The following is a 130,476-nucleotide window of genomic DNA, read 5'->3' on the forward strand; positions in this document are numbered from 1 at the left end:
TGTCTCAACTGAAAACCAACAAACAGACACAACGAAAGAGTAACATCTGAAGTAAGTATTATTTTTTAAACAAGGTTCATAGGTGTTGTACTAAGATCACTGCAGTACACTTGTTTATGTTTTGCTGGCTAGCCTCAGTTTTCTAAACTATTCAAATTTGTATGACCTAACCACATGTGGATTTTTTTTTGTCAGTGTCGTGGAAATTTGTTTAATTAAGTAAAATCCACATCTAAAATAAACAATAAACAGTAACAAATAAACAAACCCCTTTAATCAGCAATCTAATCATTTCAACCTGTTGATATAAATTTAGTAAAAACTATCCTGATTTTTAACAAATCTAAAATCTTTCAAAAGTTAGCGCTGTCTCATCAGCGTAAAAATCAAAACAAACTTTTTTCCACTCATATCCACAAAGTTTTCATTCCCCAAAGGTCAATACTGTTCAGCACGTACATTAATGATCTTCCTTCTGTCTGTACAGGGTCTGAAGTTCCAATGTATGCAGATGATACAGTGATAAATTCATGCAAATAACAAACAAACTACACAAGAACTCACTACTATAATGGTTCAGATGACAAAATTGCTCAGAGACTCATGTTTACATCTCAATAAAATAAAATACAATCAGCATGTTTCTTAAAAAAAAACAACTGATGCCCCTGAGACAGATGTCTATGTATCAGGGGAAAAGCACAAATAACCAAATTCAACCTAGCTAGTTTCCCAAAACATATGCAATTGTTTTGACTATAGAGTTAACAAAACTATCATTAAAATCTATGATACTCCCCCACTTAACATACTACCTTACTAGTTTGGCCCAAGCTTGCTTTTCAACATTAATACCCATTCAGTCTTCTGCCAACAGGCTCTCAAACTACTCAACCTGCAATCAACTTTAATGACCTGACATTGTTCCACATAATGGAAACAGATTATAATGTTAGACTACATTAACTTTCCTGCTCAAATTCAATGGTGTTACCTAAACAATCAAACCAAGAATCAATAACCACCAGAATACATTATCACAATGTTTCCTTACTCACACCTGAATCCCTTTCAGCTCAACATATCCTATTTCTTTTTTCCCAGTGGGCAAAAGCTTTAAAACCAAACTTTACAACTTTCTCTTCTCTTTCATCTTCACACTTATGAAATGTCCAAGACTTTAAAAATAACACACACAGCGCCAAAATTATAACATGTGTCAGTCAATCTATAAGAATGAAAAACATTTCGGTGGGCACCTCTCTATCGCCATTATCTCTCCGCTATTATTTAGAATTTCTTTAATTTAGGTAACTGTCTCCTCTATTGATACAGTTATTTAAATACGACTCAATTCTCAATACATTATTCCAGCAGATCATTTAGGCAACAGACACTGTCTTGAGTCGCTTCGCTCTTATTTTAAGTTGAATGAATTAGTCTTTCAATTTGAACCAAACAAGCTATTTAAAACGTTCCCTTTATATTTTATACAAACACAAGCGACCATCATTTTCCAGGCAAACCATACAAGTAGTTTAATTACAATCAAAAACTCAGATTTTAGTTAACGCCTTGGTTGGGAACCAAACACGGGGCTCCAGCTTGGAAGGAAGCTATGCTCACCACTATACCACCAGCACTATGTAAATGACTAAGATTCTCCGCAAATAAACCCACTTTACAATTGTCTGTATTCGTAAAATCTGGACATGTCTCTATCGGCAATTCCGATAGTTTTAATGGTCCAAGCGTTACTCCGGCTATGATTCTCATATGCCAAATGAATAGATTAGCAATCAAAGAATAAAATCAACATTTATTACACAAGGAAACAGATCCTGCGCCTTTTAATAAAAGTAGATTATGTTTACTCATGCAACGTATTTCAATTACTTTACTACATCACGCAATGATAATTAGTTTGATGGAAACTTTAGGCTTTGTACGACATTATAAATTACGTCGATATTCCCTCGAATTCTCTCTAACTTTATGGAAAACAGTTTATTCAATAAATCCAGCAATTTATCTCATGCTGGGAAGAAAAAATCAAACATTATCAGACGTTAAGGGCAGTTTTATTTCAAATGTTGTACCCAGAAGGAGATAATCCAATAAGCGTTTTATAGTTACATCGTTAGGGTAAAATAACCAAAAGTGGACACACTCTAATCAGTTTCCAGAGCTCAATTTCCAAGATTTTGTAGACTAGTTTAATAGTGCTTACACCCTCATCTTTATCAAATTATCCATTAAAGATACCAACTCAAAACCTACGTACGTCTACGAACGGGTGGTTTAAATTGTATCTAATTCTATTCTCAGCATTACTTTATCAAATCTGTAGTAATTGATTATACACACATACAATTAATCATAATTTCAAATATTCACAGAATCCATATAAAACATAAAAAATCTTAGGTACTCACACAGAACTTTTTAAGGATCACCCACACAGGATTGGTCAGATGTTCACACAGAACTGGTCAGACGTTCACACAGAACATCAGAACATACTTGAAAGGTTACTCACACAGAGTCAACCTACCCCACTCACACAGAACGCTCTGACAAATATTACCTAGTGATCCCATAACAAAATACTCACACAGAGTAACCCAGGGCATACCTGGCTAGCACATTTAAAAATAATTGGAATTCACCACGTCTGAGGGTCACTTAGACAATCTCACAGACACACAGAATGAGGTCCTTCTTCCAATAGGGCTTCACCAAGTACCATGTTTCACACAGAACACACAGTCACCCTGGCCCCTCACCCCCACAGACCGCACCAATCCCCACTGTGATCAATTCAGTGTCAGGACAGCTCTTGGTCACTCGCAACCGGACAGTGGCAGAGTATCTTTGAGTCCACAAACTCTCAGATTACTCTACTCTGACTCGGCCCTGCTTACGCCTCCAAGGTGCCCTCCTTACAGAGGAATTCACTCTCAGAGTATACGTAACAGAGGCATATTTAAAAAAAACTTGACTTCAAGTGTGTGTGGTTCGCTCACCTCTTTCTTTAAAAAAAACTCAGTTCGAGATGTGGTATCCACTCTGCTCGCTTCCTCTCAGATCAAAGGTTGGTCCATCTGCTTCGTTCCCAAAGTGTGGTTTCCCTAAGATCCCAATTTTGAGGGATCCCTCGTGCACAATTTATTTACCTAGATTGTCAGGAATGGTCACCGAGTGAAGATTCACATCCCTTCCTCGTCGCCAAATGTCTTGGAAATTTCCTGTATTACCAAATCATGAGAGAGTAAACCACACACAAGTCAGAGTTATCATAAAGTCCATCTTTAATTATATGAGCTTCACCATAGCCCTGTGACTCTCAGATCAATTCAGTGTCTATAAATTAATTCTCTGAGAGTGCTTACAAAACAGTTCTTAGTGTCATTTATAGCCAAGACACACCCATCAAAACTCACATGACGAATAACAGATCTTAGGAACATTACACAAAGAACCTTTTACCAAAAAAAAGAGTATCCTATAGCCAGACAGCATTAGCTATAAATTATCATTCAGTTTGCCCTCTTAGACGAGGTTCTACTTCTCGTTCTTGGTACCACTTAGGACCAAAGCATTACCTCATTCAATGGCATATATCAATTCTAGATACTCCCATAACAAATACAACCCCTCCTGGACGAGCTTACGGAGAGGAGTGACTGGCACACATACATTGTGGAGCCAACTAGCTGGTTCCCCATTAATCATAACTTCCCTTCACATGGTTTAGGAATAGTTACAGACACATTCACAGATAAGACAAACCTGACCTCTCCCCTCTCTGGGCCCCAAGTAACTTTTCCCAAATAAGCATACTTATGAACATTGATAAAACATTTTATTTATCAATGTTACCTAAATCATTCTGATTCTGCCACAACATCAGTCAAAGGTGCATGTTGTGTTAGACTATCTACTCCCCAATTGATGATGACGCTTCCCACAAACTCCACCGATGACACCCTCCATCAGTGCGTTCTCTATGACCAAATCAAATGTTATTTGTCACATGCGCCGAATACAACTGGAGTAGACCTTACTGTGAAATGCTTACTTACAAGCCCTTAGGATCAGACCCTTTTTTTCCACTGTTTGCCTAAAATGACATACCCAAATCTAACTGCCTGTAGCTCAGGACCTGAAGCAAGCATATGCATTTTCTTGATATCATTTCAAAAGGAAACACTTTGAAGTTTGTGGAAATGTGAAATGAATATAGGAGAATATAACACATTAGATCTGGTAAAAGCGAATACAAATACAAAAACATTTGTACCATCATTTTAGAAATGCAAGAGAAAGGCCATCATGTATTTGTCACGCCCTGGTCTAAGTATTTTGTGTTTTTCTTCATGTATTGGGTCAGGCCAGGGTGTGGCATGGGGTTTTTGTATTGTGGTGTGTTTTGTCTTGGGGTTTTGGTGTGTATGTATTGGGATTGTAGCTAGTGGGGTTATCTAGCAAAGTCTATGGCTGTCTGGAGTGGTTCTCAATCAGAGGCAGGTGTTTATCGTTGTCTCTGATTGGGAACCATATTTAGGCAGCCATATTCTTTGAGTTTGTCGTGGGTGATTGTCCTTAGTGTTGTTGTTCCTATTCGCTTTATTTATTTACACAAGTATAGGCTGTTTCGGTTTTCGTTACGTTCTTTGTTTTGTGGTGTTTTGTGTTTATTCGTGTTTCACGTTGTTCATTAAACATGGATCGCAATCTACACGCTGCATTTTGGTCCGACTATCCTTCACACCTAGAAAACCGTAACAGTATTATTCCAGCCCAGGCGAGATGGCTGCAGTGTAAGTGCAACGTTTTAGACTTATCCAATGAACCATTGCATTTCTATGGACAAAAAACACACAAAAAACAATAACAAGGCAATATATATATATATATATATATATATATATATATATATATATAGGGACTACCGACACTGTTTCAATGAGCGGGGGAACAAGTTAGTTGACTTTTGGAGGGTGGCCTGGTGTCAACAAGGGCAGCAAAGAAGCCACTTCTCTCCAGGAAAAACATCAGGGACAGACTGATATTCTGCAAAAGGTACAGGGATTGGACGGCTGAGGACTGGGGTAAAGTCATTTTCTCTGACAAATCCCCTTTCCGATTGTTTGGGGCATCCGGAAAAAGCTTGTCCGGAGAAGACAAGGAAGAAGACTACCATCAGTCCTGTGTCATGCCAACAGTAAAGCATCTTGAGACCATTCATGTGTGGGGTTGCTTCTAAGGCAAGGGAGTGGGCTCACTCACAATTTTGCCTAAGAAAATAGCCATGAATAAAGAATGGTACCAACACATCCTCCGAGAGCAACTTCTCCCAACCATCCAGGAACAGTTTGGTGATGAACAATGCATTTTCCAGCATGATGGAGCAACTAAGTGGCTTGGGGAACAAAACATCGATATTTTGGGTCCATGGCCAGGAAACTCCCCAGACCTTAATCCCATTGAGATCTTGTGGTCAATCCTCAAGAGGCGGGTGGACAAAAAAAAACCCCACAAATTCTGACAAACTCCAAGCATTGATTTTGCAAGAATGGGCTGCCATCAGTCAGGATGTAGCCCAGAAGTTAATTGACAGCATGCCAGGGCGGAGTGCAGAGGTCTTGAAAAAGAAGGGTCAACACTGCAAATATTGACTCTTTGCATCAACTTCATGTAATTGTCAATAAAAGCCTTTGACACTTATGAAATGCTTGTAATTATACTTCAGTATTCCATAGTAACATCTGACAAAAATATCTAAAGACACTGAAGCAGCAGACTGTGAAAATTAATATTTGTGTCATTCTCAAAACTTTTGGCCACGACTGTACATGTAGGTAGGGTTTAATAAACAGCAAGTAGCAGCAGTGCAAAAACAAAGTGTGTGTGTGGGGGGGGTGTATCTATGCAAATAGTCCAGGTGGCCATTTGATTAATTGTTCAGCAGTCTTGTGGCTTGGGAGTAGAAGCTGTTAAGGAGCCTTTTGGTCCTTGACTTGGCGCTCCGATACCGCTTGCTGTGTGGTAGCAGAGAGAACAGTCTATGACTTGAGTGACTGAAGTCTTTGACATTTTCTTGGGCCTTCCTCTGACATGCCTAGTATATACACTACCATTCCAAAGTTTAGGGTCACTTAGAAATGTCTTTGTTTTTGAAAGAAGAGCACATTTTTTTGTCCATTAAAAGAACATAAAATTATCAGAAATACAGTGTAGACATTGTTAATGTTGTAAATTGCTGGAAACGGCAGATTCTTTATGGAATATCTACATAGGCGTACAGAGGCCCATTATCAGCAACAATCACTTCTTGTGTTCCAAAGCCACATTGTGTTAGCTAATCCAAGTTTATAATTTTAAAAGCTCTAATTGATGCCTTACAAGTCCTCAACTGGCAGCTTCATTAAATAGTACCCGCAAAACACCAGTCTCAACGTCAACAGTGAAGAGGCGACTCCGTGATGCTGGTCTTCTAGAGAGAGTTCCTCTGACCCGTGTCTGTATTCTTTTGCCAGCATCCCAGAGTCGCCTCTTCACTTTTGACGTTGAGACTGGTGTTTAGCAGGTACACTTTAATGAAGCTGCCAGTTGAGGACTTGTGAGGCGTCTGTTTCTAAAACTAGACACTAATGTACTTGTCCTCTTGCTCAGTTGTGCAACAGGTGGCCCTGGTGGCCCTTTGGGTGTTCCTACACAGCTACAATGACAAGAAGAGCATCAATGTCTACCTGGTCAATCTCCTGACCGTTGACCTCCTGCTCACCCTGGCCCTGGCCTTCAAGGTGGCCAAAGACCTGGGTGTGGCGCCCTGGGGCCTCATGGTCTTCAACTGCTAGGTGAGAGCCGTGGTAATCTACATCAGCATGTATGTGTCCATCTTCTTCCTCACCTTCGTCAGTGTTGACTGCTACATGCAGATCAGGTATTATTATGGTTTCAAAACTGTCTTTTGAACTTATTTTAATGTTGTACTATTGTTAATTATTGTGTAAGGAGTATTAGCATTTTTTTTGTTAAATGTTTTGCTAGAATTAGAGGCACTTTAAACAGTGACTGATTGATTGATTGACCAGCCAGTGCTCCAGACTGTTCCGTATACAGGAGGTGGGCTTCGCCAGGCTGATGTCAGTGATGGTGTGGCTACTTGTGCTCCTCATCATGGTGCCCAACATGGCCCTGCCCATCCAGGACGTCCCAGAGAGGAAGTTCCTGAGCTGCTCCAAGCTGAAGCAGGTGGGACTCCACTGGCACGGCCTCGCCGTCTTCTGGATGGTCTTCTGTACCATCCTGTTCCTCAACGCGTCCATGGCTGTCCTCGATTCCAACGGTCTGGTGCTAAAGAGGTTGCTGGCGAGCAGGAATGACCCTGAACAGTGGCGCCATGCTCGCCGTGCCACCGTCAATGTTATGGCGGTGACAGCAGCGTACGTGGTGTGCTTCGTGCCATACCACGTGGTACGGACGCCCTATATGCTAGCCCAGACCGAGGTCATCACTCCAGACTGTCAGACCAAAAGGCACCTCTTCCTGGCCAAGGAGTCCACATTACTGCTGGTGGTGCTGCATCTCTGCCTGGACCCCGTGCTCTACTACTACTTCTCCATGTCCTGTAAGACATTGTGTGCTAGCTTAGCCAACTAGTCCGGTACACAGCAGGCAGGAGGCAAGGGCGACACTGTGTGCTAGCTAGTTAGCTAGCTAACTGCTAGCTAGTTAGTTAGCTAACACACAATGCTGCTCCAGTCTCTCGCCTGCTGTGCTAGCGGGAGGCGCGGGCTACTGGCAGACAGTCATTCATGCCTGTTGGGCATGGTTCTCTGGGTGACACCGTGTGCTAGCTAACTAACAAGCTAGCACAAAGTGTCGCTAAGAAGATAGCTAGCACATGGTAGACAGTGTCCTTCGCAAACTGTTTTCCTGCAGTTCTGTCAGACGGTGGGGGCAGGTGTTCGTCAGGCGAATGACACTGTCTACTGGTTAATACATTTATTTCCCTTTTGACCGTGTAACAAGCATGAAGACGTTGTGCTTGGGGGGGTGTTCATGCAGGAACGAGTTCAGGCAGGAACCAATGGGATGCTTGAGGGGGCGTTCCTGCAGATGTAGGAATGCCCACACTATTGGTTCAGTAACCTGGCTCTGCTTTTGTGCAGTGTGTCATGTGGTCAACTTAACTTCCATCAATCACAAAATTTATGGCAATGAATTGGACATATAGGACTCTGCTTGAAGAACACTCACCTGTCTGGAGAAAGATTTGCGGGGGAGATAGCAGAGAGATACTGCAATTCGATTGAAAGTGAATAAGCAAACAATCAAACTTTACTCGGTGTGCTGTGACTGGGTCAAATATAGTTGGAGATAGTGATTGACAAGAAGGCGAACCAAGTACGTTCATATCAGTACAAATAAAGGAGAGAAAGAAAGCAGGGTTTGAAGGGGAGCAAGAGGTCTATGGAGCCGGAGATGAAGACAAAAATATGTTTGAGGAGAGCAACAGTTTCCAGCGGCAGTTCAGAGGTCGAGAGTGCCAAGGGCGAAGGGCAAGATAAGTTGCGAGGGGATCATGGACGTGAGGAGGAGCATAAAGTGATTCTGAAGTTTAGGGAGGAAGGGGGAGTTGGGGCAATGAGGTTGATTGACGGCTGTGATAAAAGTTGATTTGGGAAGATGTCAATGCAAAAGTGTTACGTGGGTAGGCACATCTAGACCGGGGATTACGGGGCAGGTGGACGGAGATATGACATGGGAAGAGGTTTGAGATTACCTCAATGTATTACTGGATGTTAGTTATGGTGGTAATACTACAATGGAATGGAATGCTCGAAGCTTGTTGGCTAATGGGCAGTAGTTCCAGCAGTTCGTTGTGGATATGCCAGCTAAGCCAGCTAAACCGACTTCGGAGTTTATCATACAGGGTATGTAGTGGTTCGTAATGGACAGAGATGTAGGGGGAGGGGATTTTAATGCCCACAACACACTCTGGGGAGGGAAACGAATAGATGGAAATAGCCAAGTGATGTAAAATCTGATTTAAATGAAAGACCAGGATTGATGTAGCCACAAGGAAAGACTCTACGTTGGACCTCACTCTGGTATCTAATGCAACGGCAGGAATCTGTCTGTGGGAGGTATGGGAGGATTCGACAGTAGGGAGTGATCCTTATCCTTACTGTATGCACAGTAGGCTGAGAGAGGAGGAGGTGTCAGTGGACTGAGTAGGCAGGTTGGTGTTTGGAAGGGCAAAGTGGAACCAGTTTCAGGAGCTGATGAGTGAGCAGGTGATGGATCGGTGGATATAAGAGGGTATGTGGATCCTATGAATAACTGGGTACAGGTTTAGTGGGGCAGCTACTGAGGCTATAAGAGTTCAGGCAGGAGGAGGAGGAAAGCAGTCTGATGGTGGATGGAGGAGTGTGGGGCAATGGTGACTAGGAACAGGGTATTTAGAGTGCTGAAAAGGGCACACAACTTCCAACATCTGATTCAGTATAAGCAGGCCCAGGCCCTGGTGAGGAGAACAAAGAGGTCATGTTGGTGTCGGTTCTGTGGCACCATTGGAAGGGCGACACATGTGGGAGAAGTGTGGGGGATGATTAAGAAGATGAGTGGGGCCAGAAGGGCGTGGGATAATCCAGTATTGATGAGTGGGGTCAGAAGGGAGTGGGATAATCCAGTATTGATGAGTGGGGCCAGAAGGGAGTGGGATAATCCAGTATTGATGAGTGGGGCCAGAAGGGAGTGGGATAATCCAGTATTGATGAGTGGGGCCAGAAGGGAGTGGGATAATCCAATAATGATGAGTGGGGCCAGGAGGGAGTGGGATAATCCAGTATTGATGAGTGGGGCCAGGAGGGAGTGGGATAATCCAGTATTGATGAGTGGGGTCAGAAGGGAGTGGGATAATCCAGTATTGATGAGTAGGGCCAGAAGGGAGTGGGATAATCCAGTATTGATGAGTGGGGGCAGAAGGGAGTGGGATAATCCAGTATTGATGAGTGGGGTCAGAAGGGCGTGGGATAATCCAGTATTGATGAGTGGGGTCAGAAGGGAGTGGGATAATCCAGTATTGATGAGTGGGGCCAGAAGGGAGTGGGATAATCCAGTATTGATGAGTGGGGCCAGAAGGGCGTGGGATAATACAGTATTGATGAGTGGGGCCAGAAGGGAGTGTGATAATCCAGTATTGACAAGTGGGGAGGATGTGCCAGTAACAGATGAGGAGAAGGCAGAGATGATGGCCAAAGCGTTTGTCCAAATGCATAGCTCAGCAAATCTGTCAGAGGGACTGAGAGAGAACGAGGGGGGAGAACCCTGGAGTGCTGGATAGGAGGGAGGATGTTTATTCCGTGTTGAATGCACCATTTACCATGGGAGAGAGTATGTAAGGCTGGGTTAACTTCATCTGAGAAAGATGAGGTGTGCTATGTTGGCCCATCTTAGTAATGAGGCACTGGATAAGGTATTGGTGTTGTACAACAGAGTGTGGGAGGAAGGGAAACTACCAGGCAACTGGAAGAAGGCAGTAGTGATACCAATCTGGAAGCCAGAGAACGAACCAAAGAGGCCAACAAGCTATTGGCCAATAGCTTTAACATCACATGCATGTAAGATTATGGAACATATTACTACAGAACAACATACTTATTTCCTGGAGAGCAGGGGGTTAGTATCGCCACATTAGGGGCTCAGGGGCTCCCGAGTGGTTCAGCAGTCTAAGGCACTGCATCTCAGTGCTAGAGGCGTCATGACAGACCCTGGTTCAATTCCAGGCTGTATCACAACTGGCCGTGATTGGGAGACCCATAGGGCGGTGCACAATTGGTCCAGCGTCATCTGGGTTTGGCCGGGGTAGGCCGTCATTGTAAATAAGAATTTGTTCTTAACTGACTTGCCTAGTTAAATAAAGGTTAAATAATAAATGAAGAAATTATAAATAAAATCAGAGTGGGTTCAGGAAGGGAGGGGAACTATGGACCCAGGAGCAATGTACAACTGGATAAAGGACTTCCTGTTTGGAAGGTCTATCCAGGTGAGGGTGGTGAAGTCTCTGTCAGGCAGCTACCTAGTGGATAACGGTACACCTCAGGGGAGCGTGATTGGTCCTCGGTTGTTCTCAATCATGACCAATGAGGTTTACTCTCAGGTACGGACGGATATTGGGAGGTCGTTATTTGCAGATGATGGGGTAATGGAAGAGGGGAAGAAATGTGCCATACATACATACATACCGCTTTGAGGACAATACAGTGCCACTGATACGGCCCGCAACTAAAACATGCGGACTCTCCTTCACTGCAGCCGACGTGAGGAAAACATTTAAACGTGTCAACCCTCGCAAGGCTGCAGGCCCAGACGGCATCCCCAGCCGCGCCCTCAGAGCATGCGCAGACCAGCTGGCTGGTGTGTTTACGGACATATTCAATCAATCCCTATCCCAGTCTGTTGTTCCCACATGCTTCAAGAGGGCCACCATTGTTCCTGTTCCCAAGAAAGCTAAGGTAACTGAGCTAAACGACTACCGCCCCGTAGCACTCACTTCCGTCATCATGAAGTGCTTTGCGAGACTAGTCAAGGACCATATCACCTCCACCCTACCTGACACCCTAGACCCACTCCAGTTTGCTTACCGCCCAAATAGGTCCACAGACGATGCAATCTCAACCACACTGCACACTGCCCTAACCCATCTGGACAAGAGGAATACCTATGTGAGAATGCTGTTCATCGACTACAGCTCGGCATTTAACACCATAGTGCCCTCCAAGCTCGTCATCAAGCTCGAGACCCTGGGTCTCGACCCCGCCCTGTACAACTGGGTACTGGACTTCCTGACGGGCCGCCCCCAGGTGGTGAGGGTAGGCAACAACATTTCCACCCCGCTGATCCTCATCACTGGGGCCCCACAAGGTTGCGTACTGAGCCCTCTCCTGTACTCCCTGTTCACCCACGACTGCGTGGCCACGCACGCCTCCAACTCAATCATCAAGTTTGCGGACGACACAACAGTGGTAGGCTTGATTACCAACAACGACGAGACGGCCTACAGGGAGGAGGTGAGGGCCCTCGGAGTGTGGTGTCAGGAAAATAACCTTACACTCAACGTCAACAAAACTAAGGAGATGATTGTGGACTTCAGGAAACAGCAGAGGGAACACCCACCTATACACATCGATGGAACAGTAGTGGAGAGGGTAGTAAGTTTTAAGTTCCTCTGCGTACACATCATAGACAAACTGAATTGGTTCAGCCACACAGACAGCATCGTGAAGAAGGCGCAGCAGCGCCTCTTCAACCTCAGGAGGCTGAAGAAATTCGGCTTGTCACCAAAAGCACAATCGAGAGCATCCTGTCAGGCTGTATCACCGCCTGGTACGGCAACTGCTCCGCCCACAACCGTAAGGCTCTCCAAAGGGTAGTGAGGTCTGCACAACGCATCACCGGGGGCAAACTACCTGCCCTCCAGGACACCTACACCACCCGATGTCACAGGAAGGCCATAAAGATCATCAAGGACAACAACCACCCGAGCCACTGCCTGTTCACCCCGCTATCATCCAGAAGGCGAGGTCAGTACAGGTGCATCAAAGCTGGGACCGAGAGACTGAAAAACAGCTTCTATCTCAAGGCCATCAGACTGTTAAACAGCCACCACTAACATTGAGTGGCTGCTGCCAACACACTGACTCAACTCCAGCCACTTTAATAATGGGAATTGATGGGAAATGATGTAAAATTTATCACTAGCCACTTTAAACAATGCTACCTAATATAATGTTTACATACCCTACATTATTAATCTCATATGTATATGTATATACTGTACTCTATATCATCTACTGCATCTTTATGTAATACATGTGTCACTAGCCACTTTAACTATGCCACTTTGTTTACATACTCATCTTATATGTATATACTGCACTCAATACCATCTACTGTATCTTGCCTATGCCGCTCTGTACCATCACTCATTCATATATCTTTATGTACATATTCTTTATCCCCTTACACTTGTGTCTATAAGGTAGTAGTTTTGGAATTGTTAGCTAGATTACTTGTTGGTTATTACTGCATTGTTGGAACTAGAAGCACAAGCATTTCGCTACACTCGCATTAACATCTGCTAACCATGTGTATGTGACAAATAAAATTTGATTTGATTTGGAAGCAATTGATGTGGTAGAGCGGTAGGCGTTGTAGGGATTCAGGTTCTCTGTAGAGAAAACTCTGACAGTGTTCTTTACCAGGAGGAAGGTGGGAGATGAGGTATGATTGAAGTTATATGGGATAAACTTGTAGAGGGTGGGGGCCCTCAGGTTCCTCGTGGTGTGCTTTGACATTAGGCTGACCTGGGCAAAACACATTGAGAGAGTGGTGGGAAAGTGTAAGGTGCTAAATAGGATAGACTGTCTGATAAAGGAGTGTGCAGCTGGGCGTTCCTCGTCGAGGGCCATGTACGTTGCATTGATCTGATCTGTAATAGACTATGGCAGTTTAGAGTATGGTCCGGCAGCCCTATGGTAGAAAAATTACAAGATTATGTTGTAATACTCTTCATGCTTCGAATAGCTTTGATGAGTACTCTATCATCTGTGTGAGTGTGACTGCATTCCATAGAATGAGTTGGTGTTTGTAACCTGAGATAGCCTGGAGGAGTAGAACTGGCAATGAATTATTGGGTTAACCTACAGTAACATGGGGTGTCTCATCCTGTGAAAGGGATTTTACAGTCATGCTGGGAACATGAGCCAGGACAGAACACAAGCTTTGGGTGGGTGAGTAATACCCAGACGAGGGAGATGGGACTGTATGGAAGGGAGTTTAGTCCAACGGTAGCTATTCCTGTGAATCCACCATGGCTGCTCCCGCCTCCAGTGGCAGTGTTGGGGAGATTATGGAAAGATAAGGAGGGTGTTGATCCATCTGATTTGTTTAATAGACATCTGGATACTGTGTATATCAGGATTCTGTTGCCATTTTCACAGATGGTTCAAAAGATCCAAGGACAGGACATACTGGGTCAGCATTTGCCGTGCAGGAATGTGGGGTGGCAGTCAAGAAATATATTACGGATCATCTGGCTGTATAAACGTTGGAGCGGATGGCCATGCTGTTGGCCTTGCTGTGGGTGGAGGAAGTCAAGCCAGACATAGTAGTTATTTGCTCTAATTCAAGTGCAGTGTTGAGTCTGCAGTCCCATTTCAGGGTTAGACAGATGGGTATACAGACAAGCTTTATCTGGGTTCCAGCCCATTTAGGTGTGGAGGGGAATGAGGCAGTTCATGTACTAGCTAAACAAGGACTTAATAGTGGGGTTGTTGATGTTGTAGTGTCAATGAGCAAATCAGATAGACAAAGCCTGATATGGACAGTAATGGTGTAGAGATGGCAGGAGCAGTGGAATAGAGATACTAAGGGCAGGCAGAGCCCCACCGGTTTTGAGACCCACATTTTTAGCAACTAAATAAATTATATATATATATATATATATATATATATTTATATATTTATATATTTGTTTATTTGTTTTTAATTGGGGGGCTTGCATGTTATTTTGGCATTAATACGTGTCACATATCAGTTTGCAAACAATGTAAAACATATATATATACAACTGAGTTAATAAAGCCGCATACAACCATGGTCTCTTTTTTGTTTTCTTGAGTAAGGCAGCTCCAAAATGCAAGTGTTTCAGCCTAGCTCAGGGCTTTCTGTGGTGGTGGGGCGGGCCACCAGAAAATAGGAGCATTGCACCATGATTGGCTCAGTATTGTGTCACTCATGGGGACATTGCGCAATCGCCTAGCTTCAGTCCTTAAGTAAGGGTAGACATCCCTTACTTAGCACGAAATGAGGGGAAGGTTGCTTACTTCGTCAGAGGACAAGGTTTCATCAACGGTTCAGAAATCCATATTCCTCCCTAAAATCTCACCAGAAGGAACAGGTTGATGGTTTCAGCCATGGTATTCTCATTTTCCTTATGTTGTTTACCTAACAAGCATCAGGTGACTATTTTTCAGGAATACTCAGGTATTTCAATTTATTAGTTTGTTCTTGTATGACCAGAAGACCTATTTTGTGTTCAAACTTACGAAGAAGATTGAAAGCTGTATTTATTTTTATGTATACAGTAACTAAGATACTGTTTTAAAGGGCATACAGGTCTGTTCTGACTTTACACGGTTATTGTTCTATTTGGTTATTAATACTTATTTCCAAAAAAGGTCTTAGGGACATTTATATGTAAAACATTTTGTTATTCAATTATTTTATGATCAGTTTTCATATGTACTTAAAATAGTAGGTACCCTTTTATTTAAATTATTATTTGTTGTTTTATTTCTCAGAATAGTTCCTGATTACATTAAAGAGGGTTTTTCCGCTCTCTTACTACAAGAACCCTTGGTTTGGTCTTGAACATAATTTCCAGTTGAGTTCAATTTCAAAGCCAGATAACGTCTAGCTCAAAGGTTATGGAATAAGCTATTTTCACTTTAAATTGACTTAAATGGTGCAGATCTCGGTTCCTTATCGTTTACGTTCACTGCTCCTACGTCTTTGACTCATCCTACTACAGTTTATACTTTTATATAATCTTTGTTGTTTTGTCTTTGTCTATATTATCTCTTAATGCTAGGGGGTTACGAAACAATGTGAAGCGCAAGGCCTTATTTTTATTTGCTAAACAATTTCGAACAGATTTTTGCTTTTTTCAAGAGTCTCACTCAATTTTGGCTGATGCCAACTTCTGGAGGTCACAGTGGGGCAACGATATTTGGCTCTCCCATGGATCTGAACGCTCCGCCGGTGTCACTACAATGAAAAATACCTTTGGTGGTAATATTCTACACTCGGAATGTGACCCCTTTGGTCACTTTATTTGTCTTGTGATCAGTTACAATAACATTACGCTCATTACTGTAAACTTCTACGGGTACAACTCCAAACATGAGAATGATGAGTTGCTTGAATCTATAGAGAAACATATACTTCATTGGTTATCTAAATTTCCCAATTCGTTATTATTGATAGGAGGGGACTTTAACATTACAATAGATAATTCAACTGATAGATGGCCACCAGGTAGGCCAACCAATCAGAATTTGGGTTTAATACTTTTTATGGAAAAGTTTGATCTTACTGATATATGGAGAGAGGTTTTAAATTTGAGGTTAAAGATCTGCTTTCACACTTTTGGGGAAGGGCTTGTGAAGAAAAATCATATTGCAAGAACTGGGAGCTCTTTAAATTTGAGGTGTCCAAATACCTTAGAAAATATGGTAGTGATCTTGCTAAGACCAGAAGAGCTGAGGAGGAAAAGGTGATCATTAAGATAACTTCCCTTTCTCAGAGGTCCCCAGCCGACCTCTTGGGGGAGGAGAAGATGGAACTAATTGAGTTACAAAATAAACTGGATAATATATATAAATTAAAAGCAGAAAGAGCCTTTATTAGATCTAGGAAAAAATGGATTGAGGAGGGAAAACAGAATTAATCCTATTTCTTTAGGCTTGAGACATTTCACTCTAAAAATAACACTATCCATAAGTTAAACATTGATGGTGTTATTACAGATGATCAAAAATGAATTGCTAAATACTATAGCAATTTTTACAGAAAATTGTATGGCTCCAAGTACTGTCAGGAATCCACAGATATGTTTTTTAACTCACTGAATAATGTTCACTCTATCAGTGATATAGAATCTAAACAGTGTGATGAACTCATCAAAGTTGAAGAGATTATAGTCTATCAAAAACATCTAAAGAACAATAAATCACCAGGTGTTGATGGAATTATATCAGAATTTTACAAATTATTTTCTGAACAAGTAGCTCCCTTCCTATTTGAAGTCTTTTTAGAGAGTATTAAAAACAATGTTCTCCCTCCTACAATGAGTCAGGGGTTAATAACACTGATACCTACGCCTAAAAAAGAAGTGCTGCTCATCGATAACTGGCGTCCAATTTGTCTTCTTAATAATGACTATAAGATATTAGCCTTACTACTTGCAAAAAGAATTCAAGAAGTCCTGGATGCAATCATTTATGCAACACAGTCTGGCTTCATGAGGAACAGACATATTTCAAACAATGTCAGACTAGTATTAGACGTACTTGACTACTCAGACCTAATAACTGAGGATAGCTTCATATAATTTATAGATTTTTATAAAGCTTTTGACACAGTAGAGCATCAGTTTCTCTTCCACTCCCTTGAGAGACTTGGCTTTGGGGATTTTTTCTGTAAGGCTATTAAGACTCTCTATGCAAATGGTAACAGCTCTATCAAATTGAAATATGGCACCTCACCTAGATTTGAGTTAAAGAGAGGAATTAGGCAAGGTTGTCCTATCTCTCCGTACCTGTTTTTATTAATCACCCAACTTCTTGCAAATTCTTTAAATAATAGTCCTGTACAAGGTATTTCCATAGCTGGTAAAGAAATTATTATAAGCCAGCTGGCTGACGATACTACACTTTTTCTGAAAGACGCTAACCAAATTCCCATATCGATCAATGTGATACAATCCTTTTCCAAAGTGTCTGATCTATATCGTAACATTAATAAATGTGAACTCATAGCTGTCAAAGATTGTGTGACACCTTCATATTATGGTATTCCAGTAAAATAAGAACTTACATATTTAGGCATAACCATTACAAAGGATCAGAAGTCTAGAGGCTTACTAAATTTTAACCCTCTTATTAAAAAACCCCAGAAGAAACTAAATCAATGGCTACAGAGGGACTTATCTTTAAAAGGTAGAGTCCTAATAACCAAGGCTGAAGGCATCTCTAGACTAACATATGGCGCTCTATCTTTAGATCTTGACAGTAAAATAAGCAAGGAGATAGAGCAGATGCTTTTCAACTTTCTTTGGAGAAACCGTACCCATTACATTAGGAAAACTGCTGTAATGAACACTTATGAGAATAGTGGACTGAATTTTCTGGACTTTACTATTTTAAATAATACTTTTAAGATCAATTGGATAAAACTATTCCTAAGAAGACCCGCTTCTATCTGGAATTTTATTCCTCATCATGTCTTCTCTACTTTTGGTGGCCTTAACTTCATGATGTTTTATAATATTGACAAAGTTCCAGTGAAACTTTCTGCTTTTCATCGGCAGGTTTTCTTGTCATGGTCCTTAATTTATAAACACAATTTTTCTCCACACAGATATTATACATGGAATAATCGGGATATATTGTATAAAAATACCTCTCTGTTTTTAGAATATTGGTTCCGAAATAATATCCTATTGGTGAGCCAACTGGTAAATGCAGAGGGTCTTTTACTCAGTTATAAAGAATTCTTATCACTTTACAAGGTCCCTGTAACACCTAAAGATTTTGCAATTGTTTTAGATGCCATTCCCTCAGGTGTTGCTGTTATTCAGGAACGTGTCAAGACCTGACCCTCAGAGCCTACCTTCTATTGACCCTGTTGACTCATCAGTTGGAAAGATTTGTTTCTCTTTTGGTCCATTCAACAACAGAGCAATAGGATCCTTGTTTCAGCAGGATGTTGTATCTATACCTTATGTCATTCCTTATTGGAATGGATTTATTGATAATATCTGTTGGAAAAAAGTTTGTATGTTGCCACACACATACCTACTTGTTAACAAAATTAAGGAAGTTTCCTTTAAAATTATTTATAAATATTATCCTGCCAACCACTATAGGAAGAAGTGTAAGGAAAACATCAACTCAAATTGCTCCTTTTGTAATGACCACCCAAAAACAGTGTTGCATCTTTTTTGGCATTGTATGCATGTAAGAAAACTGTGGCAAGACATCAGTAGGTTTATAATTGAACACATTTATGAAGATTTTACACTATTGTGGAGAGATGTACTGTTTGGATTCTTTACATACAATAGAAATAAGCTGAAACATTTTTATGTAATTAATTTCATTATTCTTTTGGCCAAATTTCATATACACAAATGTAAAAATTTACAAACAGAAAACCACATTTTCGTACCCTACAAAAAGAAATTGAACTGTATTTTAAGACGGTTAAATGCTCTACTAACAAAAAAGCTGTTAGAATTGTAAATATAGGCATGTCCAGGTTAAGGTCCTTGTAATTGTAATGTGATATTGTACCCCCTAGCTCGATTGTCCATTGTTTGTAATCTATGTATGCTTGTGTTCCCTCGTGTGCATTATGTATTAATTTGTTGTTAATAAAAAAAAATATAATAATAAAAAAGGGTAGACATCCAAAATGTCTGCCATTTGGGTCCTACCAGAGTTATATTACAAGTACCCTTCCAAGAAGGCTCAAGGTCATTGGTCACAGAAAAGATGTCAAATCACGTTATTTGTACAGTAGCTTTGATTGGACTGATCATGTCAACATCTTACTTTCACAATCTTAGCTAGCAGTCATCATCGTGAATCAAGTCTACTGACTAATCCAAGATGGCGTAGCAGTCAGACGTGTGTTTGTCTTGTCCCATGTAAATAGTCGTTTTTTTCGTATATATTTTCTCTCACTTTCCACCTACGATCTAACTATACTTTCCTGCTATTTTTATACGTTATAACTGGAACCTCCATCAGCAACTAGCCAGCTAACTAGCCACTGTTAGCCACGGCTAGCGGTCTTCACCTTTAGCTCGGACACCAGCCAGCTTCAGCTCGATCAATAACTACCAGTCTACACAGAGCGATATCAACCCAGAGCATATCGGACTGCTTTTCTCCACCACATCACTGGATTTCTGGCGCAAACTCTGGGCCATTACACCAGATCGCAGCTAGCTAGCTGCAACCCAGTTGCTACTCCTGGCTAACGCCTCTGTCCTGAAGCAAAGCACCAGCTAGCCTCTAGCTAGGCCCATCTCCCGGCTTGTCGAAGAGGTATACCTGCTAACTAATTCGTGGGCTACAATACTTATTTTGCCAATTGGCCTGGACCCTTTATTGCCGACACGGAGCCCAGCCGATCTATCACGACTGGTCTGCCGACGTAATCATCCGATGTGGTTTCAGACTTTTCCGACTTTTAGTATTCTGAACGCCGTGCTTCCCGCTCACCTAGCATAGTAGCGAATACCGAACGGCTCCCTGACTCCCCTATTGCTTCTCATTGGACTCTATGATCCCTCGGCGACACATGCCTCTCTCTAATGTCAATATGCCTTGTCTTCTGCTGTTTCGGTTAGTTATTATTGTTTTATTTCACTGTAGATTTTATTTCACCACGAGCAATACCTGTCAAACTGAGACATTTCTCACAAAACACAGGGATGTTGATTTGCACAGGACTAGTATTATCAGAGGACTTTGGATTTGCCAACAGTAAGTTATTTTAGGCAAGGGTGCAACTTTCATTGGGGACGGGGGGACATGTCTCCCCCCCCACATTCTGAAATTGCATTTTGGCCCCCTCAGTTTTATCATTCGAATGTGATACAAAAATAGTCAAGGGTGTGCTTTAGGACCATGCGGAGGCCTCCGAGCGGTCGGGTATGCTGTTTGAAGTGTTTATCTGACTGGATAAAATATTTACAGTAGCAATCAAAAGTCTGGACACACATACTCGTTCCAGTGTTTTTCTTTATTTTTTTTACTATATTGTAGAATAGAGAAGACAACAAACTATGAATCATGTAGTAACCCAAAAAGTGATAAATCAAAATATATTTTATATTTGAGATTCTTCAAAGTAGCCACCCTTTGCCTTGATGACAGCTTTGCACACTCTTGGCAGTGTGTAATTGAATTTACCACAGGTGGACTTCAATCAAGTAGTAGAAACATCTCAAGGATGATCAATGGAAACAGGAGCTCAATTGAGTTTCAAAGCAAAGGGGCTGAATATGTAAATAAGGTATTTTTTGTATATATTTATAAAAATGTCTATACCTGTCATCACTTTGTCATTATGGGGTATTGTGTGTAGACTGATGAGGATTTTTATTTAATACATTTTAGAATAAAGCTGTCACGTTAAAAAAATGTGGAAAAATAATATATATAGACTTAATAAATATCGACTGAGTATATGTATTCATTATGTCTCCTCAACTTCTAAAACCAAAGTTGCGCCTCTGGGTTGAATTGTTGTAAACATGTAACAATTACTGACAAGGCAGAATCGGACGGGATTAAAATTACAGATGTGTTTTGTGCTCGTGGACATATTTACATTACCCGACCTCCCCCAGTAAAACGAATCTTGTACAAACAGGGATATACATCTACAGATTAAGTCGATATAAATCCTTCATTCCCTCTGAAGTTATGGAAAAATGTGGAAACTCATTTTGCTGCGAAAAAGAAATGTGTGGGCAAATTCAGGCCTTGTGGGCGGGTTTTGAGAAGTCATTGTGCTAAAAACTTCTCGACGATAGCGAGAAGCACTCTACCAAATGTAAAACCTTGGTTACTTGGAGATAATGAGCAAGGGGGAAAGACGATCAATGTAATTGAATATGCAACGGCCATTTTAGAACAGCATCACTACGGTATACACATTTAGCTATTTCAATGACACTTGTCATAATATCCTAACACAGATCATTAGCAACTTGGTTTTGGATTATTTGGGAGTTGGCTACCAACTGGAGATGAATTGAACACCATGGACTGGTCAGACTAATGATTTTTTCACACTCACCATGCCAAATTGTCAAAAGAAAATTATATTCTCTGTTGCCGGAGTGTTGAGTTTCGGTTGCGTCCTCATTATTGCCGCCGCGATGGGGACGCAGTTTTGGGTCCAGGGGACTGTGTTGTGTACAACCGGGGCGCAACTTGTAAATGCCACAGGACAAGAGCTGGATAAATTTGTCGGTAGGGTTAACTATGGTCTTTTTCACGGACAGAGAGTGAAGCAATGTGGACTTGGTGGAAGACCCTTCAGATTTTCATGTGAGTAGAAGACCCTGTGAATTGTATGAAAAGTTTGTGAAAACCGGTGTATTTAAAGATTACTGCGGTGTATTTAAAGATTACTGCTATTATGAAAAGTAAACAATGAGACGAGTAGTCACTCACTACATTAATAATTCAAATTACTATAGCCTACACCCTGTTTTAAGTCCTATCCCTGTGACGTAAGGATCCACTTTACTAAATTAAATGGAATGTTCAGCATAAATTATCTTGGTAGCATTGGCACAAAATATAGCCTAATTATTGGGTGTTGGAAAAAAACTCACATTTTATAATAAAGTATTTGCAGGCTAACAATACAATACAATACACATAATGTAATTACCCATTGGGCATACGACGTGATAATTGAAACCCGGTCTGGACATTATATGACCAGATTAATACGTTTTCTATACGATGTCTTTTTGACATCATGCAAAATACGTCTTATTTTGGTTGATAACTGGTGTGGAGTTCAACCAAAAAACATATCTAAATGCTACTCAATTAATAGAAACCAATCTATATAAACATGTGCATAGTCTTTGTGGGCCATGCACCCATTGTATATAAGACGCTAGAACCATTACAATTATATCAATTTGAGTAATGTTCTTTTTTTCAGCAGGGTTTTCATGATTCAGTTTAGCACATTTGGCAAACAATAGCTGGCAGAACTCACCAAAGGGGTTAGGGTCACGTGGCATACTGTAACCAGTCAACCACAGGAGGTTAGTGGCACCTTAATTGGGGGAAATGGGTTCGTGTTAATGATTGGAGCAGAATTAGTGGAATGGTATCAAGTACATGGTTTCCAGGTGTTTGATGCCATTCCATTTGCTCTGTTCTGGCCATTATAATGAGCCCTTCTACTCTCAATAGCCTCCTGTGCAGTCAACACACTTGACTCAGACCCATTCCATTTGAGTACTATGGGACTGGGGCTCAGGGGGCTTCATGCGGACCGAGCTCTTCCCGAGGTACTCGGCTGAGCCTACTTCAGTTTATCCGGTCCGATTGACTTTTTCAGGAATAGGGCCATTTGAGGTTTTAATCATGTGATGAAATACCTTCTTTTTTTTAAACAGAGAAATGTGATATATTTCACCTCCAAGTCATCAAATTTGCTAGGTCATTAAAAGCTCCAATTTATGAATCCTAATTTAGAGAATCTCCGATGTTATAAATGCTTTTGCTTTTACTACAGGCTATGTTTTTCGTAGTTGCAGTCCACCCAATTGAAAAGTGCACATTCACTTCCATAACATTTGTTCTAGGCTACCAGCATGTAAGATAAAACCTGAGATATCTGTGGCATTGCGTTATGTCGGATGCGTGCACACCAAAACACCCTTTCGGTGACATGAATAAGGATATTTCATATTTTGAAGTTTAACACTATAAATGTGTTTGCTTTCACATGCAGTGTTTTTTATAGTTTCAGTCCACTGAATTGAAAAGTGCACATTCACTTCCATAACAATTGTTCTACGCTACCAGCATGTAAGATTAACATGCACAATAATACAGGATATCCTTACAAAAATGCACTGTTGTTAAAATGCAGTGAAACTGCAGTACAATTACATTATGTCTTTTAAATGAAGATTATCCGGTGGCTTGCTGTGTGGCTTCTAATGGTAATTGTTTGTTTGTGTTAACTAATTGCACTGTTTTATTGTGCTGCACATTTTCTTCTGTTCCACTGAATGCTGTTTTGACGTTCTATTATGACTAACTAAATTTGATTTCAGAATTTAACAAATAACATGTAGGCCACCTATGTCTTATGGTGGTTAATTTCTTTATCAATTGAGGGGAGACAAACCTATCACACAAGTCAGAGTTATACTTAAACTAAATCTTGAATCACTTATTAATAAGGGAGCAAGTCAATACAACACACACATAAAGTGAATCGATTGAGTGCTCTACTATAATGATGGCTGGTCGATGATTCACGCTCAGATGATTCGTTGAGAGCCCAAGACAAAAGTACAAAGGTCTTTTTTATAGCCCAGATACACCCCTTTCAACCTACATGACCAACAACAGATATATAGAATAGGTCACAAGGTTAAGATTTGTATGAAAGATACTTATAATTCACAGCAGACAGTATCTGCTGTGTCAACAGTTATCTTTCATTGTACAGACCAGGGTCTGGCCCTGGGGTCATCTCTACCTGGTACCATATAGAACAGAAACATTAACTCATGCTCTGGAATGCGGTCTCTTTAGGTTTTATCACCCAAAAGACACCATGAATCTCCTGTCAGTGTTATCTCCCAGAGGCCCATTCCTAGTAGAACACACACAGATGACTGTTCTAACAAGCCCTTATTATGTTGCATACAAGAACCATTGGATGCAATAACAGCATTATAACATCATCTTGCAATTTTCCACCATAGTCTTTTATTTCAAATCAAATTGTATTTGTCACATGTGGCGAATACAACAGGTGTAGACCTTACAGACCTTACTTACAAGCCCTTAACAATGCAGTTTTAAGAAAAATACCTGCTAAGTAAAAAAATAAAAGTAACAATGTGCGCGGGCACCAGTTGAGGTAATTGAGGTAGTATGTACATGTAGGTAGAGTTATTAAAGTGACAATGCATGGTTAATAAACAGAGAGTAGCAGCAGCTTAAAAGAGAAAGGGGGGTAAAATGCAAATAGTCCTGGTAGCCATTTGATTAGCGGTTCAGGAGTCTTATGGCTTGGGGGTAAAAGCTGTTAAGAAGCCTTTTGGACCTAGCTTTGGCACTCTGGTACTGCTTGCCGTGTGGTAGCAGAGATAACAGTCTATAACTAGGGTGGCTGGAGGCTATGACAATTTTTAGGGCCTTCCTCTGACACCACCTGGTATAGAGGTCCTGGATGGCAGGAAGCTTGGCCCCAGTGATTTATTGGGCCGTACGCACTACCCTCTGTAGTGCCTTGCGGTCAGAGTCCGAGCAGTTGACATACCAGGCAGTGATGCATCCACCGCTATCCTACTAAACTCAGCAAAAAAGTCCTCTCACTGTCAACTGCATTAATTTACAGCAAACTTAACATGTGTAAATATTTGTATGATCATAACAAGATTCAACAACTGAGACATAAACTGAACAAGTTCCACAGACATGTGACAAACAGAAATGGAATAATGTGTCCCTGAACAAAGAGGGGGTCAAAATCAAAAGTAACAGTCAGTATCTGTTGTGGCCACCAGCTGCATTAAGTACTGCAGTGCATCTCCTCCTCATGGACTGCACCAGATTTGCCAGTTCTTGCTGTGAGATGTTACCCCACTCTTCCACCAAGGCACCTGCAGGTTCCCGGACATTTCTGAGGGGAATGGCCCTAGCCCTCACCCTCCGATCCAACAGGTCCTAGACGTGCTCAATGGGATTGAGATCCGGGCTCTTCGCTGGCCATGGCAGAACACTGACATTCCTGTCTTGCAGGAAATCACACACAGAACGAGCAGTATGGCTGGTGACATTGTCATGCTGGAGGGTCATGTCAGGGTAAGCCTGCAGGAAGGGTACCACATGAGGGAGGAGGATATCTTCCCTGTAACGCACAGCATTGAGATTGCCTGCAATGACAACAAGCTCAGTCCGATGATGCTGTGACACACCGCCCCAGACCATGACGGACCCTCCACCTCCAAATCGATCCCGCTCCAGAGTACAGGCCTCGGTGCTCATTCCTTCGACGATAAACTCACCATCCCTGGTGAGACCAAACAGCGACTCGCCAGCGAAGACCACTTTTTGCCAGTCCTGTCTGGTCCAGCAACGGTGGGTTTGTGCCCATAGGTGATGTTGTTGCCGGTGATGTCTGGTGAGGATCTGCCTTACAACAGGCCTACGTGCCCTCAGTCCAGTCCCTCTCAGCCTATTGCAGACAGTCTGAGCACTGATGGAGGGATTGTGCGTTCCTGGTGTAACTCGGGCAGTTGTAACCATCCTGTACCTGTACCGCAGGTGTGATGTTCGGATGTACCGATCCTGTGCAGGTGTGTCTACACGTGGTCTGCCACTGCGAGGACGATCAGCTGTCTGTCCTGTCTCCCTGTAGCGCTGTCTGAGGCTTCTCGCAGTACAGACATTGCAATTTATTTCCCTGGCCACATCTGCAGTCCTCATGCCTCCTTGCAGAATGCCTAAGGCACGTTCACGCAGATGAGCAGGGACCCTGGGCATCTTTCTTTTGCTTTTTTTTCAGAGTCAGTGGAAAGGCCTCTTTAGTGTCCTAAGTGTTTGTAACTGTGACCTTAATTTCCTGCCGTCTGTTAGTGTTTTAACGACCGTTCCACAGGTGCATGTTCATTAATTGTTTATGGTTCATTGAACAAGCATGGGAAACAGTGTTTAAACCCTTTGCAATGAAGATCTGTGAAGTTATTTGGATTTTTATGAATTATCTTTGAAAGACAGGGTCCTGAAAAAGGGCCATTTCTTTTTTTGCTGAGTTTACAATCCATCAGGATTTACAAACCCTATTTTTATTGCATTTATTTCCATCAATAATTAGTTGAATTATTGCACCTGAATTGCACCCTGAAAATGACTGTTATATTTTTCCTTAAAGCTTTCAAGCAATTAACATAATGTGTCTGGTAATTGTATTTAATTTCATTGGCTACATTTTTTTATAATTGAACCTTTTATTTAACTAGGCAAGTCAGTTAATTAAGAACAAATTCCTATTTACAATGACGGCCTCCTGCAGGGACGGGGGCTGGGATTAAATTTAGGAGGTAGGCATATCCTTTCCAGCTAAAACTTAGATTGGAATCTGTGCTTCATGAGCAGCAATCAATCTGCATGCAGGCAGCCTGCTCCAGCTCATTGGTCAAAATTCCATATGGCAGTTGGAACAGACATAGCTGGAAAACATAGACAGTTTCTGTAAATTTACACCATTTTTTACATTTGACTGCTAAATGGTAGTCCCTGTTCTCCTGCATTCTTGTTTTACTTTTGTAAGTAAAGCGGCAGTTTTTTGGGGAGAAGAATTTCAAGGAAACATTTTCTAGCTATTTAACATTAGCTCTCTGGCTAATCCTCCATGGACATGGTAAGTTAAAATGTTTACCTTTTGTAGGTGTTGGTTCTAGCTAGTCAACATTTTGATATCGGTTTAGTTAATGATAGCAAATGTGTGTATGCGTGTGTTCTGTGTGTGAGATGATGATCACAATAACTTGAAAACATTGTCATGTCAACATTGTCCTGCTAGCTATGTGTGTGTATTCGGTGTTCTGTGTGAGATTTGACAATGATTATAATCACAATCATTTACAGAAAAGATTGGTACATATAGGAAACATTGTGTGCATGCATGTGTGTGAGACAGTAAACTATCCTAATTCTTGAAGCGTGTACCCCCAATATGAATGTGAAGATTTTCTTGATTCATCAGATTTCCTTGTATTTTCTATTGGACAATACAATACATTTTGCCTATCCCTGCTCTTCCTCAACACTCATTCTAAAATTATACCTCTCAACTGCCTTTTTCAATTTTTGATTCTCATTTTTTGCAGGAATCTTCTAGCTTGGATGGAGGAAGGAACAAAGGGAATGAGTATAGAAATGTAATGCTGAGTAAGTGTAATGCTGAGTAAGAAATGTAAATAGACAGCAAAACACAGTCTCTCTCTGCCTAACTGCCAGATTGCTGAGGGGCAACATAGTCAATGTACTTGCTAGTCTAAGTCTAACTTTGTGTTAACCATGATTCATCTGTATTTACAGTTCCTGAAACATGTCAATGACCTGATGCATGGCCTCTACAGGGGTGCTTGGCCACACACTCAGTTACCAGTGACCTATTCTGCCACATCGCCAGGGAAGGAAGAGAGCAGAACCACTCTTCCATAAATCCATGACAGTAAGTTGTGTGCAAAAGTATTTTTATTTTATTTTTCGGTTTGATACTCTAACATTCCGTGTGTATTGATTCCTACTAACCAGCTTTGTAAGAGCTAGATTTGTACTAGCTATGCTGATGGTCATTATCTTTTTTTCATTGAGACTGGATTCCCCAAGAGACATGCTATTCAGCTGCCCATTATTGCCTGATCTTACCTAGAACCTAAAAAGGTTAATCGTCTGTCCCCATATGAAAACCCTTTCTGGTTTCAGATAGAACCCTTTGGTTCCAGGTAAAAGTATTTTGGGTTCCATGTAGAACCCTTTCCACAGAGGCTTTTACATGGGGACAGCCGAAGAACCCTTTTGGAGAAAAAATGACTAAGAGTGTAGTGTAATTAGATCCAATTGAAATAGCACGGCTTCTAATATAAGTTGGTAAAGCAACAAAAAAAATCCTATTTTTAACTGGCCTTTTTTATTTCAGGTGCGAAACCCTTGATCCTGATTCATGTAAAGTTGGTGAGTCATGTACAGTTTCTCCCCTTTCTCTCTTGCTCATTCTCCCTGTCACTCACTCAAACTCACACACGTGTGCAGTTGCCGAGAAGAGGAAGCGATTTGCGGATTACACCCATTTCTAACAATGTTTGTTGCAGGAGTGATAAGACAGACACAACTTTTGAACAAGATAATATTGCCTCTTTTACTTAATTTGTTGCATTTAGTTTCTCTTTTTTACTGCCACAAAATGATTCAACTAGTACCATGTAAATAATTTTAGCTAGCTGAGTCCACAAATATTCTTCAATTAATGTCCTTTTTTAGTTTGCTTTTAAAATCTCAAGTTGGTAATACGCTGATTCTCTTCACTGCAGATCTGACCCATCAAACGACTCTTCAAGAGGGTCACCACACTCCAGATCTCTTTCTGTGCTCAGAGGTACTTGATGAGGATCTACCCCATCACACCACTAATGAATTATTAATCAAATAAAACAATGGGCCTTTGTATAGTCTGTCCCAGTCTTTTTTTTTGCATGTAATGTCTGTGGTTGAATTATGAAACGATTTCTGTATGCAGATGTATGTCGTTTAGTTTTTTACATTGCATGATCTATTTTAAATGTAAGAATATGTTACAGATTAACTTTAATTGGTGACTATGGAAACAATCAGAAATGTAACGAGAAATGTTTTCAATATCCAACTTTATCCTCTGCAATACGTTTTACCACACTTTTTTTTTTTTCTAAGGGCGCTATCTGGAACTTAAAAGGGTTATTCGGGCAGTTTCCATAGGAGAACCCTTTGAAGAACCCTTTTTGGTTTCAAGTAGAACTGTTTTTGTTTCAGGTAGAACTCTTTTGGGTTCTATGTAGGACCTGTTCCACAGAAGATTCTACATGGAAACCAAAATGGTTATACGTTGAACCAAAAAGGCCTTTCCTATGGGGACAGCCGAAGACTCCTTTTGGGACCCTTTATTCTAAGAGTGTAGGTAATAAACTGTAGTCAGGTAGTCCATTATTTTTTTTAAATTTAATTAGACAAGTCAGTTAAGATCAAATTCTTATTTACAATCACAGCCTACAAAATTCTTTAACTAGTACCATGTTATGATGAGGTCTTAACAATGACCAGTAGGCTACATAATATAGTGGTCAGAATCATGACCAGCTGGTCAGATAGAAGTCACAGTTATGACCAACTGGTGTAATGGTGGTCAGAAAAATGTCATATTCTGGTCAGGAAAAATATGTTTAAAAAAATCTTCCCTTTTAAACCAGTTAGCGACCAGAATAAGATGTCATAAATACATTTTCAGCCAGAGTTTGCACACTGGGTAGTAACCGAAGCATAGGACAAGATTCAGTAGCCACTGCAGCCTAAAGTAAATGGAAATAAATTTGTCAAAATGTTATAATTACTCCTGTCTATACAGAAATGAGTAAAGTAATATAAGACAAGCAAGACCGAGGACCATTTAGTTTCTTTCAAAGCTGTGGATTGTTTCAAATCCCAAGCAAGGCCTATATGACTAGTTGGGAAGCCCGCAATTTGCGGCTGTTAGTGAAAAAGCAATGCATTTAAAATACGTGTGAAGATAATATGTCTTGAGTACAATTTGAAATGTTGCAAGAAGAAGGGGAGGGGTGTATGTTGAAGATATTGGTGTCTCTCCAGAATGTGCTCAGTCCTCCAGAATGCACTGAGCTGCCTCCCGCCAAATTCTTGCACATTCATAGTTTTATTGTGTTAATAGTTTATAGATTTTTTATTTTTGTACCAATTCCCCATTACATACAGTATGTCACCAGTAGTAAATTTGGTTGCATTAATTTAGGTTAATGTATGCATGTCTTAATTAGGTCTATTTTTACCGTTCTCATTCTCGGAGTGGTAACATTGTAGAGTTCACAATAACTTTTGTTTTATTAAATATCATTTGACTTCGGCCAGAACCCCTCTCCCCCGCAGAGAGGGGAGTTGGTGGGGAGTTGACTGTTGTAAATCATGGATTGGAACTTTCAGCTATTTCCCTCTCAAAATTCACACAGGAATGTGCCTTTGTTCACAGGTTTTCCCGCTGAAACTCTAACATGTTCTAAAGTGAATACTGGAACAATATTTCTAACAGAATGTGGGGAATGTTCAGACGATCTAAAGAAATGTATGTCCTTTCGGTTGTTATTTTGTGATATATTAAAAATGTTAAAGGAAATACTGTCACTTGAAAAGTGTATATACACTACAGGTACGAAGTCTCCATTCTCTATGTTGTGTATGAAAAATGATTCGTGTTTTTCTTAAGAGAAGGATGTGATCTTAGAAACTATAAGAGGAAATTGTTTCGATAACAAGTGAGTAGTCACCGCCCCCTTGAGTGAAGTCAGAGCCTCACAAACCGACCCTATTGAATAACTGTATAGAATCAGGGGTTAAAAATGTACATATCAGACCAGAGAGACATTTTAGCTGTGGCTCACATCCAAAGTGGTTTGAACTCTGAAATCTCAGCACGAGGTAGAGAATAAAATCACCTCCCGGACAATCACTGGTACGGCTGATTAGCTGTCCTAAGAAAAGTATCTAGAAAAGCGAATTTAAGTGGGACCATTCTACTATTCTTCAAAACAACATATACTACTACTCTCATCACCACTGAGAACCATCGAGACGGCTGGCTAACCTATCTTCAAATAAGTATCTTCCAGAGCGAGTGGAAGCAGAGTGAGAGCTGTAGTTCTATTCAGGACAGGAGACAGGACAGACAGCTGATCGAACCTTGATGTCTTGGTAATGGCTAATGAAATTACCTTGACTTCTTTCATCCCATCATGTATCACTAGCAGTAGGAAGTGAGCAAAACAGGAGAGTCACCGTCTGGATCTCCGGAGGTTGATGTTCACCTCATCCCATGATACATCCTCCCATAGGTGTTCATCGTCCAGGTTCCCGTCTTTACTGTGCTCCTCCTGCTGTGGCAGCTTTACTTTGAATGCACATTTCATATTTCATGTGTTATCTGTGATAATAGGATACTTTGTTTGTGATGCGATTCATCTGTGATTTCATCAAAGCTATAGCTAGCTATTTTCTCTGCTATGCCGCCCAGTGTACCGCCTGCAGTCTAGGAGGAAGGACTCCAGCTCATTTCTATTTGGGTTTTTACTGTGAGTGGTAACTCTGAAGAAAGAGCACAAGAATTGGGATGATGAATTTTCTGTGCAAATGCTGCCACACTTGGCTGTGCAGTATCTGGTGTCTGCTGTCCTGCCTTGTACTTCCTGAATCTGAAAATAAATTGAAAAAATATTCTATAAAATTTCTGGTAATATTAACATCAAATCTATGAACCTTAGCTAAAGTCGCAGCACCAATTTTAATCACACGTATTGCAACCGCATTGCATAAGTTGCAATAAACTGTTAAGTCACAATGATGAACACATTACGCGAGAAGCAATGTTAATATATGTCTTAATTTAAAAATGCAACTCTGGGCCCGAGGCAGAGATGGCGGAACAGAGTTTTGACTGGGGGTTCAGGATTGTTTTAAAGCCTAGTTTAGATATGTTTCTGTTTATTTCTGACATTTTGGTAGGTTATTTGTTTGTCAACTTGTCTATAATTAGATACTCTTCTGTCATTACTTGTTGCCCCAGAAGACTCATTATAAACTGTGTGGTACGAGCCATGAATGCTGATTGGCTGACAGCCGTTGTATATCAGACTGTGTACCACGGGTAAGACAAAACATGTATTTGTATTGCTCTAATTACCTTGGTAACCAGTTTATACACTGACCTAAAATATAAACGCAACATGTAAAGTGTTGGTCCCATCAGTCATGAGCTGAAATAAAAGATCCCAGAAATTTTGAGGGAGGGCATGCAATTGGCATGCTGACTGCAGGAATGTCCAGCAGAACTGTTGACAGAGAATTGAATGTTCATTTCTCTACCGTAAGCCACCTCCAATGTCATTTCAAAGAGTTTGACAGTACGTCCTACCGGCCTCACAACCACAGACTGTGTATGACGTCATGTGGGTGAGCGGTTTGCTGATGTCAAAATGTTATGAACAGAGTGCCCCGTGGTGTTGGGATTATGGTATGGGAAGGCATAAACTACAGACAATGAAAACATTTACAATTAATCAATGGCAGTTTGAATGCACAGAGATACCGTGACGAGATCCTGAGGCCCATTGTCGTGCCATTCATCCGCCGCCATCACAGTTTCAGCATGATAATGCACAGCCCCATGTCTCAAGGATCTGTACACAATTCCTGGAAGCTGAAAATGTCTGTTATTCTATGACCTGCATGCTCATCAGACAAGTCACCCATTGATCCTGTTTGGGATGCTCTGGATCGACGTGTACGACAGCATGTTCCCGCCAATATCCAGCAACTTTGCACAGCCATTGAAGAAGAATGGGACAACATTCCACCGGGCACAATCAACAGCCTGATCAACTCTATGTGAAGGAGGTGTGTCGCGCTGCATGAGGTAAATGGTGGTCACACCAGATACTAACTGTTTTTCTGATCCACGGCCCAAACCTTTTTTTAAGGTATTTGTGACCAATAGATGCATCTGTATTCCCAATCGTAAAATCCGTAGATTAGGGCCTAATTCATTTTTTGCAATTGACGGATTTCCTTATGTGAACTGTAACTCAATAAAAGTTTTGAAATTGATGCATGTTGTGTTAATTTTTGTTCAGTATCTTAGCAATAAGGCACCTCGGGGGGTAGTACCACGGCCGTGTTAAACTTGATTGCTGACAAGCAAAGAAAATTGGGACTATGTCAACAATGGACTAATGAAACAAATATTAAAAGATTGTTTTTAGGTGCAGTTTTTCTTTAACAGTTTAACAATCCTTTAAATGGAACGCAGTTGTCAATGGTTTTAGCGGAACTGGGGGGTCTCTTTTCCCCCCAGCAGCAGGCTAATCGAACGCTCTGCACTTTACTGTGACATTTTCTATATCATGACCTATTGGCATGTAGCTTTGCAGGCTAGCTACATCTCCTTTGCTAGCTAACCAACTAAAGCTAGCACACAATGCACAATCACATCAAGCAACTGAAGTGACAGAAAACTATGGGCACTTTCGTTTGTTTTACCTTTGTTTCTATTGACATTTCTTGAGATATATCCGTTTATAATGATCCTGATAAATGAATTCACCTGGCTCAGAGAAGCTGTCAGTCTCTTCACATTTATATGCGTGGCACAGTGTAAATCGCAAAAAAACTGAAACATTGTTCCACAGGTCGGAGAGGCAGATGGCAAGGTTCAGACAAACCCCAACTATTGCAAACCAAACATTTATAAAAGTACAGACATCAAAATGCTATATCATACACTACAGTTGGGTGAAACATGGGAAAGTTATGCTTCTTTAACATCTGAGAAGCTTGTTAACCCACTAGAGACAAGTAGGAGAAAAATACTAGATCTTGAATCTGGTCACAAATGTTAGCCTAGTCGACTATCTAATGGAACTGTTAACAGGCATTACCCGGAGAATACGCGATTGTGGTGCTATAACTCCTTGCTGTCAACAAATCAGAATCCTGGATTCAAACAACCTGTTTTATGATAATGGTTTTACAGGCTGCGGAGATGCATAATGCTGCTGTAAAAATGCATTGAACATTCACATCTGATACTAGACTAGGCTACACATACAGTAAGCCTGTACACAAATGTGGGTCACGGAGACATGGCCACGTGTAAATGTGCACATAGCCTACCCTCGCAGGGGGTAGAAATACCTCAAAGGAATATTTTTAAAACTTCACATTCATCTACAGCACTACTCCAACACCAATGCATTTGAAAATGGCGCATTATCAGTAAACATTTTTGACATAACTTTACTAACCTATGCCAACTCAGAGTTGGTTAAAATCCCAATAAAGGTTACAACAGATGATGTAAAAGTGATGTCTAAACTACTGGTAAGCTTAAGTTATGACATACAGAAATCTGGTCTTCATAGAAATCCGCCGTTTTCACATATGATGAATATGAAGTTGACACGTTTTGGAATGTCAGAAGAACATTGTTATTTAGTGTTAACAACAAACTCAAATCAAACAAAGAAAGAGAAATGTAAATGGAGTGAAGAGAAACCTGTTATCAAAATGATGAAGGCTAGCCTTACAGGGGAAACCCAACTGCCTTCAACTAGGTTAATTGGTCATTCATAAGAGGGGATCTCTTATAACTCAGCAAGTAGCACTAAATAGCAGTAAATGCAGTAACACATCTTACACAAGCACAATGGAGTGAATCATCAGCAATTTTTCACTAATGAGATTTGGCACACACACATTATCTTTTCGCTTGACCGGCAGGCTTGCTAATCATGGTGAGGCCATTTTAGATGAACAAAAAACGATTTGTTCTCTGACTGTTTGTTCCATCTGCCTTGCACGTTAAACTAATAGAATACAGAGACGCATGCATGTGTTTCATCACGTGAAAGTTGTGGGGGGGAAAAAATACTATTTAATAATTGTAGAACATTCCCACACCTCTCTATATTGTCCCTCTCCTTGTAGTTTTTCCGAACTTGGTGGACGTCATCCCAGCCAGTCTTCACGTCACTGTGATCTTCTTCTGCGTAGTGCTCATCTTCTTCTCCTCTGTGGCCACAGGCTTCTTTATGTACAATGCCTTTGGTAGTCCCTACGAGACCCTGCACGGACCCCTGGGACTCTACCTCTGGAACTTTGTCTGCTGTAAGCACAAAAAAGTCATAATTTCATAACTCACATCACAGGTAGATCTAGGCAAACAGCTCTTTTACACACGTGCATTCCATCTTCAGATATAAATAGCTCGCAGTACGCTACACAGGAACCACGTTTATTGGTTCTAACATGTCTCCTTATGTTCCGATCTTGTCCACATTCTGATTGTGCCCACATTTTCAGACAGGTGTAGACAATTAAAAGATGCATTGTGATCTTATTGTGATCAGATCTTCCTGACCACATCCGGATGTAGTCAGGCACGGATATGTGTAGCCGGATCTGGACATTGAAATAATTTAAATAATCATTCTCCCGCCCTCAAATCATTGACAGGTGGCACCATTGCGTCTTAAAACAAATGAATAAATATTTTTTTCCAAGAAAAGCTGTCAAATAATTTGCATACAGGAAGGGATCAGGAATTCTGGTCACGATGTGGATACAGTGTGTAGACTCATTTCTGAAAATGTGGGCCCAATCAGAATGTGGGCAAGATCAGGATGCATGTTAGCCCCAGGTATGAACGGGGCAATAGAGCAGTGGTTCTAGTACATTTTGACATTTCCGTACCCCTTGGGGGTACTTGGCCTATCCACAGAGGGTACTTGAGAAGACTCATGAGACCATACGCTTACTGGTAAAATGCACATGAAAGGGGTACTCTGGACAGAACAAAATGTACTTTGTTGTAAAGTAACCAAAACAAATTGAGAACCACTGCTATAGAGAACATGATTGGGGTCCAACAAAGGTGCCCTTCAACACTTCAACATTAGTTAGAAATGCATATCAGAGACGTTCAAACACAACAGCCAAGCCATGAGTGGTTGGCTGTACGTCACTTTAATTTTGCCTTTTTCAGCTTTAAAACCAGTATCCGGTAACCTACCATTTATTTAATCAGGACAGTGGGCTACTTGACCTCCCATTTAAAGGAGTTATTTCTCAGTTATCTATAACTGAGACCCTACCTTAGCGGGCCTATTAAATTAAAACCGCTTACCAGGTTTCAGGGGCAAAACTGAACAAACATTTTTAAACACTAGAATGCAAGTTTGGATTCATCTGATCAGTGAACCTATATTTACGATGATGTAAAACATGTCACATGATAATTAATCTCTCGCTGCAGTGAATGACCAAAGCTGAATTGTTTTGGTAACCTGTTTGGGATTGCAACTACTGTAGCGTTCACATATTTCCTTTTAATGTGGCGTGGGCAGGAAGTAGTATTCTGCCTTATAGGAACGTGTTTACAGTAACTGATCATTAGGCTGCCTTTGACTTCTTATTTGATCTCCCAGTGTTGTCAACTGTAATAGTGTAATATTGCCTGTCTGTCTGTCCGTCTGTGGGTCTGCCCATCTGTCTGAACAGGCCTCTGCAGCTGCCTGGTGATGATTCTGTTTGCCTCCGAGGTGAAGCTCCACCGGCTGTCCGACCACATCGCCAACTTCAACGAGAGCACGTTTGTGTACAAGACGCTCACAGAGCAATTTGACCACTCCTTCTGGCTCATCTTCCTCACCTTCCTCGTCCATGGCCTTAACATCCTGCTGATCCGTGTGGCCGGGATCCAGTTCCCCTTCCAGGAGGCCAAAGAGTCGGACGTGAACACCGGGGCATCAGATCTCATGTACTGACCAGGGCTTTTGTTTGTTTGTGTGGCCGCTTGCCGGGCCCCCCCCACTATAGTGACACTGAGCCTCAGCTATTAGCATGTCTCAATGGGAGACTTGGGGCCATAGCTTTTATGTGCCCATGTGCTGTTGAAAGGTCCAAGCAAATGTGACCCTCCTGAACCGCTTCTTTTCCGAAATCCAGACAAGCTGTCAGTCCTTCAGACGACAACTGGAGACGTGTCCCTGGCCATCTCTGTTAGGGAAGCTGTTTTGAAACTTTGAGTGAGTTGGGTCTTGTTTTTCTTTCCGTTGTTAATTGGTTGTATTTCGTTAGGTGGTGGGCCAATTAAAGGCCAGGATTTCACTCAGCTGTTGAAAAGCAGAGACTTGGTTGGTTCCACTCCATCGTGTTTTTACGTGCATTGGCAGTCCTTCCCTTGGCAGTCCAAAGCTTTATCAATGAAGGTGGACCGTTCAACAGTGTGTCACGATTGATTGACCAGAATAGGTACCATGTGTATTATGGATTGACGATATCGTAGCCTTTCAATTTTGCCCCCGAAATGTATTGAAAGACCACAGCTGTATAAAGTAAACCAAGCAGTTTCTTTAGCCCTGAATATTGGTTTTTACTTACTCAGATTTAGATGTTGCTTCATTGTTTGATCAGATGATGTATTCAGAATCATGTGATGTGCCAATTTTTATGATTTTAATGATGATCATTCCTAATACAACATTTATTTTATGAAATGTGTAGAGCTACTTAGATTTGTTGTAGATTTATATGCTGTTATTGGTGTAAGTCCGAGGTATATGTATTCTCTGTCGTAGGAAGAACAATTGTATAAATCTCCACCTACAGTATCTGTGTAAATGTTCCTTGAAGTATAGCTATTTTTGATTGATTGATCAAGTCATTGTATTTCACTATTTAGCATCTTTCTAAGGCACTGAATATTCAAAAACGAATCAAATTTGTAAGTACATTTTATCAGAACTATGAGGTTCCAGATTATTCTAAATCAGTTGAGTTTCAGAAAATGGCAAATGTCTTATTTCTTTCCCTTAATTCCACAATGTGGCAATATCTACATACACTATAAAGTACATCAGTAGACAGACCAAATCTTAAGTTAAAACTGAAAAGGGAATTTAACAAATAGGAGAGTAAATTTGTACGACAACATCTACAGGGAAAGCAAAGGGATGTTTTCTGTGTGTAATACAATACAGCACAAACATGTTGCATTGATGCACATTAAACATCATTGACATACATGAGCACATTCAAAGAGCCACTCCCATCAGTGCCAAACAGTGCAATAGTGTCCAAACAAGATTCAAACACCATTCAAAGTTGTCTTCTATGGGGGCTGTGGTTACGTGGTCATGAATATGCAACAGGTGCCCATAAAAACTGCCAGGTTACATTGGCCTTCTGACAGAAAACCTTCAAAGGCTTCATTCAACTTGACTCTTCCCCAGCAACAAGCTTCTACAAATGCAGCACAAATAGACTGTCATAGAGCCTTCCTCACCTAGCTGTTTTAAGTCTACATAGTAGCACTGAGACTCAAGGTAAGTTTTTCTTATTCTGTATTCAATTGAGTACAAGTGTTTCCCATGTTTAATTCATGAATGCTAAATTGCATCTTAATAGAGCCTAATCATCGCATTGACTTCATTGCACTTTAAAATTGAGCTGAATGAAGTGAATGTTATTTTTCGGACTTAGTATCTAATGAAAAATGGGTGTCAGATTTTTATTTGAGATATTCTGCATTAAACAACAGATTCAATAATTCAAGTAGTCTAATGTCAAGATGAATCCACGTACCAGCTATATGCCCATTTCCCCTCAACCCGAAATGAATGGAAAGATGAGCATAAAAAAGTATGTGGTGCTTATCTAATCCATTCATTTTGGATTGTGGGATGTGATGACTGGAGCTACTAAACAACCTGGGACGTCGACTTATCTCAACAGAAGACCACCTTTGAGGTCTGAAAACATCAGACAAACTTAGATTTTGGAGTGTAGCCTAGTGGCATTTTAATTATGGTAATTCAACTAGGTAAGACAAATAAAAGTGGTTGCAACTCCTCAAGAAAATTGTTGGAACTAAAACTCAAAACACTTCAACATTTCAAGTGGAAATATAACACTGTACAGGCCCTGGTCAGCTATCAAAGATTTCACACTATCTGACTTGATGGTTTTCAAAACAAATTTTTAGTTATATAATTTAGCGCAATAGCGTTTACTTGTTTTATTGGGTTACAAAATATTCCACATGTGGTAAGGGACGAGGCACATCTTGTTATTTTTCTTGTTGCATTCACAAGTGCTTTGAATGCAATGACACTTCATCATACAGGGGTACTCCCACAGATCATGTTTAACAATAATATTTCATTAAGTTCTGCAGGTGCAAAACTCCAGTGACTGGTTCGTTCATTCAGTAAGAGGGGGTAGTGACAGAGAAGTCATTTCTGTTTCCTTTTTTAGCCTCACAAGACATTCTGTATTTACTTTCTAATTGGACAGGCTGGTAAGGTGTCTTACCTGAGGGTGGTGGAGGCTTTAGCCAAGCAAACTGCTTTTAAGTCACAATCATGGTCTTCACTGTCCTCTGCAGTGGGGAGAAGATTTGCAGGGTTAAGAATTGTGCATCGTTTCAGAGTAACATGGGACATTGTCAACAGAATGTTCTGATAGTCTAGCAGTCTCGCAGGTGTCAAATGAGCCGTTCTTGCCTGTGTAATAATTGCGTGCACAGCATGAGGCATATGGATGGTTAGGGGAGACATAGCCACAATATCAGAACAGCAGTCGCTACAGATCTCAAACAGGAAACCCTTCCCTTGAATCGTCTAGAATAATAACCAAAAGGTCTATATCCCACACCATCATGTGTCAAAACTGCTGACATAAACCCACCCGTCTCAGAAACAAACAGATGAAAAGGTTTTGTATGGTCTGGCAGGCCCAGGCAAGGGGCGGACATCAGAGTGTGTTTCAATTTTACCAATGCCGTCTCAGTCTCATCCGTCCAGACCACAATTTCACTCGCCTCCATCTTTCTCCCATAGTTCAAACATAACAGGATTGTATTCATCTCTGCATTGTCTTTCAACCAAGGACGGCAGTAACTAGCCACACCCAACAAAGACATCATGTGCTGCTTAGTAACAGGTTTAGGCAAAACTTGAATTGTCTCTAATCGATCTTTGGAGATGGTGCGACCTTCAGAAGTAATGTCATGACCTAAATAAGGCCCAGCATAACTGCATTTTACTTGGGGAAACTTTACGACCATTTTCTGCTAAGAAAATCAACAATGCTCAAGTGTCCTCGTGACATCTCTCCTCTGACTGTGAGCAAACCAACAAATCCTCAACATATTGAACCAAAATGTTTACAACAGGGGCAACAAAACCCTCTTAGCTTCTGAGCCATTTCTTGGGCAAAGATAAATGGTGATTCAACATAATCCTGGGGCACTACCGTCCAAGACAACGCAAAAAACGCAAACTAGAATCACTCCTGTGACTCTTCAGCCACAGGGATACTGAAAAAATGATTTGCCAAATCAATCAGTGAAAAACAACAACTACCTGGAGTCACCTGGTGTCACACCCTGACCATAGTTTGCTTTGTATGTTTCTATGTTTTGGTTGGTCAGGGTGTGATCTGGGCATTCTATGTTGGTTGTCTTGTTTGTCTATTTCTATGTCTGGCCTGATATGGTTCTCAATCAGAGGCAGGTGTTAGTCATTGTCTCTGATTAGGAACCATATTTAGGTAGCCTGGGTTTCACTGTGTGTTGTTGGGTGATTGTTCCTGTCTTTGTGTTTGCACCAGATAGGGCTGTTTTGAGTTCTCACATTTCATTGTTTTGTAGTTTATTCATGTATAGTTTTCCTTTATTAAACAAACATGAATCATCATCATGCCGCATTTTGGTCCGCCTCTCCTTCAACTAAAGAGAACTGTTACACCTGGGATAAAATGGTAACAGTGTTAGGCACCAGGGGTGCTCTAGCATGTACAGCATGGTTTACTATTCTAAGGTTTTGCACAACACGATAATCACCAGCTGGTTTCCCAACAGGTAAAATTGGTGTGTTACAGGGTGAATTCAGACAGGGAATCAAAGCGACCTCTTTCAACTAACTCACTGTGAATTGGAGTAATACCCTTTTCAGGTTCTTTGCTAAGAGGGTACTGAGCTTTGTAAGGTCTGTGGGTGCTTTTTTGGAACGACCACAACTGGTGCAGTTTCGTTAACACCCACATCTTTCCATTGATTTCCAGGAGCTTTTGATAAGCTACTGGGGAACAGAGCCAGGGACTTCATACAGACTTCTCTTAGTATCTGTCAACAACACTCCAGCTACTACAAAGTCTTCTCCTCTGTATATCAAATTCATGGTTATCTCAACTTTCTCTTTTTGGTTTAACCATCTCTGTTGGTATTCAGGGTCTCTTCAAAATAAGGCAACAGCAGCAGTACAATGTTCAGAAACTTCCCAATTAGCATGCAGTGGTGAAGAGAGGGATTGCTCTCTCAGCTGTCCCTCAACATGTTGGTCATTTAAATGCCAAGCATAGTAACAGTTCATTAGGCGGAGGGAGATTCCATTTTCTCTCGATCCCAATGACAATCTTTCTTCAGTACATGCAACAGATAAATTGATTTTACACATTGAATCTCTTACTTATACATTCAGGCAGATGAATATAGGAATTGGTGTTTCCATTTCCACTCCCCCACTCCCCCTAAGGGAAAGGTCAAACATTCTTCAGAGGGAATTCCAGACGCTCCAACTGTGCGCATTGTTTTCTTTGAGGGGAAAACGGATAGCCCCAGAAACCGTGGCCCCAGTGTCCACCAAACATTCAATTTTATGGTTATTACCTAAAATGTCAATCAGGAGGTTTTGGGTTGACATGGTGGTCAATTTTAACACTTGACAGGTTTCTTTTGCTGCTTCTTCATTGTTTTCTTCATTAGTGTCTTCTGTTTCCACCTCATCCTATGTTTGGTAGCCCCCTTGACCTACTCTTCCAAATTGTATTTATTTCACCCTTATTTAACCAGGTAGGCAAGTTGAGAACAAGTTCTCATTTACAATTGCAACCTGGTCAAGATAAAGCAAAGCAGTTCGACACGAACAACAACACAGAGTTACACATGGAGTAAAACAAACATACAGTCAATGATAGAGTAGAAAAATTAGTATATATACAATGTGAGCAAATTAGGTGAGATAAGGGAGGTAAAGGCAAAAAAAAGGCCATGGTGGTGAAGTAAATACAATATAGCAAGTAAACACATAAACATTGGAATGGTAGATTTGCAGTGGAAGAATGTGCAAAGTAGAGATAGAAATAATGGGGGTGCAAAGGAGCTAAATAAATAAATACAGTAGGGGGAGAGGTAGTTGTTTGGGCTACATTAATAGATGGGCTATGTACAAATGGGTTGTCAATCTGTACACCAACAGATGGGGAAGGCCAATCGTTTTGTTTTTCTCCTCCTTCAGGACAATCTCTTGAGAAATGCTTCCCACAGCTCCAGTCTGTCGTTCCGTCAGCCCCAGCAGGGGCCCCTCGGCCTCTTCCTCTGCCTCTTCAGTGTCCACAGTTACCACAATTTCATTCTCTTCCTCTTCCAGTAGTACATCAGCTGTGCCTTCTTCAGTGTCTTTCCGTCCTTTAGTTTCATGTTCATTCAACTGTCTTTCTGAATGCATGATGTATGGCTTTACATCAGGCAGTGGTTTTGCTTCCCATTCGTTACAGATGTCTTCAAATCTTGTCTCCGTACTGTCACCACAACCTGGCACAATAGGCTGCTGTATTAGTCTTGGTCAGGCGTCAGGCATGAGTGTTGGAGGAAGACTGTACCTACTATTTCCATGTAGTCACTCAATTTTTCATCAGTTACCTGTTTGGTTGAATGGATTTTCTGCCACTCTGTGTGTTTAGGGAAAGCAGCCTTTATAGCTGTAAACACTGCATCCAGCTGGTCAGCATGATCAGCCACTAATACATCGCAATCCCACATATGTTTATAGTCCTTCCATTTACATTTTTAACAGCGGCAGAGTATTTCTTCAATTTCTATGGTGGTGGGTTTGTACATGGAGATGATTGTTTTTACCTCTTCTTCGAACTTTACAGCATCAGCTGGGTCAGTGACATCACCCACTAGCTCTTTAATTTCATCAACATCCCAGTCTCTTCAGTTCCAACATGCCACCACCATCATCATTTGGGTAGCATATTATCGGATATATTCCCAGGGGATGCTTTTTCTTCTTTCTCGTAACTTTCCAGTTTTTTTCCTCATTGCTGTCCTCACTGCTGCTTGTTTCGTCTTTTTCGCATTGGCTACTTTCTTCTTGACTGACATTCTTCCTGCTGCTTGCGCTTCTTAATTTGCGTTTTGTATTTCTACATTCTCTCTTCTCTTTTTGTCTCTTACATTTCTACAGTTCTCTTCTGAGGTACTCTAGTGCTTACTTCTTCACTCTCTCTCTCTTCCATTCCTGTTGTTTTTGCTGGTAGCCTTCTATCTTACGTTCCAGCACCCTCTCCAGCTCTTCCGACAGCTCCTCAACCTCCCGCTCCTCCACCGGGCACCTGACCACCCACAAATGTGTTCTGAAGGTGTGGGAGACCACAAACTCAGTCCGCTTGTGGAGGATTCGGCAGTGGTGGATACCAGGGGGCCCCCACAAAAGGGTTCCCTTAGGAGAAGGGCTTCTTCTTCTTCTCTTCATCCTCCTCTTTCCTCTCTGGTAGTTCCACTTGTTTTACCATCAGTCCTCTTACAGCTTTATCCTCTGCATTTTCTGCTTCCCTCCCATTTTCTGAAATCGTCCCACTTCACTTTCACTTTATTGTTATGTCTCTCTTTTCTCTCAAGTTGGCTTCTCACAGTTTAGCAGTGCTCAGTGTCACGTCAGCTAGGAAATATCCAAATGTCCATTTCGTCCAATCTTCTGTTTGGTTAAGTACCCCCCCTACTAAATGTATTGGACATTATTTTACGGAGCCCCCTTGGTTCCCAGTTTGGATTGTCCCTCCTGCTCTTACTATTTCCATGACCCATATTTAAAGCATTTGGAGAAAAAATAAATCAAAACACAGCTTTCACACTGGAGCTAATCTACTGTTCAGTAAATTAGTCAAGCACACAATACTCCTACATTGCTTTAAAACGTCTTATGGTGTAGGAGACGCTTGCGTCCCACTTGGGGAAAATGCAGCGGGGCAAAATTAAATAATGATATAAAATCGAACATTCATTAAATCACACATGTAAGATACTCAATTAAAGCTACACTCGAATCCAGCCAACATGTCAGATTTTAAAAACCTTTCCGGCGAAAGCATAAGAAGCTATTATCTGATGATAGCACAATGTCAACAAAGAGGGTAGCATATTTCAACCCTGCAGGTAATACACAAAACGCTGAAATAAAATATAAAACATGCATTACCTTTGACAAGCTTATTTTGTTGGCACTCCAATATGTCCCATAAACATCACAATTGGTCCTTTTGTTCGATTAATTCCGTCCATATATATCCAAATGTCCATTTATTTGACGCGTTTGATCCAGAAAAAAACAGATGCCAAAAACCGCAACGTCACTACAAAACATTTCAAAAGTTGCCTGTAAACTTTGCCAAAATATTTCAAACTACTTTTGTAATACAACTTTAGGTATTTTTAAATGTTAACAATCGATCAAATTGTAGACGGAGCTATCTGTGTTCAATACAGCAAGTAAACAAACCATGTTCCTTTTTACATCTTGCGCAACTCTCAATAGTGTAACGTTGTTCCAGGATGTGCTTCTTCTTCGTTGCACAAATGAATAACCTCAACCAAATTCCAAAGACTGGTGACATCCAGTGGAAGTGGTAGGAACTGAAAACAGATTTCTATGAAATATCCTTTGGCAAAGACATGTCAGGGAACAGTCAGAGGCAAAAAATAATAATAATTCTGAACAGTTAGTCCTCTGGGTTTTGCCTGCTACATAAGTTCTGTTATACTCACAGACATGATTCAAACAGTTTTAGAAACTTCAGAGTGTTTTCTATCCACATCTACTAATAATATGCATATCTTATATTCCTGGCATGAGTAGCAGGAAGTTGAAATTGGGCACGATATTTATCCAAAAGTGAAAATGATGCCCCCTATACCTTAAGAGGTTTTAACAAAGTTATCTCATACACTAGTGTTCTATTCATACAGGTATTTAGATATCTAGACTAGTTGGTCTATTTAACAGCATATTTGGAATAGTACTCACTTCTTTCATAACTCTACATACATAATAACGTTATACATCAAACTCCACCGATGAGACATGTTATCCTCATGTAATCACAAAGAATGAGTCATGTTACCCTCAGAGATATGTTATCCTCATCACTAACGAGACATGTAATTCGAGACATCCTCTGAGACATGTTATCTCAAATGAGATTTTTGAGACATGTTATCCTCTACCTGTAGATAAGGTAGATAACGTTGTAGATCAGCTCACATAGAACCTCAAAAATCAGCTCACACAGAACTTGAAAACTCAGTTCATATCCTCTTCATATTCACACAACTTTCACATCCACATTCATTTAGTACTATTCCCAAACAATCTCTGTAATCTGCTTATTACCCTATGTGCATCATCAACAATTCTCTTGTCGCTACTTGCTACACATATACATAACACCCGTATGAAAAAATACTGCAGACCACATAGACATTTCTTCTAAATGCCTAAAGACAGCTGTCAGTACATGTATGCCCTCGCTCTAGTCTTCTCTTAAAACTAGTGAATAGTGTTCTCTCTATAAGACTATGGGTACCTTTTTATGTGTTACACGCTTTCATTTTTTTGTCGTTTAAATTGACTTACTGAAATTTAGAAGATATGTCCCTCAGAAGTTCACATATCAGGTATCTTCCCCCAGGCAGCTCTCAGTTAAAGTCTGTTCTGGGCGGTTCCACGTAGTCTTTGGTCAGATGGGAATTTCCCTTACAATTTCCCACTAAGGAATGCTGCACCGGTGTCTCCCATGTAGACCTTCACTGGGATGCTCCACAGGTGGAATCCCTGATCCTGTTTGTTGACGCCAAATTGTTGTGGAAATTATTATACGGGGACGCTCTAAGTCAATCTTAAATGAATCATCCTTTATTATCAGCTCACTGGAGAGGTTCCAACCAACACTATGCACCATAGTATACATGTCAATCAGAAGCTCTACTGGGGCAGTCCCAGCAGTTGTCTTATATAAGGCAATACACAGACAATGTTTTTGCATAATTTAGTATAAATCATTCATCATTACCATTGTGTTTCATTCATGTAACCGACCAATACTGGTTCATAACATGTGACAGACCAATACCTCACAAGGCTTCTTCTCTGTAAACTGAGATGTCTTTCGTACTCAAAACAAGGTCTGGGTGTACTGCCAAGGATTAGTTCAATCAGACCCTTGCATAAACACAGAAATTGGTTATTAGAACAGCACATGAATAGAACACAGAAATTAGTTATAAGAAAAGCACATGTATAACATTTCCATCCCAATATGATATACATGGAGTACACAGTGCAATGAAACACTTACTTGCAGGTTAACCTCTCGACAATGCAAGAACAATAGAAAACTAAGTCGCTATGTGAATAAAAAAAGAGTGATAAAATAAAATCTCAATGAAATAATTTCACCAATTCAATAGTGGGTCGTTTTTTTAAACGAATAGTTACATAACCTATATGGAAATAACTGTAACGATTGTCGTCGGGAGAAGGAGAAGAGGACCAAAGTGCAGCGTGGTAGGTATTCATAATACTTTTAATAAAGATGAATACTGAACAAAAACAATAACACGACAAACGAACAGTTCTGTAAGGTGCAACAAAAACACTATACAGAAAATAACTACCCACAACCCATAGTGGGAGAACAGGATGCCTAAGTATGGTTCTCAATCAGAGACAACGATTGCCAGCTGCCTCTGATTGGGAACCATACCAGGCCAAACACATAGAAATAGAAAACATAGAACACAAAACATAGAATGCCCACCCCAACTCATGCCCTGACCAAACTAAAATAGAGACATAAAAGGGAACTAAGGTCAGGATGTGACAATAACAGACATTAGCCACGCATGTTTACCTTTAGAATGGATTAGGTTATAAGACCTCCATGATTAATTTTGTTTTGTCAGTTCTACATTGCTCATTTTAAAAAAGGGTAGGAAGCATGAGTTTTTACTCAACAAAAAAACAACACAATGTGTTGGCAAAGATTTAGAAATATCACGATCTGGTTACCTATAACAACAAACATAGTTACTGTTTGTTTTGTTTTTTTAACATATTTATTAACTTATATCTGGATGTCTTCGGAACTACCCCTAATGCACTATTTTTCAAGGTCATATGCCGGACCTGCTCTTTGCTATCGAGTTCGTATGCTAGCTCGGTAGCTAGCTCAAACTGCCTAAAGTTAGCCACACGTCATGCTCTTCATGGACTTCATGGCTGTGTTATCTAATGGGAACCCATTAGCACTGCAGGCTCTGTTGCCTTCTTGCCATGGGGTCAAAACAAAATAAAAAATCACACCTGCTTAAAACAAACAAAGAAAATCACACCTGCTTGCTCTAATTGTGTAATTCTGGTACCTCGTCTATTTTCCTTTTTGTTTTGTCAATTTCTCGGCATGTTCTCTGTGATGTAGGCTACGGGAGTTTTGTTACTTTTACACCTTAGCTTAATGCTAGCACGCTAGCTGACTGACATCTATTATGGATTTTTCTCACTATAGCTATTCTATTTTCCCTGACACTTACCCTGATGGTAACCGAGCCATTAATCTGTAAATTTCTGCTCTTTGGATCTGTGGTTATCTTTTAGTTATGTTGTGTTCAAACTGGTCTCCAGTATTAGGGCTCTTGCATGCCAACCATAGCCGTGCTGATTGGCAAGGTTGGCTAGGCTAAGAGCTCCTAACGTTAGTTGGCTAAATAGCTAACATTAGCTGGCTGGCTAATATAGCTGCATATTAAAGGTCTTCTCGGGTCCGTGCACCAAGTCTGTTTCATCCTTGGGAGCAATTTCCAAACGCCTGAGGTATCACGTTCATCTGTACAAACAATAGTAGGAAGCTCAGGAAGGAGACGCGGTCCGTCTCCTGGAGATTAATGTTCTTTGGTGCAAAAAGTGCAAATTTTTATTTTTTATTTATTTCACCTTTATTTAACCAGGTAGGCCAGTTGAGAACAAGTTCTCATTTGCAACTGCGACCTGGCCAAGATAAAGCATAGCAGTGTGAGCAGACAACACAGAGTTACACATGGAATAAACAATTAACAAGTCAATAACACAGTAGAAAACAAAGGGGGGAGTCTATATACAATGTGTGCAAAAGGCATGAGGAGGTAGGCGAATAATTACAATTTTGCAGATTAACACTGGAGTGATAAATGATCAGATGGTCATGTACAGGTAGAGATATTGGTGTGCAAAAGAGCAAGTAAATAAATAAAAACAGTATGGGGATGAGGTAGGTGAAAATGGGTGGGCTATTTACCAATAGACTATGTACAGCAGCAGCGATCGGTTAGCTGCTCAGATAGCTGATGTTTGAAGTTGGTGAGGGAGATAAAAGTCTCCAACTTCAGCGATTTTTGCAATTCGTTCCAGTCACAGGCAGCAGAGTACTGGAACGAAAGGCGGCCAAATGAGGTGTTGGCTTTAGGGATGATCAGTGAGATACACCTGCTGGAGCGCGTGCTACGGATGGGTGTTGCCATCGTGACCAGTGAACTGAGATAAGGCGGAGCTTTACCTAGCATGGACTTGTAGATGACCTGGAGCCAGTGGGTCTGGCGACGAATATGTAACGAGGGCCAGCCGACCAGAGCATACAGGTCGCAGTGGTGGGTGGTATAAGGTGCTTTAGTGACAAAACGGATGGCACTGTGATAGACTGCATCCAGTTTGCTGAGTAGAGTGTTGGAAGCCATTTTGTAGATGACATCGCCGAAGTCGAGGATCGGAAGGATAGTCAGTTTTACTAGGGTAAGCTTAGCGGCGTGAGTGAAGGAGGCTTTGTTGCGGAATAGAAAGCCGACTCTTGATTTGATTTTCGATTGGAGATGTTTGATATGAGTCTGGAAGGAGAGTTTGCAGTCTAGCCAGACACCTAGGTACTTATAGATGTCCACATATTCAAGGTCGGAACCATCCAGGGTGGTGATGCTAGTCGGGCATGCGGGTGCAGGCAGCGATCGGTTGAAAAGCATGCAAATCAATCCAGGAACAACAGCAAAGGACCTGGTGAAGATGCTGGAGGAAACAGATACAAAAATATCAATATCCACAGTAAAACGTGTCCTATATCGACATAACCTGAGAGGCCGCCCGGCAAGGAAGAAGCCACTGCTCCAAAACCGCCATAAAAAAGCCAGACTACGATTTGCAACTGCACATTAGGACAAAGATGGTACTTTTTGGAGAAATGTCCTCTGGTCTGATGAAACAAAAATATAACTGTTTGGCCATAATGACCACCATTATGTTTGGAGGAGAAATGGTGAGGCTTGCAAGCCGAAGAACACCCTCCCAACCGTGAAGCATGGGGGTGGCAGCATCATGTTGTGGGGGTGCTTTGCTGCAGGAGGGACTGGTGCACTTCACAAAATAGATGGCATCATGAGGGTCGAAAATTATGTGGATATATTGAAGCAACATCTCAAGACATCAGTCAGGAAGTTAAAGGTTGGTCGCAAATGGACAATGCTTGGTCTTTCAAATGGACAATGACCACAAGCATACTTCCAAAGTTGTGGCAAAATGGCTTAAGGACAACAAAGTCAAGGTATTGGAGTGGCCATCACAAAGCCCTGACCTAAATCCTATAGAAAATTTGTTGGCAGAACTGAAAAAGCTTGTGCGAGCAAGGAGGCCTACAAACCTGACTCAGTTACACCAGCGCTGTCAGGAGGAATGGGCCAAATTTCACCCAACTTATTGTGGGAAGCTTGTGGAAGGCTTCCCGAAACGTTTGACCCAAGTTAAACAATTTAAAGGCAATGCTACCAAATACTAATTGAGTGTATGTAAACTTATGACCCACTGGGAATGTGATGAAATAAATAAAAGCTGTAATAAATCATTCTCTACTATTATTCCGACATTCTTAAAATAAAGTGGTGTTCATAACTGACCTAAGACAGGGAATTTGTACTGGGATTAAATTAAATGTATTTGGCTAACGTGTATGTAAATTTACGACTTCAACTGTGTGTTGATAGCAACTGGATGACTTATTCAGTGTTAATGTAATGTTAGCAGGCTGGTAAGGCTAACGTTAGTAGTCTAGTAGGGCCAACGTTAGCAGGCTAGTTGGCTAGCAACCTTGCAAGTTGATTTGTAAAAAAATCCTAAAGTATTTTGCTTGTAAATTTGCTGAAAATGTAATTGAAACCAGTTGTCCTGAGTGCAAATTATTTGTTTTAATTTGAAATGTTGCTTTTTAAGTTATGTTGGAGTTTATGTTATAGGCAATAAGGAAAAACATTTTCCGACGTGACTTCGGCATTCTTCAGAATTCTAATCCGTTTGATGTAATAACTAAAAAAATTGAAAAGTGAGGTGTAACTTTGCATTGGGACTTTTGAAGCGTATGCTAATGCAAATCCATATGTTACATGTGGTTACGTTTATGCTACCTACCCTTTAAATATTATGTTGTAGTTCAGCTTCAGTCAACAGGAAAAAAGTTATCATCTCTTCAGTCTCAGCTAGCTAGCTAGCCAGTAGCTACCGATGTGGCTAGCCAGTCAAGCTAGCTACAGAAATTAAACCAATCAAATACACTTGTTGGAAATAAACATTTTCCTAATATCATGACTTATATCAACAACCTTAGCTTGCCCATTCACTGAATATACTGTTAAATAACTCCGAGTGACACGCAAAAGCTTAAGGATGCTGAGCGCTAATGCTAGCTTATTAGCATTAGCCAACCTTTATGTTGAGGTCGACTAACTAGTTAGCTACCACCAACCCTGCACAAGCCTGTGTCTAACTCTGCTGCTTCTGCTGCACTTTGACTTTCTGACGGTTATGTCCTCTCCACCTCATTCACTGCTGCCTCAACTTGCTCAACCTGCTCGCTTTTTTGCGACTGCTTTCGTAAGATGTTCCGAATATCCATATTTGCTCTGTGCTATATGCTCATCCAATCACAGCAGGCATCACGTCACTCCAGGGACTTCTTGCAGTGTCTGCTACTGCCTAGCGCAGTATGTTGTATTATTTATTTTTGTCATTAACGTGTAATACTGCATAGCGCAAGTGATGGAAACTCATCAGACGGAAATAAAAATGATAATTTTTTGGGGTACGAGGAAAGGCTGAAGCCCTAGAAGCCCAGGCCTAATGACGTCACTGCTACTGACAGGATAACAGAAGCCATAGGGGGTCAAGATGGAACACGGTCAATTGGCCTTTGCACACCTTTCTCGCTGCTGGTATTCTGGTCCCGTCAGTATAGAGGAACTCACACTGGACCAGAGCCAGCATTCTCCTAAATATTTCCCTCCAACATGTCAGGGTTCACAACTGGTTGCTTTATTATGTCCCTCACTGCAGATGGAAATGGATCCCGAAATTGTGAACCGCAACACCGAGCTGGATGACATCCTCAGACAAATATTAGAGCTGGACAAATGGAGAAACATCTTCAACTCCCGTGGGTAAGTTGGAGAAGTCAATTTCACCTTTCAAATTATTGTTTTCTTTGGGTCATTCCATAGGCCTGTGCAGTAATTATGAGAAGTCTATGCTGTTTTATAGCCCTAACACATCTAGTGCATAAAGATATATTCAAGCAAAACCATGCACATTACTTTAAACTTATCAGATCATATTTATTTACAGGTTGGAATTACAAGATTGTATCATTAAAGTAAGTTGTCTGTTTTCTTTTACATTAAATAACTTGAAAATGCCAAAATGAACTTTGGCTCATTCTTGAATCTGGATTTCATTCCCATAAAATGCCTTGGCATGGATTCATTGCTCACCAATGCAATGAATAGAAATGTGATTTTGTTGAATACATTGAAATACATGAAACAGTTTAAAAATGTTTTAGATATACACTGAATGTACAAAACATTAAGAACACCTGCTCTTTTCATGACAGACTGACCAGGTGACTACAGGTTAAAGCTAAGACCCCTTATTGATGTCAGTGTTGATAAAGGGGAAGAGACAGGTTAAATAGGGATTGTTAAGCCTTGAGACAGTTGAGACATGGATTGTGTATGTGTGCCGTTCAGAGGTTGTATGGGCTAGACAACATATTTAAGTGCCTTTGAACAGGGTATGGAAGTAGGTGCCAGGCACATTGGTTTGCATCAAGAACTTTAACACTGCTGTGTTTTTCACACTCAAGGCAGTTTCTCGTGTGTATCAAGAATGGTCCACCACCCGAATGACATACAGCCAACTTGACACAACTGTGGGAAGCACTGGAGTCAATGTTGGCCAGCATCCCTGTGGAACGCTTTCGACACCTTGTAGAGTTCATGACCCAACAAATTGAGGCTGATCTGAGGGCAAAATGGGTGGAGTGTGCAACTCAATAAAAGGAAGGTGTTCTTAATGTTTTGTACACTCAGTAGCCTACTTATAAATATAAATCAATTTAAAAGAGATTCTTAGTTGTATGACATTCTCTTTGTGAATCCATAACCACATATTGTGACCATAAGCACTTGCACACCTGCATCTCCCATCTCACCTGCACTTCTTGCATAAGTCAGTTAGGCTAAAGCTTACATTTTCAGTGTGATAGCTGATCCTATGCAGATGCTCTTCTCAGATAACCACATGTCACTCCTATCCAATCAGACAACGTGGTGCAGTGTGTGTGGAGGGGTGGGGTGGGGGGAGGGCTTTTCGTCACTGAACCTGATCTGCCTCGGAAAGACCAGGAGCGGAGAGAGGAGAGAGAGAAGAGAAAGAGAGAGAACTGGGTGGGGCATATACGTTTACTGCTCACCCAGCAAGGCTTACTCTATCTCTCCCTCTGTCGTCTATCTCTCTCTGTATCCTTCGCTCTCTGCCTCTCCCTATTTTAATTTCCCCTATATATCTCCCTGTCTACCACACCTCTTGGCGACTTCATGTGGAGAGTGTGTATAGTATAGGTATCGTTGTGCTGTAGTTAGGGTTAAGGGTGTCGAGGCCCCGTGGCGTGATGACAGACTACCAGGAGCTCCTACAGACCATCCGGGATCTGCAGCCCTCCAGACTTGGCTACATCGAGATCCTTCAAGAGGAGGTAAAGAGGAACCAGGATGTGAGTGATGACAAATACCTCCGGCAGTGTTGGGGCCAATTAGTTTCAGTTCAGAACGCAAATTGGCAATAAAGTCCATTCAGGATGTGAATTGACGGAATTTAAATTAAATTGACTCCAAACCTGACCTCCACTATCCCTGCGCTGGTCCCCTCCGGAGCCAGCATAACTTTTCCACAACATATTTGTCTCTATGTGTGTCCTTCTCTTTCTCTGCTTCCATTCCTTTCTCAGCATACCTTTTGGCAACTACATGTAGAGAGTGTGTATAGACTCCTAGAGAGTATGTGTATGGCCCCATCCAGTCACATGACAAAACAACGATATGCTATAGAACTGGGTCATTCAGTGCCTTCAGAAAGTATTCACACCCCTTAACTTATTCCATATGTTGTGTTACAGCCTGAATTCAAAATTGATTAAATATTTATTTTCTCACCCATCAACACACAATAAACCATAACAACAAAGTGAAAACATGTTTAGACATTGTTGCGGTAATTTCCTGTATTACTAAATGAGGAGAGTTTACAAACCACACACAAGTCAGAGTTATATTTTAAAGTCCATCTTTAATAACATGAGCTTCACCATAGCCCTTTGACTCTCAGATGTGTATTCAGTGTCTATAAATGAATTCTCTGAGAGTGCTTACAAAATAATACTTAGTATCTTTTATAGCCAAGATACACCCCTCTCAACTCACATGACGAACCACAGATCTTAGGAACTTCACAAAGGGCCTTTTACTTGAGAGAGGAGTATCCCATAGCCAGATAGCATTAGCTATAAATTATCATTCAGTTTGGGCTCTTAGACGAGGTTCTACTTCTCGTTCTTGGTACTTCATAGTACCAAAACATTACCTCATCCAATAGCATATATCAATTGTCAATTCTAGATACTACCATCTCAAATACACCCCCTCCTGGACAAGCTCACGGAGGGGAGTGGGCCTCTAGGTCATATACTAGGTCAAGATTCATGCAACATCAGAGGGGTAATACAATGGTTCCAGACACTGCCATACTCCTCCCCCCAATGGGAAAAGGAGGGAGTGACTGGAGTACAGACATGGTGGAGCCCTTCACATGGTTTAGGAATAGTTACAGACACATTAAAATATGAAGACAATGTTCAAACCTGACTTCTCCCTTTCTGATATTCTGCATATTACCAGACATGTAAAAGACAAGCCTGACCTCTCCCCTCTCTGGGCCCCAAGTGACTTTTCCCCGGAGAAGAAAGAAAAATGCAACTGCCAACAGTATAGTCCAAAAGAAGACATTCTAATGACAAGTATAAAGTAAATAAAACATCTTATTTATCTATGTTACCTAACTAATTCTGATTCAGCTACGACAACATGGACTCCAGGTGAGTGTCATGAGGCGCAGGTGTGCAATCATTGTTGATCATTGCGAGACAACCATTTGTCACGACTTCCGCCAAAGTTGGTCCCTCTCCTTGTTTGGGGGGCTTTCGGTGGTCGAAGTCACCAACCTTCTAGCCATCGCTGATCCTCTTTTCATTTTCCTTTGGCTTTGTCTTGTCTTGTATCACACCTGGTTCCAACCCCATTCATTACATGTTGTGTATTTAACCCTCTGTTCCCCCTCACTGTCCATGTCAGTGATTGTTTGTTTGTAAGCATTGTGCAAGATATGTTCTGGTGTGCAACAGGTTTTTCTACCCATGTGTATTTGTATTATTTGTATATTTTGGTTTTGAGTTTTTTAGCACTGCTCCGTTTTATACCAAGTTCGATCTCCTGCGCCTGACTTCCCTGCCACCAGCATGCACCCTTACACATGTACAGGTTTTGCCATAGATTTTCAAGTAGATTTAAGTTAAAAAACTTTAACTCGGCCACTCAGGAACATTCACTGTCTTCTTGGTAAGCAACTCCATTTTAGATTTGGCCTTGTGTTTTAGGTTATTGTCCTGCTGAAAGGTGAATTCATGTTCCAGTGTCTGGTGGAAAGCAGACTGAGCCAGGTTTTCTTCTAGGATTTTTCCTGTGCTGAGCGCCACTCCATTTATTTTTTATCCTGAAAAAATTCCCAGTCCTTAACGATTACAAGCATACCCATAACATATGGAGAGTGGTACTCAGTAATGGTTTGTATTGCATTTGCCCCAAATATAACACGTTGTATTCAGGATGAAAAGGTGATTGCCTTGCCAATTTTTTTGCAGTATTACTTTAGTGCCTTGTAGCAAAAATAATGCATGTTTTGGAATGCTGTACAGGGTTTCCTTCTGTTCACTCTGTCAATTAGGTTAGTGTTATGGAGTAAAACTACAATGTTGTTGATCCAGCCTCAGTTTTCCATCACAGCCATCAAACTCTAACTGTTTAAAAGACACCTTTGGCTTCATTGTGAAATCCCTGAGCGGTTTCCTTCCTCTCCGGCAACTAAGGTAGGAAAGACGCCTGTATCTTTGTAGTGACTGGGTGTATTGATACACCATCCAAAGTGTAATTCATAACTTCACCATGCTCAAAGAGATATTCAATGTCTGCTTTTTTTAAAATTTTACCCATCTACCAATAGGTGCCCTTCTTTGCGTGGCATTGGAAAACCTCCCTGGTCTTTGTGGTTGAATCTGTGTTTGAAATTCACTGCTCGACAGAGGAACCTTATAGATAATTGTATGTGAGGGGTAGATGAGGTAGTCATTCAAAAATCATGTTAAACACTAATTTTGCACATAGAATGAGTCCATGCAAATTATTATGTGACTTGTTAAGCACATTTTTATTCTTCAATTTATTTAGGCTTGCCATAACAAAGGGGTTGATGAATACCTATTGACTAAAGGCACTTCAGCTTTTCAATATATATATATATATTTTTTTTTACATTTCAAAAAACATAATTCCACTTTCACATTATGGAGTATTGTATGTAGGCCAGTGAACAAATCTAAATTTCATCTCTTTTAAATTCAGGCTGTAACACAACACAATGTGGAAAAAGTAAAGGGTTGTGAATACTTTCTGAAGGCACTGTATATGTGCCACAGTGTCCAAACTGAATGGCAAACAAAACAGCCATATGAGGTCAACTGTGTTGACAGCTGAGAGATGGAGACAGAGAGACACATAGCGGCAGAGAGTTTAACCATATGTTTACCATCATCTCATTCATGTAACCTTATCATATTGCAGGTTCTTGTTGGTTGGATTAATGTCAAGATTCAATTCAAGGAGTGTTATAGAGCAGCAAACTAGACTGCTGATAATGTACCCTTTGAAAGGTATTTACCCAGAGATCGCACTCACGGTAAAGGCTGTGCATGTCAGCTCAATTGTTATTTACCTTTAAAAGTCTGTTATAGGGTGCTGCGGATTGACACCTAGCCTGAACCTCTTTTAAAGAATGTGGGGCTTTCTCAAAGAAGAGGAATTGTGTGTTGTTGGAAAATGTGGGACATTGTGAACGATAAGGTGGGATCTTTCTGAAGGTCTCTGTCATGTCTCTCTGCAGAGGCCTCTGGAGAGGACTAAGCTTGAGGAGGAAAGCGAGGATGGCACAGGCAGGCCACCGTCCACAGCACAGCCGCCTTGTGGAAACACCAACCAATCGACAGTGCCCTACTCTATCCCCCGGGCCCTGACTGTCTCTCCTAGCCTAGGAGGGCTCCCTATCACACCCGAGTTAGCAGGGGTGAGTCTGCACTAGCAACATGAGCTGGTCACTTGACACCTGCTGCTTCCAATTGCTGTGTTTGTGTGTTTCACTGTGTGTGAGTGTGTATGTGTGTGTGCCAGAGACAAAAGAGCAGCAATACAGAGACCTTATTTATTCATGGTCTTCTTAAGCAATGGATTGAGTTAGCAAGTGTGGTCATCTGAAAACAAGTTAACAAGGTCTTTTACTACAGCCAAATTATCTGGTAACTGTTTTTGAGTAGTTGTTTTCTGTACAGTCTCTGTTGACATCTGTCAAAACTAGGTCTGTGGAGGTCATTACATTTTGTCAGCTGGTGATTGTCAAGCAAATAACTTCCGGTCTCACGGTAATTAACCATTCATTAACATAAACGCATTTAGCATCTCCTGGTTTCCACGTATAGCCTACAAGCCACTGATGCAGACCTTTGAAACATCAACATTTCAAAAAGTAGTAATAAATCCATGTAATAGACTACACCATCACAATAAACCCATTATTTATTTTAGACAGGGCTAAAGAAACATTATGATATGAAGAAAATGTTGTGTATTTCAGAAGAACAGAATAGCATACTCTGAGTTGTCCTTATGTTAGGGCCTAATATGGCTTTGCCATGTGGCGGTGGGCTACACTAGTTCAATTTGCAAAAAATTTTGTGGCATTATTTTATAGTATGAATAATACAATTAAACATAGCTGAATAAAAAATAAATAATATTTTCTCCAAACGATTTCCGAGGGAGTGTACACGTGGCTATTCGGGGTTGAGCAGTTAACAAAGAAACACGTCCTCATATATGCTTAATTTAGAGTTATTTATGCAACTTTAGTTGCAATACAAACGTTGGGCTATGTGTTTTGATTTTTAATACATTCTAATGCATTCATGTCTGCATGATGCGACTCTAATGATGATTTGAAAAAAAGTAGCATGAAAGGCATAAGCTCTGCTCCTTGTGCAGGCTGCACACACTTCATCAGTTTCATCAGTTTCTTATTCACAATTTGACAAGCACTTGATAATATTTTCACCAGGCCTCAAATCTCCCGGCGCATCCACCTTGTGTGTCATAAAAAAAATGCTCATGCCTTTTACAGCCAATGTGGCCATTGTGCCCTTGGGCTGAATATAATCATTTTAATTCCCTTCTCCCAGCAGCCTGCTCTGAAGCACCTCTCACTCACAAGGCGCTCTCAGATAGGGTCGTTCCCACAGCCATCTAACCTCCAAAGTAGGCTACAAGTGAAGACAATCAGCAACTGTGAGCGTCCCTCTTATCGAATTCCAACGCACATATTGAAGATGTTAGAAGCATTGTCCACATTTACATCACTAGACTACTATACCTTATAATACAAAAGTTGACCTATTCTATTGCTTAACTTGTCCTTCTGCGCGAAAAATAAATATTCTAAACATACTCTGGGACAGTCGTGGGATGCGATAGATCACAAATTAATACAACCACTCGCATCAAAAAAAAAACGTTTCAAAGCAATGAGGCTGATGCAACAGATCAGAACGTTTAGCTTAAAATGTTGATAAACTGTTAGTCTATTTCTTATTATTATAAACACAGTAATGCACACACGGCAGTAGGCTATAAGTGGAAACGTCCCAAAATGCAAAAAAATGTGTTCTCAAAAGTGACTGCAAATGCTTTATTATAAAGGTGCATTTTTATGGTGAAAATTATCTTCCCCAAACTTTAAACTGCTACGCTGCCTACGTATGCCAGTTAAGCTGTTATTTGGCCACATTAGTTTGATACAAACCTTATCATATAGGCCTATGAGCTAGGCTACATGAGGTGTGACTATGATTGGAAAAGTCGCAACAAAAGGCATGCACTGTTTCTTGCTTTACTGCAAAAACTGGGAATCATTCGCAAGTGATAACACATAATTCACAAGTGATAGCCTAATATTGTCACCGATCAGACTATAGCCTACTAAATAATATGCTGTATGTGTGATATTCGTTTTCAATGGACCATTATCATGCACGTGTCTCGGAACAGGGGCAAGGGGAAAAAAGTATTCAGACCTCTTGACTTTTTCCACATTTTGTTACGTTACAGCCTTATTAAAAAATGTATTACATTTTGTTCCGTCATCAATACCCCATAACTACAAAGCAAAACAGGTTTTTAGAAATTTTTGCAAATGTATACATTTTTTAAAAAGTATTCAGACCCTTTACTCAGTACTTTATTGAAGCACTATTGGCAGCAATTACAGCCTTCTTGGGTATGACACTACAAGCTTGACACACCTATATTTGGGGAGTTTCTCCCATTCTTCTCTGCAGATACTATCTAGCTCATTCAGGTTGGATGGGGAGTGTAGCTGCACAGCTATTTTCAGGTCTCTCAAGAGACGTTAGATCGGGTTCAAGTCCGGCTGGGCCACTCAAGGACATTCAGAGAATTGTCCCGAAGCCACTCCTGCGTTGTCTTGGCTGTGTGCTTATGGTGAACCTTCGCCTCAGTCTGAGGTCCTGAGCACTCTGGAGCAGGTTCTCATCAAGGATCTCTCTGTACTTTGTTCCGTTCATCTTTCCCTCCATCCTGACTAGTCTCCCAGTCCCTGCTGCTGAAAAACATCCCCACAGCATGATGCTGCCACCACCATGCTTCACCGTAGGGATGGTGCCAGGTTTCCTCCAGACCGGATGCATGGCATTCAGGCCAAAGAGTTCAATCTTGGTTTCATCAGACCAGAGAATCTAGTTTCTCATTGGTCTGAGTCCTTTAGGTGACTTTTGGCAAACTCCAAGTGGGCCTTTTACTGAGGAGTGGCTTCCGTCTGGCCACTCTACCATAAAGGCCTGATTGGCAGAAGTGCTGCAGAGATGGTTGTCCTTCTGGAAGGTTCTCCCATCTCCACAGAGGAACTATGGAGCTCTACCAGAGTGTCTATAAAGTTTTTTTAGGCTACTAATGACCATCAGCAGCATCAGAGCTTGGAGAAGCCTAGTTACCGTGACTAAACGGTCATGTGGAATTTGACTGTGGTCATGACTCGTGACCGCCAGTGTGGTGGTAATACGATCACCATAACAGCCCTAGTCTAAACGAATGTGAATCTTGCATGGACGGACAGGGACCAGAAAAAGGCCGGGCATTTCTAATAGGCCCATTTTTTTGGTCCTTAAAGCCACCACATTGGCCTATTTTCTTCCTTGACCCTAACACATTGTTTGCCAAATAATGATACTTTTGCATAAAAACCCCAGTTGAGACAGGCCCACTGGGCGAAAGATGGACCAGCCCATCTGACATTTTCCAAAACTGTCCTTTGCCTTTTGCCTCTCTAAATAAGTAGACATTTACCTAGAGTTGAATTACAGAGGTAGAGATTAGATTAGAAATATATAAAATAGATGTCAAGCTCTGGTAGAGGATACGTTTTTTTTGTCTTTCAGAACCTCAGGAAGATTCTGTTCGGCAATACTTTTTACGTCTTCAACTATGAGTGGAAGAAGTCCTTCTTCAAATTCAGGGAGCCCTACTCCAACCTATCCTATGCCCTGGAGGCAGAAAGAGTGAGTAAACAAACAGTGTGTGTGTGTCTCAATCTCCCCTTCTTCCTGAAGTGTGCACTCATTCAATATGAAGCGAACAAGTGCACACTTCAGAAGAAAGGACCGATTTATTGGGATTACAACCAGTGTTGAGGAGGGGAACTTTGAAACAGGGTGGAGAGACTTTGGTCAAGAGTAGCAGTGTGGACTTTTGATCATTGAAGGATAATTGACTTGAATAGACTAGTAAAACTTGCCCCTACAGAACCAAATCGTTTTTTAAAAACCCTATATGCTAATTATATATGTTTTTATAGTCATCATAATGAAAATACTTGCATCATTTAATGAACTCAGGTTGATGGTGTCAACAGTTGATGCTGTTCTTAGGAAGCTCTGTCTTTCCCCAATGAATTCAATATCAACCGCAGTGTTTTCAGGTCCCCATAGTCTTTACACTGGGCCAGTTTCTGCATGCCTAGCCAGTTATTATTGATATGGCTGATACTTTACACACTGCCCTTCCCATCAAAACAAATTATTTAAAGAGTATTGAAGGAATTAAAAGGGATAGTTCACTTTTTTAAAGTTAAGCAAATGTTTTGCATACCTCGGGTTTGGTTGCATCAAAACCATTTGAAATCCAATAGTTGATTTATCAACCTGCGCCATAAATGCTAGCCAGGAGATTCTGGAGGCTGCTAACTAACCAGCTAACAAACTTAGAAGAGGTATGAATGAAATGGCAGCACTGTATGTTGTTTACTATCATTCTAACCATGTAGAATTGTTACCTATTTTACATATACCCAGAAGAATCAAATGCGGTTATTTAAAGAATTACAACAGCCGTAGGCAGCATTGTAGATGGTTTCATAAGGGCCTCATTAAGGTGATGAACTAATCACAACGGCACGCCCTGTATTTTTGCCCAATCTAATTTAAGAGATAGTTATACCTGTCAAATAAATGCGATGATGACACAGTTGTTATCTCAGACAGAGGATGGACTGTTGATATTCCTACAAGCTGAAAAGATCAGACCGTTATATAACAGTTGCAATCGGAGACCCGGGTCTTGTGTAGTTCTGGAATAATGCCGCCCCCCTCCTTGTGACGCCTCAGTCCTAAGACCCATACTGCTACACGTACATGTCTTCATTAATCAAATGTAGCCCTACCCCTATCTCTTACTTAACTGTAGTAGGATTAGGTTCCACACACTCATTGGGTAATGGGGTATGTAACTTCTTTGTCCAATTTCAGTGAGTCGGATGTCGAGACCCTCTAGACTAGAGGTTAGCCCAAACCAATCAACTGAGATAGACTGCTAAGCTGTTTTCTGGGTGTGAAATCATCAATCAGTTACACCATTAGCCAGCTGCTGTTAGACTTAATTATAGACCAGTGTCACCATTATCTCAGGATGTGTCAAGGTGTCTGGTCTCACATAATAAGGTGATTTAATGTTTAGTGTTAAATGTGACTTAATGTTAAACAGCTGCCCGTACAAGACTAGGAACGAGAATTAAACCATGACTCGGAAGGTAAATTAGCGATACTGTAAAGGATCTTCCTCAAACAGGGAACTCGTAGGAAAAGTTCCTAAAGTCATAATTCATTTATTTTTCCTTAAGGCCAAACTCAAGGCATTTTGTTCAACAGTAGATTTAATGAAACAGCATATGTTTTCTTTAGGGAGGATCCCGTGCCATTCAAATGGTGGTCCAAGCGAACATTATCAAATACTTGCTCTTCACCCGCCAGACCAACTCAGACTGTTGCAGACTGCAAAGGTGAGAAAATGGCTAAAATTTGACCAAATCAAGTCAAATGAAACCCATTCAAACATCACCCAACTAGAAACAGTCAAATTCATTTTCACACTATGCCTGCTCCTTGAACATTGATGGGTCGGAGGCCATACATAGTATTAGCCCTGCGTCTCAATAGTCATTTTTACCATAGCATGTGCTTGTTCTCTTCCCTTCTTCCCTTAAAAGGAAAGGACTGATATAAGAAATATGGATGAAACTTGTCTTACACCAATACAATGCATTTACAGTTGAAGTCGGAAGTTGACATACACCTTAGCCAAATACATTTAAACTCAGTTTTTCACAATTCCTGACAATTAATCCCAGTAAACAAAACAAACAAAAAAATCGCTGTTTTAGGTCAGTTAGGATCACCACTTTATTTTAAGAATGTGAAATGTCAGAATAACAGTAGCGAGACTTCCGGCGCCGACAGAGATGGCCGCCTCGCTTCGCATTCCTAGGAAACTATGCAGTTTTTTGTTTTTTTACGTGTTATTTCTTACATTAGTACCCCAGGTCATCTTAGGTTTCATTACATACAGTCGAGAAGAACTACTGAATATAAGATCAGCGTCAACTCACCATCAGTACGACCAAGAATATGACTTTCACGAAGCGGATCCTGTGTTCTGCCTTTCAACCAGGACAACGGAATGGATCCCAGCCGGCGACCCCCCCCCAAAAAAAACGACTCCGTAAAAGAGGGAAACGAGGCGGTCTTCTGGTCAGACTCCGGAGACGGGCACATCGTGCACCACTCCCCAGCATTCTTCTCGCCAATGTCCAGTCTCTTGACAACAAGGTTGATGAAATCCGAGCAAGGGTAGCATTCCAGAGGGACATCAGAGACTGTAACGTTCTTTGCTTCACGGAAACATGGCTCACTGGAGAGACGCTATCGGAGGCGGTGCAGCCAGCGGGTTTCTCCACGCATCGCGCAGACAGAAACAAACAACTTTCTGGTAAGAAGAGGGGCGGGGTGTATGCCTTATGGCTAACGAGACGTGGTGTGATGACAGAAACATACAGGAACTCAAATCCTTCTGTTCACCTGATTTAGAATTCCTCACAATCAAATGTAGACCGCATTATCTACCAAGAGAATTCTCTTCGATTATAATCACAGCCGTATATATTCCCCCCCAAGCAGACACATCGATGGCTCTGAACGAACTTTATTTGACTCTTTGCAAACTGGAATCCATACATCCTGAGGCTGCATTCATTGTAGCTGGGGATTTTAACAAGGCTAATCTGAAAACAAGACTCCCTAAATTGTATCAGCATATCGACTGCGCAACCAGGGCGGGAAAAACCTTGGATCATTGTTACTCTAACTTCCGCGACGCATATAAGGCCCTGCCCCGCCCTCCTTTCGGAAAAGTTGACCACGACTCCATTTTGCTGATCCCTGCCTACAAACAGAAGCTAAAACAAGAAGCTGCCACGCTGAGGTCTGTCCAACGCTGGTCCGACCAAGCTGATTCCACACTCCAAGACTGCTTCCATCACGTGGACTGGGATATGTTTCGTATTGCGTCAGACAGCAACATTGACGAATACGCTGATTCGGTGTGCGAGTTCATTAGAACGTGCGTTGAAGATGTCGTTCCCATAGCAACGATTAAAACATTCCCTAACCAGAAACCGTGGATTGATGGCAGCATTCGCATGAAACTGAAAGCGCGAACCACTGCTTTTAATCAGGGCAAGGTGACTGGTAACATGACTGAATACAAACAGTGCAGTTATTCCCTCCGCAAGGCTATCAAACAAGCTAAGCGTCAGTATAGAGACAAAGTAGAATCTCAATTCAACGGCTCAGACACAAGAGGTATGTGGCAGGGTCTACAGTCAATTACGGACTACAAGAAGAAAACCAGCCCAGTCACGGACCAGGATGTCTTGCTCCCAGGCAGACTAAATAACTTTTTTGCCCGCTTTGAGGACAACACAGTGCCACTGACACGGCCTGCAACGAAAACATGCGGCCTCTCCTTCACTGCAGCCGAGGTGAGTAAAACATTTAAACGTGTTAACCCTCGCAAGGTTGCAGGCCCAGACGGCATCCCCAGCCGCGCCCTCAGAGCATGCGCAGACCAGCTGGCTGGTGTGTTTACGGACATATTCAATCGATCCCTATACCAGTCTGCTGTTCCCACATGCTTCAAGAGGGCCACCATTGTTCCTGTTCCCAAGAAAGCTAAGGTAACTGAGCTAAACGACTACCGCCCCGTAGCACTCACTTCCGTTATCATGAAGTGCTTTGAGAGACAAGTCAAGGACCATATCACCTCCACCCTACCTGACACCCTAGACCCACTCCAATTTGCTTACCGCCCAAATAGGTCCACAGACGATGCAATCTCAACCACACTGCACACTGCCCTAACCCATCTGGACAAGAGGAATACCTATGTGAGAATTCTGTTCATCGACTACAGCTCGGCATTTAACACCATAGTACCTTCCAAGCTCGTCATCAAGCTCGAGACCCTGGGTCTCGACCCCGCCCTGTGCAACTGGGTACTGGACTTCCTGACGGGCCGCCCCCAGGTGGTGAGGGTAGGCAACAACATCTCCACCCCGCTGATCCTCAACACTGGGGCCCCACAAGGGTGCGTTCTGAGCCCTCTCCTGTACTCCCTGTTCACCCATGACTGCGTGGCCATGCACGCCTCCAACTCAATCATCAAGTTTGCGGACGACACAACAGTGGTAGGCTTGATTACCAACAACGACGAGACGGCCTACAGGGAGGAGGTGAGGGCCCTCGGAGTGTGGTTTCAGGAAAATAACCTCACACTCAACGTCAACGAAACTAAGGAGATCATTGTGGACTTCAGGAAACAGCAGAGCGAACACCCCCCTATCCACATCGATGGAACACTAGTGGAGAGGGTAGTAAGTTTTAAGTTCCTCGGCATACACATCACAGACAAACTGAATTGGTCCACTCACACAGACAGCATCGTGAAGAAGGCGCAGCAGCGCCTCTTCAACCTCAGGAGGCTGAAGAAATTCGGCTTGTCACCAAAAGCACTCACAAACTTCTACAAATGCACAATCGAGAGCATCCTGGCGGGCTGTATCACCGCCTGGTACGGCAACTGCTCCGCCCACAACCGTAAGGCTCTCCAGAGGGTAGTGAGGTCTGCACAACGCATCACCGGGGGCAAACTACCTGCCCTCCAGGACACCTACACCACCCGATGTTACAGGAAGGCCATAAAGATCATCAAGGACAACAACCACCCGAGCCACTGCCTGTTCACCCCGCTATCATCCAGAAGACGAGGTCAGTACAGGTGCATCAAAGCTGGGACCGAGATACTGAAAAACAGCTTCTATCTCAAGGCCATCAGACTGTTAAACAGCAACCACTAACACTGAGTGGCCGCTGCCAACACACTGACTCAACTCCAGCCACTTTAATAATGGGAATTGATGGGAAATGATGTAAAATATATCACTAGCCACTTTAAACAATGCTACCTAATATAATGTTTACATACCCTACATTATTCATCTCATATGTTTACGTATATACTGTACTCTATATCATCTACTGCATCCTTATGTAATTACATGTATCACTAGCCACTTTAACTATGCCACTTTGTTTACATACTCATCTCATATGTATATACTGTACTCGATACCATCTACTGTATCTTGCCTATGCTGCTCTGTACCATCACTCATTCATATATCTCTATGTACATATTCTTATCCCCTTACACTGTGCATAAGACAGTAGTTTTGGAATTGTTAGTTGTTGTTAGTGTTGTTGGTTATTAGTGCATTGTCGGAACTAGAAGCACAAGCATTTCGCTACACTCGCATTAACATCTGCTAACCATGTGTATGTGACAAATAAATTTGATTTGATTTGAATGATTTATTACAGCTTTTATTAATTTCATCACATTCCCAGTGGGTCAGAAGTTTACATATACTCAGTTAGTATTTGGTAGCAGTGCCTTTTAAATTGTTTAACTGGGTCAAATGTTTCGGGTAGCCTTCCACAAGCTTCCCACAATAAGTTGGGTGAATTTTGCCCCATTCCTCCGGACAGAGCTGATGTAACTGAGTCAGGTTGTTACGCTCGTTTAAAGATTAATTAGACCAAGGTGCAGCGTGGTAGGCGAACATCTTACTTTTATTAAAAATGAACACCAAAAAAAACAAGAAAAAACGAACATAAAGTTCTGCAGGCTGTACAGAAACTAACAAAATCAAGATCCCACAAACTAAGGTGGAAAACAGGCTGCCTAAGTATGATCCCCAATCAAAGACAACGATAGACAGCTGCCTCTGATTGGGAACCATACCCGGCCAACAAAGAAATAGAACACATAGATTGCCCACCCAAGTCACACCCTGACCTAACCAAACATAGAGAATTAAAAGGATCTCTAAGGTCAGGGCGTGACACAGGTTTGTAGGCCTCCTTGCTCACACACAGTTTTTCAGTTCTGCCAACTTTGGAAGTATGCTTGGGGCCATTGTCCATTTGGAAGACCCATTTTTGACCAAGCTTTAACTTCCTTACTGATGTCTTGAGATGTTGCTTCAATATATCCACATAATTTTCCTATCACATGATGCCATCTATTTTGTGAAGTGCACCAGTCCCTCCTGCAGCAAAGCACCCCCACAACATGATGCTGCCACACACGTGCTTCACGGTTGGGATGTGGTTCTTCGGCTTGCAAGCCTCCCCCTTTTTCTTCCAAACATAACGATGGTCATTATGGCCAAACAGTTCTATTTTTGTTTCATCAGACCAGAGGACATTTCTCCAAAAAGTACGATCTTTGTCCCCATGTGTAGTAGCAAACTGTAGTCTGGCTTTTTTATGCCGGTTTTTGGAGCGGTGGCTTCTTCCTTGCTGAGTGGCCTTTCAGGTTATGTCGATATAGTACTTGTTTTACCGTGGATATAGATAATTGTGTACCTGTTTCCTCCAGCATCTTCACAAGGTCCTTTGCTGTTGTTCTGGGATTGATTTGCACTTTTCGCACCAAAGTACGTTCAGCTCTAGGAGACAGAACGCGTCTCCTTCCTGAGTAGTATGACGGCTGCATGGTCCCATGGTGTTTATACTTGCGTACTATTGTTTGTACAGATGAACGTGGTACCTTCAAGCATTAGGCTCCCAAGGATGAACCAGACTTGTGGAGGTCTATAATTTTTTTTCTGAGGTCTTGGCTGATTTCTTTTGATTTTCCCATGATCTCAAGCAAAGAGGCACTGATTTTGAAGGTAGGCCTTGAAATACATCCACAGGTACACCTCCAATTGACTCAAATCATGTCAATTAGCCTATCAGAAGCTTCTAAAGCCATTACATCATTTTATGGAATTTTCCAAGCTGTTTAATTAAAGGCACAGTCATCTTAGTGTATGTAAACCTCTGACCCACTGGAACTGTGATACAGTGAATAAGTTAAATAATCTGTCTGTAAACAATTGTTGGAGAAATTACTTGTGTCATGCACAAAGTTGATGTCCTAACCGACTTGCCAAAACTATAGTTTGTTAACTCTTGGAACTACCCATCCCGGATCCGGGAGAATTGTCATCAACTACACTAATTAGCATAGCGCAACGGTCAAAATATATTTCTAGAAAATATTCATATTCATGAAATCACAAGTGAAATATAGTGAAACACAGCTTAGCCTTTTGTTAATCACCCTGTCATCTCAGATTTTGAAATGAGGCTTTACAGCCAAAGCAAGATAAGCGTTTGTGTAAGTTTATCGATAGCCTAGCATAGTATTATGTCCAGCTAGCAGCAGGAAGCTTGGCCACGAAAATCAGAAAAGCAATCAAATTAACCGTTTACCTTTGAGCTTCGGATGTTTTCACTCACGAGACTCCCAGTGAGACAGCAAATGTTCCTTTTGTTCCATAAAGATTATTTTTATACCCAAAATACCTCTGTTTGTTGGTCACGTTATATTCAGAAATCCACTGGAAATAGAGGTCACGACAACGCAGAAAAAATTTCCACATTATATCCATAATATTGACAGAAACATGGCAAACGTTTTTTATAATCAATCCTCAAGGTGTTTTTCAAATATCTATTGGATAATATATCAACCGGGACAATTGGCTTTTCAGTAGGAGCGAGAGGAAAAACTCTGAGAGCCCTCAGCTGGCCACTTACGCAATGTCATCATTTACGCTCATTCTTCAACATAAAAGCGTGAAACTACATCAAAATGCAGTAGACACCTTAGGGAATACGTAGAAAAGGGAATTTGGTTGATATCCCTTTCAATGGCCAATAGGGTGCATAGGAACACAACGGTTTCAAAATAAGAGGCACTTCCTGATTGGATATTCCTCAGGGTTTTGCCTGCAATATCAGTTCTGTTATACTCACAGACAATATTTTGACAGTTTTGGAAACTTTAGAGTGTTTTCTATCATAAGCTGTATATTATATGCATATTCTAGTATCTGGTCCTGAGAAATAGGCGGTTTACTTTGGGAACATTATTTTTCCAAAAATAAAAATAGTGCCCCCTAGTTTCAAGAGGTTTTAATAACAAAATGTAGGCCTATCCCATATTTGCTTAATATGTTGAACATGTTTGCAGTCCACATTGTTCTAAATAATTGCATGGCTTCATGATGGAAATATGCTGTTAAACATAGCATTCCCACTTAGGGGCAAAAGTCTGAGGGCGGAAAAAGTACGTGATGATGGCTGGGCGGGTGGAAATTGGAGAATTTAGCATTTTTCAAACACCTGAAACCACTTTTTCCTGAAATCTAGAGCCATAATTATTATGCTTAATTATATGTAAAAAAAAAATTGTTTCAAGAGGTTCAAGAGGTTTTAACAAGAAATTTGTGGATTGGTTGTTTTAATGACTCCAACCTAAGTGTGTGTAAACTTCCGACTGTAAATGTGTGAGGAGGAGTGAACGAGTGTACACTTGGGTAGAAAGGACAGACCATTAAGACAAAGGGGGAAAAAGTGAAGAGACTTTTGACTGTGCTCTCTCCCTCCGTCTCTGCTCCTGCCCAGTCTGAGTGAGGTGGGTGAGAAGGAGCAGGAGAGGGCCCTGGCCGTCGCTCTGACTGACATTCTGTGGGCAGCTGGGGAGGAAAGGAGCGCCACCATCTCCTTAGTGACATCAGACTACTGTTTCACCCCCCACCTGGACTACAAACTGGACAACTTCACTGAGAGAGTATGGCCTCCATCAAAAGTTGCATGCCAGGGCATGATCCACAAAGCGTCTCAGAGTAGGAGCGCTGATGATAAGATCAGGTCCTCCCTCTTATTCATCATGATTTAAATGGCAACACTGATCCTAAATTGATTCTACTCTGAGACACTTTATGAATAGGGGTCCAGACCTGAAATAGTCTGGTCATCTAGGAATAAACACACTCATTGGGTAATGGGGTATGTAACTTCTTTGTCCAATTTCAGTGAGTCGGATGTCGAGACCCTCTAGACTAGATTCTAGCCCAAACCAATCAACAGAGATAGACTGCTAAGCTGTTTTCTGGCTGTGAAATCCTTTATTCATGTATCATGACAGTTCTGGTTTTCACCATCACTAAACCTTCTGCTGGACAATAGTTGGCAAATGTCTCTAGTGTGTAGTGACATCCATCCTGTGTACTGAGAATTTGTTTTTCACTCTTTATTTCCAGCTACAGCTTTTTAGTTTCAACAAGAAAGAGGATGTCAAGAAATTTGTCCATGAGCACATCCAGTGTGTGAGTAAACAAGTAATTTTTAGCTAATATGTGGGTAACATTTCCTACTACTGGCTGCCCAGGTTCCAGAGTTTCTGGACCAATACAAAAATGACCTGTTTTGGATGGTGTCATGTTTCTTTTTCCCCCCTCCTGCCTGCAGTTTGAAGATGAGGGGAGTCATGGAGTCATCTTGTTTCTCTACAGCTTAATCTTTTCAAGGACTATCACCAGGTATACAACCACCAGTCCAATACACCGGAGTTCCATCAATTGAAAGCAATTGATCGATTAGGAGAGACCGCAATCCACGCTTTGGATTTGTTTACCTAGCCACTGTTTTTTAAATGTATTTTTTTATTTTAAAAAATGTAACCTTTATTTAACTAGGCAAGTCCGTTAAGAACAAATTCTTATTTTCAATGACGGCCTAGGAACAATGGGTTAACTGAACAGATTTTTACTTTGTCAGCTTGGGGATTCGATCTTGCAACATTTCGGTTACTGGTCTAACCACTAGGCTACCTGCCTCCCCACTGTTACCAACCACCATGTTACGATAAACTAGGAGTGGTGGGTGGAATCAGGCGCAGAGAGCAGTGTTCAGTCGTTTGTCAAATTTATTCACTGGCACAGCAAGAACGGTCACGCCAACACACAGGGGGTATACAAGTTACCAGTCCAAACAATAGGACAAAAATATTCCGGAGAATAAAGACACGAACAAAATAACACCATCCAACAGAGTAACAAGAAACAAGCCCGCACAAATACCCAGCGGGCCTAGTGCCCTTAAATAACCTACAAACAAACCCTAACACAAAACCCCCCTCGAGGACGACCCGGAGGACGAGGCGCAGGGCGATCCGAGTGGAGGCGGTGGAAATCCCTCAAGAGGGAAGGATCCAAAATGTCCCTCCCCGGTACCCAGCACCTCTCCTCCGGACCGTACCCCTCCCAGTCCACGAGGTACTGCAGGCACCTCACCCGGCGTCTCGAGTCCAGAAAAGCTCGTACTGTGTACGCCGGGGACCCCTCAATGTCCAGAGGGGGTGGAGGGACCTCCGGTACCTCACTGTCTTGTAGGGGACCAGCTACCACCGGCCTGAGGAGAGACACATGAAACGAGGGGTTAATGCGATAATAAGAGGGAAGTTGCAATCTATAACACACCTCGTTTATCCTCCTCAGGACTTTAAATGGCCCCACACACTGCGGCCCCAGCTTCCGGCAGGGCAGGCGGAGGGGCAGGTTTCGGGTCGAGAGCCAGACCCTGTCCCCTGGTGCGAACACCGGGGCCTCACTGCGGTGGCGGTCAGCGTCTCTCTTCTGCCGTTCACTGGCCTGCCTGAGAGAATCCTGGACTGCCCGCCAGGTCTCTCTAGAGCGCTGCACCCACTCCTCCACCGCAGGAGCTTCGGTCTGACTCTGATGCCACGGAGCCAGGACCGGCTGGTAGCCCAGTACGCATTTGAATGGCGACATATTCGTGGATGAATGCCGAAGTGAGTTCTGGGCCAACTCTGCCCACGGGACGTACCTCGCCCATTCTCCTCGCCGGTCCTGGCAATACGACCTCAGAAACCTACCCACTTCCTGGTTTACTCTCTCCACCTGCCCATTACTTTCGGGGTGATAACCAGAGGTAAGGCTGACCGAGATCCCCAGACGCTCCAAAACGCCTTCCAAACCCGGGACGTGAACTGGGGACCCCGATCGGAGACGATATCCTCTGGAACCCCATAGTGCCGGAAGACGTGGGTAAATAGAGCCTCTGCAGTCTGTAGGGCCGTAGGGAGACCAGGCAATGGGAGGAGACGGCAGGACTTAGAGAACCGATCCACAACGACCAGAACGGTAGTGTTCCCCTGAGATGGGGGAAGATCAGTAAGGAAATCTACCGAGAGATGGGACCATGGCCGTTGTGGAACCGGGAGGGGCTGTAACTTCCCTCTAGGAAGGTGCCTAGGACCCTTACTCTGGGCGCATACCGAACAGGAAGAGACATAGAGCCTCACATCCCTAGCTAAGGTGGGCCACCAGTATTTCCCCCTAAGACCCCGCACTGTCCTATCAATCCCCGGATAACCCGCAGACGGTAGTGTGTGAGCCCACCGAATCAATTTATCACGGACACCAAGCGGTACGTAACTTCGACCGGTCGGACACTGTGCAGGCGCAGGTTCGACCCTCAACGCCCGCTCGATGTCCGCGTCCACCTCCCATACCACTGGGGCCACCAGTCAAGAGGCTGGAAGGATGGGAGTGGGTTCGATGGACCGGTCCTCGGTGTCATAGAGACGGGACAGCGCGTCGGCCTTAATGTTGAGGGGACCTGGTCTATACGAGATCGTAACTCTAAAACGTGTAAAGAACATGGCCCACCTAGCCTGACGCGGATTCAGTCTCCTCGCTGCTCAAATATACTCCAGATTACGGTGGTCAGTCCAGATGAGGAAAGGGTGTTTAGCCCCCTCTAGCCAGTGTCTCCACACCTTCAGGGCCTTTACCATAGCTAGTAACTCCCGGTCCCCCACATCATAGTTCCGTTCCGCCGGACCCAGCTTCTTAGAAAAGAAAGCGCAGGGACGGAGCTTCGGTGGCGTGCCCGAGCGCTGAGACAGCACGGCTCCAACCCCAGCCTCGGACGCATCCACCTCCACTATGAATGCTAACGAAGGGTCCGGATGGGCCAACACGGGAGCCCCAGTGAACAGTGCCTTCAACTGGTTGAAGGCTCCATCAGCCTCTGCTGACCACCGCAGACGCACCGGCCCCCCCTTCAGCAGTGAGGTATTGGGCGCTGCTACTTGGCCAAAACCCCGGATAAACCTCCGGTAGTAATTGGCAAACCCTAAAAACCGCTGCACCTCCTTTACCGTGGTCGGAGTCGGCCAATTACGCACGGCGTTAATGCGGTCACACTCCATCATCATCCCCGAGCTGGAAATGCGATAACCCAGGAAGAAAACGGCTGGTTTGGAGAACACACATTTCTCAGCCTTGACGTATAGGTCATGCTCCAGCAGTCGCCCAAGAACCTTGCGCACCAGGGAAACATGCGCTGCGCGTGTGGTAGAATAAATCAAGATGTCATCAATATAGACTACCACACCCTGCCATTGCAAGTCCCTGAGAATCTCATCTACAAAGGATTGGAAGACGGCTGGAGCATTCTTCAACCCATACGGCATGACGAGGTACTCATAATGGCCTGATGTGGTACTAAACGCTGTTTTCCACTCGTCTCCTCCCCGAATACGCACCAGATTATACGCGCTCCTGAGGTCCAGTTTTGTGAAGAAACACGCTCCGTGGAATGATTCCACCGCCGTAGCGATGAGAGGTAGCGGATAACTAAAACCCACTGTGATCGAATTGAGACCTCGATAATCAATGCACGGACGCAGACCTCCCTCCTTTTTCCTCACAAAAAAGAAACTCGAGGAGACGGGTGATATGGAGGGCCGAATGTACCCCTGTCTCATGGCTTCCGTGACATATGTCTCCATTGCCAGCGTCTCCTCCTGTGACAGTGGTTACACCTGACTCCGGGGAAGTGCAGCGTTCTCCTGGAGGTTTATCACGCAATCCCACCGTCGATGGGGTGGTAATTTGGTCGCTTTCTTCTTACTAAAACGATAGCCAAATCGGCATATTCTGGGGGAATGCGCACGGTGGAAACCTGGTCTGGACTCTCCACCGTCGTGGCACCGATGGAAACTCCTATACACCTATCTGAACACTCGTCTGACGCCCCCTGTTTCCAGGAAATAAGGGGATTGTGAATAGCCAGCCAGGGAACCCCCAACACCACTGGAAACCCAGGTGAATCAATAAGGTAGAAACTGGTCTTCTCACTATGATTCCCCTGTGTTACCATGTCCAGCGGAATCGTGGCCTCCCTGACCAGCCCTGACCCTAACGGTCGGCTATCTAAGGAGTGCACGGGGACAGGTGGGTCTATCTGTACTAACGGAATACCCAATTTACGGGCGAGTCCGCGATCCATAAAACTCCCAGCTGCACCTGAATCGACTAGCGCCTTATGCTGAAGAGAGGGGAAAAACGCAGGAAAAAAAATAAACAAAAACATGTGACCAACAGGGAGCTCTGGGTGAGTTTGGTGCTTACTCACCTGGGGTGGCCGAGGAGTGTTCCACCGGCCAGCTCGACTCCCAGAGGAACTCCTCCAGCACCGGTCCGAAGTGTGTCCTCTCCGTCCACAATAGGAGCAGGAGGAACCTCCTCCTCTGGTCCCCCTAGATGCAGCTCCTCCCAACTCCATCCGAGTGGGAGTGGGAGAGCTGGAAGGTGGAATTGACAGGACCCCTTCTGAACGCCCGCGGGCAGCTAGCAGGTTGTCCAATCGAATAGACATGTCTATAAGTTCATCCAGGGAGAGAGTTGTGTCCCTGCAAGCTAGCTCCCGGCGGACGTCCTCCCGGAGACTTCACCGGTAATGGTCCATCAGGGCCCTGTCATCCACCCAGCACCAGCAGCTAGGGTCCTGAACTCCAACGCAAAGTCCTGCGCGCTCCTCGTCTCCTGTCTGAGGTGGAACAGTCGCTCACCCGCCGCTTTGCCCCCTTCTGTTACGATAAACTAGGAGTGGTGGGTGGAATCAGGCGCAGAGAGCAGGGTTCAGTTGTTTGTCAAATTTATTCACTGGCGCAACAAGAACGGTCACGCCAACACACAGGGCGTATACAAGTTACCAGTCCAAACAACAGGACAAAAATAGTCCGGAGAATAAAGACACGAACAAAATAACACCATCCAACAGAGTAACAAGAAACAAGCCCGCACAAATACCCAGCAGGCCTAGTGCCCTTAAATAACCTACAAACAAACCCTAACACAAAACAGGTGTACCCAATTACCCAATAACCAAAAACAAACGGAAAGGGAATCGATGGCAGCTAATAGGCCGGTGACGACGACCGCCGAGCACCGCCCGAACAGGAAGAGGCACCATCTTCGGCAAGGTTCGTGACACACCAGTGCTTGACTTGGAATGAAATATGTGCTGATACTCATTTTGGTTGCCGGTACTGTTTATATTTAGGTGCAGGAGCTCCACAATAATGCTGTGCTAATATTTTATGAGATGTGCAGGAGCTCAAGCAGTAAAACATTTGAGGTGCCGGTATTCAGTACCGGTGAGCTCCTGCCCAAGTCAAGCACTGCCAACCACTGACTATAGCATTTTCTAACCAAAACACATTGGAATGTACCCAATATTGACAAGTTAAACAATTCAAACCCAAAGAGGGGATTACACTCTTGGCTCTATTTTAACAAACCTAAAGCGATGGTAAATCTTAGTGCTGGTGGTAGCGTAATAGGTTCGGGGGTGTATCAGATTATTATTATCTATTTTCACAACCTGAATTATGGGTGCATTAGCTGGCAGTGGCACGAAAGTGCTTGGTTTTGATGGGGGGATAAGATGTAGGTGTGTCGAGGCTTGACCCCTCACTGACTAATCAGAACATACTCCATGGCTAAATATGTGGTTGCTTCAAGTTGTCTTTCAGGTATTTCTTTTTTTTAAATTGAACCTTTATTTAACTAGGCAAGTATTGCGGTGTCATCGACTACAATTCGAAATAACAAAATGTAGGCCTATCCCATATTTGCTAAATATTTTGAACATGTTTGCAGTCCACATTGTTCTAAATAATTGCATGGCTTCATGATGGCAATATGCTGTTAAACATAGCATTCCCACTCAGGGGCAAAAGTCTGAGGGGGGAAAAAGTATGTGATGATGGCTGGGCGGGTGGAAATTGGAGAATTCAGCATTTTTCAAACACCTGAAACCACTTTTTCCTAAAATCTAGAGCCATAATTATTATGCTTAATTATATGTAAAAAAAAAATGTATATTTCTCTACATATCTAAGCATACCTCTTGAGCTGGCTGGTTTTTCTAAATAAACTAAATATGGTTCTCCGCATCTCTGCTAATGTCTGGGTAAAAGATTGAAAGGATATTTAGTACATTTAGTAATTGCTTGCTTTTCTAAAGTGTACTAACCTTGCCAACCTTGCCAGGAAACAAAGACGTTATGCGCTTGGCGCGGTCAGAGATGGTCGCCCAGTTTCAGGTCATTAGAAAACTATGCAGTTATTTGTTTTTTTTATGTATTATTTAATGTATTATTTCTTACATTGTTAGCCCAGGAAATCTCAAGTGTTATTACATACATCCAGGAAGAACTATTGGATATAAAAGCGATGACAACTTACCAACATTACAACCAGGAATACGTCTTTCCCGAAGTGGATCCTTTGTTCGGACCTCCACCCTGGACATGCAATCTTATCCCAGAGGTCGACCCAAAACAACGCGATCACCACAGGAGAGGCAGACGGAGCGGCCTACTGGTCAGACTCAGAAGGCGAGCACACCATCCACCGCTCCCGAGCATATTTCCCGCCAATGTCCAATCTCTAGATATCAAGGTGGATGACATTAGGGCACGAGTTGCCTTCCAGAGAGACATCAGAGATTGCAACATTCTCTTTTTCACAGAAACATGTCTCACTCGGGATATGTTGTCAGTCAGTACAGCCACCCTGTTTCTTCATGCATCACGCTGACAGAAACAAACATCTCTCTGGTAAGAAGGAGGGCGGGGGTGTATGCCTTATGATTAACGACTCATGGTGTAATCACAACAACCTCGTCGGCCCTGAAAGAACTTCACTGGACTCTACGTAAACTGGAAACCATACATCCTGAGGCTGCATTTATTGTAGCCGGGGATTTTAACAAAGCTAACCTGAGAACGAGACTTCCTAAATTCTATCAGCATATCGAATGCGCGACACAGGCTGCTAGCATTCTGGATAATTGCTACTCTAACTTCCGCAATGCATACAAAGCCCTCCCCCGCCCTGCTTTTGGCAAATCGGAACATGACTCCATTTTGTTGCTCCCAGACTATAGACAGAAAATAAAATAGGAAACGCTCAGGTCTGTCCAACTATGGTCTGACCAATCGATTCCACGCTTCAGGATTGCTTCGATCACGTGGACTGGGATATGTTCCGGATAGCCTCAGACAACAGCATTGATGTATACGCTGACTCGGTGAGCGAGTTTATTAGCAAGTCCATTGGAGATGTCGTACCCACTGTGACTATTAAAACATTTTCTAACCAGAAACCGTGGATTGCTGGCAGCATGCGAGCAAAACTGAAAGCGCGAACCACCGATCTTAATCATGGCAAGGCGACTGGAAATCTGACCTAATACAAGCAATGCAGCTATTCCCTCTACAAGGCAATAAAACAAGAGTCGCAATTCAACGGCTCAAACACGAGACGTATGTGGCAGGGTCTACAGTCAATCACGGATTACAAAAAGAAAACCAGCCCCGTCACGGACATCGATTAAACAACTTCTTTGATCACTTTGAGGACAATTCAGTGCCACTGACACGGCCTGCTACCAATGCCTGTGGGCTCTCCTTCTCTGTAGCCAACATGAGTAAAACATTTAAACGTGTTAACCCTCGCAAGGCTGCCGGCCCAGACAGAATCCCTAGCCGTGTCCTCAGATCATGCGCAGAACAGCTGGCAGGTGTGTTTACGGACATATACAATCAATCCCCATCCCAGTCTGCTGTCCACACATGCATCAAGATGGCCACCATTGTTCCTGTTGCCAAGAAAGCTAAGGTAACTGAACTAAACGACTATCGCCCCATAGCACTCACTTCTGTCATCATTAAGTGCTTTGAAAGACTAGTCAAGGAGCATATCACCTCCACCTTACCTGATACTCTAGACCCACTCCAATTAGCTTATCACTCTAATAGGTCCACTGACGATGCAATCGCCATCACACTGCACACTGCCCTATCCCATCTGAACAAGAGGAATACCTATGTAAGAATGCGGTTCATTGACCAGAGCTCAGCATTTAATACCATAGTACACTTCAAACTCGTCATTAAGCTCGAGACCCTAGGTCTCCATCCCGCCCTGTGCAACTGAGTCCTGGACTTTCTGACGAGCCGCCCCCAGGTGGTGAAGGTAGGAAACAACATCTCCACCCCTCTGATCCTCAACACTGGGGCCTCACAAGGGTGCGATCTCAGCCCTCTGCTGTACTCCCTGTTCACCCATGACTGCATGGCCATGCACTCTTCAAACTCAATCATCAAGTTTGTAGACGACACTACAGTGGTAGGCTTGATTACCAACAACGACGAGTCAGCCTACAGGGAGGAGATGAGGGCCCTCGGAGTGTGGTGTCAGGAAAATAACCTCTCACTCAACATCAACAAAACAAAGGAGATGATTGTGGACTTCAGGAAACAGCAGAGGGAGCACCCCCCCATCCACATCGACGGGACAGCAGTGGAGAAGGTGGAAAGTTTTAAGTTCCTTGACATACACATCACGGACAAACTGAAATGGTTCACCCACACAGACAGTGTGGTGAAGAAGGCGCAACAGCAATTTGGCTTGTCACATAAAACACTCACAAACTTTACAGATGCACAATTGAGAGCATCCTGTTGGGCTGTATCACCGCCTGGTACGGCAACTGCACCGCCCTCAACCGCAAAGCTTTCCAGAGGATAGTGCGGTCTGCACAACTCATCACCGGGGGCAAACTACCTGCCCTCCAGGAGACACCTACAGCACCTGATGTCACAGGAAGGCCAAAAAGATCATCAAGGATAACAACCACCTGAGCCACTGCCTGTTCACCCTGCTACCATCCAGAAGGCGAGGTCAGTACAGGTGCATCAAAGCTGCGACCGAGAGACTGAGAAACAGCTTCTATCTCAAGGCCATCAGACTGTTAAACAGCCACCACTAACATAGAGAGGCTGCTGTCAACATACAGACTCAAATCTCTGGCCACTTTAATAAATGGACTTAATAAAGGTATCACTAGTCACCTTAAATAATGCCACTTTAATAATGTTTACATATCCTACATTACTCATCTCATATGTATATACTGTTCTATACCATCTACTGCATCTTGCCTATGCCGCACGGCCATCACTCACCCATATATTTATATGTACATATTCTCATTCACCCCTTTAGATTTGTGTGTATTAGGTAGTTATTGTGAATTTGTTAGATTACTTGTTAGATAGTACTGCATTGTTGGAACTAGAAGCACAAGCATTTCGCTACACTAGCATTAACATCTGCTAACCATGTGTATGTGACCAATAAAATGTTATTTGATTTAAGATAGAGTAGCTAGTCTGTCTAACTAACTTGATTGATTGCCTGAAATATCTTCTTGGAGGCTGGGAGAATGGGAACCTATCTGGGCTAACTAAAGCCAACTTCATAAAATTGCTAGGTGGCTAGTAGTATTAGAGATAAACAACAAATGTAGTGTGTGTGTGTGTGTGTGTCATATATATATATATATACAGACATACACAAACGTTTTAGAACACCTACTCATTCCAGGGTTTTTCTTTATTTTCACAATTATCTAGATTGTAGAATAATAGTGAAGATGTCAAAACTATGAAATAACACATATGGAAACATGTAGTAACCCATTTTTTTTTTTACAAATCAAATATGTTAATATGTTATGTTAATATGTTCTTTGCCTTTATGACAGCTTTGCACACTCTTGGCATTCTCTCAACCAGCTTCATGAGGTAGTTACCTGGAATGCATTTCAATTAACAGGTGTGCCTTCTTAAAAGTTAATTTGTGGAATTTCTTTCCTTCTTAGTGCGTTTGAGCCAATCAGTGTCAGTGTTGTGACAAGGTAGGGGGGTATACAGAAGATATTTGGTAACAGACCAAGACTATATTATGGCAAGAACAAAACAAATAAGCAAAGAGAAACAACAGTCCATCATTATTTTAGGACATGAAGGTCAGTCAATACGGAACATTTCAAGAACTTTGAAAGTTTCTTCAAGTGCAGCAGCAAAAACCATCAAGTGCTATGATGAAACTGGCTCCCATGAGGACCGCCACAGGAAAGGAAGACCCATAGTTACCTCTGCTGCAGAGGATAAGTTCATTAGAGTTACCAGCCTCAGAAATGGCAGCCCAAATAAATGCTTCACAGAGTTCAAGTAACAGACACATATCAACATCAACTGTTCAGTGGAGACTGTGTGAATCAGGCCTTCATGGTCAAATTGCTGCAAAGAAACCACTACTAAAGGACACCAATAAGAAGAAGTCTTGCTGGGTCAAGAAACACGAGCAATGGACATTAGACATTTTGGACATGGACATTTTTGGTTCCAGCCGCCGTGTCTTCGTGAGACGCGGTGTGGGTGAACGGTTGATCTCTGCATGTGTATTTACCACTGTAAAGCATGCATGGAGGAGGAGGTGTTATGCTGTGGGGGTGCTTTCCTGGTGACACTGTCTATGATTTACAGTGGGGTAAAAAAGTATTTAGTCAGCCACCAATTGTGCAAGTTCTCCCACTTAAAAAGATGAGAGAGGCCTGTAATTTTCATCATAGGTACACTTCAACTATGACAGACAAAATGAGAAAAAAAAATCCAGAAAATCACATTGTAGGATTTTTTAATGAATTTATTTGCAAATTATGGTGGAAAATAAGTATCTGGTCAATAACAACAGTTTATCTCAATACTTTGTTATATACCCTTTGTTGGCAATGACAGAGGTCAAACGTTTTCTGTAAGTCTTCACAAGGTTTTCACACACTGTTGCTGGTATTTTGGCCCATTCCTCCATGCAGATCTCCTCTAGAGCAGTGATGTTTTGGGGCTGTTGCTGGGAAACACGGACTTTCAACTCCCTCCAAAGATTTTCTATGGGGTTGAGATCTGGAGACTGGCTAGGCCACTCCAGGACCTTGAAATGCTTCTTACGAAGCCTCTCCTTCGTTGCCCGGACGGTGTGTTTGGGATCATTGTCATGCTGAAAGACCCAGCCACATTTCATCTTCAATGACCTTGCTGATGGAAGGAGGTTTTCACTCAAAATCTCACGATACATGGCCCCATTCATTCTTTCCTTTACACGGATCAGTCGTCCTGGTCCCTTTGCAGAAAAACTGCCCCAAAGCATGATGTTTCCACCCCCATGCTTCACAGTAGGTATGGTGTTCTTTGGATGCAACTTAGCATTCTTTGTCCTCCAAACATGACGAGTTGCGTTTTTACCAAAAAGTTATATTTTGGTTTCATCTGGCCATATGACATTCTCCCAATCTTCTTCTGGATCATCCAAATGCTCTCTAGCAAACTTCAGACGGCCTGGACATGTACTGGCTTAAGCAGGGGGACACGTCTGGCACTGCAGGATTTGAGTCCCTGGCGGCTTAGTGTGTTGCTGATGGTAGGCTTTGTTACTTTGGTCCCAGCTCTCTGCAGGTTATTCACTAGGTCCCCCCGTGTGGTTCTGAGATTTTTGCTTGTCGTTCTTGTGATCATTTTGACCCCACGGGGTGAGATCTTGCGTGGAGCCCCAGATAGAGGGAGATTATCAGTGGTCTTGTATGTCTTCCATTTCCTAATAATTGCTCCCACAGTTGATTTCTTCAAACCAAGCTGTTTACCTATTGCAGATTCAGTCTTCCCAGCCTGGTGCAGGTCTACAATTTTGTTTCTGGTGTCCTTTGACAGCTCTTTGGTCTTGGCCATAGTGGAGTTTGGAGTGTGACTGTTTGAGGTTGTGGACAGGTGTCTTTTATACTGATAACAAGTTCAAACAGGTGCCATTAATACAGGTAACGAGTGGAGGACAGAGGAGCCTCTTAAAGAAGAAGTTACAGGTCTGTGAGAGCCAGAAATCTTGCTTGTTTGTAGGTGACCAAATACTTATTTTCCACCATAATTTGCAAATAAATTCATAAAAAATCCTACAATGTGATTTTCTGGATTTTTTTTCTCTCATTTTGTCTGTCATAGTTGAAGTGTACCTATGATGAAAATTACAGGCCTCTCTCAACTTTTTAAGTGGGAGAACTTGCACAATTGGTGGCTGACTAAATACTTTTTTGCCCCACTGTATTTAGAATTCAAGGCTGTGACGGCTCTGAATTTGCCTGAACCGTCTCAGTGCTTCTCCTTCCAATAGGGCGCTTCCCCTTTAATTCCCAATTAAATAGCCAGCATCAGCTGTGCAAAAAGTGGGGTTGCGATGGAGACGCTAATGAGGATGTGTTCAACTCTCACTTCCAAAGCTTCTTTACTCCGTTTGTTTTGTTATATTTAAAGTGTGCTTTGTAGCCTTGTCTCAAGTTTAAACAGGATCGGATCCACTCATTGTTTCCTTTGGACTACACATCTCAGTTGTTCTCCGCTGGTTCTTCATGGCCTTTCTCCTCTGTTGGCGGATAGGATTGTCTGATTGACCACAACTTATTTGCATACGGTATTTCATTTGTTTTAGTTTGATGTATACCGTGATAATTTATGCGGTCAGTTGTAGTTGAAAACTTATTGAGATTTGATACGCTTTATGCTTGTGTGGTAAAATAGTTGATATTTTGATTGTATGATTGAGACTGGGTTTACGCTACGCTTTCATGAACGGACAAACATTGCGTGACTAAGGTCACTTGAGATCCCTGAACTCCTTTACCGGGCTGGACTCTTTTAGGCCCGAGGTACAGGACTTTTCTGGAGGAACCAGAGCTCATTATTTGTTATATTATTGTGTGTGTGATCATTTATGTTGCTAATACAACCCATGCAAAAGAATACAGTTGTTTGGAAGTTATTTCCAATGTTTTAAGGGTTTTGTGAAAAGTGTATGTCCATCCTGACTTTTTACACGAGTCCTGTGTATTGGTGTAGACTTGACGGACCAGACGAGACTCACTCCCTTCCAAACCAAAAGGAGAAATCAATATTTTTTCTGGTAGGCACAACCTACCTGGCACCCCTATAAACAATAAACTCAAGTCAAAACCGTTACAAGGCACACTTAACCAGCATGGTTACCACATCATTCTGCAGCGATACACTATTCCATGTGTGCTATTTCATTATTTTGAAGTTGTCACTAATATGCCACAATGTAGAAAATAGTAAAAATAAACTCTTGAATGAGTAGGTGTTCTAAAGCTTTTGTGTGTGTGTATTTTAACAGGACAAACCTGAGGGGGCACCTGTGCCCCTTTTAGGCATGTTGCCTCTGTTTGCACTGATAGGCCTACTGTAAAATGCCTTATGTCTGAGCCATGGACATGCCCAACTTCAATTAGCAAGATTAAATTCACTATTAATAAGACCTAAAAAGACAATCATTCACTAATAAAATGAAACAACGTTTTAAATAGGCTATGTCTAAATACAGTTACAGGCAGCATATTGGCTCCCCGTGGGCATATGATATTAAGACAACTTAGTCTATGGCGGGTTTTACGCACATCTGCACTTTTCACAGGAGCTGGAAAAATATCCAATATAAAGATAAAGGGGTAATGTACACACCATTATACTGCTCCCAAATAAATATACAGTATGGCTATAGCCTACCATCGGAATTGATATGGCTAGTATGACTTTTCCACATGAAAGGTAAACAGGCAAATATAGCCTACAAGTGGATGCAGCACCACAGCGATTGGAATTCCCACGATTTGACAGTTACTGTAGGTCCAGAAAGTGGAAGATGCATTTGTTTTTACAAAATGATAAATGACAAACAATAAGCAGTCTTTTTAAATATCTTGATGTTCCTGAACATGCTTCTTATAGTGCAGTCACTGACTAATGACTCAACTTTTCACAGAAGCTGGACAAAAATGAATGTCCAATATAAATAAAAAAGGTAAATGCAAACTGTTTTGCTGCTCGTGATATTTTTATAAAATATTGGTGAGGTACATGAGGCTACTGTGTGCGCCTCCTCTGGCAAAATCAATGCCTTAACCTTATTGCGTTACCACTAACACCAGCTTTTGGTCGACCTTCAATATCCCTAGTTGTGCTGACTGAAATTGGCATATTGGCGCACATTTTTAAGGTCACACCTCAAATATTTCCAAGTTTCTTCTTAAGTATAGAGTTAAGAATACTTTTTTTTTCTTAAGGTTTTGTGAATCTGGGCCCTGATGTTACGGTTAAATTGCCGAGCCTGGTGTAAGGGTTGAAAAATGTTAGTGTGCCAGTTTTTACATGACGAAATTGCAAACTAACGTGCGTTTGACACTTGCGACTCCTTAGCGACAGCCACAATGCACCAACCATTTAATGATAGGTGCATTGTGGTTTGTGAATAATTCAGGAAATGTAAAGACGGTTAATACAGTATGTTCTATGTAAGAAAATACTTTGTGGTGTTACACACCATCCTGACAACAATATAATTGAATAATCTGGACATTTTCTATTCATCTCATTTTTGGAGAAAAAAGATTAACTCACTAACTAAATCAAGGCATCTTTTTTTGGAAGGTTGAGGGAGGATCTTGACTGTACCACCTCCCACTTGCTTCATTTGAGCCTTGGCAACTTTGTGTGTCGTCAGGTAAGTGTGAGGAGTGTTTCTTAATGGGCCATACTCTTGCTTGTGGGCTTCATGCACAAACAGCACCTTGCTTTATCAACAGTTGCTATAGCAGCAACGCCTTGCTTTACCAACAGTTGATAGCAGCAGGCAGCACAGCAGTTTAAAAGAGCCTGCTTTATGCCCTCCCTCAAGATAGACCTCCTGGCATAAATGTGTTATTGTGCAAAAACGGATTCCATTATATCATTATATACAGTAAATAGCTATTGCTTTGTATTGGAATATGGCTAAGCCATCACACAAGCATCATGCGTCTGCTGTGTCTCTATGTATTCACCAGGCACTGATGAATCTTCTGCTAACTGGCCGAGCCAGTCCCAATGTATTCAATGGAACTCTGCAGTGTGGTGATGACGGCAGCCCTCTGGAGAAGCCTCTACACGGCGTCCTGGCTCGCAGCGCCGTAGGCTACCTGCACTGGAGCCGCGAGCTGCTGGAGCGTACAAAGCTGCCCATGGTACAGTAACAGTGCCTTCCTGTCTTTTTGTAACTGCTGCTAATCTCAGCACCCAGAACCGAATCTCGTGCGCACTCGCCAGCTAATTATTAATTTTGTCATGAGACAATAACCTGCTGCTGACCCTGCATCTACTGCATCTACAGCTCTACAGTCTATCTGTTCATCTGTCTGTCTGCCTGTCAATCTTTGATCTGTTGATCAGCATCACTCTTCCAAAGTTATCATGGTGGTCCCACAGGCACTAAACTGTCCATACTTTCTCAGCCCGTCCTTTGATCTTTCATTAGTCATTTAAGGGCTGAGGCTGAGCTACTAGAAATGACTCGATATATCTCCTTGATCAGTGTTTCTCTATCCCTGGTCCATGGCCCGGCACCGGTCCTTAGGATGTTGCTAATCGGAACCCCAGATGCTTAGTTAACACTGATTTTGTCAGTTCTACAGTGTTCATTTTGATCTGCAGTCCTCCAAAGAGGCAGGATCATAGCTTGCTGGTCCCTTGTATCAAAAAAGGATGAGATGCACTGCTCTGGGCCGATATCCATAAAGCGTTGCAAAGCAGGAGTGCTGATCGAGGATCAAGTTTGCCTTTCAGACCAAGTCTCCCCAATTTTAACAAAGCTTAACACTACATGGACATGGGGGACCTGATCCTAGATTAGCACTCCTACTCTGAGACGCTTTGTAAATATTGGGTCCAGGTGTAGATCTCATCTGTGCCCTATGGCGCCCTCTAGGTTGGAAGCATGCTGAAAACACCAAAGTTGCCCATTTGGGTGTGCAGTATCAATGGCACCTACAGCGTCCTCTTCAGTCCCAACCGCTCCCTGCTCTCTGACTGGAAGATGGAGCACCTGTTCCACATGTACTTCTACAATGGCCAGCCATCGCAACAAAGCACAGCCCTGCTGACCATTGGTAGGTTGGACTACATGCACCTGTATCTCTGACTATCATTTGATATATTCACATTTACCCCTCAGTCTCAATATTGAGTATAATATAATGTATTATGTGCATTTTATTGCATCTTAATAATCTATAGGTCTAATTGATTACACTTTTGCTTATCAAAGCGAAATGATGGCTTGATTGTCATCTCACAAGTAACAATGGGCATAGGGCCCAGAATTATTCCCTGCTTACACTTATTCAACCCTCTCAGATCTACACAAGTGCCTAGAGGTTAGGGGCTAGGGGTTGATTTGGGATTCAGCACTCATGTCTTTACTGTTAATTAACACCTCTCTTGTTCCAGACACTCACTCCCACCACTGGGAGGTAGGGATCAAGGACACCCAGGGAGACCCAGAGAAGAGGTTTCCCTCTGTAGAGATGGCCGTTAGGACCAAATGGGAGGGAGCTGCCATCGACTGGAACGGAACCATGCCTTTTTTCTGACCAGGGAGGATACTTGATGATCGTAATGTTCTGGATTCCTAATAATTTTTTTACGCATCCGTTTGTCTGGTTTGAAGGCGCCCTTATGCTACCAACCACAAAAAGTGTGTTTGCAACTTTTACAGCTTAGGCCGGGATTCAATCCCATCATGCTTTGCGGAAATGCACCATTTAATGGCTATATTCCTGCGTTCACAGTAAACACTGCATATACAGTATGTCAGCTCAATCGGAAACGACCTTTAAATGGAGCATTATCGATAAAACGCGATCGGATCCCGGTCAAAGAAAGATAAGAGGTCAATGTAAAGAATTTCTTAATGTGTAATATTTGTCAGGCATTCTATTGTACTTTTTTTATAAGATGTTCTGTAAAATAGGCCTATACTTTAATGTTTTTGAGCCATCATAGGATACCCACGTTATTCAAAAAACAATACCTGCAGAATTACATTTATTGACAGTTTGAGAAGCTGTTTAATTGAGTGAGTATATTACATGTCTTTTCAATACAGCATAACTATTTCTAGTATTTGTGGCGCAGCCTACATTTGTCAGTTTGGGCTGTATTTTCTTGGTGTCATTGGTAGCCTAATATTTTGATAAAACTTGGGTTCAAATCAAATCAAATTTTATTTGTCACATACACATGGTTAGCAGATGTTAATGCGAGTGTAGCGAAATGCTTGTGCTTCTAGTTCCGACAATGCAGTAATAACGAGCAAGTAATCTAACTAACAATTCCAAAAAAACTACTGTCTTATACACAGTGTAAGGGGATAAAGAATATGTACATAAGGATATATGAATGAGTGATGGTACAGAGCAGCATAGGCAAGATACAGTAGATGATATCGAGTACAGTATATACATATGAGATAAGTATGTAAACCAAGTGGCATAGTTAAAGTGGCTAGTGATACATGTATTACATAAGGATGCAGTCGATGATATAGAGTACAGTATCAACGTATGCATATGAGATGAACAATGTAGGGTCTAAATGTAGGCTTATTTGAAAATTGTGATTTAAAAAAAATATATATATGCCTATTATAGCCCCAAACCTTTTCCAGGCATATATGAAATTAGGTTTTGCGGTCATTGTAATCTATAGGGATTTTACAGTGCCTTCGGAAAGTATTCAAACCCCTTGAACTTTTCCATAATTTGTTACGTTACAGGCTTACCCTAAAATTGTGTTTTTTTTCCTCATCTACACACAATACCCCATAATGCCAAAGAAAAAAACGTTTTATTTTTTTATTTTTGCAAATAAAAATAAAATAAAATATACATTTACATAAGTATTCAGACCCTTTACTCAGTACTTTGTTGAAGCACCTTTGGCAGCGATTACAGCCTTGAGGCTTCTTGGGTATGGCACTACAAGCTTGGCAAACCTGTATTCGCAGAGTTTCTCCCATTGTTCTCTGTCTCTGTTCTCAAGCTCTGTCAGGTTGGATGGGGAGTGTTGCTGCACAACTATTTTCAGGTCAAGTCCAGGCCCTGGCTGGGTCACTCAAGGACATCCTTCACTACCATGCTTCACTGTAGAGATGGTGCCAGGTTTCCTACCATCTCCACAGAGGAACTCTAGATCTCTGTAAGAGTGACCATTGGGTTCTTGTTCACCTCCTTGAACAAGACCCTTCTCCCCAATTGTCCAATTTGGCCAGGTGGCCATCTCTAGAAAGAGTCTTGGTGGTTCCTAACTTATTCCATTTAAGAATGGAGGCCACTGTGTTCTTGGGGACCTTCAATGCTGCATCATTTTTTGGTACCCTTCCCCAGATCTGTGCCCCGGCACAATCTTGTCTCCGAGCTCTACGGACAATTCTTTCGACCTCATGGATTTTGCTGTGACATGCACTGTCAACTGTGGGACCTTTTTATAGACAGTTGTGTTTATAAAAATTGTCCAATCAATTTAATATACCTATTTTTATTTTTTTTTCTCTTCTATTTAACCTTTATTTAACTGTGTACTCCAATCAAGTTGTAGAAACATCTCAAGGACAATCAATTTCAAGTCTCATAGCAAAGGATTTGATATTTGGTAAAATGTCTAAAAACCTGTTTTCACTTTGTCATTATGTGGTATATTGTCTGTAGATTGCTGAGGATTTTTTTTTTTTAAATCAATTTTAGAATAATGGTGTAATGTAACAAAAGTTGGAAAAAGTCAAGGGGTCTGAATACTTTCCGAAGGCACTGTATGTTAAAGTTGTATTTTAAGTGAGATGTGGTTGTAGGGTATACTGTATGTGTACTATGTTCCCTTTATCCAGTCTTGTCAGACAGTGAATCTGACTATATTTGCAATGTTGTTACTCTGTATGACAATAGGTCTATAACCAGGCAACGAAATATTGAAACAAAATTATCCCTTACTTTGCAATTTTACATTACATTTCATTACACAAACACAATAAGGCATAAGTGTTGTTTTCATTAGCTATGAATCAATCAATCAATAAACAAGTCAATAAGATGACATTTTATGGCGGAGGGTAGCCTTGAGGTTAGAGAGGTGGACCAGTAACCTTAGGCTACCGGTTAGAATCCCAGGAATGACTAGAGAGATCTGGCGTGATGTGAGCTGCCTATCTACTATATAAAACAAACAGGACATTTAGGTTTTGCCACAAATGTTCTTTAAACTTACTGTTGGGGCAACCTTACAATTACCACCTGGAGTAGAACTGAACTGAACTCGTCCTATAGAGTCTCTACACCACATTTGGTACTATATTCATAAGCTACTGTATCCATAGGCTGCTGTAACTGGAGGGGGCAGGAGTAGTGTAGTTTATGGGCAGGGGCTGGACACACAAACTATAGGCCTACATTCTTGTGTAATCCTCGCGCCGTGGGTTATGTTTACACAGGCAGCCTAATTCAGATCTTTTTTGTCCGCTAATTGGTCTTTTGACCAATCAAATCAGATTTTTTGACACCAGATGTTTTTCAGGTCTGATCTAACTGGTCAAAAGAGCAATTAGTAATTGGGAATTAAATGTGTCCACCATAATCATGAGAGAGATGACAATATTGATGAAATTAGACGCTATTGCAAAATAATTCTAATGTCCTTGGTGATTTTAATAAGGAATCGTGCAGCTGAGTGAGTGATATCAGTAGTCTACTGACTGTTGAAATTAAACATAGTATACATCTTAGGTAGTCATGGTTGTCAGCCAAATCAGTAGCAAATTTGGGAGTTCCAATCTTTTACCAACAATGAGTGGCCCGTCCATTATAGTACCCGGTGCCAAGATCTGCATCAAAGAGCATCTCTCGCCCTCACCGGCCACCCAGACCTCTCTGACGATACAACCAAATGGCAAACTCGGCTGGCCTCATCCCTGATGAGGAGGATGAACAGAATGAATGTTCAATGCACTTGTGTTTTGCATTTGTTCTTCTGTTAGTATTTTGAGGTACAGTGGAATTGCAACAATAACAGCAATTAATGATTCCTGATAGTGATAATGGTGTGATCAACAAGTGTTGACCCCAGAGGGGCATACTACAAAGCAGGATTAATGACTCAACCAGCAAACTTGCCTAAATATTCTGAAATAGTGAGCTTGAAATTGACATGGTCTAATTGACTCATCAACCAAAGACACATAAGTCTAGCTTTCTTATTGAACCCGAAAATAAATAGTTATTTCTGGTGGTTTACCAAAGATGGTTGGCTAACTCATTGATCCTGTTTTGTCTTGTACCCCTCGGGTCTACTGCACTCCACTAGAGTGTATTAGCCCACTGAGCTAAAGCCTGAAGGGATTAACTTGGGGAGACGAAACAAGTCTACAGGGAAATTTAAATTGTCGCACAAGTGTGGTTCTCAACCATTCCTGGTTATAATGGAATAACGTGAGCTTAATAAGTGGGCTCCCGAGTGGTGCAGCGGTCTAAGGCACTGCATCTCAGTGCTAGAGACATCACTACAGACCCTAGTTTGTTTCCAGGCTGTTTCACAACCGACCGTGATTGGGAGTCCCATAGGGCGGTGCACAATTGGTCCAGCGTCATCTGGGTTAGGGTTTGGCCGGGATAGGCCGTCATTGTAAATAAGAATTTGCTCTTAACTGACTTGCCCAGTTAAATAAATAAAAATGAAAGGTGAAAGGTACAAACACTGTAAACATCAGTAGACTGTCCAACTGGCCTAACCTATGGCTACAGAAGCCTACTGTTCTGTGTACAGTGCAAGATGAAAAGGAGATAGTTACGATGATGGCATGACAAATTAAATCCACCAAATTAGAGACCAAATTCTATCTATTCTGCTTTGCAACTGGAGTTAACGTTGGTTGTATTGTACCAGAACATTGAGCTTTGTCCAACAGCTGATAAAACTAGCACTGTAAAAGTGTGATTTTTTTGTTGTTGATCCATTTTATTTCTTGACACAGGACCTTCTAATCAGCAGGTTTGCATGTGCGAGAGTTTTGTCTTGGTGATAAATGTGTTAATATTGATCAACGGAGGGTCGGAGGCAAATTGGTTCATAGAACAACAAGAGTTCCAAACCTCTCTGCCAATAACAGCTAGTTTTCAGTTTTCCCTCTCCTCTCAGACCACTCCCAGACAGTCTTGCTTTTTTCAATTTTAATGGAAAACTGTTACAGTTTATTACATTAAGATACTCAAGAAAGCGAAGGTAACATATCACTCACTTCTGTCATCATGAAGTGCTTTGAGAGGCTAGTTAAGGAGTATATCACCTCCACCTTTCCCAACACCCTAGACCCACTTCAATTTGCATACCGCTCCAATAGATCCACGAACAATGCAATCGCCATCGAGCTGTACACTGCCCTATCCCACCTGGACAAGAGGAATACCTATGTAAGAATGCCTTTTCATTGACTACAGCTCAGCCTTCAACACCATAGTACCCTTCAAGCTCATCATTAAGTCCGGGGCCCTGGGTCTGAACCCCGCCCTGTGCAACTGGGTCCTGGACTTCGGGCCGCCTTCATGTGGTGAAGGTAGGCCACAACACCTACACTACGCTCATCCCACAAGGGAGCTTACTCAGCCCCCTCCTGCACTCCCTGTTCACCCATGACTGCGTGGCCCAGCACGTCTCCAACTCAATCATCAAGTTTGCAGACGACACAACAGTGGTAGGCCTGATTACCAACAATGAGACAGCCTACAGTGAGGAGATGAGGGCCCTGGCAGAGTGGTGCCAGGAAAATAATCTTTCCCTCAACAAAACAAAGGAGCAGATCGTTGACTTCAAGAGGGAGCACACCCCCATCCACATCGACGGGGCCACAGTGGAGAAGGTGAAAAGCATCAACTTCCGTTCTGTACACATCACTGACAATCTGAAATGGTCCAACCACACAAACGGTGTGGTGAAGAAGGTGCAACAGTGCCTCTTCAACCTCAGGAGGCTGAAGAAATTTGGATTGGCCCCTAAGACACTCACAAACTTTTTATGATTATTTATTTGAATTGCACGCCCTCCAGTTTCACCGGAAGTTGTCCCGCTAGTGGGACCCCTATCCCAGAGGGGTTTTAAGGGCTTGTAAGTAAGCATTTCACTGTAAGGTCTACACCTGTTGTATTCGGCGCATGTGACAAATAACATTTGATTTGATATCCGTAAGGAGACAGTCACTTTGTGCGGGACACCTAGCCCTAAGAAGTTTTTAACCCAAAATAGGTTTACTCCAATTGCTGCATTATTTTTAAAATGACATATGGACAAACAAATTGACACATCTTGATTTTAGAATATTGTTTTTACCAAGTAATCCATAATTAAAACATACACCGTTACACAGAAATGTTCACAGAGAAATGTCAAGTTATTAAATTGACAGATTCTTGGCTAATTTAAGACAAAAACGTCAACTGTTACTTTATTTGGCACTTACTATAGTAATGTATTTATTTAACTTACTAAACATCTTGAGTTCAGAAAGCATTTTTATTAAAGGGAAATTTCATCCTGGGGAATCTGGGCTTGTTTCCATCATGTCCGAGGCATTTCTAGGTCAGTTTCACACATAATTGCCAAGTAGAAAGGCAGGTCTGGGCTTCACGCGCTGAATGATACAGTCTATGATGGCTTCCAGTGTCTTGGTGAGAGATCTGAAAATAAATCTAGGACTGCTTTGTGGCATTTCATTAAGGCTCTATCTATGTTATACTGATCGCACTAGATATTTTTGTCAAATCAAATTTTATTGGTCACATACACATATTCAGCACATGTTATTGCGGGTGTAGCGAAATGCTTGTTTTCCTAGCTCCAGTAGTGAAGTAATATCTAACAATTCACAACAATACACACAAATCTAAAAGTAAAAGAATGAAGTTAAGAAATATATACAGTTGAAGTCAGATGTGTACCTACACCGTAGCCAAATACATTTAAACTCAGTTTTTCACAATTCCTGACAATTAATCCTAGTAAAAATTCCCTGTTTTAGGTCAGTTAGGATCACCACTTTATTTTATGAATGGGAAATGTCAGAATAATAGTAGAGAGAATGATTTATTTCAGATGTTTATTTCTTTCATCACATTCCCAGTGTGTCAGAAGTTTACATACACTCAATTAGTATTTGGTAGCATTGCCTTTAAATTGTTCAACTTGGGTCAAACATTTTGGGTAGCCTTCCACAAGCTTCCCACAATAAGTTGGGTAAATTTTGGCCCATTCCTCCTGACAGAGCTGGTGTAACTGAGTCAGGTTTGTTGGCCTCCTTGCTCACACACGCTTTTTCAGTTCTGCCCACAAATTTTCTATAGGATTGAGGCCAGGGCTTTGTGATGGTCACTCCAATACCTTGACTTTGTTGTTCTTAAGCCATTTTGCCACAACTTTGGAAGTATGCTTGGGGACATTGTCCATTTGGAAGACCCATTTGCAACCAAGCTTTAACTTCCTGACTGATGTCTTGAGATGTTACTTCAATATATGCACATAATTTTCATCCCTCATAATGCCATCTATTTTGTGAAGTGCACCAGTCCCTCCTGCAGCAAAGCACCCCCACAACATGATGCTGCCACCCCAGTACTTTACGGTTGGGATGGTGTTCTTCGCCTTGTAAGCCTCCCCCATTTTCCTCCAAACATAAAAATGGTCATTGTGGCCAAACAGTTCTATTTTTCTTTCATCAGACCAGAGGGCATTTCTCCAAAAAGTATGATCTTTGTCCCCATGTGCAGTTGCAAACTGTAGTCTTTGCACACTCTTAGAATTCTCTCAACCAGCTTCATGATGTAGTTACCTGGAATGCATTTCAATTAACAGGTGTGCCTTCTTAAAAGTTAATTTGTGGAATTTCTTTCCTTCTTAATGCGTTTGAGCCAATCAATTGTGTTGTGACAAGGTAGGGGTGGTATACAGACGAAAGTCCTATTTAGTAAAAGACCAAGTTATGTCCCATATTATGTCAAGAACAGCTCAAACAAGCAAAGAGAAATGGCAGTCCATCATTACTTTAAGACATGAAGGCAAGTCAATACGGAACATTTCAAGAACTTTGAATGTTTCTAAAAGGGCAGTTGCAAAACCATCAAGCGCTATGATGAAACTGGCTCTCATGAGGACTGCCACAGGAATGGAAGACCCAGAGTTGCCTCTGCTGCAGAGGATACGTTCTTTAGAGTTACCAGCCTCAGAAATTGCAACCCAAAAACATGCTTCACAGAGTTCAAGTAACAGACACATCTCAACATCAACTGTTCAGTAGAGGCTGTGTGAATCAGGCCTCCGTGGTCGAATTGCTGCAAAGAAACCACTACTAAAGGACACCAATATGAAGAAGAGACTTGCTTGGGCCAAGAAACACGAGCAATGGACATTAGACCGGTGGACATTTGTCCTTTCGTCTGGAGTCCATATTTGAGATTTTTGGTTCCAACCGCTGTGTCTTTGTGAGACGCGGTGTGGGTGAACGGATGATCTCTACATGTATGTTTCCCACTGTAAAGCATGGAGGAGGAGGTGTTATGGTGTGGGGGTGCTTTGCTGGTGACACTGTCTGTGATTTATTTAGAATTCAAGGCACACTTAACCAGCATGGCTACCACAGAATTCTGTAGCCATCCCATCTGGTTTGGGCTTCGTGGGACTATCATTTGTTGTTCAACAGGAAAATTACCCAACACACCTCCAGGCGGTGTAAGGGCTATTTTACAAAGAAGGAGTGATGGAGTGCTGCATCAGATGACCTGGCCTCCACAATCACCCGACCTCAACCAAATTGAGATGGTTTGGGATGAGTCGGACCGCAGAGTGAAGGAAAAGCAGTCAACAAGTGCTCAGCATATGTTGGAACTCCTTCAAGAGTGTGCAAAGCTGTCATCAAGTCAAAGGGTGCCTATTTGAAGAATCTCAAATATAAAATACATTTAGATTTTTTTAAACACTTTTTTGGTTAGTACATGATTCCATATGTGTTATTTCATAGTTTTTCTGTCTTTACTATTATTCTACAATGTAGAAAATTGTATAAAAAAAGAAAAGCCCTTGAATGAGTAGGTGTTCTAAAACTTTTGATCGGTAGTGTAATGACTCCAATCTTAGTGTATGTAAACTTCCGACTTCAACTGTATATAGTGGAACTACAGTGCCACCAGAAAGTATTTACACCTCTTGACTTTTTCAACATTTTATTGCGTAATTTAACATAGATTAAATTGAGATTTTGTTTCACTGGACAAACACACAACACCCCATAATGTCACAGTGGAATTACGTTTTTAGAAATGTTTACAAATGAATTAGAAATTAAACGCTAAAATGTCTTGAGTCAACAAGTATTCAATCCCCTTGTCATGGAAAGCCTAAATAAATTAGCCTAAGTCACACACATTCATGTGTGCAATAATAGTGTTTAACATGATTTTTGAATGACTACCCCATCTCTGTAACCCACCCATACAATTATCTATAAGGTCCCTCAGTCGAGCAGTGAATTTCAAGCACAGATTCAACCACGAAGGTTTTCCAATGCCTCACAAAGAATATCCCTTTGAGCATGGTGAAATTATTAATTACACTTTGAATGGTGTATGAATAGTGTATCAATACACCCAGTCACGACAAGGATACAGGCATCCTTCCTAACTCAGTTGCCAGAGAGGAAGGAAACCACTCAGGGATTTCACCAGGAGACCAACAATTAGAGCAGTGGTCACCAACCCAAGGCATTCCTAGTCAATTACCAAACATTTCTATTGAAAATCCAACGGTAAAAGCTTGTGTTCCTTTTTTTTCTTTTTTTTTGTGTTGTTGGTAGGTGCACTTTCTTTATTATTGAATATTAAAACATACAATCTACTTGCAGTGAAGCCGCTCAACATTTACATTACATTCAGTCATCTAACAAACTCCCATCCAGAGCAACCCACAGAAGCAACCAGGGTCAATGCCCTGCTCAAGGGCACGTCGACAGATCTCCCACAAGGTCAAAAACGGGAACCCGAACTAGTGAACTATCAGCCACCGGCCCAAGCTCCCAACTGCCAGGCCACCAGCCCCCACAGTTCCCCGGGAGCTGCCCCTCAACCATCCAAGACTCCCCCAACAGTCCATCCCCCCCACAAAAAAACATAATAAAATAATTCCATTCCCCACCACCAAGACCTACGCAGCCCCATCTCCAAATTCACCAACAAAATGAACAAAAGAGAAAAGACAAAGGAAAACAGAAAACTACAATGCAAACAACAAAAGACATCAAGAACAACAGAAATCGTGGTAGGTGCACTTGATTCAGAAGCCCTGTGCACCGTGTAGGCATTTTGGACTATTTCATTATTCTGAAAAGACAAATTAACTCTACCCAACAGACCAGGAGATCTGTGGCTAAATCAAGTGTATCTACTGCTGGTCAATCAGATAGCTCAAATCACTGTGCTTACAGATTTTACGACCCCGGCCACAGCAAAGTTTGATACTAGCCTACGTGAGACTGTCAAATAATACAGCAAAGAGCTGCTGTTTTTATGAGTGAGATAATGTTTAAGTTTTTATTCAGCACTGTCAAAAGTTTTTATTCTTTTACAAAACACGCTTCTCACTACTTCCTCCCATGCTGCAGCTGCAGTGAATGAGTAGGCAAGTGTATCGATAGCCCTGTGTTTTTACTATTATTAGCAGCTCGTCATGTATACTTTAATATCAAGGAATATATCAATTTCTCTGGTCATAGGAAATACATGAATTTGTGCATGAGGCCGATGCAGATGCGTTGCGACTTGAGTTTCACCATCAGGTGGAAGAAGGTGTCCACTCTCTCTGTTCAGTCTTACCGGGAGAGGAAGGAGAGAGCAGGGACAATGAGAGGCAGACCCTCTGCTGCACTCTCCCTCCCTCCTCTGAGACTGTTGGTGCGTTCAAGACAACTGGGAACTCTGAAAAATACGAGGTCAAATCATGACGTCAGCGATCTTCAGGTCGGAAAGTCAGAGCTCTAGAAAGAGGCCCGAGTTCCTGTGTTGCATGACCCTTGAAAACGTTTTTTCCCCGTCTGAGCTCTGACCTGAAGATTACTGACATTATGATTTTACCTCTTTTAAACACCCGCCACTTAGCCCGGAAGCCAGCTGCACCAACGTGTCAGAGGAAACACTGCTTTATGATAACGCTGCCAAGAGGGAACATATATAAACTAAACAGTACTGGACCCAAAATCGAATCTTGTGAAACGCCACGTGATATGTATTTCCTCTGAGTTATGTTCACAAAGAGTGACAAAATACTCGACTGGTTAAATAGGCCCTAAACCAATTTAGAACTGGACTGGAGAGGCCATCCCACCTCTCCAGTCTGTCCAGAAGGACATCATGGTCAACATTGTCGAATGCAGCACTTAAATCCAAGAGTACACAGACAGAGAGCTCATCATTTACCACTTTAACTAAGGCTGTCTCTGTGCTGTGGTGGGCCCAAAAAACAGATTGTAATTTTTCCAAAATACAGTTGGCACAAAAAAAAATTATTTAGCTGTTTGAAAACCAATTTTTCCAGAAATCTGCTAAAGAATGTAAGGTTGGAGATTGGCCAAAAAAAGCTAAGAGCTAAATAATCTGTATTGAACAAAAATATAAACACAACATGTAAAGAGCTGAAATAAAAGATCCCAGAAATGTTCCATACGCACAAAAGGTTCTCTCAAATTTTGGCAAGAAATGTATTTTACATCCCTCTTAGCGAGCATTTCTCCAGTTTTGCCGAAGCGTGCAGTTGGCATTCTGACTGCAGAGATGTCCGCCAGAGCTTTTGCCAGATAGTTTAATGTTCATTTCTCTACCATAAGCCACCTCCAACGCTGTTTTGAAGAATTTTGAATTATCCAACCCGGCCTCAAAACCCCAGACCATGTGTAACCACTCCAACACAGGACCTCCACATCTGGCTTCTTCACCTGCGGGATCGTCTGAGACCAGCCACCCAGACAGCTGATGAAACTGAGGTGTATTTGTGTCTGTAATCAAGCCCTTTTGTGGGGGAAAACTTATTCTGATTGGCTGGACCTAAGTGGGTGGACCTATGCTCTCCCAGACCCACCCGTGGCTTTGCCCCTGCCCAGTCATGTGAAATTCATAGAATATGGCCTAATGAATTGATTTCAATTGACTGATGTCCTTGTATGAATTGTAAGTCAGTAAAATTGTTGAAATTACTTTTCTTCAGAAAAGGTTGGCGTTAAGAGTTTAATGGCTGATAGCAGAAAACTGAGGATGGATAAACAACGTTGTAGTTACTCCATAATACTAACAAATTATGTAAATTATCATATGTTTGGGGCAAATCCAACATATCATTGAGTACCACATATTTTCAAGCATGGTGGTAGCTGCATCATGTTATGGGTATGCTTGTCATCGACAAGGACTAGGGAGTTTTTTTAGGATAAAATAAAATGGAATAGAGCTAAAGCACAGGCTAAATCCTAGAGGAAAACCTTATTCAGACTACCTTCCATCAGACACTAGGAGACAAATTCACCTTTCAGCAGGACAATAACCTAAAACAAGGCCAAAAACACCGGAGTTGTTTACCAAGGCGACATGGAATGTTCCTGAGTGGCCTAGTTACAGTTTTGACTTAAATCAGCTTGAAAATGTATGGCAAGACTTGAAAGTGGCTGTCTAACAATGATCAACAACCAACTTCACAGAGCTCAAAGAATTTTGTACAATCGAGCTGTGCAAAGACTTACCCAGAAATACTCACAGCTGTAATCGCTGCCAAAGGTTATTCTAACATGTATTGACTCAGGTCAATTGTGTAAATTAGATATTTCTATATTTCATGTTCAATAAATGTCCAAAACATATTTTCACTTTGTCATTATGGGGTATTGTTTATAGATGGGTGAGAAAAATATATTTAATCAATTTTGAATACAAGCCAACAGCAAAACGTGGAGAGCATTTCTGGTTGAATTGGGACAACCGGTCCCCATTCTCTGATCACATTACGTCCTATTGTTCTAATGTGGATGTTTGGTCATATCTATTTGGTGTTATGTACAGTAGATATACATGCTTTGTCACACCGTTCACCATTCTCCAAGAAGCCGACAGTTTTATGTGGGGCAGTCCAAGGTCATGTTCATTAAGCACCAAAAAGTAAACCGAACTGAAACTGGGAGGGACTACCTGGAGTGTTCATGAAGAAACACTCATTTTTGTTTTCCACCGCAAAATGTTTTCAATTGCATTTCCTAATGCAAGTGCTTTCCTTTTCTTCTGTGGTGGTAACTCTCTGATGTCAGGTCTTTCTGAACACATATTGGCACTCAAACAATGTTTACACAAAAGTGAAGTGTCTTCAATTATATTTTCAACAATTGTCACAATACACACACACACACACTTCAAAGTAAATATTTTTCCAAGGAAACGCCCACCCCACTCAAGCCAAGCCATGACCGTTGGTAGTATTATCAACATTTCATCTATGATAAAAAACCCTGCTACCTTACCAAAATCATACACTCTTATTCACAAACTCCTACTGTACTGCTGCTAATTGTGGTACAATAATAGTAGCCTCCCCATTGGACTGGAGAGCAACGCACTAGGGGTGCATTCATTAGTAGACACTAGCTAAATGTTTTGCAACGAAAACAAGTTTCTTATTGGACAAATTCAGATAAATTCCGCCCCGTTTGCTTCCTAGCGAATACACCCCTGCGGTCTGTAACCGTTCCACCTCCTGTTCAGTGGCTGAAATTACAAATGACCCTAAACTCTACACCCTTGGCACTCCTGTTGTGTTGAATGAATTTGAAAGATATAAGCATTATGACAACTTCCGGCTAGCTGAAAGATATCGCCATATTTGGTGTCCCACTGTGGTGCTGCCTACAACATTCCACTACACTGTAGTGATGTGTAGCCTCTGGCTAGATGAGAGATGTTGCCATCGTGCTTCCACATAGTCTCCAACTGTGATCCTACACCATTCCACTCCACTGTAGTGATGTGTACACCACCTCCTCCCCGTCATCTTCCTGGCTTCCCCCTGACGAACACAGGAGGACAGTCTTCTTCACATTGGACCCTAGCCTGGCAATGGCCAGAACGTCACACAGGGGCATCGATTCGTCCATGGAGATGCACACGACAATGAAATAGGCGTGGAAACGGAGGGGGTCACCTGAGAGAAAGGGGATACAGAAGAGAGGAACAGAAAGACTGACACGACCGTAGGTTCTGTTTTGTAGAGAATGATAGGCTACCCAAGTCGGTAAGATCGGACAACAAAAAAAGACACTTTGAAACTACTGGAATCATGCACTCAGCTGAGCTCAATCAAATGTAACCATAAATCAATGTGATTGAATTACTGAGCTCACCTGGGTACACCAGGTAGTCTCCCCCAAACTTCCCGGCCGAGGTGAGGTAAAAGCCCTGGCGTCTCAGGTCCCTGAACACTCGGAACCGGGTCTCGGACCTCTCGTCCCGTGGTATGGGCCAGTCTGCGGCCAGGAAACGGCGCACCTCGGGACAGTGAGAGAGTCCTGCTCGGGCTGTGCACAGTTGTACCGCCATGGCCGTGCGAGGGAATGAGAAGCCGTGGGCCAGAGCTTCGAGACGGTCTCTCACCGCACCGTCCGAATCCTCCTGGCTTCCAGAATTCTCTAAGAGAAAACATAGTGCTGTCAGAGCCAGGACACTTGATTCACTTGTCTCGCACAAATGCCTGTATGTGAGTGATGTCTCCTTACCGTTATGTTTCTTAGTCATAACTCTCATTAATGTTGCCTTCCTGTCCTCCAAGGCCAAGGCACCTTGTTCCTGAAAGCTGTTCTCCAGTCCTGCATGATACTGCTCCACTTGCTCTGGATTCACCTCGGGATCCTCATTCTGTAAGGATCAACTGACCAAACTGAGTGTCTAGGGCTTGAGGGGGAAACACCGGATTAGGGCTTGAACTCACAACCCAGTTATATGGCAAGACACTACCCCCTGTTCCATAAATGTATTTTATACTATGCTCACTAAGTGGCTAAATCGGTCTTTTACAATCCCAACCACCAATTGCTTTATTTATACAGTACATATCGTAATGCCAAAGTATTTGCAGCCAAATAGTTATTATAGCATCACCACTACACTTGAAAGTACTGAACAAGTGATACAAAGTATTTACTGTCGAGTCAGGAATAACTGCAGCTCTCCCCATGTCCGCCAGCAGTCGCCCCTCCTCCGGCAGCAGCTCGAGGGGTCTCCCCAGCCGGGTGTTCTGCCTAGGCTGTCGGGCCAGAGACCCCACCAGGGTCCCTATGATTCCCAGTTCACGGACCGATTTCAAATCGTCCGCACGCCACATCAGAGGCGTGGGCCCACAGAAGTTTATTCCGATGACCTGGCGGCTGTTCGCCATGCTTTCTTTACTCGCGTCCACTCTGGACACAGTTTTCGTTATCTTTTGCTCCGGCGAATCCATCTGACTGTAGCATACCCAAACGTATGATACTTTTGAGGTCGATTTTGAATTAAATGTTCACGCACTTAATGTGGTGTCCACATGAGTTATCATTATGCCTATTGGCTGAAAAGCACAATAATTGAATGATTCCTTGGGTTTAAGAAGCTATTTGCAACAGTAATATCGAGAGAAACGACACGACAATCTCTTAAATATTGAGCGTACCTTACGTGCAGTTCCAGTGCGGGTGAGCTCTGGTACTTCCTTGTGTGTGGGAACAACTTCTTATTCGATGAGGTTTAACGGCGGTTGGCATCCAATATGTTGCATTACCGCCACCTACTAGACTGGAGTACAACTCTCTTATAACTTTGCTTGTAAAATAAATAAATACCCTACCATCTAACACTACACTCACATTTTTTTATTCACCAAATAAATACTCCACTATTTACATCTATTTAGACCTACCTCATGCCAACAACCTGATAGGATAGGACATCACCACTTATCCCACCCTGTAACTCTTCTGATGTACAGATCTACTAGTCACACCACTCCTCTCAGGATCCCTCCCTCTGTTCTGGTACAGATCTACTAGTCACACCACTCCTCTCAGGATCCCTCCCTCTGTTCTGGTACAGATCTACTAGTCACACCACTCCTCTCAGGATCCCTCCCTCTGTTCTGGTACAGATCTACTAGTCACACCACTCCTCTCAGGATCCCTCCCTCTGTTCTGGTACAGATCTACTAGTCACACCACTCCTCTCAGGATCCCTCCACCTTGACCAATCTTCCTCTACTTTCTTCACTCAAAATAACAGACAATGTCTCTTCTGTTTCACCACTCTCGCCACCCTGTCTGCGTCGCACAATAAACAACAAGCATCACAACACCAGGAATCATCCCCTTCAGTTGGTCAACTTTAACATTTACTGCTACCCATGTAATCATGGCGCCCATTGAGAGCGAAACAATTCTCATTTCTTGCCCCCAATTGTTTAACACTGAGCACCTTCTCCCTCTGATCAGCAGAAACACAAACTATCACAAGACCTCTTCTGGTTACAATACCCAACTCTGTTTTTACCCACCCTGAAACCACAAATGGATCAGTCAAAAGGCAAGGGTCCCACTTTTTCCCAAAACCTCACTCCTACTGTCACAGACTCATCTCTATCCTGATCCTCGGTGAAAGCCTCGGGCTCCGAGAACTTCACCACACCTACCCCCTCCGATACCTCGCCCTCATTCACTTCCATTTCTCCTCCTGTCTTCTGCTCCCTCTGCTTACACTTTCTACCATTCTTCTGCCATTTTTAACCGACCATCTTCTTCTCTCCCTCTCGTAGACCTCCTCTGCCTCTCTTTTTCCCTCCATTCATCCTCCATATTCCAAATACACATCTCCTTGTTATAGTACTGCACTTCTCCTGATATACACTGCTCAAAAAAATAAAGGGAACACTTAAACAACACAATGTAACTCCAAGTCAATCACACTTCTGTGAAATCAAACTGTCCACTTAGGAAGCAACACTGATTGACAATACATTTCACATGCTGTTGTGCAAATGGAACAGGTGGAAATTATAGGCAATTAGCAAGACACCCCCAATAAAGGAGTGGTTCTGCAGGGGGTGACCACAGACCACTTCTCAGTTCCCATGCTTCCTGGCTGATGTTTTGGTCACTTTTGAATGCTGGTGGTGCTTTCACTCTAGTGGTAGCATCAGACGGAGTCTACAACCCACACAAGTGGCTCAGGTAGTGCAGCTCATCCAGGATGGCAGATCAATGCGAGCTGTGGCAAGAAGGTTTGCTGTGTCTGTCAGTGTAGTGTCCAGAGTATGGAGGCGCTACCAGGAGACAGGCCAGTACATCAGGAGACGTGGAGGAGGCCGTAGGAGGGCAACAACCCAGCAGCAGTACCGCTACCTCCGCCTTTGTGCAAGGAGGAGCAGGAGGAGCCCTGCAAAATGACCTCCAGCAGGCCACAAATGTGCATGTGTCTGCTCAAACGGTCAGAAACAGACTCCATGAGGGTGGTATGAGAGCCTGACGTCCACATGTGTGGGTTGTGCTTACAGCCCAACACCGTGCAGGACGTTTGGCATTTGCCAGAGAACACCAAGATTGGCAAATTCGCCACTGGTGCCCTGTGCTCTTCACAGATGAAAGCAGGTTCACACTGAGCACGTGACAGACGTAACAGAGTCTGGAGACGCCGTGGAGAATGTTCTGCTGCCTGCAACATCCTCCAGCATGACCGGTTTGGCGGTGGGTCAGTCATGGTGTGCGGTGGCATTTCTTTGGGGGGCCGCACAGCCCTCCATGTGCTCGCCAGAGGTAGCCTGACTGCCATTAGGTACAGAGATGAGATCCTCAGACCCCTTGTGAGACCATATGCTGGTGTGGTTGGCCCTGGGTTCCTCCTAATGCAAGACAATGCTAGACCTCATGTGGCTGGAGTGTGTCAGCAGTTCCTGCAAGAGGAAGGCATTGATGCTATGGACTGGCCCGCCCGTTCCCCAGACCTGAATCCAATTGAGCACATCTGGGACATCAGCTCCATCCACCAACGCCACGTTGCACCACAGACTGTCCAGGAGTTGGCGGATGCTTTAGTCCAGGTCTGGGAGGAGATCCCTCAGGAGACCATCTGTCACTTCATCAGGAGCATGCCCAGGCGTTGTAGGGAGGTCATACAGGCACGTGGAGGCCACACACACTACTGAGCCTCATTTTGACTTGTTTTAAGGACATTACATCAAAGTTGGATCAGCCTATAGTGTGGTTTTCCACTTTAATTTTGAGTGTGACTCCAAATCCAGACCTCCATGGGTTGATCAATTTGATTTCCATTGATAATTTTTGTGTGATTTTGTTGTCAGCACATTCAACTACGTAAAGAAAAAAGTATTTAATAAAAATATTTCATTCATTCAGATCTAGGATGTGTTATCTTCGTGTTCCCTTTATTTTTTTGAACAGTGTTATCTTCTTCTTGCTTTCTCAAGGGATGCCATTTAACCGGCTGTCACAATCTCTGTACAATCAGCACGAACCCCGCAGGATCACCTCCTAGAACAATTACTAGCATTAACCACAACAACGTTTACTATATGCAATTAAGATTAAGATTTGGGCAAAACCTTCTATTATATGATTGCAGTCTACAAACAAACATTAAAGGTGCATGCCGCTACCTACTGTGCTGGAGTGTGTGGCCAATCACAGTTTACAACATTAAATCCTCCTACCTAACTCAGTACTACTGGGAAAATAAAAAACAGCCCTATTAACTTCTAATAGACCCCATCCCCCAACCTCAGTGACCCATCTCTTCTGCCACACTATCAAAATGGCTCTGATATTACATTTGCCCTCACCTTTACCCAGTGGAACATTTATATGCTTCTACACCTGCATTGCTTGCTGTTTGGGGTTTTAGGCTGGGTTTCTGTACAGCACTTTGAGATATCAGCTGATGTACGAAGGGCTATATAAATAAATTTGATTATATAATTTATATCTCTCGTTTTAAATGGTCTACATTCCCTTCCACACCCGAATGGGCTGGGACCCAGCAGAATCTCACTACTACACACATTCTCTCAATTCTCCATAATAACATGAATTCCTCCAATAGTAGGTCACTCCTATTAGATTTACCAGATGATAAACTATTCAATACAGACAGGGAATCTGAGCATCCTATAATTCTAACAGGTTGTACGTCCTCCACCCACTAGAGGGCAACTATCATCACCAACAGTTCAACTGAGTATACTGACATCAAATTCATCAAATTCAGGAACGTCAACACCTGCTCCTGTGCGCCATCTATCTGGGTCCTTGAATCCATCTGTGAAAAGTGGAAAAATGCATAAAAACTTCTACCATTGTAATTATCAACCAGTTTCCATATATCACTGACTTCTGACCAATCTTTCCTTTTCTCTGCCAAGGTTAGATCATCAATAGGATCTGGGAGTGACCATGGAGGAACATCCCCTATCACCACAGAAGGGCCAACCTCCAACTCCCTCAAACCACTCTCATCAGCAAGCTTTCCAACTGTCCAACCAAAATCACTGCCTTGTCTACTAGTATATTCCCAACAGTCATCTAGAACAGTAGCAGTGAGATGACCAACCTCACAGCCTTTCAGCCTAACCTAATAATGACCATTTTTTACATCGTATATCCAAAGGCATCTCACCTGCCTCCATTAGTAATGCATCATACAGATGTTGATTTAAATGCACCAATACATATCCTTAAAGCTGTATACTGGATTCTGTCCAGCCTCTGAAGCCTAGTCTTCACCTCTGTTCCATAAACTATACACCTGTAATCAATTGTCGTCCTGATCAGAGCTTTATAAATATCCATCAACGATTGTGTCAGCACCCCATTCATAACCTGAGACCGAGCGCTTAAGATTCACCACCTTCTTTACACTTTGTTTCAACATTTATGACATGATCTTTCCATGTATATCCCTCATTGAACCATAGACACAAATATTTGTACTCAGAAACCCTCCCCATAAGCTGTCCATACAGAAACAACTGTATATTATCAGCAACTTCCTACTTTCGAAAGACTTTGCCAATGACAATTTAAAACCCTAGTCAATCGACCATCTTTCAACATCCACTATAGCTTGTTGAATAGATTTGGTCACGAGAGACATTCCTTCGCCTCTTCCAAATAGCTCCATCATCAGCATATAGGGAAGTCCCAATACCCCTACCTACATTCGAAAACACATTGTTAATCATAATGTTGAACACAATCAGACTGATAGCACTGCCTTGACGAATGCCATTGTCAACTCCATAGGCATCTGATAAAATGGATCCTATTTTAATTAAAAAAGAGTGATTAAATAAGGCCAAAACCCAGTTATATAATCTCCCACCAATACCAAGTATTTCCATCTTAATCAGTAGGCCTTCTCTCCACAGAGTTGTATGCCTTTTCAATATAAAAAAAACAGCCATTACATCTTTCATGACCAGGGTTTTTTCATCTTCATTGCTTACCTTTACTTATGCATCCAAAGTAGATGTCCCTTCATGGAATCCACTTCGACATTGACTCAATAAACCTTTATGTTCCAGGAAATATGACAATCTGTTGACTATCATCTTTTCACAAGTTAGAGGTCAGTGCTATTGGGCTATAACTAATCAGCACATGAAGGGTCCTTACCAGGCTTTACAAAAGGTAATATGAAATCTAATTTTGTCACATGCGCCGAATACAACAGTGAAACGCTTACTTACAAGCCTTTAGCCAACAATGCAGATTTAAGAAAAAAGTTCAAATGTAAAGAAATGAGAAAATAGAAAAATATCAAATAATTAAAGAACAACAAAAAAATAACAGTAACGAGGCTATATACAGGGGGTACCGGTACAGAGTCAATGTGCGGGGGCACAGGTTAGTCGAGGTAATTAAGGTAATATGTAGGTAGAGTTAAAGTGACTATGCATTGACTATAAACAGAGAGTAGCAACAGCATAAAAATGTGTGTGTGTGGATTCATTGTAAATAGTCCAGGTAGCCATTTGGTTAGCGGTTTAGGAGTCTTATGGCTTGGGGGTAGAAGCTGTTAAGAAGCCTTTTGGTCGCAGACTTGGCGCTCCGGTACCGCTTTCTGCCATGCGGTAGCAGGGAGAACAGTCTGTGACTGGCTAGGGTGGCTGGAGTCTTTGACCATTTTTAGGGCCTTCCTCTGACACCGCCTGGTATAGAGGTCATGGATGGCAGGAATCTTGGCCCCAGTGATGTACTGGGCCATACTCACTACCCTCTGTAGTGCCTTGCGGTCAGAGGCCGAGCAGTTGCCATACAAGGCGGTGATGCAACCAATCAGGATGGTGTAGCTGTATAACTTTTTGAGTATCTGAGGACCTATGCCAAATCTCCTGAGGGGAATAGGCACTGTCGTGCCCTCTTCAAGACTCTCTTGGTGTGTTTGGACCATGATAGTTAGTTGGTGATGTGGACACCAAGGAGCTTGAAGCTCTCAACCTGCTTCCCTGCAGCCTTGTCGATGAGAATGGGGGCGTGCTCGGCCCTCGTTTTCCTGTAATCCACGATCATCTCTTTTGTCTTGATCACATTGAGGGAGAGGTTGTTGTCCTGGCAGTCTCTGACCTCCTCCCTATAGGCTGTCTCCTCAGGCCTTACTGCACATTTCCAAATAGAAGGTATAACCCCCCTCACTCCAAATCGTATTAAATAATCCCAGGAGAACATGTATGACCTCATCAGGTAGATGCTTACACATTACTGATCATGACCTGGGGCTGTATATCCACAGCCGATTAAGGCTGAATGCATCTCATGTATGGTAAAATCAACATCCAAAGAAGAGTCAACAGTATCCCTTTTCTTATACACATTAACATGAGCATTAAAAAACTCACACCTGCATTGCTTATATACTTCATCCAAAGTAACCCCACTATGTACCCTAACAAATGTCTTCCCCAACAAGTCAGCTTTTTCTTTATTAGTTACAGCCATTTTTTGACCCACAATTAAAATTGGAATTCGAGTGGACTTGCTTCTCCCAGTCATTTTCTTGAACATAGACCATACATCCCCCAGCTCTGTACCCCTGCCCATTGTAGAGCAGAACTGTCTCCATGCATTTCACTTGAAAGACTTAATGACCCTACGAACTAATGCTCTCATCCTTTGGAAATCAAGTAGATTCTCAGGAGTCATAATCCCTATGAAAAATCCTGTAAACACAATTTATTTTCTTGAATAGATGCAGTGCACTCTTCAGTCCACCAAGGAACCACGTTCCTTTTCTCACCCACTTCACTTACTGGCAAATATAAATTCACAGCACTTAAAATCAGCGGTCACAGAGGCAGCACATACATCAACCAGCCTCTCTAAAGATAACTGTCCAACAGACTTTAAGCAAACAGACTTTAAGCATATCACATCAGGTTTGATCTCTAAATCAATGTTTCTTAAACTCCTGACCATTAGCAATAAGGCTTCTCGCATTCCGCTGAAGGATAACAAAAACCATAACTTGGATTATAATCATACTGAGATATTCCATCATTAGTAATATTAGGACTCAACCTATCAACAACCATGGTGACAGTAACATACCATCATTAGTATTATTAGGAGTCAACATATTAACAACCATGGTGACAGTAACATTCCATCATTAGTATTATTATGAGTCAACCTATCAACAACCATGGTGACAGTAACTGTTACTCCTAAATACTTTGTTGCTGCTTCCACAATCTTTAACTTGGCAGTTGTTCTTTCCACAAACACAGTCAGGTTGGTAACCTTTCCAATTAAAGCTATGAAGTCAATCTGATTAACAAGGTGTCCTTTGACAACACATTTGTGAGAGCAAGATTTCTAAACAGGTCTGGTATCTGTGTCTGGACCAACAGCAACATTTCCTACCGTCGTTCCACTTATTCCAGTACTGACCCCATTAACTCCATCATTCTGTCTAATAGTTCCACCAATCTGCCTTGCAGCCTCTGCATAAGAAACATTAGTTATTTTATATATATATATATATATATATATATATATATGGGCCTCTAGCCTCTTTCTGCACCTGGCATCCACCAAATGCTGCACTGTGTTGCCCCCACTATTACAACAGTTAGCCTTGATATTGTTTCCACATTCACCATAATCCTGTTCCCCTCCCACTTGGCACATATTTTATTTTCTTTGCACAGAGACACTACACGTCCCATTCATTAGCATTTAAAACACCTTAATGGAGGTGGGACAAACTCTCTAACAGCGAAAGCCAGGAAGCCCATCTGAACTTCCTTAGGCAAAACCTTCTCAAACATGAATACTGCTGTCAGGCTTTCACTTCTCTGCCCCTTTCTTACTGAATAGCCTTTTGGCTTCAACCACTATGCTCCCTCCGCACTACATTTTATTTTATATCATCTATGGACATAGATAGTGGAACCCCAGAAATGACCCCCCTCAGTTTAGCAGAAGCTCCATGGACATAACTCGTTTTTTTCTTCCCATTGAGAGTATTCATTTTCAGAATCGTCCCGTTGAACATGGTCAGCACAGAATATTAACAGTCTACCATTACCAACGAATCAGGCTAATGCGACTTCACCTATCTTTCTTACGCCTTTGGTTAATCGAATAGGTTGCACAGTAGATGAGGCCCCAAGGTCTCATCAAACACGATTACAACTTTCCACTTCGACACATTACTTTCGTTTTCCACTAGCTCCACCCTCGCAACACTAGAAGTGCCACTGCTGTCAGCAGCGCTTATAGAAGGGTCATTATTTTTCACCAGACCATCCAGGTCCATGACATTCATCATCCCCACCCTTACCGTCAGAACTATCATCCATGTCGTGTACAGTCCAGTACAGCTGTTGCTAAACGCCTAACCCAATATAGAACGATGGATTCTATATTGCTTCTCCACCGACCCTTGAGACCACAAACACGTTTTCTACATAACAAATGTTTATTTTTCTCGGTTTACCTTTCGGGTGGTTACAATATCACTGGTGTGTTGTGTGGTTGCCAATGGCAAGGAAGAACCGTGATTGGCAATGCTCTCGTCCAATGATAACCCAATTCAATCAGTAGTAGTGACATCACACAAACTATTCTCAATTACACTTTTTTTTGGTGGCAATTTATGAAATTAGCAACCCTTTCTTGGAACCATGAAGAAGAACAACTGTTTTGGCAGCATACCTTTTTTTCAGAATCTCAATGAACTGAAACGAGTTAATTCAATTTAAAGTAAAAACCAACGTAACATCTAGCTGTTGAAACAGTTAACTGCTTACTATATACATAAAATTCTAAATAATATGTATTGTCACTGGCTTTAATAACCTGTACATACATTGCATAGCAATAGTGCCTCGATGTTTTTAAGTTTTCAAGGCTCAAATTTACTTGAAAATGTGACAAGCCTTCCCGAGTAGTAAAAATGGTATGAGATCCGAATTTGTGTCCATTAAATATAGCTTTGGGAGTGCTCTTGGATCTTGATCATATGGCAAGGATGTTTTGTGTTTTATTCATGAACAAATTCAGTCATTTATTTTACACTTTTAGTTGAAGATCCTCAAGCTCTTTCATGAGTTGAGCCTCCTTTTCCATCTTTTCAAGCTAAAAGAGAAATGACAAGGGAGAAAAAGAATACATATTACATTTATTTTTATTTTACCCCCTTTTCATGGTATCCAATTGTTTAGTAGCTACTGTCTTGTCTCATCGCTACAACTCCCGTACCGGCTCGGGAGAGACGAAGGTTGAAAGTCATGCGTCCTCCGATACACAACCCAAATTAACACAGCGCCATCCAACCCGGAAGCCAGCCGCACCAATGGGTCGAGGGAAACACTGTGCACCTGGCAACCTTGGTTAGCGCCCACTGCGCCCGGCCCGCCACAGGAGTCGCTGGTGCGCGATGAGACAAGGATTTCCCTACCGGCCAAACCCTCCCTAACCCGGACGACGCTAGGCCAATTGTGCGTCGCCCCACGGACCTCCCGGTCGCGGCTGGTTACGACAGAGCCTGGGCGCGAACCCAGAGTCTCTGGTGGCACAGCTGGCGCTGCAGTACAGCGCCCTTATCCACTGCGCCACCCGGGAGGCCGAGAATACATATTTTAACACAATTCTGTGATATTTACAAGTTTAATATACAAATGTATAAACTGTGGATATTTATTGACGGTTTGCATGACAATAGTTTGTCAGAATAATACCTGGTTCTTTTGAATGGGTTTCCCAGTTGCTTGCAGCGCTTTCAGCTCGTCTATAGCTTTCAGTTTCTAGGAGTTAGTTTGAAATGAACAGAATTAATGTACAGCTAAGCCATTCTCAACACCAAGGGCAACACTTGACGTGGAACTTACTCAGAGTCATTTGTCTACAGTATGCTTGTGATAAATCATTTTCATAGGAGTGAAAAAATTAAAAGGTCAAGTATAGAAAGAAGTAAAACTCGCTTTCCCACCGACATTTGGGAAACCAGTCAACGGTTTCTCTTTATGTTTTGCAATTTTCTACATTGTAGAATAATAGTGACTTTTTTGGTTACTACATGATACCATGTGTTATCTCATAATTTTGATGTCTTCACTATTATCCTGCAATGTAGAAAAACTCTTGAAAGAGTAGGTGTTTAAACTTTTGACTGGTAGTGTATATTGCATATGGGAAATGACTGTAAAGTAAATTTGTAAGTAACAAACAGGTTACTGCAGGTACTTCAGCCACCAACTGATACAGTAACTCCTGAGTAATAAACAGTGACTGTGTTTTGTTACCTTTTTGACGCTCTTGATCTTCTTGTCAGTCTCTGGGTCGCCACAAGAGGTTTCAGGTTGAGCATTACTGGCTGGAGATGGGTCTGACTGGGGCTCAAGGGCATCTGGGTTTATCTCCTACACAAGCAGAAAACATAACTCGTTCAAACCCTAGAAGGCTTCAAACGTCACAAAAATAATACACACAACTTGAGATCGCTTACCTCGCTAACTCCCACTCTCCCCATCTGATAACTTAGACAAGAGCAGTAGCTCTGAGCTATTCTCCACCTCACTCACTCATTAGGAGAAGATCATGCAAAGCATCTGTACCTGTTTGGCTGCTTTCTTTGCCTCTCGTTTTTTCTGGTTCTTCAGAGCAGTCTTGGACAGCTGCTTGTCTCCGGTGGCGCCAGGCCTCATGTTCTGTGGAGGCTCCTCTTCATGCTGACAGAAAAAAGGGTGGATATTTATGGATATTCCCTCATCACTATTAGGTTTTTCTCCTCAGGGGTGGATTTAATACAACTTTATTTGGCCCTTTTACACATCAGAGTTTAAGCCAGGGGAGGGGTGTGTGAGTTCTACTAAGCTATATGGAATTGTTTTAAGATGGTCATAACAGGGATCATTTAGTTATTTGATTTTACATTTTAAGATTTTAAGATTTAAAAAAAAATAAAAATAAAATGTCCTTACTGCTACTAGCCCATACAAACACATTGAATAACAGATTCACTACATGGAACAACAGATAGTCCCAAAAATATCGAAAGGAAGTTTGCTCTGAAGTGTCTCTCCTATATCTGTTAAGATCAGAAAAAAAAAAAAAAATGTTATACATGTTTTTAACACCATATTTTTGGCAAAATATATTTTGATTTGTTTAACACTTTTTTGGTTACTACATGATTCCATGTGTTATTTCATAGTTTTGATGTCTTCACTATTATTCTACAATGTAGAAAAATAGTAAAAAAATAAAGAAGAACCCTTAAATGAGTAGGTGTCCCCACAGTTTTGACTGGTACTGTACATGTTGGTGAGAATCTCACCTTTGCAGAGGGGTAATATTAGTGTGTAGCCCAAACGGTTTGGACGCTACAGACAGACGTTGGCAGATCGGCTGTACAGACTTCAGACGAGTCTCCTGACACTTGTGATGGTCTTAGAGCAAAATTGGAAGCATCGTGTTCGTGAGAGTCTCATCTTTCCATAGAGGGGTCATAATAGTTTGTAGGCCAAAACGTTCAGACGATTTAGTGAGAAGACCGATTCTCAGGATGTCTCATGGTCTGACAAACACCGCTCTAGCTCTGTCACCTTTCACCACAGATTCGGAAGTGCAACAGGCAGATGTGGTGGATTGAGACGCATCCAATGCAAAATATATTTCTATCTTAAACTTTTTTCTTTTTTTATGTATTATGCTAATTAGATTTCCACGCCGACATTGACCTTAGGGGGTTAAAAGGATAGTTCACCCACATGACATCATGGTTTCTTTACTCTGTAAGCAGTCTATGGACAAGGTAAGACAGCAATCCATGCTTTGATTTTGTTCACCTGGCCACGGTCTCCAAATGCTAACTTGTCAGCATTTATGGCACAAAACCAATGCCTGGTATCACTAATATTAGCACCAATGCATTTTATGTCCAAATCATCCCAAAGTGTTTCAAACTGATTGTGTAGCTCAATAAAGTCACTTAAAAGATGATTGGACATGCTAATTCGAATTTGGGGAACTCTCTCTTTAAATGCACATTTTTGTTTTACAATTGAATGCCTACTGAAAACAACACAAACCTGACCCCTGGACCTCCTCTACTCACCAGTTTGGAGCTGGCTGTGACCGGTTTATTCCGCAGGGCAGGTGGGCGGTAGGCCTGGGCCGGCTTGGCCTCTGTGCTGCCCAGCTCACTGGGTGCTGCCTGGTACTTCACCGGCCTCTCAGGGAACGTCCCGTCTGGGAAGGGCTGCCATACAGTCTCCCAGAGCTCTGTTCCCGTCGGCGTGTCCTGCTTGTACAGAACCGTGCCAGTGTAGTGCCAGATCTTATAGCCGTTACTGACACGTAGCCGGGGGGCACAGGTCGACGTGACGACATGTTCACCGTCCGGGCACCAGGCGAAGTGGGTGGAGTCGGGCACCTGGGGCTTGGACACCTGCTTCCACTTCTTGACATCCCACACCTCCATCTGGCCCCGTAGGTTCCCGAAGCCGGCCAAGACCAGGATGTGGCCCTGGGGGCTGTAGTAGACGGCATTGCGGGGGCCCGTGCCGAAGTCGAAGACAGGGTCACACTTGAGGTTGTAGACAGTAGCCTTGGCGGGCATGAAGCCATAGACCACGCAGAACTCTGTGGAGCTTGGGCTCCATGCCACATCGTAGATGGGCCCGTTCTTCTCTGTTCACAACACAGATAGATACCACACGTTTATGAACCACAGAGCATCAGCTAAATTCATTTAAATGAAACCTGGGCGTAAGCAGCGTGGCTCAGTCAGAGGTTCGAGCTGCTCAGCGTACAATTGCACTCTGGTTCTATTTTTTTAAGAATGACGCGCTGCTCACGCCAGATAATACTTAATAATGTGGCTCACGCTCCCGGCGGCAAAATCTACACGTCCAGTGTAACAGCTAAAAACATACCAAATGATCAAACCTTCAGACATACAAATAATGGTGGAGTAAAAACACACTATGTACAAATCTGCAGACTCACGTAGCTGCACAGCAGCAGTCTCGCCATTGGTGGCCAAGTAGTGTAAAGTTTGTTCTCCGTAGTATGAGGCTCCTGTCTTATCCACCTCTATGCTGGCCTGCACCAGAACCGCAGTGGCTGATGGGAAAAAACAAAAGCCGTCATGGCAGTAATCTTCTACAACTACAAACTTTATTAGGATAAGGCAAACCCCACATTCTCCATAACATTTACTTAACATAATTCTATTATAAACGTTGACCAACCTTTTTTGTTCCATAGCATGGTCACCCTGTCGGCCTTAAAGAAACTCTTGTTGGCCAGAGCACAGGTCGGGCCACCAAAGTTGGGGTATTGGTATAGCCGGACAAACGAGGGGGCACCTTTGCTCCCAGGGACATAAACAGCCACCTTCAGCAGAAACACAGTGGCAAATGTCAGTACCCTCTTCTACAGTCAGCTAACCAAACTGATATATGGAAACAAGATAAAAACAGAGGTATACCTTACTAGGCTGACTTCCAGGGGACAGCATAAACTCAGACACCTTCTGCAAGTGAAGCTTATTGGCAATGTTGACTGGGAAAAGAGATGATTAACTAATACAACTATTGGTACTTGTACAATATAAAGTGCATAAAATCGCTACCTAGTTCTCTCAATAAATTCTTGGTTCTATGTGTCACATCAGTATGGAGCTGCCATCATAGCTTGTTCTATATTGTTAAGGAGATCTCTTGACCTCAATGGGAATTCCTGGTTGATTAAACTTTCAATAAATAAGTACAATTTATGGTGGACAAGAAAGGGGGCAATTGAAGACACTTACTAAAATCGTTGTTCTCGAAAAAGTGAAGTTCATTGTTAACACTCCTGACCGCAATCTTCTCGTCATCTGACCAACTTGGACACCTGTACACATTGACAAGATAAAAAATGATCTGTTCAGAAAATAAAGGGCATGATGCAAACATAGCTAAAAACTCTCAACATTTTCAGTTTCTATTCAATGGAGCGAGGGGATATAACGATCGACAGTTGGACAAAGTGGTGGCAGACGTTATCTAGCCTTCCCAAGTCCATCATTAATTAAATCACACTCACATGATTAGTAACCTTGTCATAGACTTGGACCTAGGCTTTAGCTTAGTGGGCACACAGGAGACCCTGTTTCTAACTCAGTCTGTGCATCATTGATGGGCAACACATACTAATGTATTTATTTACCCTTATTTTTTTAGAGGTAAGTTGACTGAGAACATATTCTCTTTTACAGCAATGACCTGGGGAAGAGTCACAGGGGGAAGGAAAGGGGATGAATGAGCCAATTGGAAGCTGGGGATGATTTGAAAGGGGCCAGGATAGGAATTTAGCCAGGACACCGGCTAACACCCCTACTTTTATGATTAGTGCCATGGGATCTTTAGTGACCACAGAGAGTCAGGACACCTGTTTTAATGTCCCATCTGAAAGACGGCAACTTACGCAGGGTAATGTCCCCATCACTGCCCCGGGGCATTGGGATCTCCTTAGACCAGAGGGAAAAGTGCCCCTTACTGGACCTCCAACACCACTTCCAGCAGAATCTGGTTTCCCATCCAGGGACCGACCAGGACCGACCCTGCTTAGCTTGAGAGGAAAGCCAGTAGTGGGATGCAGGGTGTTATGCTGCTGGCTAATCCTCTGCATTTCTTTACAGATGGACAAACACACAATAATACAACACTGTGCAAACTCACCATCCCTGAACCTTCTTCTGGTAAAGAGCCTTGAGGCAGGTCCCAGTTTTCAAATCCCACAGCTGCAAGTTGGCATCTCCCTGTGGGTTGTCCTGCGTCTCTGACAAGAGAAAGGGAAACTATAATTACATTACGAATTGTAAAGATGAGTGCTAGTGCAGCACAAACAACCGCAAACCATACATTGCAATGGACATGACATTCAAATTATATCTAGTTTCAAACGGAACACATCTCGACTCCCTACTCGTGTTCCTGCTTGAGGGCTCTAATACACTAGGCAAACAGAGTAACGTATAGTCCGTTCCAAAAACTCTGTGAATAAAAGTTACATAGAACTAGGTAGAAAGTGACTCTCCGTCACTCCATTTGCATAGTGTGTAGAGCTCTTTAGCCATAAATAGATTCCTGAAATATGCTAAGGAGTACAATATCAAGGGTCAGTGTTTTCCATTTATCATCATCTAACCAAACCATATAATAAATGTTTTATTGCATTTCTATGTAGTTCTGGAAACTTACTGCTATACACCTGCCATGTAGCCAGCACAGTGTTCAGCGGAGAGAACTCCAACATTGCAGTCTTTGGAAGGTCAAACGACCTGACTTGAGAGCCATCTGCAACCTTCACAACAGTGACCCTGACAAACAAAACATGGGCATGACAACTACTGTAATCGGAACAGTCTCAACGCATGCAAAATATTCCAATGACTGAAGAGGTAGTCTACAGGACTAATGTCATTCAAACTACAGCATGCAAGAGCTGTATACTAATTCTGCATACGGATACATAGGGCTCAGGGCAAAAGTGGTGTACTATGTAGGGAATAGAGTGCAATTTTGGACGCAGACATAGTGTCATGATGTAGCTTTTATTACTTCTCTCCATTGCACCATGCAAACAATGTCCCGTCCTTGCTGAACGCCACATATCTACTTTGCCGAGGGTCCCTGAAATTGAAAGGTTTAGTAAATAAAAATGGAATTCGAAACAGTTGCACAGTGATTGATTTGGCTAACAATTTAAAATTGATGGAAGGGGAATGACCTTTGAAAATCTGCATTCTTCTCGCAGTTTGGTGGTCCACGGATCAGCACTGTCCCGTCAGATCCCCGGACTGTGTGATCACAATAACAGCAGCAGTTAGTCTAAAATCACTGATGTAATAGTTCTGGAAGATTAAAGAATTGGCCATATTATCATCAGCAGGAGGTGAATCTGATTGGAACAGAATTGGGCTTGCATGCTACAGCATCTGCCAAAATATTTATAAAGCATTTGGCTAGCTTGTAACATTATTGCTCTGACAACAGCAGGTCACGGTCGACTTGAAATTAAGGAAATTCCAACATTCCAACTCACGTGACAGTTAAGATGGGCCGTTGCGTATATTCTACAAACCAGGTTAACATGTAAAACAACACGTAAACAAGAAATAAAGAGTTTACTCTTCAATAAAGTAACCCACCTGCTAAAATAGGTATGGGGGGCGCCATGATGTACCGGAAAGAGAATAATTTGCAAAAGGAAATGCGGAAGTCTCAAGAAAAAAAGGGGCGTGTCATTGGAACATTGGCCACATCATCATGAAATATGTGACTAATCACATTTTATGTCCATAATAAATTAACTCCTAAATTGAATATTGTTTATGATCAAATACATGCTGATCTATAAAAAAAATGTATGAAATGCTTTTAGCCATTTTGTATTCTTTCTAAGAAAAGAAAAAACATTTGTGGAATGACACGACCACGGAATAGCCCTTCCTGTGTGGGAGTGGTCTACTTTGTGTGTACGTAGACAAATTCGAGACACCCTGCCAATGGTGGAGTTTGTTTTGCATGATCCGGTGCCCCGCCGAATCGAGATTTTACTGAAGGACCAATTGGAATGGTCTAAAGTCTATTACGCCCGGGTACCGGGGCATGCAAAACGGACTCCACCCCTCACTCATCACTAAACGGCGACCGAGCTCTGGAAATTAGCCTACTGTCTACATTTGACAGCCACAACTTCATAAATAATCAATAGCTAAAAGGCTACAATTATCTTAAACAATGGTGGCAAAACAGAGAATACGCATGGCCAACGAGAAACACAGCAAAAACATCACGCTGAGAGGCAATGTGGCCAAATCCACGGTAAGTTTTTGGGATACAAAGAATCAATAGTCAGTGAAGACTGTACTAGATACATTTCTATTTTGTTTGAAAATAATAGCCTAGTTACTTGTTTGAATGGTTTCAAAATATCTAAAAGTTTACTTCAACATTTTGATGTTGGTTTCTGATCTATTTCTGCAGAGAAATCCAGGTGAAGACAAGGTGGCAGTGGGACCATGGCTTCTGGCGTTATTCATCTTTGTCGTCTGCGGATCAGGTAAATGCATATGTACAGTGTACACATGTTTTTTTCCAATGATGTATACATTACTATTGGTTTATTTCGCTAGGCCTATGTCTCATGATAAACCAATTGTTTTACGCGGCTAATATTATGTGATTCGGGTAAGGAGTTCCCCATTCATAGACACTATAGCTACTTTTAGCGCCTATTGATGAAGGTATCTTCATCCCGGGGGACTTTAGTTAAGAGCCCACCCTTGGTCTGAACTAGCCCAATATGTACTCTTAAGAAGCCTAACGTTACCAAGGACCTTATGTTATTTTCAGAGGTAGACTTGCTCTAGCGGCCAAAACAGCCAAATACTCCATCTAAACGTTAATCTATTCTCATTTACAATACGGTTCCAGAAACATAAAGCCATTTACTTTCATATCACATCTAAATAATTGTACAAATGCAAAAGACACACATACTGCACACTGTTAACTGCCTTTATCATAGTTGCAGCCAACAGTATTTTTCAGTGACAACACGTTTCTGGTGGCCGCCTTCATTTTCACACAGGTGTTCGGAGCATGCTATAGAGGGACCCCCTGTGCTAATTAGTCTTTTGTAAACACTAATATGGATACATGGCTTTGTGGGAATACTAACTGCATAAAAGGTGTGAATCAATTTAACGTTTTTTTTTTTTGGAGAAAAAAAAATACAGAAGAGGCCTTCATTCAAAGACTCTTATTTGTAAAGGAACTGAGAGTCATGATCAAAAGCTAGGTTTCAACGTGAACATGCGTGGCTTGCGGTACAGTTTTGGAAACATAAGGAACATATCTTTCATATCAGCGATAAATAACTTTCAAAAAACAAAAGGTGAAATTACTACACACCTTTTTATAGGGTTTGGGTTAGTGTTCCCACACAGCCTTGCCAGAAGATACTGAACCTACCATTACACCGGTTTACACTGAGCTGCACTGAGGTCAGAACGCAATCATGGTTACATTAAGACACCGTGGAGCCGGCGCGAGATATGGGTCAGAACTTACCTCAATGCATTTTGCAATGGCAATTGCGTTCCGACCTACAGCCGATACCGTCGGCTGTAACTGCAATAAATCCAGATAAAATCATGTACATTAAGGATATATTTTGCATTTGTGAAATTGTTTTGATTTGATATGAAAGTAATAGGTTTTATGTTTCTAGAACCGTATTGCAAATGAGAATCAATTAACGTTTAGATGGAGTATTTGGCTGTTTTGGCTGCTAGAGCTAGTCTACCTCTGAAAATAACATAAGATACTTTGACCATGCAGCGCCTTTTCATGTCCATCTAACATCTGCATTGGCCGTGCAGCATTTAAGGTGATACGGCCTCTGCAGAAGTCAGGGCATTCATACTTCATGCGCTTTGTGGAGTAGCGCAGAGCTGTTGTCAAGGAAGTGAGTTTGTGTTTATACAGGACCTCCCACCCCCACCTTTCGTCAACCAATCATCTCATTGTGGTGCTATACTGCGCCCTCATTGTTACAGCATTTTGAAGACGCATGGCGATGCGGTACGGAGCTCAGTTTGGCCTCTGGATGCTCCACAATTGCTTCACACCCCCCATAAGGAGCCTCCAACCACATTTTCAAATCAAACATAAATTGGCTTTAAGGAGTAACGGTATGCTTGCCTACACTCCTTAAGAGTACATTCGTTGGCTAGGTTAGGAGATTCAATATGATATCAAACATCAGTTTCTCAAATAAGTGCTGTTTGACTGAAAGGTTGAAGTTCACCACTGTATCCACTAACTCTCTCAAACCTTGAGCTTAGGCCCTCTGGCTGTGGACAGTTTTAGATAGTTATACTTCCTGTCTGTACCTAATAAGTGTAGTGTTACTTTTGCAAGGTCCTATCCAACAATCAAACATTTCGCTACACCCGCAAAACATCTACATATGTGTAGGCGACCAATAAAATGTGACTTGATTTGTATGCTGTACAGTGATACCATAGCCAGTAGGCTACTGCTGAATAGGAGCACATACATTTTTCAGATTCAAATAAAATTGTATTACATAATATAACATTTTACACATTTTGCAGATGTTGTTGTGGGTGTAGCGAAATGTTTGTGTTGCTAGCTCCAACAGTGCAGTAGTATCTAACAATCTAAAAGTAAAAGAATGGAGTTCAAAAATATATAAATATTAGGACGAGCAATGTCAAGAGGCATTGACTAAAATACAGTAGAATAGAATACAGTATATACATATGAAATGAGTAAAGCAGTATGTAAACATTATTCAAGTGTCTAGTGTTCCATTATTAAAGTGACCAGTGATTCCATGTTTATGAATATAGGGCAGCAGCCTCTAAGGTGCAGGGTTGAGTAAACGGGTGGTAGCCGGCTAGTGATGGCTATTTAACAGTCTGATGGCCTTGAGATAGAAGCTGTTTTTCCGTCTCTCTGTCCCTGTTCTGGTGCTGTAGATGTCCTGGAGGGCAGGCAGTGATGCGTTAAGCAGACTGCACCAACCTCTAGAGAGCCGTACGGTTGCGGGCGGTGCAGATGGGTTAGGGCAGTGTGATGGGGATTGCATAGTCTGTGGATCTATTGGGGTGGTATGCAAATTGAAGTGGATCTAGGGTGTCAGGTAAGGTAGATGTGATATGATCCTTAACTAGCCTCTCAAAGCACTTCATGATGACAAGTGAGTGCTACGAGGCGATAGTCATTTAGCTCAGTTACCTTTGCTTTCTTGGGTACAGGAACAAGGGTGGACATCTTGAAGCAAGTGGGGACATCAGACTGGGGTAGGGAGTGATTGAATATGTCCTTAAACACACCAGCTAGCTGGTCTGCACATGCTCTAAGGACGCGGCTAGGGATTCCGTCTGGGCCGGCAGCCTTGCGAGGGTTAACACGTTTAAATGTCTTACTCACGTCGGCCATGGAGAACGAGAGCCCACAGTCCCTGGGAGCAGGCCACGTCGGTGGCACTGTGTTCTTCTCAAAGCGGGTGAAGGTGTTTAGCTTGTCCGGGAACAAAACGCCATTTCATCAATCTAATCTAACCATCCCCCTGCTATTTGATAGAAGCAGGAATAACCTCTGTATTTAAATACAATCTAAAGATAAGATGGGTTTGAATTTGCTGCGTCATACTATCATGCATGTTTTTTTTCTTCCACAAGTGGGATAAATAAATCAGTCAATCAAGAGTACATAAACCACAGTGGAACTATCAGTTTATGTAATGTGATTGAGTTCCCTATTTAATGTTCCTCTCTCAAACGTATCGAATGCTTAATAGTGTTCTGATATTTTTCAGCAATCTTCCAGATCATTCAGAGCATTCGAATGGGAATGTAATATCAGGAGCCCTACCACCATCACCTGTTTCCAGCATTCCTCTACACATCAAGTGGTTTCATGGTGCCTCACAAGACTGAAGATGATCAACTACCATCTGTCCATTCCTTTTTTTCCCCTATTTCTCTTTTCCCCTCTTTGGCATAGCCAAGCAGGGTAAGCACACCCATGTCATCTTTGCCTTACATAAATTATGAAAAAAAAAAAAGATTGGAGATGTTGTTGTTTCAGGGAACTACATGGGTATTTGTACAGTGATGACTGCTGTATGTGTTGATTGATGTGCCAAAACCAAATGGAGTGAATGTCTGATTCTCCTGTGGTATAAATTCCAGAACACAAGACCACAGTGACTTCATTCTAGGACTAAACTCTTCTTCTTGGTTGTACACGGCCAGTATCTGGTGTCTTATACCCTTTATATTATAATGAATATTATGTGACGCCTTTGCTGTATTTCCAGTCATTTCTTCAGTTACGAAAGGAAAGTAAAGGTCTTTTGAATCAGATTTGCACTGTGTGGCTAAGACAATGACATCTACTATTTCTGCTTAAACAAATAAAATAAAAAGGTGTATCCTTGTTATTGTTTGACGTGTTATTTTCTCGAGTGGCTGCATGCCAAATAACATTGTATGGGTTCATGCATTTCAAATGTGTAATGTTGTATTGAAAGAGGAATATAAACAAACAACTGGTCCTGTGTTGCTCAGTTGGTAGAGCATGGCACTTGCAACACCAGGGTTGTGGGTTTGATTCCAATTGGGGGGGGTGTTCTCATGGGATTAGTGTTACTGGTGGCGCGGGGGTGTTCTCATGGGATTAGTGTTACTGGTGGCGCTAAGTAACATCTGTCCTGTGTGAATCTGCCATGTCAATAATTTTTACTTGGCAGGAAGGTTTATTATCCCAGCCATGAAAACCTACTGTTGTTTTTTTTGTTGCAGACTCTGGTCCTCTGATAATACTTATTCTGTGCGAGTCGTCATCCCTGTGTTTTGAGGGATATTACAGAGTTTAACATGTGCTGCACCCAGTTTGGGTAAGAACATGGGAAGAAATTGATGCCTAAAACAAAGTCCTATACACGTAGCCTACAGATGAATGCTCTGTTTTGTTAAATCAACTTTCCTAGTGACATACTTCTTTTAAAAGGTGAAGTGGACAATATTGTGCCAATTAATTGATACATTGCCAAATACGTAAGTTAATTAAATGTGCAAACCAAGCGCCACCGAATGATCAACGAAATTTGCAATTTTTTTGGATACAGATGTCATTAGCAACTTCTGGAGTAGCTAGCTAGCTTTAGCTTGGTACCTAGATAGCACCAACGAAACCAGCCTGAAAACAATGACCAGTAGAAACTGCATACATTTTCAATATTCTTAGCAATGATTTAGGAATCATTGTGAGTAAGTATTCGCTAGGTAGGTTTATAGGTTGTAGTTATTATAGGACTATTTCTCTCTATACCATTTGTATTTCATTAACCTTTGACTATTGGATGTTCTTATAGGCACTTTAGTATTGCCAGTGTAACAGTTTATTGATGTCCTGATGCAGGTTTATAATGTTTGGGAGCAGATTATTGATGTCCTGATGCAGGTTTATAATGTTTGGGAGCAGATTATTGATGTCTTGGTGCAGGTTTATAATGTTTGGGAGCAGGTTATTGATGTCCTGATGCAGGTTTATAATGTTTGGGAGCAGTTTATTGTTGTCCTGATGTAGGTTTATAATGTTTGGGAGCAGATTATTGATGTCTTGGTGCAGGTTTATAATGTTTGGGAGGAGGTTATTGATGGCCTGATGCAGGTTTATAATGTTTGGGAGCAGCTTATTGATGTCCTGATGCAAGTTTATAGTGTTTGGGAGCAGCTTATTGATGTCCTGATGCAGGTTTATAATGTTTGGGAGCAGATTATTGATGTCTTGGTGCAGGTTTATAATGTTTGGGAGCAGATTATTGATGTCTTGGTGCAGGTTTATAATGTTTGGGAGGAGGTTATTGATGGCCTGATGCAGGTTTATAATGTTTGGGAGCAGCTTATTGATGTCCTGATGCAAGTTTATAGTGTTTGGGAGCAGATTATTGATGTCCTGATGCAGGTTTATAATGTTTGGGAGCAGGTTATTGATGTCCTGATGCTGGTTTATAATGTTAGGGAGCAGCTTATTGATGTCCTGATGCTGGTTTATAATGTGTGATAGCAGTTTATTGATGTCCTAATGCAAGTTTATAATGTCAGGGAGCAGCTTATTGATGTCCTGTATTCATGCTCCTGGATGCACAAACAACAGTTCTAGGCACAGGAGGTATATGGGTTAGTGACAGGATTTCATTGGTGTAAACGTTGTTCATGTGACTGCTTCCATTCATGTTGTTTTTGCCTGTCACATTGACCAAAATGTGTGCTATCCAGTGGCAGGTTTATGAGATTGAGGGCTGCCACAGCACATCACCCTCCTGTTTCTAAACATTTCCTCATTGTTTCTCTGCCCTTTCATCTTCACTAATGCTGCAGCAATCTGCTTGAAAGCAGTATCCAGATCCATCGGATGTAGTGATCACAATATAGTAGGACCTATTGTACCTATTGTATAAGAGGTCATACAATAAGTTTTGTAGTGATTCCTATGTTGTTGATGTAAGAATATCTGTTGGTCCGTGGTGTGTAATGAGTAGCAACCAGATGCTGCACTTGACACATTTAGGAAATTGCTTATTCCAGTTGCTACTAAGCATGCACCCATTAAGGAAATGACTGTTAAAAACTGTTGAATCCCCATGGATTGATGAGGAATTGAAAAATTGCATGGTTGAGAGGGATGCGGCAAAAGGAATGGCCAATACAGTGCCTTGCGAAAGTATTCGGCCCCCTTGAACTTTGCGACCTTTTGCCACATTTCAGGCTTCAAACATAAAGATATAAAACTGTATTTTTTTGTGAAGAATCAACAACAAGTGGGACACAATCATGAAGTGGAACGACATTTATTGGATATTTCAAACTTTTTTAACAATTCAAAAACTGAAAAATTGGGCGTGCAAAATTATTCAGCCCCCTTATGTTAATACTTTGTAGCGCCACCTTTTGCTGCGATTACAGCTGTAAGTCGCTTGGGGTATGTCTCTATCAGTTTTGCACATCGAGAGACTGAATTTTTTTCCCATTCCTCCTTGCAAAACAGCTCGAGCTCAGTGAGGTTGGATGGAGAGCATTTGTGAACAGCAGTTTTCAGTTCTTTCCACAGATTCTCGATTGGATTCAGGTCTGGACTTTGACTTGGCCATTCTAACACCTGGATATGTTTATTTTTGAACCATTCCATTGTAGATTTTGCTTTATGTTTTGGATCATTGTCTTGTTGGAAGACAAATCTCCATCCCAGTCTCAGGTCTTTTGCAGACTCCATCAGGTTTTCTTCCAGAAAATTTGGCTCCATCCATCTTCCCATCAATTTTAACCATCTTCTGTCCCTGCTGAAGAAAAGCAGGCCCAACCCATGATGCTGCCACCACCATGTTTGACAGTGGGGATGGTGTGTTCAGGGTGATGAGCTGTGTTGCTTTTACGCCAAACATAACGTTTTGCATTGTTGCCAAAAAGTTCAATTTTGGTTTCATCTGACCAGAGCACCTTCTTCCACATGTTTGGTGTGTCTCCCAGGTGGCTTGTGGCAAAATTTAAATTACACTTTTTATGGATATCTTTAAGAAATGGCTTTCTTCTTGCCACTCTTCCATAAAGGCCAGATTTGTGCAATATATGACTGATTGTTGTCCTATGGACAGAGTCTCCCACCTCAGCTGTAGATCTCTGCAGTTCATCCAGAGTGATCATGGGCCTCTTGGCTGCATCTCTGATCAGTCTTCTCCTTGTATGAGCTGAAAGTTTAGAGGGACGGCCAAGTCTTGGTAGATTTGCAGTGGTCTGATACTCCTTCCATTTCAATATTATCGCTTGCACAGTGCTCCTTGGGATGTTTAAAGCTTGGGAAATCTTTTTGTATCCAAATCCGGCTTTAAACTTCTTCACAACAGTATCTCGGACCTGCCTGGTGTGTTCCTTGTTCTTCATGATGCTCTCTGCGCTTTTAACGGACCTCTGAGACTATCACAGTGCAGGTGCATTTATACGGAGACTTGATTACACACAGGTGGATTGTATTTATCATCATTAGTCATTTAGGTCAACATTGGATCATTCAGAGATCCTCCCTGAACTTCTGGAGAGAGTTTGCTGCACTGAAAGTAAAGGGGCTGAATAATTTTGCACGCCCAATTTTTCAGTTTTTGATTTGTTAAAAAAGTTTGAAATATCCAATAAATGTCGTTCCACTTCATGATTGTGTCCCACTTGTTGTTGATTCTTCACAAAAAAATACAGTTTTATATCTTTATGTTTGAAGCCTGAAATGTGGCAAAGGGTCGCAAAGTTCAAGGGGGCCGAATACTTTCGCAAGGCACTGTAAGTCTGGCTGCACAACCGATTGGCAAACGTATTGCAAATTGAGAAATCCCGTGTCTAACCTGAATGAAAAGAAGAATAAACTATACTATGAAACAAAGATAAATGAAATAAAGAATGATAGTAAAAAGCTTTGGAAGACATTCAATGAAATTCTGGGGAAAAAAGGCAAACCTCAGCTCCATCATTCATTGAAACAGATGGCTCATTCATCACAAAACCCACTGATAATGCTAACTACTTTAATGATTTTTTTCATTGTCAGGTTTAGCAAGCATAACATGCCAGCAACAAATGCTGACACTACACATCCAAGTATAACTGACCAAATTATAAAAGACAAGCATTGTCATTTTAAATTCCGTAAAGTGACTGTGGAAGAGGTGAAAAAATTATTGTTGTCTATCAACAATGACAAGCCACTGGGGCCTGACAACTTGGATGGAAAATGACTGAGGATAATAGCAGATGATATTGCCACATCTTCAATCTAAGCCTACTAGAAAGTGTGTGCCCTCAGGCCTGGAGGGAAGCTAAAGTCATTCTGCCGCCTAAGAATAGTAAAGCCCCCTTTCCTGGCTCAAATAGTTGACCAATCAGCCTGTTACCAATCCTTTGTAAACTTTTGGAAAAAATTGTGTTTGACCAGATACAATGCTATTTTACAGTAAACAATTTACAGTTCACAATTTCTTAACAACACCATCAACAAGGCAGGTCCTACAGGCCCTAGTTTCTACCTTCTTAACAGCACTGTCAACCAGGCAGGTCCTACAGGCCCTAGTTTTGTCGCACCTGGACTACTGTTCCGTCATGTGGTCAGGTGCCTACAAAAAAGGAAAATTGCAATTGGCTCAGAACAGGGCAGCACGGCTGGCCCTTGGGTGTACATGGAGAGCTAATATTAGTAATATGCATGTCAATCTCTCCTGACTCAAAGTGGAGGAGAGATTGACTTCATTACTGCTTGTATTTATGAGAGGTATTGATATGTTGAATGCACCAAGCTGTTTGTTTGAAGTACTGGCACACAGCTCGGACACCCATGCATACCATACAAGACATGCCACCAGAAGTCTCTTCACAGTCCCCAAGTCCATAACAGACTATGGAACAGGCACAGTACTAAATAGAGCCATGACTACATGGAATTCTACTCCACATCAAATAACTCATGCAAGCAGAAAAATTAGATTTAAAAAAACATTTAAAAAACACCTTATGGAACAGCGGGGTCTGTGAAGCACCACAAACATAGGCACAGACACATGCATACACACACACCTAAAGAAAATCAAATCCAAACCTGGCCAAAAGAGCACTCTTCCTTGGCTAAATGGAGAAGTCTGGAAATTGATGCAAGAATGAGATTATGCTCTAAAAACAGCCCTACAATTCAAATAAGAGCATGACAGACGTAGGTTTACCATGTTGAGAAATAAGGTGATGAAAGAAATCGGACAGGCCAAGGCAAACTTTTTTATTAACATAATTGGTGAAGCAAAGGGAAATTCTAAATTGATCTGGGAGAATCTGAAAAAGTTAACAGGGAAAGACCATAGTAACACTGCAAAAAGACTAGAAATCATGGTGAATAACAATCTAACACAGGATGCAGTCGAAATAGCAATAGCCTTCAATTCCTACTTTATTGACTCTGTCAGGGTACTGACACAGAACCCCTCCACTGGTTTCTTGGGCTCAGTGCTAGTAAATGACACTCAAACTGTCTTCATCATAAGGGAGGTTTCTAAGTCAAAGGTGAACAAGGTGATTAGCTCACTAAAGAACTCTAAAGCCAAAGATGTGTTTGGGATGGACTCTACCTTTCTTAAAAACTACAAAGAGTCACTCATTGGCCCCATTACTAAGGTCACCAACACATCTATTGGTCTGGGGGTGTTTCCAAGGGTATGTAAGTCGGGTGACCCTGCTGACGTGAGTAACTACAGGCCCATTAGTATACTACCTGTGGTGTCGAAGGTTGCTGAAAAGTGTGTAGCAGAACAACTGATTGCCCACCTCAACAACAGCCCCTCCACATTATACTCCATGCAGTTTGGCTTCAGAGCGAAACACTCCACAGAAACGGCCAACTGATTTCTTCTGGAAAATGTGAAGTCCAAGATGGCCAAAGGGGGTGTTGTTGGGGATGTGTTTCTGGACCTAAGGAAGGCTTTTGATATTGTTAACCATTAGATTCTCATCACAAAATTGTCCAAGTACAAGTTTTCCCCAGAAGCCTTGAGATAGATGAAATCCTACCTTGAAGGCAGAACTCAGTGTGTCAGAGTAAGCAATGAGCTGTCGCCCACTCTTAGCTATGATGTGGGCATGCCCCAAGGGTCAATACGGGGGCCCCTCCTGTTCAGCCTGTACATTAATGATCTGCCTTCTGTCTGTACTGGGTCTGATGTTCAAATGTATGCAGATGATACAGTGATATATTTGCATGCAAAGAGCAAACAACAAGCTGCACAAGAACTCACTACTGTAATGGTCCAGGTTACAAAGTGGCTCAGTGACTCGTGTTTGCATCTCAATGTGAAAAAAACTCTGCATGTTCTTCACAAAGAGGGCAACAGATGCTACTGAGCCAGATTTGTGTCAGGGGAGAAGCTCCAGGTGGTATCTGATTTTAAGTACCTTGGCATCATACTTGATTCCAACCTCTCTAATAAAAAGCATGTGAAAAAGGTAATTCAAATAACCAAATTCAACCTAGCTAATTTCCGATTTATATGAAATTTTTGACTGCAGAGGTAGCAAAACTGTACTTCAAATCTATGATACTCCCCCACTTAACATACTGCTTGACTAGTTGGGCCCAAGCTTGCTGTACAACATTAAAACCTATTCAGTCTGTCTACAAACAGGCTCTCAAAGTGCTTGATAGGAAGTCCAATAGCCGTCATCACTGTTACATCCTCAGAAAGCATAAGCTCGTGAGTTGGGAAAATCTTGGAAACACTGTTGTTTTTATGAATTTTGTCTTGTTGCTTTTTGTGCTATGTTGCTCTGTCTGTATGTTATGTCTTGCTTGTCCTATGTTGCTCTGCGTGTGCTCACTGCTCAATGATTGTCTGTATTGTTATTGTAATTGTTTTTAATAACCTGCCCAGGGACTGCGGTTGAAAATGAACCGGCTGGCTAAAACTGGCACTTTTACTGAAACGTTGATTGATGTGCACTGTCCCTGTAAAAAATGTAATAAATTCAAACTCAAATACACGATAGCATCCGTACTATACACCCGTACACATGGATTCTGTACTGTATATATGTGTTAGTGGTGGAGTAAGGGCCTGAGGGCACACAGTCTGTGAATGTATTGAAAGGTTTTTACAATTGTATAAACTGCCTTCATTTGGATTAATTTGCCTTGGCAGCAGCTAATGGTAATAAATAAAAATACAAATCTTGTTTTTATTTGAGCTTTTCAATGGCAAAGGGCATGTCTGTCTTGTCATACTGTTAACCTGTTGACTACAATCAGTTGTAACAGGACTAAAATGTTAAAAGAAAAATACGCAACTTTGAAGTAAAATCACTTTAATATACAATGGTCTATGTTTGGCAATGTGTTGTTGCATATTTCTAAAGTGGTGTTGGTGCATATACATTTCTGGCAACCATTCCGTGTTACACAGGAGTGAAAATATCAGAATTCTCATATTTTTTTCTACAATATATACCAAACAATTTAACATGGTACAAAAACATCATAGGCAATCGTATTCACTTCAATTGCAGTTTTCACATGTTGCGTTAAATATAAAAATGAATAACATTGTCATTTTATTTTCACTGATCTGCACATCCTACGCCACATCTTTAAAGGGAGAGACAAAATATAGAAATGTTCTAAAATGAATTTCTGCTTGAATGCATACATATTCACCCCCTTTCCTGTGGCAAACCTAATCCATTCAAAATTGCAGTAATGTCCTTTAACAAGACACTAAATAAATGTAATCCATCTCTTTGTGCAACAACATTTGTTGACATTATTTCAGAATAAATACCCATATTTGTGATAGATTTCAAGCAAATATTTAACCTCAAAGCTACCCTGGAGCATTCAGAACATCCATTAATAGATTTATAGGCAGGTACAGACAAGAAGAGGGTCCTTTAAGCATGGTCAAGTTAATAATTAAGTTGTGAATGATTTATCACATCCCCCATACGACACAAAGATCTGTTCATCTATCCTAACTGAGCTGCCGGAGAGGAAGGTAATGCAATGTCACTGCGAGGCCATGGTGATTGTGAAATA

General features: G+C 42.0%; 6 protein-coding genes and 1 long non-coding RNA gene across 9 annotated transcripts; 5 read left to right on the forward strand and 2 right to left on the reverse strand.

The window, feature by feature from the left end:
* Positions 1–6,890: 6,890 nt before the first annotated feature.
* LOC112266049 (probable G-protein coupled receptor 171) lies at positions 6,891–8,044 on the forward strand. The gene is made up of 2 exons (XM_024443539.2): positions 6,891–6,949; positions 7,092–8,044. The coding sequence occupies exons 1-2, from the start codon at positions 6,891–6,893 to the stop codon at positions 7,666–7,668; spliced, it is 636 nt and encodes a 211-aa protein (XP_024299307.1). The 3' UTR covers positions 7,669–8,044.
* Positions 8,045–20,961: 12,917 nt separating this feature from the next.
* On the forward strand, positions 20,962–40,397 carry clrn1 (clarin 1). Its single transcript, XM_024442028.2, has 3 exons — positions 20,962–21,926; positions 34,893–35,072; positions 36,465–40,397. The coding sequence occupies exons 1-3, from the start codon at positions 21,674–21,676 to the stop codon at positions 36,728–36,730; spliced, it is 699 nt and encodes a 232-aa protein (XP_024297796.1). The 5' UTR covers positions 20,962–21,673; the 3' UTR covers positions 36,731–40,397.
* LOC112265034 lies at positions 26,334–28,818 on the forward strand. Its single transcript, XR_002955717.2, has 4 exons — positions 26,334–27,539; positions 27,690–27,825; positions 28,294–28,328; positions 28,685–28,818. It is a non-coding gene; the product is annotated as an uncharacterized LOC112265034 (long non-coding RNA).
* A 10,925-nt stretch (positions 40,398–51,322) lies between the features above and the next one.
* Positions 51,323–86,963, forward strand: mindy4b (MINDY family member 4B). 2 transcript variants are annotated; one of them, XM_024442030.2, is made up of 12 exons: positions 51,323–51,528; positions 51,713–51,740; positions 56,636–56,815; positions 60,252–60,371; positions 62,049–62,146; positions 69,222–69,387; positions 69,860–69,925; positions 70,068–70,138; positions 84,310–84,382; positions 84,705–84,881; positions 85,622–85,802; positions 86,143–86,963. In XM_024442030.2, exons 1-12 carry the CDS (start codon positions 51,425–51,427, stop codon positions 86,283–86,285), a joined length of 1,407 nt encoding a protein of 468 aa, XP_024297798.2. In that variant the 5' UTR covers positions 51,323–51,424; the 3' UTR covers positions 86,286–86,963. The 2 variants fall into 2 exon arrangements, with proteins under 2 accessions (XP_024297798.2, XP_042151734.1); XM_042295800.1 differs by lacking the exons at positions 51,323–51,528; positions 51,713–51,740 and adding an exon at positions 52,850–53,141.
* An 11,629-nt stretch (positions 86,964–98,592) lies between these two features.
* Positions 98,593–101,508, reverse strand: tsen34 (TSEN34 tRNA splicing endonuclease subunit). Its single transcript, XM_024442031.2, has 4 exons — positions 100,942–101,508; positions 100,517–100,655; positions 100,145–100,429; positions 98,593–99,945 (listed from the first exon to the last, which is right to left on the reverse strand). The coding sequence occupies exons 1-4, from the start codon at positions 101,236–101,238 to the stop codon at positions 99,743–99,745; spliced, it is 924 nt and encodes a 307-aa protein (XP_024297799.1). The 5' UTR covers positions 101,239–101,508; the 3' UTR covers positions 98,593–99,742.
* Positions 101,509–109,733: 8,225 nt separating this feature from the next.
* On the reverse strand, positions 109,734–117,580 carry LOC112265037 (eukaryotic translation initiation factor 2A). Of its 2 annotated transcripts, XM_024442032.2 has the most exons (14): positions 117,477–117,580; positions 117,056–117,125; positions 116,887–116,958; positions 116,527–116,645; positions 116,005–116,104; positions 115,095–115,177; positions 114,771–114,844; positions 114,532–114,676; positions 114,287–114,403; positions 113,394–113,968; positions 111,892–112,005; positions 111,580–111,696; positions 111,016–111,081; positions 109,734–110,413 (listed from the first exon to the last, which is right to left on the reverse strand). In XM_024442032.2, exons 1-14 carry the CDS (start codon positions 117,502–117,504, stop codon positions 110,348–110,350), a joined length of 1,746 nt encoding a protein of 581 aa, XP_024297800.1. In that variant the 5' UTR covers positions 117,505–117,580; the 3' UTR covers positions 109,734–110,347. The 2 variants fall into 2 exon arrangements, with proteins under 2 accessions (XP_024297800.1, XP_024297801.1); XM_024442033.2 differs by lacking the exons at positions 116,527–116,645; positions 116,887–116,958; positions 117,056–117,125; positions 117,477–117,580 and adding an exon at positions 115,751–115,894.
* A 357-nt stretch (positions 117,581–117,937) lies between these two features.
* Positions 117,938–122,304, forward strand: LOC112265038 (stress-associated endoplasmic reticulum protein 1). Its single transcript, XM_024442034.2, has 3 exons — positions 117,938–118,152; positions 118,315–118,390; positions 121,682–122,304. The coding sequence occupies exons 1-3, from the start codon at positions 118,069–118,071 to the stop codon at positions 121,720–121,722; spliced, it is 201 nt and encodes a 66-aa protein (XP_024297802.1). The 5' UTR covers positions 117,938–118,068; the 3' UTR covers positions 121,723–122,304.
* The last annotated feature ends 8,172 nt before the right edge of the window (positions 122,305–130,476 follow it).

This window comes from Oncorhynchus tshawytscha, linkage group LG13, assembly GCF_018296145.1.
Source record: "Oncorhynchus tshawytscha isolate Ot180627B linkage group LG13, Otsh_v2.0, whole genome shotgun sequence".
Lineage (NCBI taxonomy): Eukaryota > Metazoa > Chordata > Actinopteri > Salmoniformes > Salmonidae > Oncorhynchus > Oncorhynchus tshawytscha.

What these genes read in the sequence shown, in the direction of transcription:
- LOC112266049 (XM_024443539.2), top strand. Translation starts at nt 6,891, where the DNA reads ATGTATGTGTCCATCTTCTTCCTCACCTTCGTCAGTGTTGACTGCTAC. An exon ending in GACTGCTACATGCAGATCAG is followed by an intron (nt 6,950 to 7,091) that starts GTATTATTATGG and finishes ACTGATTGATTG; the next exon opens with ATTGACCAGCCAGTGCTCCA.
- clrn1 (XM_024442028.2), top strand. Translation starts at nt 21,674, where the DNA reads ATGCCAAATTGTCAAAAGAAAATTATATTCTCTGTTGCCGGAGTGTTG. An exon ending in AAGACCCTTCAGATTTTCAT is followed by an intron (nt 21,927 to 34,892) that starts GTGAGTAGAAGA and finishes CTCTCCTTGTAG; the next exon opens with TTTTTCCGAACTTGGTGGAC. An exon ending in CCTCTGGAACTTTGTCTGCT is followed by an intron (nt 35,073 to 36,464) that starts GTAAGCACAAAA and finishes CTGTCTGAACAG; the next exon opens with GCCTCTGCAGCTGCCTGGTG.
- mindy4b (XM_024442030.2), top strand. Translation starts at nt 51,425, where the DNA reads ATGGAAATGGATCCCGAAATTGTGAACCGCAACACCGAGCTGGATGAC. An exon ending in AACATCTTCAACTCCCGTGG is followed by an intron (nt 51,529 to 51,712) that starts GTAAGTTGGAGA and finishes ATTTATTTACAG; the next exon opens with GTTGGAATTACAAGATTGTA. An exon ending in TCCATGAGCACATCCAGTGT is followed by an intron (nt 69,926 to 70,067) that starts GTGAGTAAACAA and finishes TCCTGCCTGCAG; the next exon opens with TTTGAAGATGAGGGGAGTCA.
- tsen34 (XM_024442031.2), bottom strand. Translation starts at nt 101,238, where the DNA reads ATGGATTCGCCGGAGCAAAAGATAACGAAAACTGTGTCCAGAGTGGAC. An exon ending in CAGTTATTCCTGACTCGACA is followed by an intron (nt 100,656 to 100,941) that starts GTAAATACTTTG and finishes TGATCCTTACAG; the next exon opens with AATGAGGATCCCGAGGTGAA. An exon ending in AGACTACCTGGTGTACCCAG is followed by an intron (nt 99,946 to 100,144) that starts GTGAGCTCAGTA and finishes CCTTTCTCTCAG; the next exon opens with GTGACCCCCTCCGTTTCCAC.
- LOC112265037 (XM_024442032.2), bottom strand. Translation starts at nt 117,504, where the DNA reads ATGGCGCCCCCCATACCTATTTTAGCAG. An exon ending in TACATGGCAGGTGTATAGCA is followed by an intron (nt 116,105 to 116,526) that starts GTAAGTTTCCAG and finishes TTCTCTTGTCAG; the next exon opens with AGACGCAGGACAACCCACAG. An exon ending in TTTCGAGAACAACGATTTTA is followed by an intron (nt 114,845 to 115,094) that starts GTAAGTGTCTTC and finishes CTCTTTTCCCAG; the next exon opens with TCAACATTGCCAATAAGCTT.
- LOC112265038 (XM_024442034.2), top strand. Translation starts at nt 118,069, where the DNA reads ATGGTGGCAAAACAGAGAATACGCATGGCCAACGAGAAACACAGCAAA. An exon ending in GCAATGTGGCCAAATCCACG is followed by an intron (nt 118,153 to 118,314) that starts GTAAGTTTTTGG and finishes CTATTTCTGCAG; the next exon opens with AGAAATCCAGGTGAAGACAA. An exon ending in CTTTGTCGTCTGCGGATCAG is followed by an intron (nt 118,391 to 121,681) that starts GTAAATGCATAT and finishes GATATTTTTCAG; the next exon opens with CAATCTTCCAGATCATTCAG.